Source organism: Pinus tabuliformis, chromosome 8 (assembly GCF_031772625.1).
Source record: "Pinus tabuliformis cultivar Carrire ecotype Pingquan chromosome 8, CPIR1, whole genome shotgun sequence".
In the NCBI taxonomy this organism is placed as follows: Eukaryota; Viridiplantae; Streptophyta; class Pinopsida; order Pinales; family Pinaceae; genus Pinus; species Pinus tabuliformis.
In genome coordinates this window covers 268,452,980-268,597,158 of record NC_142294.1, presented here as the reverse complement: position 1 = coordinate 268,597,158, position 144,179 = coordinate 268,452,980, and positions in this window count along the sequence as shown.

Genomic DNA, 144,179 nt, shown 5'->3' with positions numbered 1-144,179 from the left:
AAGAGAGATAGTGAGGGTACATGGTGTTCCAAAGAATATTTTGTTAGAAATGGATGCGAAGTTCACTTCTAGGTTCTGGAAAGAGTTGTTTACAAGTTTGGGGACAAAGTTTGCCTTCAACATAGCTTATTATCTGTTATCACTCAGGTTGTCCTTAAGCTCCAAAAGGATATGACCGAGGTAACCACAAACCAATCTTTGGACTGCAGGTGCTAGCCTACCTGCAATCAGAGAGGGCTCTCTCTTTCTGATTTAGCTTTGTTGAAGATGATTTTAGGCTCGTTATTGGGTTCAAGGGGTTTTGTTTGAATTTTGGTGGGATGATTGATGCTTTCAAGTAGAGAGGCAAAACATAGTGTGGTAAGTTTCAAACCATTGGGCATGGAGTCATGGATTAAGACTGCTGGTGCATTTTCTTGGTCACAAGAGAGATATGGAGCAAGATAGCTGCATATGAAACAATCATTCAAGGTAAAAGAGATGGATTGAAAGGCTAAGGAACGAGAGGCAACTAAGAATCTCTCATTTAGGTTAGCAAAGGGAAGATAAATGAGCCCTATCTAGGAGCAGCTAAGAATTCCTAAATAACAGTCATTCATATGTGAAATAGATCAAACATGAGCCATAAAAGAATTCATATTTATGCCTAAATCAAGAGGAAAACATTAAGAAGCCACAGAAACTGAGCATAGAGTGCGTTCAAGCAAATTCTAAACCAATCCTTTGTTCTGTGACTTGAGCATATATGAAATTGAAATAACAGAGGTAAGGAACACTTATTGATTCATATAGCAGCACAAGAATTCCACATTCATCTCTTCAAACCGTTAAACACAGATCAAACAGTCCATTCTCCAAGCTTTCAGCAATATTTGATTATAGAAAATATCAGGTATACAGTGCGAGTCTCTAATGAGAATTATCAACCAACCAACCCTTTAAACAGTACAGAGGGTGGTATAAATACGGAAAAAATCCAAAAATTTTATTACAACAGACCTAAAATAGGTATGCGGGAAAACGAGTTTTTTTTAACCTAATCTTGTCCTGAAATAAATGCAACAAAATATCTTCGAGCTGCGCTGGAGGCAGCCGTATCAAAATGAGTTAATTTTATATTGGTGGCTCTGTGTTGTTCATTTAGCTGTAACTGTGCTTTGGGCTCTGCTCCATTGTTGTTTGGCAACTTTAATTGTGCATTAACTGTGATTTGAGAGCTTTGATGGGCTTACACCGCTTTCTTTGACTTTGTTGGCAGCCATTGAATGCTCACCTGCTTTGGGAAATACAGATTTCCATTAAAAATGTTTAACTGATACTCTTTGCCGCTTCCTGATACACTTTAACATGAAACTGGGCTTTATCTCTCCTCTGATACTTTTTGAACTGTCCCATCGACCTCTTATGGCTGCTGTTCATCCCTCTGCTGCTTTAAAAACTGTTTTTGCCCTTTTCTGCATCCTGCGCGTAGAAATTTCCATTATTTTGTGAATTTCGTGCCTGCTAGTAGCTGAGCGGTGAGAGGGCTTCCGTTTTGGCCCTTTTTCCTTAGCGATGCGCGCTAAGAGCTAATCGCGCATCAAAAACTGCCTCAGATTTTCATTCCGGGCTTCCAGTGCAGCGATTTGCGCCTTCGTGCCTTTTTTGATGATGACATCAGCATGACGTCAGCGGTGGGTCCCAGTACAGTGGTGACGTGGCAGGGTGATGTCAGCAGTACGGCCGGGTGACGTGGCGGTACGGTAGAGGTGATGACATGGTAGTACGTTGGCAGCGATGTGGCAGGGACACGGTGGCAGGAGGCCGACGCAGGTTGATGACGTCAGCATGACGTGGTACTGACATAGGAAGGGGGGAAAGCGGTTTCCGGTTTCAGGCACACCGCCTTTGAGCAGAAGTGGTTTCGGAGGAGGGGCTCCACCACAGCCGGGAGGGTGAAGTGTGGCAGGAGTACGACGGGAAAACCGCCCATCTCCCGGACGCTAACCCTCGACAGCTTCGGAGATGAAAAGACCTGCCCACCGTTGATTTGTGGCATGCCAGATCTGACGGCCGATGGGAGAGACAAGGCGGCGAAGGGTTAAAAACGGGGCCCGCATGTATTTTATTATGTGTTTTATTCATACGGCGGGGGGAAAACTTTAGGAAAGTGGGTTTTTTGGGTTATTTACAAGCGAGGAAATATATTTACAAGTATGACTTTAGGATAAGGGCGGGAAATGAGTGTTGTAGGGTTAGGACTTAGGGGAAATGGTTGTTAGGATGACCAGATGTCAGACTAACTCCAGTTTAGGACACGGAAGGGTTAGTAGGAGCCCCAGATGGACTACTATTTCCCGGACTTGATAAATATGGCTATAATGCCAGGGGATGGGAATATGTACATAGGGGAGTTATTAACATAGTTTTAGTAGGGGAAGGGGAGACAGATAGGGAGCTACATAGTAAAATTAGTAGTTAATATGACAAGTGATAAGAAAGCGCTAAGTATGTGAATCTTAGGCTATTTAGGGGGAAAATGATTCATAGAGGAAGTATGAACATTCCTTGAGTAAAGCAGATCTTTACCAAGGCAAATGATATGGAAAATGATGAAACTAAGAGGTATCAAGCAGATCTTGACCTCTTCAGGGAAGTTAGTGAGTGATTTGGGGAATAAGAAGAAGGGGGAGTTAGACATGCCTCGCTTGAGCTCCTCCAAATGAAAACTGCCTTGTACCTGTGATCTGAAGTACAATATCACTTTGAAACACAAAATTGATCACAAATCAACATTCTGCAACCTCAAAACTACCTACCCAGCCTACTTACCTAGCATTTTTTCTTCTTTTTGGTTTGGGTGCACTTAGACTTGCAGACCCTGCTTTACAATTTTTCTTTTGACTGCCCTCCTATCTAAATCTACACTTATTTCTTCCAAGGGCCCAGATTAAGTAGTTGGGCTCCTTTGCTTCTCTACCTAACTACAAATCTGCCAAGGTTAAGCTGTTTGGACAGACAATGATTCTCTATATTCTAAAACAGGAAATTGAAACCTAGGGAAGTCAAGATTAGACTGTTTGGCCTTCCCTTAACAGAAAATTCTTCAAAAATGGAATAACTCATCAAAATTTGGAATACAGCAGTGGCATTTAGACTGGCACACTTTGAGGGCCTCTTCTTTGGCTTCTTTTTGGAAATATGGAGCATTGTAGCATGCAAAGTTGACATATTTGGCATGTAAAAATGTCAATCATGAAATATGAACACCTGTTGCAACAGGAGGCTAACAGTGGCTCCACTTGTGGATGGCTTTTCCTTGTGAAAAGCCAAGAACAACAGGTCAGACTGCCTTGATCTTCTATTGTTGTTGTAGATTGAAAAAACTTCCATATGTTGGCTGCTAAGAGTGTGAAACTTTGAAATATGAGCAGCCCTCTCCTCAACTGAAACATTGTGAAATACATAGCACTGCCTGCTTTCTTCTGCGTGCTTGATATTATATGCAATGTTGATTGAGCATTGCCTTTGAAATAGGTCCAAAACATGGATCAAAACTGATGTATTTCCCTTAGCCTCTGGTCTGGAAACAGTTGCTAATGTGAAACTAAAAAATGCTCCTCTCTTATTGATACTGTTTGGCTGAAGACTGCAATCTGCAAACAGTTTCTTTTTACCATGAATTGCTGTGATATGACAGTGCTACTCTTGCTGTTTTGCTGAGATTAATGCAGAGACAGAGCTTTAAAAGGGGTACTTGCATTGGCTGTGTCTTCACAAACTTTTCTGCTGCTTCTCTAACAATGAGACTGCTTACACAAAAAGTAAAAACAAAGTGTCGATATATACAAATATCAATGTACAAGGAGATATATACAGAGCTGCATTGTATCCCTTAAAAGGGATCATGGTAATGTTTTAACATTCGGCCATTAATAGGGCCTTCTTCAGCAGAGCTGCCCTCTACAGATTTGAGACAATATGTGTTATTTCCCTGAACAACAGAAATAACGAATGGCCCTTTCCATAGAAAATCAAATCTTGCATGTTTTCCCTTGTCTTCTCTTCATGAGTCCCACCTTAAAACTTTGTCGCCAATGTTGAAATCCTCAACCTTAGCTCTCTTATCAAACATCTTTTTGAGCTTTTCTTGCAAAATTTGAGCTCTGTCATAAACTTGCTCTTTGGTTTGCTGAAGATGAATGGTCTGATTGATTCTTCGTTGAATGTCATTTGGTTCAGCCTGGATCTCCTGTAACAGTTTGATAGTAGGTATGCCCAAGGATGAAGGAAATCTGGCCTCCATGCCATATACTAGCTCATAAGGGCTCATCCCAATGGATTTCTTTGTTGAAAGTCTGTCTGCCCATAGGGCATTTGTGAGCTTTCTATGCCAATTCTTCTTGTTCTCCTCTAAGATCCTCTTGATAATATTAATGAGACTTTTATTTGAGGATTCGGCCAAGCCATTACCTTGAGGGTAATAGGCTGTAGAGTGGCCCAGGGTAATGTTAAATTTATGGCAAAAATTGATCATCTTTTTGGATTTGAAGGCAGCGGTATTGATAGTAATGATCTTCTCAGGGCAGCCAAATCTAGAAAGGATATTGCACTCAAGGAATTGGATAATGATGGTATCATTGGCTTGCCTACATGGGATGGCCTCAACCCACTTGGTGAAACAGTCGGTGGCTGTTAGAATCCACTTGTGCGGGCCTGAGGAAGAGGGATGGATTTCTCCAATGAAGTCAAGACCCCAGTGTTGAAAAGGCTTTTCAGTTGAGACAGGCTTAAGGGGCAGGGGCAACAGCTTTCTTTTGCCCTCAAAGATTTGGCATTTGTGACATGAAATGGCAAACTTCTTTACATCTGCAAAAAGAGAGGGCCAATAGAAACCAGCCCTTAAATTTTTATCAGCAGTGGACTTCCAATATAGATGTCCTCCACAGTTACCTGCATGGAATTCTTTCATGACATTGTTAGTTTCATTCATGGTTAAACAATTAAGCAATATGCGTTCATGATTTTTCCAAAATAATGCACCATCTATGACAGAAAACTTTAAAGCCTTCATTTTCAAAAATATTTTCTTAGTTCTGGACAATCCTGGGGGAGCAAATAGGTTTAACAATACAAAGCATATATTAGCATACCATGGGGATTGCAAAAAGGTTTCACTGATTTGTGGAGTCGCCAGCTCCTGTTCATTGTCCAATCGGTTAATTTCTAAGGCTTGAAAGTTTGTTTCGGACATCAGTTTGGCTAAACCTTGTCCCTTGATGAGCTTGGTTGGTTTTATTTCTATGTCATACTCAAGAATGTTAGCAATCCACTTACCTCTTTTTCCCTCTAACCCCTCTTGGGTTAATATGTCTTTTACAACAGCGTTTGGGACATAGGCAATCACATGTGAATATAAAATGTAAACTTGGAAGTCTTTGATTGCTTTAACCAGGGCATAGGCCTGCTTTTCCATGATTGGGTACTTCAAAGGGGCATCTCTTAAGGCTCGGCTGAAAAATGCAATTGGCTTTTCATTTCCCTGATCATCCTTTTGCAAAAGGACAACAACTATGGTGTGATCAGATGCAAAAGAAAATATGATAAAATCCCTGTCAAATTGTGGACTTGTGAGGACAGGGGTTTGGGTTAAGGCAGATTTGATACTCTCAAAGGCTTGTTTGGTTTCAAGAGACCATTTTACTTTGGCATCATTTTTTAACATGTTGCTTAACAGTCGTATCAGTTCAGCTAGTTTTGGGATAAATCTCCTTAGGAAATTGATCTTCCCAAGGAATGCTTGCAACTCTTTTATGTTCCGGGGATATGGGATTTGGAGGATGGCTGGGATTCTTTCAAGATCAATTCTAATCTCGTCCTTTGATATGATATGGCCAAGAATTTTGCCTTCTTCAAGGCCGAAGAGGGACTTTTTGGGGTTCAAGGAAATGCCGTATTTCCTATATGTCATGAATATTTGCCTCAAATGTTTTAGGTGCTCTTGATCAGATTTAGAGAAAGGGGTTAAGTCATCAAGGTAGACAACTAGGAAATCATGTATTTCCTTGGCAAATGCAATATCCATTGCCCTTTGAAAGGTAGCACCAGCGTTTTTAAGTCCGAAAGGCATCTTCACATACTTAAATGTTCCACACGGTGTGGTAAAGGCTATCTTGTCTTGGTCATCTGGGTGGACCACTATTTGATTGAAACCTAAAAAGCCATCTAGCAAAGAGATTCTAGATGACCCCACTACTCTCTGTAGAATATGATCCATTTTTGGCAATGGGTAGTGGTCTTTTAGGGAGACTTGGTTTAAATTTCTTAGGCCTACACATAGCCTAATCTCACCTGTCTTTTTTCTTGTGGGAACAAGATTGGATACCCATTCAAAAAATCTGATGGGTGCTATTATGCCTGCTTCAAGCATTCTTTGTACTTCCTTCTCAATCAAGGGAAGAAGCATAGGATTGATTCTTCTCAGTTTATGTTTAAAGGGCTTTTGGTTTGGTTTTAAGGGAATGGTGTGTTGGATTACTGAGGTGTCATAGGACTTCAAGTCCTCATAATTCTAAGCAAATACATTTTGAATTCTTTGAACAAATCAACATATTTGGGATTTTGATCGGGTGGAAAATATTTAGATAGTTTGATCATTTTGGGCTTCTCTGCTGTCCCAATGTTGTGTTCTTCTATAGCAGTGTTTATGGGCTGTATTTTTGGCTTTTTGGGAACGTCGTTTGCATCAAACATGTCTTCTAATGGAGTGAGGCCAGCGGGAAAAAAGTTATCCTTTAGATCAATGATCTCGGCCTCTGTTTTGGCTATTTCCCCCAATTGCATTTGTTTCAGCTCTTCTATGTTTATTTTGTCAAAAACAGTTGGGTTCAGGATTTGTTTGGCTGTTACAGCTGTTATAGCCTGCTGATTTTCGTTTGTTTGTTGTTGTTCATCTGTCATAGCATCCATGTCAATGTTAATATTTGAAAACTCATGCTCAAGAGTGAGGAAATTGTTAATCTGGGCATCATTTTCAAACACTTGCCAATCTTTAACACTATTTGGGATAGCAGGCCTATGTTTTATCTCAGCTGTGAAATGGTGGTTTGGCTCAAACGGAAGTTTGCACGTACTAGGAAAAGTGGCTAGGCTGTGTGCATGAATGTTATGATCTCTTAAGATCTTGGCAAGCTTGGATTCAGTGAACGCATTGAGTATACTAGTGGCAGCAGTCCTATAGGCTCTCATTCTATTATCATTGGTAATAAAGTTACCTTTCATTTGTTGTATGATCAAATCAGAGTCACCTAGAATGGACACTTTTGTAGCTCCTAGAGCTTTGAGCAGTTTAAGGCCCAACATGAGAGCCTCATACTCTGCCATGTTGTTGGTGCATTTAAAGTTCAGTCTGTAGGCATGGCCTTCTGCATGATTGTTATGTGTATTGTGAATCCAGAAACCTGCCCCTGCTCCTAACTTGTTAACAGAGCCATCAAACTCTAAATACCATGTCATTTCTTGCTTGTGGTTAGTATCAAGAGTTTCAGTCATTTTAGGATAGAGCATATTTGAAATTTCTGTTTGGGGAAGTTCTTCTTGTATGCTAGTTGCCTTGATTGTTTTGACAGTTTCAACAATATGGGCAACCAATTCTTCATTGATGTGTGTGTCTAGTTCTGAAGCCAAAGGCTTATCATCAGTTGGAGGACTTGTTTCATCATTAAACAAAATAAAAGAATCCATATCAGAATGGATTGAGTAAATGGGAAAATTTTTAGGCTTGCTCTCACTACTTACCACATATTCATGAGTGTTTCTCGATATAGTCTCTTTGGTTGCCCAAAGACAGATATAGTGGCATAAGAGATGTCTAATTGGAGGGATCCTTGGAGTTTTTCTCCCCAAGATCTTGACAATAGCATGCCATACTTTGGTGGGATGTCAGCAACCAACACATCCATGAGGATCGTCTTGTTGGGATATTGGACTAAGGAGACACACAAGTCTTTGATGAGGCCTAAACAGTTGACTTGACTTGAGTCAAAGGAGAATAGATCTTTGTATGGCCTAGTGACTTCAAGGTTTAGCTTCTCCATTACAGTTTTGGGCATAAGATTGTGTGAGGCACCTGAGTCAAACATAGCGTTGTGCAAAACTTTGTTATGTATATGGAAACTGACATAAAAGGGTAGAACAGATCAATATGTTGATTTTCCATTAACTTCTGGACCGAACAGCACTTCAGGCTGATCATCAAGAACATTCACATCATCTTTGTTCTCTGGGATTTGCAGTGATCTTTGAATTTGCTGCCTGTAGATGTCATGTTTTGCAAGTTCAGATAAAGGGATGGATATCTTCAGTTTGCCAATCTCTACTTCTAAGTTAAAAGGATTTTCCAATGGAGTCTTGGTGTTAATGATGGTAGTTTTTTCTTTTTCATTTGAATTATCAGTGTTTTCCTCTTGATTATCAGGGTTATGGTGAGTGATACCTTGCGGTATTTATGTTTTGGGAAGGTTTTTAGGAGCGCTATTCAAGTTCTCTTTCGAGGAAGGAGATGGGAGAGGTTGATCATTAGAGGGCTGCATGTCTGTGACATCCTCTACAGTCACTTTATGTGGGTTTGGGACAATTATATTAGCATTTTCTATAATGGCAGCCTTTTCTTTGATCTTCTTCGACTGCTTGGTATCATTTGGTTTAACCTTTTCAGGCACATCTATGGTTCTTGTCCTCAGCTTGTACTGTTTGTGGACCTCATACACAACAGTATCATAACCTTGCTTAAAATCAAAAGACTCACCCGACTTAGTCTGAAATTGGTTAAAGTCATGCTCATCTTGGTCTTCTTGGGTGAAGAAAGTTTGTTGCTGACCTTTTAAATCCACTAAGTTCATGTGAGTATCCTCTGTGGGCTCACTGGAAGTAGATGCCTCTGCATAATTTTCGTGAAAAGGGGGCCTTACATCATGTTCTGGGCTAGACCTACCAGCTTTTTTGTTCTGAGTTTTCCTAAAATTTGGGTTCCTTACGGTATTAGCTTGCTGCCTGTCCCATGATGATTTCCTCTCAACACTCTCTACCCTGTCTCCCAGCCTGTGCATGCCACTGATAATAGCATCCAGCTTTTGATATAAGGCTGAGGGTTCTTCCTTAAAGGTGGTTCTTTTCTCCATCCTAGCTCCGTTTCTTTCTGCAATTAAATTTTCCTCCACAGTGACGGCCACATTTTGCATTTCGGCAAGGCTGTTAGGCGCTCTTTCTTTTAACTGGTATGCCATATCTGGGTCGAAACCATCAGGGAATTTATACAAGGCAAGGTTAGGTGGAGGTCTTAAGTTCTGTGGTATTGCATTATAAACATTATTAAATCTTGCACAATAGTCCAAGACATACTCTTGAGGGCCTCTTTTAATTGTATTGTATTCAGCTAGTATGTGCAAGGGGTCTTTCTTTTTGTCCCATCTGTTGATAAATGACTGGTATAAGGCTTCTGGGTCTGCTATGGAATTGGCTGGGAGTGCTCTAAACCAAGTCCTGACATCACCTGTCAAGCTTTGGACAAAAATCTTCATCCTCACACTATCGTCTTCAATCTCATAGCTTTCAAAGTAATCCTGCATTTTCTTTATATGCTGAAGGGCTGTGCAGGCACTTGTGCCATCAAAATAAGTTATTTTAGACTGGTAATCCTGAGGCATAGCCCCAAGATTTGCAGGTAATTGCAAGGGTGCATATCTATTAGCCATATTCACAGGGATAAGTGGAACAACAGGGACAACAGGGACAACAAGAACAACTGGAACAACTGGAACAACTGGGATAATAGGAGTAATGGGGGTATGTGCAGTGAATGGAGGTGTGGAGGGAGTGCTTTGAGAAGTGGATGATGAGCAAGGGGAAGTAGGGGTTGGATGGAATAAAACTTTGACAGGGGTTGGAACAAAACCTGGTTGAACTGTCTGAGGACTAGAATCAGCCAAATCCTCTATTCGCTCTAGTTTTTTGAGTTTTCTTGGGATTAAATTCGGATTTTCAAAAGCAGCTGGGGGATTTGGGTCTGGATTTGACCTTGTATAACGTGAATTCTTTTTAGGATCCAGCTTCTAGCTTGTTTTTTTAGGGATTTTTCTAAGAATATATGGGTTAGAAACAAACTTTTTTGCAGGTCTGGTTCTTTCTCAGCAGAGCTTTCCAACTTGATTTATGAAATTAACTGAGGATTGTCCCCGGTGGAGTCGCCATTATGTTATCACTCAGGTTGTCCTTAAGCTCCAAAAGGATACGGCCGAGGTAACCAAAAACCAGTCTTTGGACTGCAGGTGCTAGCCCACCTGCAATCAAAGAGGGCTCTCTCTTTCTGATTTAGCTTTGTTGAAGATGATTTTAGGCTAGTTATTGGGTTCAAGGGGTTTTGTTTGAATTTTGGTGCGATGATTGATGCTTTCAAGTAGAGAGGCAAAACATAGTGTGGTAAGTTTCAAACCATTAGGCATGGAGTCATGGATTAAGACTGCTGGTGCGTTTTCTTGGTCACAAGAGAGATATGGAGCAAGATAGCTGCATATGAAACAATCATTCAAGGTAAAAGAGATGGATTGAAAGGCTAAGGAATGAGAGGCAACTAAGAATCTCTCATTCAGGTTAGCAGAGGGAAGATAAATGAGCCCTATCTAGGAGCAGCTAAGAATTCCTAGATAACAGTCATTCATATCTGAAATAGATCAAACATGAGCCATAAAAGAATTCATATTTATGCCTAAATCAAGAGGAAAACATTAAGAAGCCACAGAAACTGAGCATAGAGTGTGTTCAAGCAAATTCTAAACCAATCCTTTGTTCTGTGACTTGAGCATATATTAAATTGAAATAATAGAGGTAAGGAACACTTATTGATTCATATAGCAGCACAAGAATTCCACATTCATCTCTTCAAACCGTTAAACACAGATCAAACAGTCCATTCTCCAAGCTTTCAGCAATCTTTGATTATAGAAAATATCGGGTATACAGTGCGAGTCTCTAATGAGGATTATCAACCAACCAACCCTTTAAACAGTACAGAGGGTGGTATAAATAGGGAAAAAATCCAAAAATCTTATTACAATAGACCTAAAACAGGTGTGCAGGAAAACGAGTTTTTTTTAACCTAATCTTGTCTTGAAATAAATGCAACAAAATATCTTCGAGCTGCGCTGGAGGTAGCCGTATCAAAATGAGTTAATTCTGTACTGGTGGCTCTGTGCTGTTCATTTAGCCATAACTGTGCTTTGGGCTCTGCTCCATTGCTATTCGGCGGCTTTAATTGTGCATTAACTGTGATTTGAGAGCTTTGATGGGCTTACACCGCTTTCTTTGACTTTGTTGGCGGCCATTGAATGCTCACCTGCTTTGGGAAATACAGATTTCCATTAAAAATGTTCAACTAATACTCTTTGCTGCTTCCTGATACACTTTGACATGAAACTGGGCTTTATCTCTCCTCTGATACTTTTTGAACTGTCCCATCGACCTCTTATGGCTGCTGTTCGGCCCTCTGCTGCTTTAAAAACTGTTTTTTCCCTTTTCTGCATCCTGCGCGAAGAAATTTCCGATATTTTGTGAATTTTGGGCCTGCTGGTAGCTGAGCGGTGAGAGGGCTTCCATTTTGGCCCTTTTTTCTTAGCGATGCGTGATTAGCGCTAAGCACTAATCGCGCATCAAAAACTGCCTCATATTTTCATTCCAGGCTTCCTGTGCAGCGATTTGTGCCTTCGCGCCTTTTTTTGATGATGACGTCAGCATGACGTCAGCGGTGGGTCTCGGTACGGCGGTGACGTGGCAAGGTGATGTCAACAGTACGGCCGGGTGACGTGGCAGTATGGTAGAGGTGATGACATGGTAGTACGGTGGCAGCGACGTGGCACTGATGTGACAGGGACACGGTGGCAAGAGGTCGACGCAGGTTGATGACGTCAGCATGACGTGGTACTGACGTAGGAAGGGGGAAAAGCGGTTTCTGGTTTCAGGCGCACCGCCTCTGAGCAGAAGTGGTTTCGGAGGAGGGGGCTCTGCCACAGCTGGGAGGGTGACGCATGGTAGGAATACGACGGGAAAACCGCCCATCTCCTGGACGCTAACCCTCGACAGCTTCGGAAATGACAAGACCCGCCCACCGTTGATCTATGGCGCGCCAGATCTGACGGCCGACGAGAGAGACAAGGTGGCGAAGGGTTAAAAATGGGGCCCGCGCGTATTTTATTATGTGTTTTATTCATACGGCGGGGAGAAAACTTTAGGAAAGTGGGTTTTTTGGGTTATTTACAAGTGGGGAAATATATTTACAAGTATGACTTTAGGATAAGGGCGGGAAATGAGTGTTGTAGGGTTAGGACTTAGGGGAAATGGTTGTTAGGATGACCAGATGTCAGACTAATTCCAGTTTAGGACACAGCACGGTTAATAGGAGCCCCAGATGGACTACTATTTGCTGGACTTGATAAATATGGCTATAATGCCAGGGGATGGGAATATGTACATAGGGGAGTTATTTACATAGTTTTAGTAGGGGAAGGGGAGACAGATAGGGAGCTACATAGTAAAATTAGTAGTTAATATGACCAGCGATAAGAAAGCGCTAAGTATGTGAATCTTAGGCTATTTAGGGGGAAAATGACTCATAGAGGAAGTATGAACATTCCTTGAGTAAAGCATATCTTTACCAAGGCAAATGATATGGAAAATGATGAAACTAAGAGGTATCAAGCAGATCTTGACCTCTTCAGGGAAGTTAGTGAGTGTTTTGGGGAATAAGAAGAAGGGAGAGTTAGACATGCCTCGCTTGAGCTCCTCCAAATGAAAACTACCTTGTACCTATGATCTGAAGTACAATATCACCTTGAAACACAAAATTGATCACAAATCAACATTCTGCAACCACAAAACTACCTACCCAGCCTACTTTCCTAGCATTTTTTCTTCTTTTTGGTTTGGGTGCACTTAGACTTGCAGACGCGGCTTTACAATTTTTCTTTTGATTGCCCTCCTATCTAAATCTACACTTATTTCTTCCAAGGGCCCAGATTAAGTAGTTGGGCTCCTTTGCTTCTCTACCTATCTACAAATCTGCCAAGGTTAAGCTGTTTGGACAGACAATGATTCTCTATATTCTAAAACAGGAAATTGAAACCTAGGGAAGTCAACATTAGACTGTTTGGCCTTCCCTTAATAGAAAATTCTTCAAAAATGGAATAACTCATCAAAATTTGGAATACAATAGTGGCATTTAGACTGGCACACTTTCAAGGCCTCTTCTTTGGCTTCTTTCTGGAAATATGGAGCATTGCAGCATGCAAAGTTGACATATTTGGCATGTAAAAATGTCAATCATGAAAGATGAACACCTATTGCAACAGGAGGCTAAAATTATATATAGACATATAGACAGACAAAGAGGGTCAAAAGGATATTGGAGGTCATGTTTAGGATGTATGTGATGCATCAACAATCGAGGTGGGAAGAGTATCTTCCACTGGTTGAGTTTGCTTACAACAATGAGTACCACGAATCTTTGAGGATGAGGTCATTTGAGGGACTATACAGGTGGAGTTGTAATACTCCCATTTGTTGGAGTGATCTATTTAATAGGGTATTGATAGGAATGGTCATGTTGGAAGATATGGAACAAGAAAATGAAGGTAATCAATAAATATCTTATGGCAACATAGGATAGATATAAAAGCTATGTAGATTATAAAGGATTTTTAAGGAGTTTCAGGTTGGCAAACAAGTTTACTTGCATATCAAGCACAAGAAGAACTCCTTGAAGATTGGATCATGTTCCAAGCTCGCACCTCAGTTTAATGGGCCTTTCAATATTCTTGAGAGGATTGGACGAGTAGCCTATCGACTTGTACTGCCTCTGACAATGAAAGTCCATGATGTTTTCCATGTTTCATTGATTCAGAAGTATGTTAAATATTTTGATGATGTGATTGATTAGGCTATATTGCATGTGGAATCAGAAGGATAATTCTAGCTGGAAACTCAGTTCGTTTTATAGAGAAATATGCTCGTGATCTGGAATTCAGCAATCGAGAAGGTTAAAGTGCAATGGAAGTAGTTTGGTCTCGATGATGCTACATGGGTGATGGCTGATAAAGATATAATAAGTTGTATGATTGTCATGTTGTTATAATTATCATGTTGTTATGTTTCTCATGTTGGTTTGCTTCTCAGCAGGTTGATCATTGTAAATACTGCAACAAACTAAGTTATAGAGATCCATGGTTAGTATAATTTTCTTTTGAGAAGTCTTATTGGTTGTAGGTGTCATTGAAAACTGAGGATGATGTTCCCCCAAGGTGAGGGTTCTGTAATACCCCTTGTCAAAAATCTATGTAATAAAGAAAAAATAATAACCAAGGTCATCAGACATGTATTCTAAGCTAAATATTGGGAAAAACATAGTGATGAGGGTCACTTGTGATTAATTAATGACTATGGAAATTGGAAAAGGCAATGGAAAAGGCTTTGGAAAGGCATGAGGCATTTATTGGCATTTTATTTATGAAAATAATGAAAAATAGGATAAAATGAAGGTGAAACGTTCCAGGTTGCATGTGAGGAGGAAAATAATGGAAAATTGAAGAAAATAGAGGCCTCATTAATAAAAACACTTTTGGGGATCAATTTGTGGCTTTTTCTTTAGTTCAACTTCATCTCAGTTTAGTTTTGGAGCTCTCATTTTCTATACTCTCCCTTTCATACTCTTGGACACTTAAAGTTTTCTTGGAGAACTCTTGGAGGAGTGTGGCATACCTGGTATTTGAAGTAAGAATGAAAAAAATAGCAGGAGATCATAAGAGTACATCAAAGTCAACAACTACAGTGGGTTTTGCTTGTAGGTACCCAGTTGCATATATGATTCCATTGCTAGTTTTGCAATGCATGGCACATGCAAGTGCTTTCCTAGTTATGATATGTCATTTTCATGGAGGATTTCATGGATTGATGTTGGTATTTCCCTAGCCTTGCCATTTCCTGCATAACCATGGTTTTGTGGGTTTCTTTCCCTTTGTTTTTTGGTTGTTTCTCATTCTCCTTATGGCTGTGGCTTGAGTTACTAGTTCTTGGAGCCTTGGTTGGAAAAATACTCTGGAAGCCCTGTAATAGCTTGGGTTGAGTTACTAGTCTTGGAAGCCTTGTTTGGACCAACGCTCTTGATCCCTTGGTGGGTTGAGTTACTAGTGTTGGAAATAATACTGAGAGGGGGGGGTGAATCAGTATTATCACATCAATATGACTTTTTCATTTCCATATTAAGATTCATATACTATACTTCAGTTAAGGCAACCAATAAACTTATGATTCAGTGAGTTGATCCTTAATGTGTGCATCAGAACATTGTTAACCATAAGAACAGTAAACAGGAGCAGTAAAATAGAATAGATCATCACAAACAAGAAGCACACATGAACACCATGATGTAAGGTGGAAACCCAATGTGGGTGAAAACCACCTGCTGCAAGTCGTCTCAATCTTCTTTCAATTAGAAACTTCTTTTTACAATGATTTTGTACTCGTGCAGTCCTTTACCAGTATGCAGGCTGCAGCCTACAGAGAGCTACAACCCTCTCTCATTTTCCAGACTCTCCTAGAAGGGAGCTACAACCCCCTCAGTTCTTGTACTAGCCGATCCATTTACTAGTATGCAGGCTACTACCTGCAGAAATGCTCCAACCTTTACTCATTTTCCAACTACTACTGGAAGGGAGCTACCACCGCCTTTGCTCTTGTACTAGCTAAGATACTAGTACGTAGGTGCCAACCTACAATCTTCTCTCATCTGGGTACCACGTTTCATACATTTTCAGACTGGATACTCTTGAAGCACAAAACATAATCTAAAGGCCACATTTCATCCAATTTTCATACTGGACCCATCAATATCATTGAAGCACACAATCAATCAATCTTCTGAATCACCCAATCACTAGATCATTACATATACAAGGATAATATGTGTGTTAGCAACTAGATCTAGTCCATCAGATCACATAAAGATAAGTCATTAAGAACTTGATCCATTCATCCATCAATACTGAAGCTAAACATAATCATTCAATCAATCACTTCTCAGAATGCTGTTATCAGAACTCAATAATAGTAAGCAGACATCACTTCAAAACCCAAAACACGGAAAAAACATATTTCAATAAAAGCTACGCTACTTCACCAATATAAAACTACAGGTATCTGCGCCTGCTCTTTCTTCTGATATGCGGGTATCCGCGCCTGTGCTTTCTGCTGATCTACAGGTATTCACACCTGCACACACTACTGATCTGCGGGTATCCGCACCCTCTGAGTCTTCTGATCTGCGGGTATCCGCGCCTGCTCTTTCTTCTGATATGCGGGTATCTGCGCCTGTGCTTTCTGTTGATCTGCAAGTATCTGCACCTGCACACACTACTGATCTGCGGGTATCTGCACCTTCTGAGTCTTCTGATCTGCGGGTATCCGAACCTGAGTAGTCTTCTATCCTGTGGGTATCCCCACTGTGCTTTCTTCTAAACTGCGGGTATCCGCACCTGAGCTTTTTTCCAATCTGCGGGTATCTGCACTATGCTTTCTTCTTATTTGCGGGTATCCGCACCTGCACCGTGTCGCACCTATGGTCCTGTGGGTATAGATAATTTTTCAAGTTTTAAGTATACCCCAGACTATGAGATCTACAAATCTGATCGTGCACTAAGGAGATCTCAACCAATCAGTAGATCCATCTTGTAATGCTCAGGTTTCTCGTTGATTTAGATCAGGCTATCATTCACCAACTAACCAAAATTTCAAATCTATCTCTTCTTAAGATATTCACCACATGAGTGCTTCATCCAAATGATCTCCTTCCCCTTTTTATAGTCTAGGCCTTTCTCAAACCATGGACCAAAACCATAGAGATCCAATACTAGGGATCCAAAACTGGGGTTCAAACCTTTAGATGCAAAACCATGGACCAAACCATAGGTTCAAAAGCGTCGGACTAAATACCATGGACCGCCTGTAAGATTTACCATGTGCACACGATTTTATCTGCATGAAAGTGTGTGCACTGGGGTCCGCACCTTTTGAACTGTGAACCTGCGAACATGTTCTCACCTTTTAAACGATGCGCCTGCGGAACCTGCCGATGACCGCACCTTTTGATTGGTGCACCTACAAACTTCTTATTTTCTTCATTCTTTGTAGGCTGATCATCAATCTTTGCTACTGACTTGTTGCACTATGATCTGTCATCTGTATGAGTTGCCATCAAGGACAACACTTGAGCCATAATGCCAACAATCTCCCCCTTTGGACTTGATGGCAAAGCTAACTTGTCTACTTGAACTGATTCCTTTTAGCTGTCCTGCATCTCATGTATTCTGTCACATCTGATCTCACTTCTGTAGATTCATATAAGTTATATATAAGTGAGTTGTTCTTCTACGAGTGGGTTGCCATCAAGTACAACACATGCATCATAATGCCAACAATCTCCCCCTTTGGACTTGATGGCAGCAATACCAACTCACTCTCCCCCTTTGACATTAAGGGCAAAGGGCGGACCAAGATATTCTCTTTCCTTGATAACCATTCTGCTGTCCATACTCCCCCTAAGTATCTGCTAAAATCTCTAAATGAGCTCCCCCTTTGTATATGCCAAGGTGTACCAATCTGACCATGCTCCCTTTGAGTACTGCTGAAGTCTCTGCTCTGCTGAAGAGTGTTGTTCATGCTCCCCCTGACTGTAAGCAAGGTCTACAAAAAGATGTTCTATAAGAAGAACATGACTCTATACATCATAAATGACCTTCCTATCACCAAAGACTCATCCATCTCCCACCAAAATGGGGATATACCAAACTTGAATCATCCACCCAATCAAGTGGGGATACATGATAGCACAAGAGTATAACATCATCCATTCCAGGCATAGTGGGGAAACCAACATAGGCCATTACATGACCTTGATAATGAATGGCGAATGATCAGCTCCATAAGCATCTGCCAATATCATCTAGATCAACAATCCTATATATGCCCATTAGTCTAGATAACATCATCCTGTGACAAGATATGCCTGCATCAACTTCATCCAAAATCATTCATATTATATGTGAGAAATACCACAACCATCTCATCAACATCAAGATCTGCATAATCCAAGTATCATCCCTTGGGAACATCTACATCAATCAACATATGTAAGTATCAACTCATCATCATCATGTCTCCAACAATGCAACTTTGAGTAATCATTCATATATCTAGCACTATGTATCTTATGCTCAAGATCATTTGTCAGGACTTCTTGATATCATCAACTGCAACAGTCCTCATCCATATGAGCACCAAGAACTATAGAATTCTGCATCATAACTGTATTATATGATCTTTATTCATATGACAACAGCAGTATATGAGTGACTCATCATCAAGTAATGTGAATTCAAGGTAAGCACCATACATGCATCATCAGAGAATCAACCACAAATCTGATCTGAACATCAACTATGTAATCCCAAGAATCATATGAGACAACTCACAACTATATCATAGCAAGATATATCATTTAGCCATGTAATCATCATTACCAAGGACTACCAACCATAATGCCAACAATGCATTATTGAAAGTGTATGCTCCCCCTAAACCTGTGCCATCTTGTTTATTGTCAGATCTGATCATGCATATATCAGCAAGAAGTATCAAGGCATCAACTAGTTAAGATCAAATCATTCAAGTGTCAAGACATTCCCACACAACATCAACAGATTGCAACCATTATGAAACAGAGCAAATAATGGACTGAATCATATCAGAGTCTATCCCACTGCTTTTCCTCAAACTAACATATACGCGACTGAGCAGTAACCAACTCGTGTATATACGCAACTTCCCTTTATCAAACTTGCATATGAGATTTAGGACACTGAAGTTTTACACTTTCAGCTCCCCCTGAGTCTGTTATGTCTGTATGTTGTGCTGTGCCACATCTCTCTGACTGTACTTCCTTCTTCTTTCATATATTCAAGTGTGGTGATGTTTTCTCCTTTTGGTGTGATGCCCGTACTTTGCTCCTGCATTCCTTTGCCATATGTCCAAGCTTGTTACATGCATAACATCTTACATGTTTCATAGTCCTTCTATAACAATCAGCAGCTTTGTGACCAAACATATTGCAAGAAAAGAAATATCCCTTAAAGTACCTGGAATGTGATGATCTTTCTGTGTGATGGTCTTGAACCACTCTTCTTCTGCATCTGGCTGCAACATTTCCAAGATTATGACATACATAACATTCAACATTATTCATTGGAGGAGTAAAAGATTTTCTTTGAAAAAATTCTTTCCTTGGCTGTTGATGAGGTTGACCTTTCATCTCCTTGCTGAGCATTTCAGATTTTACATTAGAGTTCCTTGTCTTACTAGATTCACATTTAACAGATTCATGAAAGCCAAGACCAGCTTTGATAGCAGGAGACCTTTGACTGCTAAGAATATCATCCAAAATCTTAGCACTATCTTGAAATCGTAAGAGCTTATCTTTTTCTTCTAGCTTATCTTTTAGCATATTTACCTCAACCTGATGTTGATCTTCCTTTTCAAGATACCGCTTCTTCATGTTTTCCTCAACTTTTCTTCCTTCTTCCAACTGATGTCTTAGATCGAGAACTTCATTTTCTTGTTTTTCATGAGATTGGAGAAGTTCATTATTCTACTTCTTTGATTCTTCAAGATCTTCCTTTAGCGAGAGAATCGTAGCTTCAAGAATTTCATAGTAACTGGATCTATTTCTGAGTTTCTTGATTGTTGTGCTCTTCTCATTGACTTCCTCTCTTAATGATGTTACTTCATCCTGCAACTTTTGATATTTGTTCTTGAATAACTTCCTTACCTTGTTTCCTTCCTCTAGTTGAGCTTTTGGTTTGGTAGCTTCTTATTTGAAGGCACATTCCCTTTTGTTCAATAGATCTTGTTGATCTCTAATTTTGTCTGTAAGCCTTTTAAATTCTACCTCTATTTGATATCTTTCTTGCTCACCCATAAGAGCAAATTCAGTTGTTTCACTATCACTTTCATTTTTTCCAAATGGATAGATACCTGTATCACCAAAGGATAACAAATTCATACCTGATAGATCATTTGCTTGTTCATCTTCATCATGAAGTGGTTCTAAATCTGAAGTGCTTCTTCCACATATTCCCCAATCGATACTTCCACTGACATAGTTCTTTTGAGATGTCTTCTTCATCTTAGGTGCTTTCTTCTTAAGCTTCTTTCCCATTGTTCTACGGATCTCCTTCATGCGATCAATCTTATACCAAAGGACCTGCTCTGATACCAATTGTTGGAAATAATACTGAGAGGGGGGGTGAATCAGTATTATCACATCAATATGACTTTTTCATTTCCATATTAAGATTCATATACTCTACTTCAGTTAAGGCAACCAATAAACTTATGATTCAGTTAGTTGATCCTTAATGTGTGCATCAGAACATTATTAACCATAAGAACAGTAAACAGGAGCAGTAAAACAGAATAGATCATCACACACAAGAAGCACACATGAACACCATGATGTAAGGTGGAAACCCAATGTGGGTGAAAACCACCTTCTGCAAGTCATCTCAATCTTCCTTCAATTAGGAAGTTCTTTTTACAATGATTCTGTATTGGTGCAGTCCTTTACCACTACGCAGGCTGCAACCTGCAGAGAGCTACAACCCTCTCTCATTTTCCAAACTCTCTTGGAAGGGAGCTACAACCCCCTTAGTTCTTGTACTAGCCGATCCATTTACTAGTACGTAGGCTGCTACCTGCAGAAATGCTCCAACCTTTACTCGTTTTCCAACTACTATTGGAAGGGAGCTACCACCCCCTTTGCTCTTGTACTAGCTAAGATACTAGTACGTAGGCACCGGTCTACAATCTTCTCTCATCCGGGTACCACGTTTCATACATTTTTAGAATGGATACTCCTGAAGCACAACACATAATCTGAAGGCCACGTTTCATCCAATTTTCATACTGGACCCATCAATATCATTGAAGCACACAATCAATCAATCTTCTGAATCACCCAATCACTAGATCATTACATATACAAGGATAATATGTGTGTTAGCAACCAGATCTAGTCCATCAGATCACATAAAGATAAGTCATTAAGAACTTGATCCATTCATCCATCAATACTGAAGCTAAATATAATCATTCAATCAATCACTTCTCATAATGTTGTTATCAGAACTCAATAACAGTAAGCAAACATCACTTCAAAACCCAGAACACTGCAAAAACATATTTCAATAAAAGCTACGCTACTTCACCAATATAAAACTGCAGGTATCCGTGCCTGCTCTTTCTTCTGATATGCGGGTATCTACGCCTATGCTTTCCACTGATCTGCGGGTATCCGCACCTGCACACACTACTGATCTGCAGGTATCTACACCCTCTGAGTCTTCTGATCTGTGGGTATCCGCGCCCACTCTTTCTTCTGATATGCGGGTATCCGCACCTATGCTTTCTGCTGATCTGCAGGTATCCGCACCTGCACACACTACTAATCTGTGGGTATCCACACCTGCTGAGTCTTCTGATCTGCAGGTATCCACACCTGAGTAGTCTTCTATCCTGTGGGTATCCGCACTGCACTTTCTTCTGAACTGCAGGTATCCGCACCTGAGCTTTTTTCTGATTTGCAGGTATCCGCACTATGCTTTCTTCTTATCTGCGGGTATCCGCACCTGCACCGTGTCGCACCTGTGGTCCTGCGAGTATAGATAATTTTTCAGGTTTTAAGTATACCCCAGAATATCAGATCTATAGATCTGATCACGCGCCAAGGAGATCTCAACCAATCAATAGATCCATCTTCTAATGTTCAGGTTTCTCCTTGATTTAGATCACGCTATCATTCACCAACTAACCAGAATTTCAGATCTATCTCTTCTTAAGATATTCAACACATGAGTGCTTCATCCAAATGATCTCCTTCCCATTTTTATAGTCTAGGCCTTTCTCAAACCATGGACCAAAACCATAGATATCCAATACTAGGGATCCAAAACCAGGGTTCAAACCTTTAGATGCAAAACCACGGACCAAACCATAGGTTCAAAAGCATTGGACTAAATACCATGGACTGCCCGTAAGATTTCCCACGTGCGCACGATTTTCTCTGCATGAAAGTGTGTGAACTGGGGTCCGCACCTTTTGAACTGTGAACCTGCAAACATGTCCACACCTTCTAAATGATGTGCCTGCGAAACTTGCCGATGACCGCACCTTTTGATCGGTGCACTTGCGAACTTCTTATTTTCTTCATTCTTTGTATGCTGATCATCAATCTTTGCTACTGACTTGTTGCACTATGACCTGTCATCTGTATGAGTTTCCATCAAGGACAAGACTTGAGCCATAATGCCAACAATCTCCCCCTTTGGACTTGATGGCAAAGCTAACTTGTCTACTTGAACTGATTCCTTTTAGCTGTCCTGCATCTCATGTATTCTATCACATCTGATCTCACTTTTGTAGATTCATATAAGTTATATATAAGTGAGTTGTTCTTCTACGAGTGGGTTGCCATCAAGTACAACACATGCATCATAATGCCAACAACTAGTCCTGGAATCCTTGGTTGGACAAACACTCTGGATCTTGACAACAGTTGTGGGTTGAGTTACTAGTCCTCAAGGCCTTTGTTGGAAAAAATTCTTTAGAGACCTAGATAGTTTGGGTAGAGATAGATCTAGTGATGGTTAGTGATATCGGACTGTGAGGTGGAATCATTGTTTGAGGGCTGACGTGGTTTTTCCTCTGAAAGCCTTGGTTTGTTTTTATTTGATTGGTTTCATGAGATCAGAAATTCATGCTTAGAATATGGCATGGGGTTGATTGGCTGAAAAAGAGATCTAGTTTAGCCCAATATATGGTTAGGTGGTACCTGGAAATCCTTGACTTAGTTGGATTTTCATATGTTAATAAGTGATCATTTTCCTTGGTATTTTTATGAGTAAATATGTTTGATATTATGTGGTATTAATGGTGGTTTCCTCATTGATATATCTCTGTTTATTTGATGGTTATAAGTATGTTCTATGATAGTTATGATGTATGGCTCTCATCATGTTTAGGTTAGTATATAAAATTTTAGTGAGTGAACGACCTAATAGATAAAAATACATCTACTGTGAGGATATACCAATACATTTTTATGATTCTCAGATAACTATGAGACCCCTATGCTCAAATATGTTATTCTGATGTGTAGATTAAAATTTTTTTGCTGTATGTTTGACGAAATACCTATCATGGCTAGTAGGGGTCATGTCAAGTCCTTGTTCAAGTGTTTGCATTAGTACCATTGTTTCTATGTTATTTATCACTTCTCGAAGTTTCATGAAGTTCTTAGAAGTGACCTGAGTCTTGACCTTGAAAAACTAGCACAAAATCTGTGGTTGCTAGCACATAACTACCTAAAATATGTCGAAATCTCATGAATGCCTTATTATGGGAGGGACTAGAGGGTACTAGTCGAATGCATACCTTCTTATGGGAGTTGCTAAGTCTCTAAACTAGTGAAAGGGAATTTTTTTCTCAGGGGTTGGTCGCCTGGAAGTGTTGGTTTGCTCCTGAAGGTTTTGTAGCATGTTTGGAAGGTTAGATTGGTCTTTTCATGTCAGTTATACTTACTTAAATGTACTTGGGGAGTTGAATGATATCATAGTAACTCTTTGTCACATGTTTACCCAAATTGATCAATTAGCTTAGCTAAATGTTGGAGGAGGGTGTTACATTTAGTGGGACTCACTGCCCAGAGCTTCACTGACCTCACTGATAATGACCTCTCTTTGTAAATCTAAACTCTTCTCAATCGTACAATCTTTGGCAAGGCGATAATGCCACACGAAACAAAACAAATTTGACAAAATTCAATAATGTTGGGTTCTGTTATATTCTTTCCACGACTAGCTCCCCTAGTTAACTAGGGGGTTAGAGGGGGGGGGGGGGGGTAGAGTCCCCCCTTTGTTGTGCCAATTGTGCAGCGAGGTGATCATAGGGGGTTTGAGGTGGGCGAGTAGCCCCCCGTCTATGAGGTCCAGGGCAGCGCCCCGAGGAAATTTTTTTGCAACCCTATATTAGGTGGGGCAAACTTACCTATGGTTTTGTGCATGGTTTTAGCACATGGTTTTGGGCACAATGGTTTTTGGCCCATGGTATTGGATGCTTCGGCATGCATATATATGTATTGTAACATTGAAAGGATAATAATGAAAAATCAAGCTAGTAGTCCCGATTTTTGGATCTAGGGGAAATCTCTGTGTGTATTTGTTTTATGTGTTATCCTCTCGCTATTGTTTATTTTTATTTTTTAGAATTCGTATGCAGTTAATTTTTGTATGGGATTAAAACCTACAAATAAGTATCATTCATTGAAGATCTAAAGGAGTATTTACATGGGAAATATTCTTCGTTGCTTTGACCTTCTCTTCTTCTTGAGAACTCTTTAATATTTACATACAATAAAGTATCTCAACGGAACTTGGGAAAAATGGGACACCTGTTCCCAATCTAACTCTATTTAACACCTCATTAAATATTGTTTTCAAATACAAAGGCTAAATTGTTCTCAAATAATAACTCATCATATGATTAGCAAACTATCAGCCACATACCCTTCCACAATTTGGATAGTTTTCTCTAAACTAAATCTTGCTAATTCCTAATTTATGGCAAAAGAAGTAATCTCTTTCTAGAATATACATGGCTCTATTGGGTCTTAAAAAAAAATATTCATCTATGGTGATGCTTCTACATCATTCTCAAAATCTACAATCAAATATAAGGATGCTCCTCATCTGTACAAAGCAATGGTTTGGCCTTTTCCTAGACATACTTGTGATCTGAAACCCCATATCTCATGTACTTAACTGATTTTTGGTAACAAATCCAAAACAAAGTGGAAAAATTTTAAGTAAAATTTTATTAAAACGTGACATTTTATTATCATGAACATTACTCAATCTAAAACATTACTTTAAGGGAAAAAAAACTTGTAATAATTTTTGTTAGGTTTTTATCATAAGAGTTGGGAGAAGGGGATTGAAAAATATAACAACGATTTGGAGACATCCCTAACATTTAGATATCAAAACTGAAATTTTTTCTACTCTATACCACTTAGTGCATTGTAACGCATTGGTCTAGAGAGAAAATTGGTACATGATGCTGGAAAATCCACTTTTCACATGTCTTAAACTTCTGCACTAAACTTCTTGTAAAATTTTCCTGAATTTCTACCAACCATGCCTTCATTCGCTAACATCTCCTATTAGAAATTGACCAATGATTCTTGGTCTCCGCCATTCAATACATCGAGTGAATTCAATTTCACTAAATCTTCAATAATATTTATTTTCCCAATTCACACACATAGCCATTTAATTGTACCAATTCAAGATTTTAGGGTATTCTTCAATGATCTTGCACATAGACACTTCATACACATAAGATATGAAATTTTGTTTCATTAACAAAATTTTACATAAAAAATACTCAAAACATTTGTTTCTTTCTATTCACTATCTATTGCATGATTCTACTTTCATTTGGAAATTTTCTCGTTTCTCGTAGGCTTACAATTAGGATTAAGAAATGCAATATCTTTTCTAAAACCTAAAATCACTCCATAAATCACCCATAAATCCCTCCATAAATCATATTTTCCCAAATCCTAAAGTTACCCAATCTATTCCTAGAATTCCTGATGATTTTCAAGGAAAAATAGTTTTTTACTTAAGGAAAAAATCTCACCTATCCATAGATTTTCTAAAACTATGACTTATTAGCCCTAAAACTCATAAAATATATGAACTTGGAAGATACAATTTATTTTCATAGAAGAATATAAATTCTTTAAAAAAATCAAGGCCCATTTTTGAAGCTTTTACATATTGAAGAATTAGTGGTTTGGAAGATTTAATGCTACTGCATCAGACTCCCACGATAGAATGAAGTCATGAACTCCTAGTCATGTGTCATTATATCATGAATCCTCCTGCATCCCTGACTTTGTACCATAACCAATCGCCTCATTCTTCATGTTGCTACTTTATTTTTGTTGTCGTTCTCTGCTTCAACCTTCCATGTTTCCAAACTGTATGTTCTAGTTTCCCACTTTCTTTGTTGATATACACTTATACATTAATTTTCCTTCTACCATTGACTATCCTTCATACATTAGTGTGCAATTTCTCATGCACTTTCATCATCAATATTTTCGTCGTGTCAATTTCCATGTCCAAAATTTCCTTCTGCTAGGACATGTTATTATCACAACTTACTTGTAACTGAATCTCTGTTTTAAAATATTTTATGTGTAACAACCCTGGTGAAAATTCCATGTAATAAAAGCTAATAAAGGGAAAAATAATAACCACGGTTGATGGGACACTTATTCCAAGTTGAATGTTGCGAAAAAGCATAGTGATGGGGATCACTGGTGATTAATTAATGGTTGAGGAAACTAACAAACGAAACGACAAAGAATTTGGAAGGCTGAATGGAATTTTGGCACATTTATTTATGAAAATAATGGAAATTAGGAGAAAAGCGAGATGAAAGGTCATAGGTTGCATGTGAAGAGGAAAATGAAGGAAAATAATGGAAAATAAAGATCAGTTCATTGAATTTTGTCAGTTCATTTTTCAAGCTATTTCTCTATTCTCTCTCTCTCATAATATTGGACACTTAGAGTTTCTTGGAGAACTCTTAAAGAGTGTTGCATACTTAGAGTTTTGGAGCAATAGGGAAAAGGAAGAGAGAGAAAGTGCAAGATGACATTAGGATCAGTAGCTACAAGGGGTTTTGCTTGTAGGTACACAGTTTCATGTAATGTTTCCTCACTAGGTTTGGCATGCATGACATATGCATGTGGTTTATTGGTCATGATCTGTCACTAGCATGGAGTATTTCCTAGATTGACAATGTATTTTCCTAGCCTTGCCATTTCCTGGATAGCAATGTTATTGTGGGTTTATTTCTTTGTTTTCTGGTTGGTTCTCATTTTTCCTTTAGCTTGGTTGAGTTACTAGTTCTTGGAAGCCTTGGTTGGACAAACGCTCTGAAATCCCTCTAACAGATTGGGTTGAGTTACTAGTCTTAGTTGGACAAGTGACCTAGAATCCCTTAGTGGGTTGAGTTACTACTCTTGAAAGACATGGTTGGAAAAACTATCCAGAATTCTGTTGGCACTTGTGGGTTGAGTTACTAGTACTAGAAGCCGTGGTTGGAACAAATGCTCTAGAGTTGTGGAAGGCTTGGGCAGAGACCATTATGACGATGGTTTTATTATGTTCTACCATAAGGTGGTATCATTGTTTTATGGGTTGAGGTGGTTTAGCCTCTCTAAGCCATGGATGGTTTGTACTGATTTATTTTTTGAGTTCATACATTCATGCTTGGAATATTGCATGATGGTGTCATGCTTGGAATATCGCACGATGGTGATTGGCTGCAGAGAGATTGGCTCAATCATTTCTACGGTTGGTTGGTTTTTGGAAGTTCCACAATTGGTTGGCCTTTGCGTCATTAATGTGAGGTTATTTATCCTTTTTTTTATGAGTATTATATTGGTTTATATGTGGATTATATGGTTGTTGTTTCCTTGGTATTTTTGCTGCTATTATGTTGCTTATGAACATGTATTATGACAATATGGATATCATCATGTTTTTAATTGTAAATGAATGAACAATGTATCTATAGCATAATGTATGAAATTGTAGCTACTGTGATGAGGCATCAATTCTTCTAATCAATTCTCATATGAGTATGAGACCCCTGTGCTCAAATCTGTTGTTTAAACAAGTAGATTACATATCTGTGATATGTTTGAAGAATTCCCTGTCCTGGATAGTAGGGGTCCGGTGAAGTCCTTTTTCAAGTAATTTCATTTGTATCATTATCACGTTGTTATATTTCATATCTTAAGGTTTCATTTACTTTTGGGTAGTGACCTGGGCTCTGGTCTTCACAAAGTGGCTCAAATCGCAGAGATGCAGGCACAACATTGGGCATAAAAGTCCCTAGACACATGCATACGCATGCTATGGGAGCATCCAGAGCATCCTCGATGCATGCATGCCCATATCAATGGAGTGTCTTGGGGTTAAATGATCTAAAAACTTAGTGGGACCCAGTGACTAGTTACCTAAGAGGTTGGGATGGTTCTTGCGACTCCTATTGCTAATGTGAAAGGTCTGTATGTTGTGTTTCCATCAATTCCACTTCCTTAAGGTTACTTAGGAGGTCAAATCATATCATAGTAACTTATTGTCACATGTTTACCTCGGTTGGTTGATTACTTGGGTAGATGTGGGGGGATGGTGTTACATAGTGGTATCAGAGCATGGTTCATCCCTCAGACTGGATGGGTTGTGTGTTGGTCAGGCATTGATGTCATTTTCATATGTGTTTCTTATATTGTAAGACCATGTGCTTATTGCATTTGTATGGTATGGGTAATGGCTGCAGTCAATTCACCTTGGCAAGTTGATGGTGTTGTCGTGGAGTGTGTCATCGTGATTGTATGGTTAATTATGTATTTTTTATGCATGTTAGTATTCACATGTGGTCAAGTGTACAGTGATGTGGTGCTTGTTGTCATTGTATTGGAGAATGTGGTATATACGGATAAATACTAATTCGCTAGATAACTAGCTATATCTAGAACAATAGTTTAAAGTGTTTTAGATTTTTCCTATAAGAAATAGATAAGATGAGAAGATGAGAAGACCTACTTGTAGTTTCTCTTTCCTCTCGTCTCCCTTGTATAGATCATGTCCCTCCTTCCCATACTTAATGCACTTGAGAAGTAGTTGTAAACACAATATAAAACAAAGAATCGATTAAAGAACATGATCTATTGAATATAAGTGAAAGGAATAAGTTACAATTCACACATATAAGCATTATGAAACAATACAAACATATGGGAGAAAGGTTCAAACACTTTATTAGATAGAAGAAGGAATTAAAACCATTGGTGTCTGATTCAAAGCATTTCCTTCAGCTTGGATCCCATCCACATCACATCAAAAGCATGACAAACTTGTAGCATTACAATACTTGCTTCAAAGCCAAATCTCATAACAACATTATTTCCTTAAAATTCAACATAATCCAACTCCTGATCACTTAGATGAGTGGTCAATTTATAGGAAGATGAAGGATGTTTTGTCATAAATGGTGGCATTGAATGGCCTTCCATACTTAGAATTAGTTCCATGGAGGAAGCGATGAGAGGATAGGATGCACCTTAAATCATTCCTCATCCATTTTCGAGATCATAGGAGTTGATAAGTCAGGGAACCTTCTAGATGACTCCAAAAGATAAGAATATTCCCCAAACCCTATGTGAATTTCGCTCAATCTCGCCCAACACAAGTGAAAATAAGCCTAAGTGCTTTACAGAGCACCCTGGCAATGGACTCAACTGCTCTAAAATGCACCTTCACAAGGCCTTACCTACGCCAATCCCTTTAGAGGCTATTTATGGATGTCTTCAAGTCATGAAACTGTTTGGGAAGGAGGCATTCAAAGGGGTGACATGTTTAGGGCATGAAGAAACTAAAATTAGGGTTGGATGAGCCCTAAAACACTAATCCAGATGTTTGGGATTGATGTGCCCAAATGGATCTGTAATAGTCATGCATGAGGTCATGGTATTTGTTGTTGATAAGGTCATATGTTGATGACTAGACTCTAGCTAGAATGATGGTTATATGGCTACATGCTTATGTGTTATATTCCTATATTATGTCATGATTATGTTATACATGTATTATGCTGATTTGTTGATCTTGCAGGCGAGGTATCCTCCCTCAACTATACTAAGATACGTTGGTTTATTGTGATTTGGTTTAGCTGACATGATATGCCTTGTAGGAAAAATATCAAATATGACTAGAAAGATTGTACACTATAGTTCCCAGGACCCTCCCTATGGATCAAATGAGCAGTGTGGTATTGGGCACTCTTCTAATTTGGTAGACACACTTAGAAGCTTAAAGGAATAAATAACAAGTTGTAAGGAAGACAATGACATAATCATACAAGAACAAGAGAAATAAGGAGAGGTAAATGTAGTGATACTTTAGAGTTCCTTAGAATTGCAACGAAAGGGACCACTTCGGATCAACCATGAGCAGGAGGAAAAAACTAATGGGGAATATGGTAGTAGGTCTCATGGTGGTCACATGTTAGATTGAGGTGACACAATGAGAGATGAATGGTTGTTGGATACTTCAGTAGGAGAGGTGATGGACGTGGGTAGTATTCTAGTTCTGTTTGAGGTAGGCACGATGATCATCAACATTATCATCCTTACAAGAGGAGTGATAGGGGATACTTTCTAGATGGGTTTAAGAAAAAAAAACCACCTACATTTGATCTAGATATGAAGAAATCATAGGATGTAGATGCAAGGTTTGTTGGTATGAGGAAGTTATTCAGGTTGCATGATTATTCAGAGAACATGAATGCCAGAATAGCTACATTCAGTCTTAAAGGTAAAGAAGACATTTGGTGGTAAGATGTGAAGAATGTCAAAGGTATTCATGAGGAGGAATTGACTTGGAATGAGTTCCAAAGACTATTCAAGAATATATACCTGTCAGAGACATACTTTGATGACATGGAAAAATAATTCTATGAGCTAAAGATGGGATCGATGACAAATCAGGAGTACACTAGTAGGTTCTTAGAGCTACTGAGGTATGTGCCTTACCTCAAGAAGGAGAAGGCCAAGATTCAAAGATTCATTAGTCGATTACTGATTGCATTCAAAGATAGGATTGAGTTTGTGAACCTATATCATTAGAGGAGGCCATCTAAAAACTAAAGCATTGCTATGAACAATCAAAGCACAAATTTGAGAATAAGCAAGTTTGGAAGGGAAACAATAAGAACAAAAGAAAATGGGACAAGAAGCAAGAAATACCTCAGGGTACAGGTAATAAACATAATGCAGCACCATCTAAGAAGTTCAATGCATTTGACAGAGGATAGGGATTTGGATCTAAGGAGCAGAATAAGGATGGAGGTTGGAAGCCTATAGAGTGTTGGAATTGTGGAAAAGATTATCACATGAGATATTGTCCACAACATTAAGGTGGTAGACCGCAAATCTATAGTGCTCATGAGGCACAAACAGTGGGAGAAGTTAGATAGAGTATTCCTAGGATCTATGCATTACTGGATAAGAGACATGTAGACAATCATGCATCTATCATTGAGATAGATGGTAAGCTTTTTATCAAGTTGTTTCTATTTTTATTCACCTTGGATCTAATTATATTTATGTTAATCCTGACCTGGTGGATAAGTGTGGTTTGAATAAATAAGTGCATGCATAGTCCTAGTTAGTTGAGTTGGCTATAGGTACAAAGAGGCAAGTCCCTCATTGGGTAAGAGCTTATACATTTGACTTGAATGGTATGCCTACCTCAACACATTTGAATATATTTCAATTGGGATCATATAGTATGTTGTTGGGCATGGATTGGTTGTACCTTCATAGAAAAAGGTGTATTTTTGTGACAAAGACATTGAGTGCTTGGATAACAATGGGGAACATAGAGTCTTTGGTGTAAGAAGAAAGAAACATCAATTAGAACAATGACAAATATGCAGGTCAAGTGTAGTCACAGGAAAGGGTGTGTTTTATTTGGATTACACATTTCTAGTGATAAAGGTAAGAAATTTGGGGATGCAGATGTTTTGAGCAGGTTCCTAGTTCTACAATTGTTTTAGGATGTATTTCCCGTAGACATTTCAAGGTTTCCACCTTACAGGGAAGTAGACTTTTCTATTGAGTCTTTGTTAGGGGTAGCTTCATCATCAAAAGAACCTTACAGGATGAGCACTCGAGAGTTGGTAGAGGTAAAGTTGCATTTGAAGGAAATGTTGGAAAATGGATACATTATGCCAAGTGTATCACCATGGGGAGCACCGATATTGTTTGCGAAGAATAAATATGCTACTGTCAGGCTATGCATTGACTATAGGAAGTTGAACAAAGTGAATATCAAGAACAGGTATCTGTTACCAAGGATTTATGACTTGTTTAATCAATTAAAGGTAGTAACAATGTTCTCGAAGATTGATATAAGATCTGGATACCATCAGGTGCGAATTAAAGAAGAGGACATCTACAAGACAACTTTTTGGACTAGATATGGGCATTATGAGTTTGTTGTAATTCCATTTGGTTTAACTAATACTCCAACTACCTTTATGTTCTTGATGAATAGTATGGTGTATCCTTCTTTGTACAAGTTTGTTATTGTGTTCATTGATGATATATTGGTATATTCTAAAATTGAAGAAGAACATGTTGAGCATTTAGAAGCAATGTTAAGGTTGTTGAGACAGCATTAGTTGTGTGATAAACTCAGCAAGTGCAATTTCTTTTAGACCAACACACTCTACTTGGAATATGTCATTTCCAAGGAGACCATAGCAATGGACCTTGAAAAGGAAAGAGCTATCATGGAATGGGAAGCTCCCAGGAATGTGTATGATGTGAGATCTTTCATGAGGTTAGCAGGTTATTACCTGAAGTTCATCAGGAACTTCTCATAAATTTCTTATCCTATCACATCACTACAGAGGAAAGGTGAGAAATTCAAATGGAAAGAGGAGCATGCGAACAATTTTGAGCAACTCAAGTAGTTGTTGACACATGCACCAGTTTTAAAGATAGCAGGTTGAGACAAATTGTTTGTAGTATGTACAGATTCTTGCAAGAGAATACTTGGTGGATTCCCTATGTAGCATGCATAGGTGGTATGCTATTAGTCAGAGATGCTAATTGAGCACAAGAAAAAATACATGACACATGATCTTAAGTCAACAACAATCATACATGCATTGAATATGTGGAGGAATTATCTTCTAGGGAGGAGGTTTGTCTTGATGAGTGATCAAAGTGGTTTTTGGTATCTATATGACGAACAAAATATAAATGGAAGACAGGCTCAGTGGTTGGCCACGATCAGTGAGTTCAACTTAAAGATAAGGTATATGAAAGGTAAAGAAAAAAGGGTGGCATATGCCCTTAGTAGGCGAATACAGGCAAATAACATAGCAGCTATGAGATCCTATTGGAAAAACTTACAGGATAGAATATTGCAGGTAGATCAACAAGATTTTAGGTATGTGGATATTGTCCACAGGTTGTTGCAGAGTACAGGTACATGTATAGGTAGTGGTACAAGTATAGGTAGTGGTACAAGTAAAAGTATATGTAGTGGTATAGGTACAGGTACAGGTGGAGGTGCATAGGATGTGGAGTATCATCTCACAGTAGATGGATTGGTTAGGTTTAGAGACAAGATATATATGCCAGACAACATTGAACTAAAGAAGGTAATCTTGAGGAAGTTTCATGTGAAATCATATTCAAGTAACCTAAGATATCAAAAGACATTGATGGCTATGAATAAGTTTTACTATTGGATGAATTTGTAGAGAGATGTGACCGAGTTTGTGGCTAGGTGCTTGTATTGTTAGCAGGTGAAGGCAGAGTGTAAGAATCTAGGTGGAATGTTGCAGTTGATTATGATTCCAGAGTGGAAATGGGAGGTCATTTCCATGGACTTTATCACAGGTTCTGAGGATAGTGAGACGACATGATTCCATCATGGTAGTGGTGGAAAGGTTGATAAAGGTAGCACACTTCATTCCAATGAAGTCTACATTCTCAACGAGTGATGTAGAACATGTCTTCATCAAGGAATTTCTCATATTACATGGAGTTCAGAAGAAGATTATGTCAGATAGGGAATCAACGTTCACTTCCAAGTTTTGGAAGGAATTATTTGGAAGTTTGGGCACATAGTTGGCCTTTAGTACAACTTATCATCCACAGACAGATAGAAAAACTAAGAGGCTCAACAAGATATTGGAGTACATGTTGAGGATGTACATGATGCATCAACAATGAAACTTAGAAGATTATTTTCCATAGGTAGAGTTTTCTTACAACAATGGGTATAATAAATCTTTGATGATGAGTTTATTTGAGGAATTATATGAGTAGATTTGCAATTCTCCCATTAGTTGGAGTGATCTAGTTAAAAGGGTGTTTATTGGACCAAACGTTTTGGTAGGCATGGAACATGAAACGAAGGTAATAAAGAAGAATTTGAAACCAACATAGGATAGCGAGAAGAGCAATGAAAATTGTCATAGGTTTTTGAAAGAGTTCCAGGTTAGGGAATAGTTGTGCTTCCGCATCAAACCGTAGAAGAGATTCTAGTGGATTGGAGCATGTACCAAGATAACACCCTATTTTTGTCGATCTTTTAGGATTATTGAGAGGATTGGGACAATAGCCTATCAACTTGCACTGCCTTCGACATTGAAATTCCATGATGCTTTCCATGTGTCATTTCTTAAGAAGTATGTTAAATATGTTGATCATGTGATTGATTTATTTGTACTGTAGGTGGAGCTAGAAGAAGAATTCCAGCTAGAACCATAATGCATTTTACAGAGAAAGATGCTCATGCTCCAGAACCGAGTAATCGGGCAGGTTAAAGTGCAATAGAAGCACTTTGGTCTCGATGAAGATGTAGCGCCATCCTCCTACATCTACCTGAGTAACCAGACAATGAGGGTAAACACATGAATAGAAGTTACTATGATATGATTCTACCTCCTAATTCATGTTAAGGAAGTGGAACCGACGAAAACACACCATACACACCTTCAACATCATCAATAAGACTCCTAAGAACCATCCCGACATTTCTCCTAACTAGCCACTGAGTCCTACTGGGTTTTTAGAACACATGACCTCTAGATGCTCCCATGCTATGGGCTTGACAATGTCTAGGAGGTTTTGAACGCTCTCATGACAAGGACTACTAGCATCCAGAGACTAGTTTGATCAGTGTTGTGCGAGCATACCTAGGATTTGAAACACTTTCCTAGGTCGAGATCCCAGGTCACTTCCTAGAATTGAATGACATGTTTAGAACAGAAAGATAACAAAGAAATGATGATACAATTTCAATTACTTGAAAAATCACTTAACTTGACCTGTACTAGCTGTGACATGCATTTCATCAAACATATCACAAATATGTAATCTATAGGTGTAAACAATAGGTCTAAGCATAGGGCTCTCATACTCATCTAAGAATTTCTAGGAAGCATCGATGCCTCAATACATTCGTTGTAGTTTCATCCATTAGGTCATAGATACATTGTTCATTCATTTACAAGTAAAAACATGATAAGATCCATACATAGCTACTATCATAAAGAGTATACATAACCAACATAATAGCAATACAAATACCAAGGAAATCACAGCCATATAATCCACATAAAACCATTATAATACTCATAATAATACAAGGAGAAATAACCTCGTATTGATGATGCAAAATCCAAACCCAAGATGCATAATATCAACTCATAACCACATGATACTGACCTCATAGATTTGTCATGACTACTCTTCCACTTGATTCCTCTTAAACTAGGAGCCTCTTCATACCATTCGTGTGTATAAGATATCATTTTTCCACAAGAATGATCCCTAATGTCCCTGTCGGACAATGACATAGATACATAAATACACACAGATATATATGCATACATGTATGCATATATAGACATCAACATAAACTAGATATCATAAGGTCAAGGTTAATAGAACTCCGTTTATGTGGGAAACACATGCGCAACATCAAGAACAATATTTCCCAACATAGCCAAGGCATATGATGACTCAAATCCATTTAACTTACCTTTCTTTATTACCTTTCACATGATTATCCTCCCATCATCCATTTACAACAATGGACCCAACCAATCCAATTGGTTGTCATACTCTTGCCTTCAACTACCCTTATATATGCACCAAACTTCATATAGGTCTTACCTCACCTGTAGAGTACCACACATCTCTCCTGGACCTCCATTAGCTTCCTCCTTCCCAACCAATTCCCAACACTCAAAAAAATAAAGGCAAGACCAAGAAACAAACAAGACGAAAACCAACAAAAATACAACACCATAAACAACTTTGCATGGACATGCAAAAGAAAAAAATGAAACCCCAATCAAGCACAACAAGTCACAAAATACCAAAAGAACAAGAATAAAAATAAACATCATGATTCAATCCCCATGGTCACCATTTCTTCCAAGGGAAAATTCAACCCAAGCCTTCTTCAATATTTCATGGCAGACTCTTTACCATGCAATAACCTACATCATACTACCATCAACACATAACTGTCAGTGAATAAATAAACATAACAATACACAGGTTACCTTACCTTGTTGTGCCAAACACGTTGCTTGCAACTGAACACATCCACGCCATCTCTGAAGTGACTCCAATTCCCTTGACAGATCCACCTATAACTAGAGTCTAGCTAGTATATCTCTCAAGTACATGCTCATGAATCTAGCACATATCCACATAATGCCATACAATATTAAGGTTAGGAATGCTTCTTGTATACAAAGAACTCAGTTGTTTTGAATTAGGTTTTCCAAACATAGCCAAAGGAATTCTTTTCCAATTCCTTTCTTTTACCATTTTACCTTGTTGAAATTCAGGCTTACAATGTATTGTCACATCACCCAACTGTTAGTTATTTAAACACATGAATTATTACATTTTCACACTAATACCAAGCATTTTTCCTACAACTATTTACATATGTCAACAACATGTTCCAAATATCAAGACAATCATATCTATCAATTTGAAATCAACCTTTACAAAGACTAACAATCATGTTGTAATCCATAGTCAACTCATAGTCATTAGACACAATGCTACAACTGTCACTTACTTCATTCGAGTACATATCAACTATCTCAATGGATTTGTGTTAGTACAATCATCTTAAAACAAGATAATTTGAACACATACTCATGTTATGCAATTTTTCAAACATTCAACCAACTTGCAAACATAAAATGTTAAATTAATCAACTAGATGACATAATCAAACATTCAAGTAACAAATATATGACATAAGAAATTCATACCTTAATGTATCCTATGGGAGGTTATCTTGTCTACACAATCAATCTAGTTATCACGATATAACTTCACAACACATTAGCTCAAACACAAATAAGATCATGATATCCAAAACAGTAACTAACTAACATGTTGACATCATAAGCTCATAAAAATTTGTGATTCATGAATAAAAATCACATCGACATGGTCAGTCTATATTATTATGACATAATATCACAACATATTAACTCATACCTAAATTTCATAACAATAACCATTTGCATGGACCGATCCTAATTAGTATGATACATATAACATCAAGATATTTAATGCAATAACCCTAATCACCAAATTACTAGCATATAACAAACATAAGTTAACCTATAACATTCTCATCAAAAACATAATATATAACATAATCATCAACTTATTTGACCTAAAACAACAATATCAATGCATATCACCACAGGTTACTAGCATTCATGACTATCCGACACATGTGGATATGACTATAGTAATCAACTAGCATCTATCATGAATGTAACCATAACATCAATAGAATAAAAGGCTTACACATAGCCATAATGCATATAACAATCCTTAACCTGCATACCTTCATGCCCAAAATACAACCTATAAGTAGACATGCTCTTGCCTCAATTTCCAATGCTTCAAATTCACTTTGATGATCTGATCTCCATCTCTATCTCAGACAACACATTACCATCATAAAAACCAACAACATCATGGTGATCTATTTGCATACAATGATCTCATCCACAACAACCTTCACCATGAAAATGCATGCATAACAATATATAGATAGTGACATGCATAAAAAATGCATATACAACTGAAATGAATACATGACTAACATACAACACACCACTCTGAGGGGTGAACCATGCTCCGATACCACTTTGTAACATCGTCCTCCTACATTTACCCAATTAATCAGCCAACCAGGGTAAACATGTCACGAAAAATTACTATGATATGATTCGACCTCCTAAGCCATGCTAAGGACGTCGAATTGATGGAAACACACCATACAAACCTTCGACATTAGCAATAGGATTCCTAAGAACCATCCCAACCTTTATGCTAACCAGCCCTGGAGTCCTACTAAGTTTTTAGACCACTTGACCTCTGCATGTGTCGGGCGGTATAAATGAAAGATTTACACCAACATTTAATTTTTCAATCTGGGTAAGTAAACTTAGAGGCATAGCACAATATATGCCAAAATACGACCTCACAAATCTGTCAAATAAAAACCAAGATTTTGCAAGAAATTCAAAAGGGCATCATTAAGGAAAAATGAACAAGACTCTTTGAAAGCAAAGTAAACACACTCTGAGAATCTACTTCTAGCTCCTCTTCTAGATTGAATTAACTCCTGCAGTAAGTCTTCCTCGGTTGTCCAGGGGACAAGGGAATATATGCCCCATTCAAAATAATGTAATTCGAGAAACAAAGAATGCAAAACCTCTTAAAAGATTATTGCTATGTTGAAAAGATGAAAAGCATGAAATAAAACATAAGGCAACTTCATTCCAATTATTCTAATGAAACCATTGAAATATTTTAAAAGAGATCTACATTGTACTACTTCTCTGGAAATGATTCAATATTCAAGTTTAATGAAAGTGTGCATTTGTCTTTGTTACAAGTTCTCCTTCCTAGCCTGAATCATTGTTCCTACACCACAACAACGTGCTTGCACTGGAACGTTGTGCCTGTACTGAAACGATGTGCCTGCACTGGAAGGATGTTTTGTTCCTGCACTGAGTATATCAGCTTGAAGCAACAATTAATTATGATGAAGGGATATAAATTTTTAACATTAAATCATTCCAAAAAACCTTGTGAGAAATTAACTTGGCAATAAAATAATATGATAATTTTTCCTTATGCTGATCCTGGAATTTTCTTATTACGAGTGCATGAATAAATTTTTTTCTTTCAAAGTGTAGGAATCAGTTTTACATTTAAAATAATGTTGTTGAGGAAATCATGAATACGTGTTAATTTAAATTAATCACAACTCTTACTCAACAATTGTTTACGTCACCCTTATATCCTGAAAACAAACCTCGTTATGCAACAATGAGAACAGGGCAAGTATCACACTTGTCTTGTAACAGAAATAAGAGATGTCGTAAAACATTCAATGCTTACCCTCTACCTTTGTCTTTATAAAAATTCATAAAAATATTATTAATTGAACTAAAATTATCAACAATATGAGAAAGAGTTGTAGATAAAATCACAAATCAAATGATCAAAGCAAAAATCAGGAAGCACTGTTATGAAACTAGCTCACAAAAAGATAGAAAAGATAGATCAACGCCTTAGAATTCAGCCTCTTCAGGGGGGCATCCTCCTTTACATTACACAAATGAGCAAATCTTGGATGATACAAATGACAAAACCTCCTTTCTATATATAGGAGTCTAAGGGGTCACAATATAACCAAGTCGACATAACAATAATAGTATAAAGGCGCAAAAATAACAATAGTGGGATTCTATGGGGCACAATAATAACAATAAGGGATATAATGAAAATAGTAATGGGGGAATCACTAGTATTATAGGGACCTAACATGACCCTCTCCTTCAAAATGGTGTTGTCCTCAATGATTAAGTAGTTCTGGATGCTTCTGTATAAAATTATCATCCTCCCATGGGGAATCTTCAATGGGTAAGTTCTTCCACTTGATGAGATACTCTAAAATTGATCGATTTCTTGATCGATTTCGTAGTTGTCGAGTTCTTGTTTCTTTGACTGCTTCAGGTTCCAATATGTTTTTTCCTTCCTCATCAAGTTCTGGCAATATTGTTTGAAGTGGAATCTTGTCACCTATAACCTTCTTTAAGCATGAAACATGGAAAACTAGGTGCACTCTGGAAGCTGTTGGAAGCTCCAATTTGTATGCCCTAGTACCTATCTTTTGCAACACCTTGTATGGACCATAACACTTTGGTGATAATTTATTATCCTTCTTAGCTTGCTTGAGGAACTTTTTTTTTTATATGGTTGTAACCGTAGGAATACCCAATCACCTACATCGAAACCTCGTTCGTTGCATTGTTCATCTTCCTGTTGTTTCATTCTATTTTGTGCCAAGGTGAGGTTATCCTTTAAGAGTTGGAGAACTTGTTGCTGATGATCAATGTGATCTTCCACTACTTGAACCTTATAATTTTCTCTTACATATGATGTGATGGATGGTGGATGATATCCATAAAGTGCCATAAATGGGGTCATTTTTGTTGTAGTATGGAAGGAAGTGTTATACCACCATTCAGCTAGAGGCAACCATTTGACCCATTGTGTCTATTTATCAAATACATAGCAATGAAGATATCCTTCCAAACATTTGTTTACTATCTCAGTTTTCCCATCAGATTTAGGATGATAAGATGAACTATGAGCTAACTGAGTACCAAGACAAGAAGTCCAAAAATTTCCAGTGGAAATGGGATCTTTGTCACTTACAATAATCTTTGGGTTTCCATGTAGCTTTTGAATTGTTTCCATAAATGCAGTAGAAACTGTACTCACTTTAAATGGATGAGATAATGCACAAAAATGTGCATACTTGGTAAGTATGTCAACTACCACCATGATAACATTGTTTCCTTCAGACTTGGGTAAATCTGTGATAAAATACATTGAAACCTCCTCCCAACATTGGCTTGGAATTGATAAAGGTTGTAATAGTCCAGTGGTCTTAATTGTTTCAACTTTATTTTGTTGGCAAACCAAAAATTCCGCCACAAACTTTTGAATATCCGATTTAAGGCCATTCCAAAAAAAATCCTTCTTAACCCCGTGGTAGGTTTTTAGAAATCTTGAGTGCCCTCCTAAGGGAGAGGTGTGCAATTCCCTATGACTCTTTTGTTTTAGTTGGGAATTCTTACATAGGTATAACCGATCCTTGTACCATAACGAATCATTTTTCCAGCTAAATGTATCAGATGTACTAGGATATTGTTGTATCTTTTGCATGAGTGCCGACACTTCCTCGCCATTCTTCAATTCATCCCTTCCTACATTTATCCAATCTGGTTGGATAATAGAAATGGTGCAAAGAAATTCTTCCACATCCTCATCCTATCTTGAGAGTGCATTTGCATCAACATTTTTCTTCCCTTTTTTGTAGATGATTTCAAAGTCATAGCCCAACATCTTTACGACCCATTTTTATTGCTCTTTTAAAGATAATCTTTGTTCTAAAAAGTATTTAAGACTATCATGATCTGTTTTTACCTTGAAGTGTCTTCCCATTAGATAGGGTCGCCATTGGTTAAGTGAATGTAGTATTGCCAACATTTCCTTCTCATAAATAGCTTTGTGTAAATACTTTCCTTTGATTGGACGACTTTCAAAACCAATGGATCTTTCTTCTTGCATTAAAACAACACAAATTCCATTTCCTGAGGCATAACATTCCTCAATAAAGGTTTTTTTGAAGTTCGGTGTAACTAAGACTAGTGCATGGCACATTACCTCTTTAAGATGTTCAAAGGCCTTTGTTGCTTCTGGAGTCCATGAGAATGCATCTTTCTTCAATAATGTTGTTAGAGGTGCTGCTATTCTCCCATATTCTTAAAAAACTTGTGATAATACCCTGTCAACCTAAGAAATCCTCGTAGATGCTTTATGGATGTGGGGATTTCCCATTCGTTAATGGTTTTAATTTTGCTAAGGTCTACCTTAACACCTTCATGAGATATAATATGACCTAGATATTCCACCTCTTGTACTCCAAAGAAACATTCGGAGATTTTTGCATATAATAGTTTCTCCTCCAATAGTCTGAGCACCATGTCAACATGTTGGACATGATCCTTCCAAGATTTTCTATAGATTAGTATATCATCAAAAAATACTAACACAAATTTTCTAAAGAAGGGTTTGAAAATGGAATTCATCAAACCTTGAAATGTAGAAGGTGCATTAGTAAGGCCAAAAGTCATGACCAAAAATTCATAATGACTGTCATGAGTTCTAAATGTAGTTTTTGGAATGTCTTTAGTCTTCATTCTGATTTGATGATATCCTAAATGAAGGTCCAACTTGATGAAGTAAATAGATCCATGCAATTCATCCAATAATTCATCAATGATAGGAACGAGAGATTTATGTTTAATAGTGAGCTTGTTGAGCTCCTTATAACCCAAACACATGTGCTATGATCCATCCTTCATGTGAACCAATACTACTGGAGCAGAGAAAGAACTTTGACTAGGTTGAATTATCCTAGCCTCTAGAATTTCTGGAACCATATGTTCAATTTCACTCTTTTGGACAAAGGGATATCTATAAGGCCTGATGTTTGGAGGAACACTTCCTGGAATCAAATTGATAGCATGATCATGATCACAAATAGGTGGGAGGCCTTTTGGAGTATCAGATGCCTTGGAATGATTGTCCAAGATTTTTTGGAGATCTTGAGAAATGGATGGTTTCAATGTCATAACCTCTAGTGAACATAATTATGCATTTATGCCTCATTGTTCTTTCTTCAGAAGCTTTGTCATTTCGTTAGAGCTAATTATCTTTCACATTTTCCCTGCGATACCCCTTAATTCAACTTCCTTTCCTTCTGCAGAGAATTTCATGAAAATTTCTTGAAAATTAAAAGCTATTATACCCAAGGATTGTAGCCATTGGACTCCTAATACAACATCATCACCACCATTGGAATGGAAAGCATTGGGCTATTCAATACATATTATCACATGGATAGCTTGATATTATGACACTTTCCTGAGCAATTTATGGTTCCTCCACTTGCAACCATCACTTGACACTCTGGTGCTAGATATAGGAAGCAATTCAATTCCTTGGCTATCTTACAATGAATAAAATTATGGGTACTTCTTGAATCAATCAACACTATTATCTTTTTCTTCTTGATATGCCCTTCTATCTTGATAGTTTAAGGAGTGGTAATTCTAGCCAAAAATGCATATATCATCAATCATACAAGAATGTGGAGGAAAACTTGAATAGCTTTATTAATAATCAAGAAAAGCAAAGAGGATTACAACTAATTGTTCTGACCCAGTGTCATCCTCCCAGCAAGAGATCCCTTCTTCACCTCATGAAAAGCTTAGATCACCCAACACTATGATGTTACACCAAGAAACGAGCAGCACTTCCTTCCAAGATACAAAATTCCAGCCTCTGGATCTCTGGGATGAGGGATCCATATATAGATGCTTGCAAGGAGGGTGAGTTAGCTTTTGAGATTTGATTAGTGTCCTCTCTCTGATAGTTCTTGATTCCACTTGGAGATTGATGATCTCTAACTCATCCCTGGGCGAATGCAGAGAGGCAAGTGTCACAGGAGAAGTTTCTAGAAGATTCCATGATCCTCCACCTTGCAGATTGACCCTGCCATTTGTCCACTCTCACCCATTGCACCCCATAGAAGGGATTTTCAAGATGCATCGCACCTCCCGTGTGTATTTAGGTGGGATGCAGCGCACTTTGACCATGGAGCAGGTGATGGTCCAGTTTTGACCAGTTCTGAGTAGTTTTTCATGGAGAACTACTGGGAGAAGATGTAATCAGTTGACCTTGTTCTTTCGGGGGTTGGAACAACACTTTTAGGGACTTAAGAGCCCTTGGTTTATGGACATTTATGATTGGGGTTGTAGTGCCCAAAAATTTCTATAATAGTTGCCCCCTAAAGCATGAGGTCGTTAATCTTTTTTGATGTCAGGTGAAATGCTTTATCATGAGGATCCGAAGTTTTTTCAAGCTAGAAGGTGACCTGTAATAAGATACAATACAATACATTATCTTCATAATATTTTCATGATCTAGCTGAGGTGGGCATTCCCATGCTTAGCTTTATAAATTCATTTTCATGTACATAAGACAGACAATCGTCTAAGTGCAGACTGATGATTCTCGTAGAGCCATCATCCCTTGGATTGGATGATTATCTATGCAGCAATGATGTACATTTGATGTCTTTATATTCCTGAATATATATCACAGCCTGGATGGATGAAACTAGATCCGGGGTCTTCAATCTCGTTCGATCTTCACTCAAAGTACAAGTCGATCCATGTGAGAGATGTGCTGGAGTCGAACATGGAAAGACATCGCCTGATTACCAGCCAATGATGTAAGCTGTTAACAGGCATGAGAGGAATCACCGATAATGATGATGACCCTCAAGGTACTACAATACATTTCACATGGTGTGAATAAGGGACTTGGTGTTGAACACCACGCAAAATCTTTCGGTCGAAGGACATTGATGTAAACCTGTCACTGGAAGTGTGAAACTTGCCATTGAGGCATGCAAGCTTCAAAGTACTGAAAGGGTTGTTCCTAGATCGACTTCTTGGATAATGAACTGATGTCGACAAGAAGCGATCCGTCATATGAGGGCCTTAGTGAATCCCACATCAATGACACGGAACGGAGCAAATGATTTTAATGGAGGTGAAAATGATCTAATGACATAAGGTTCAGGATGACGGTCATGAAAGAATGGAGTGTAAATGTATTGCAGTGGATGAGACATAGGTGAATTCTCTGAGTGACTTCTCTTGAACATACCGGCAACACTGACATGATGGATTGGTAGCATTAACCCCAAATATGGATGGTGTGATGGAACCATGGTGATATGACCAGTGAATGGAACAACCCAACCCGACTCGGATGCGGAGTGAAAGTGCCATGTTCAAGAGCGACTTGCTACCAATAAAGTTTCTTCAAGTTTTCTTCCCAATTTTTCCCCAGTCATTGCTGACCAGTACCTCTTTAGTTTTGTCAAGCTTGAGGAGGATAACATATGCTTGTTCTATAATTTTTCCTTTGGGCAAACCCATTGCTATGTTTTAACGAGCCTAGCGATAGTGAAACTCGTTCTTGTCTGTATGGACAAGTTTGTCGCTATTCGGTTTTAACGAGTTTAACGACAAGGATAACTCGGTCCTTTTCAATTTTAGAGAGTCTAAAAAAGGGATGTAAAGAAAACTCCAACAATCCTTTTTCATCATATAATCCCTTGAGTCTGAAAAAGTATAAAATAATACAAAAGGGATGAAATTTCGGTATTCTTAACGAGCCGAAAAAAACAAGCGCTCGATCTTTTTGTGTAATAATCCCTGAGGTCCAAAAAGATTAAAATATAAAGGAGGGATAGCACCTCTAGTCACTTTAACGAGCTGAAGAGGCCAATCGCTCGACAATCTTTTCAAATTTTATGAGTCAGTTGAAAAGAGCTTAAAGGAGATTCGTTTTTCAAGGAATGAGTGATAAATTTGGGTAGCAGCTAATTCCAAGTAAGGTTTGGAATTTTCCAATCATGGCAGCGTCACAAGGATGGCTAACAGGATCACTCTTCGCAGTTGTTCCTCAAAAGGGTAAACAATCAAATGGAGGTGAATGATTGGCCAAAATAGAGTGGAGGTGATGATGAGAACATGACCAAGGCTTCAAAGGCTAATGATAATACATTCACGATGGTTATTTACCAGGAATTGGTTCATTTTTTAATGAGCTTAAACTCTGGGGAAACATTTGCTCATTGCTTATGTTTATTTTTTAACGAGCTTGAATTCCGTGTTAAAATTGCTCGATCCAGTCATATAATAATGATGTCTCATATAAAAATGGCATTTTTTCAAAGCTTTGCCCCACATCCTTTCTTTATGCAAGTTAGGAAATGACCAATCCTATGAGTTTAGAGGGTTAGAGGACCTATAAATTTAAAAAAAATAAATGTTCACTCTTCGCTTACATGCCAAAAGGTTTGCATGCCCCCAGGCATAGTGAAGTAGAGTTCCTAGGTTACCCCTCAATTTGCAGACAAAACATTTGTTTTATCGGGAAAGGCCTACCTTATAACAGAGGTATCTTATTCCGGTCTAACCCCATTTTCCTAAATGGACGGGTGTATCAGCCAGTCATATATCCTTCGCGGAAACCTACCCTATACCCAACGTTTTCCTATCAAAACAGGCCAAGGTGCATGCCCCCCTGGGTTTCAGTCATATCCTCTGAATCACTCGTGCTCATCAGGAGGACGGACTGGGGATTTATGAGACATTCCTTGCATGAAAAGACCATTCAGGGTTGGTATATGACTATTTTCTATGTGTGAACCGAGGAATGAAAGTTGGTCTACGAGCTTGACCACTCTTCCTTCATGCAGAAAACACATTACTCTAAAGAGTGAGGAGACAACGGCTCCCATGCAATAAATATAGTCGCGTCCAAGGAGTAGATTATAATCTAGGGGTCCTTGGACTACCATTACATTCATGTGAACGATTTTCCTTCTCAATGTTATCGGCACATTGGGAAGGATCTCTAACGGTCGACTGGTTCCTTTGTCAAAGCCTGTTAGATTTCTCATTTTAGGCAAAAGCGATGGCGAACCAAGCACTTTCCAAGCAGTTGAGGAAAGGATACTCACATAAGCCCCTTCATCTATGATGGTACCGGCCATGACCATTCTGTATATTTGAGCAATGATTCGAAATGGTACACTATCCAGTAAGAGGAGTCTGCCTAGTAGATTCCAATCGAAGGAAACAACTAGGTTGCTTGGAGGTGGGACCGAATAGATAGCCAGATATGACTCTGACGAACTTCCTTCCTGCGGTAAAGGAACGGGTAGACTGTCCCCATGTTCATCGAAGTCTGTGCTTATGAAGAGAATTTGAACGGTGTCATTTTTGTTCTCTTCAGTGACTGTATCATTTGAAGATGGATACTCTGAAGGCAAGACCAGGTCAACTGCCACCTCGACCTTTTGACTTTTGTCTGGTGCGGATTCAGATGGTTTATCTTCAATGATAGACGCTTCGGCCGACCACAATGTCGTGTCAACCGGATTTTCAACTAGTGACGGACTCAGAAAGAGCTTCTTATATCCAGGAGGAAGCCGTAACGGTGAAACTGGACGGTCGTCCAAAACTCTTTTAGCCTCATCTAAGAAGGGAGAATGGTGGACGGCGTGATCGCCTTCACACAGTTTACAAGGAAATTTGCATTTTCCTTTTTGTCCAGGGGCTTCACTTTCACTAGTTGACGGTGTATTTTCAACATGATCATCATAGGTTGATAACACCGGATTGTGCAAACGAGGAGACCAGTCCCTTAAGATTCGAGGGATGCAAGGACAATCTCGATGATAGTGGTCTCCTTTGCAAATGACACATGGTGATTTAGGCCTGGACTGTGCAGTGTGTGGATTTTCGCTAGATGATGCTTGGTTGCCCCTTTTCGCCTTTGGCTCCTTCTTCTTCTTCTCTTTCTTCTTCTTCTGCTTCTTCTTCTCGGTTACTTGATTTTTGGCTTTACCAGCTTCATCAAGCGAAGAGGAAGGAGGAGAGGAAGAATTGGATGAAGTAGAAGGTTGGGGGGTAACTCTGGTATCGTTTAGTTGCTAACTTGATTGTTCAGGAATCATGGTGTTCTGAATGACAGAGGTTGAGAAGAGCCATACGGGCAAGCCGATTGTCAGTCCTGGAAGCGACAATGTGGCCATATGGGGCACACCAACATCTCCCCAAGAGGTTTTGGCTTTACCAGCTTCATCAAGCGAAGGGTAAGGAGGAGAGGAAGAATTGGACGAAGTAGAAGGTTGGGGGGTAACTCTGGTATCGTTTAGTTGTAGCTGACTTGATTGTTCAGGAATCATGGTGTTCTGAACGACAGAGGTTGAGAAGAGCCATACGGGTAAGCCGATTGTCAGTCCTGGAAGCGACAATGTGGCCATATGGGGCGCACCAACATCTCCCCAAGAGGAGAAAGGAATCCATTTTTCTCAACCTAAGACCAACGTAGAAAAGGTGATATTTATTTTGATTAAAATAAATTTTAGACGCTTTGACACAACTTGTTTTTTCAATTTTTAAGAGTCGAGAAAAAACAAAAGATGACTCTAGTCGCCTTCGATTTTTAATGAGCTTGAAGTGACAAGTGCTCAAATGGACCTTTTCCTTTAAGAAGTCTGAAAAGGAACGAAAGGGACTACTCTGGAAATCTATACAGAGGGATTACCAAACCAATCGCAAAACTGCAGAATACTTTTTACAGTACGATAGTCAATCTTCCCGAATTTTGTGTTCAGTGCATTGCGATTGATAGGGTGGCAGACACGGCTTCCTATGGATAAAGGATAAAGCCTATTGTGGTCTCCCAATATATACTCGACGGTACATGGGAGCACAAGTCCGTACTGGCACTTATCGTCTCAAAGTGGAGGAATCACCCAACCAGCAATGAAAACATTATTTACCAGGCTTTACAACGCCGGAATACGTCTCTAGCCTAGACTTCTAAATGTTGTGCGTTAGGTTCCAAAGCATTTTTAGATTCATTAAATCTATTTTACAATTGATCTTGCTTAAGAAATTTTCCTTTCAGGTTCACCGCGTGATGTAGATGTACAATTCCTAAAATGCAATCTAAGATGATAAACAATCGTTTGATCTTCTTTTTGCAATGAAAATCCTAGCTACTAAGGAAAGAGAGATGATATTCTTTCAACATAGAGCAGAGAGCACACACTATATGCACTGTCCTAAATCAAACCAACAAATAGTCTAAATGCAAATGACCATGCATGTATTTATTTTCAGCCTTCTTAATGTGTGAATGGTAAAAAGAAAGCTAAGCGCAAATCTGAATTATTTTTCAAAGTGACATTACTCACAAGTTTCTTTTCAAGACAAAATGAAGACAATGATGACACTATGCGATTTGGAATTGAAAACTTGCTTTCGACACTTGAAAAACTACTAATTCAAATCAAATACAAGAGTAACAGTGTAATCAACTATCAAGAACAATCGGATTCTCTTCTATGACTGAAAACAACACTTGTGACACTTTCAAATCAAGAAACGACAGTTCAATTACGCTACTTCTTTGTAAAAGAGAACTGAAAATGGCTCAAAATACATAAAACATTTATAGTTCTTTGCACAATAGTGGCGGAATAATGGCAAGGAAGGGGGTTTCAATAGAGGTATACTGACTACAGACAACAAAACACCTGAATAGAGCTGAAAAGAGTGAACACAGAAACCAAAAACTAAGAGCAGGAGAGGCCTTGTCTGATCAGCGCACCTGTAACATAGGGAAAGTGAGATGCAGCGCACCTACCACACTCGAGAAGTGTGATGCATCCAGATTCCAGAGAAGAGACAGTGCGATGATCAAGGGACGAGACTTCAACTGGGTTCTCGGTCACAGTTTGCAGCTCAGTTCAGGGATTTAGGCTGAGGAAGTGATAATCAGTAAATCAATCACAGGGGCAGATCTAAGGAGGTTACTAGAGCCACCACAAGGGCAATTAGAGAGCTTGTAAATAAATTGTTCAGTTTATAAACAAAACCCAGAGATAGACTGAAGCAGCGTTGATCTACTTTGCACTTGCATAGCAAATGCAGTTCGAAGGCTAGCTGGCTTGACTTCAGGCTCCGTCTGTAAGTTTATAAAGCAAACAAATATAGACAAACAAACAATGTATTCGCTCCCCAGCGGAGTCGCTATTTTGTTATCAGGAAATCTAGTGTCTATGCAAAGCTGCTAGTCCCACTAAGGCTGGTAGCTACCTTAGAAGCAAACAAACTAAAACCACTTTCGTTTTCCTTTATGAGAAGTAGATAAGAGGGGAAAGAAGGAGACCAACCTCTGTCTTGCACTTGGTTGCTTGCTTGATTCCTCTCCCTTCTGATGGATCTTTGCCATTTGCTTCCTCGTCTACCCAGCTTCAAAGAGCACCTGTAGAATCAAAGCAGCATAACACTATCCAAGAAAAAAGATCTACTATCGTAAACAATATAGGACCAGATATATATTGACCACAAAAATGCATATATCATCAATCATACAAGAATGTGGAGGAAAACTTGAATAGATTTAATAATAATCAAGAAAAGTAAAGAGGATTACAACCAATTGTTCTGAGCCAGCATCATCCTCCCAGCAAGAGAGCCCTTCTTCACCTCATGAAAAGCTTAGATCACCCAACACTATGATGTTACACCAGGAAATGAGCAGCACTTCCTTCCAAGATACAAAATTCCAGCCTCTGGATCTCTGGGATGAGGGATCCATATATAGATGTTTGCAAGGGGGGTGAGTTAGCTTTTGAGATTTGATTAGTGTCCTCTCTCTGATAGTTCTTGATTCCACTTGGAGATTGATGATCTCTTACTCATCCCTGGGCGAATGCAGAGAGGCAAGTGTCACAGGAGAAGTTTCTAGAAGATTCCATGATCCTAGACCTTGCAGATTGACCCTGCCATTTGTCCACTCTCGCCCATCGCACCCCATAGAAGGGATTTTCAAGATGCATCGCACCTGCCATGTGTATTTAGGTGGGATGTAGCGCACTTTGACCATGGAGTAGGTGAGATGGTCCAGTTTTGACCAGTTCTGAGTAGTTTTTCATGGAGAACTTCTAGGAGAAGATGTAATCAGTTGACCTTGTTCTTTTGGGGGTTGGAACAACACTTTTAGGGACTTAAGAGCCCTTGGTTTATGGACATTTATGATTGGGGTTGTAGTGCCCGAAAATGTCTATAACAGTCAATGTGCTCCGTCATTGAACCCTTTTATTTGAGATTTATCAATTGGTTAATAAAAGTGTTTTTTTTTGTATCCTCATAATGTGTTATCATTTCATCCATAAAAATGGCCCAAGTGATAATTTGTTACGTGAGCAAAGCCATCAATATCATAAAAACTGATTTGGTTCCAAATATAAAGTTTCAATGTGTACCTTCTGTGTGTTTTGCACATTATGGAGATCGAAAAATTGCTCCATCTGTAGTATCCATGTTCCAGGATCCTTGCCATCAGACTTCCTCATATCGATCTTTGAAACATGGTGGTTCTTCGATACAATTTTAGAGTCTATGAAATCATGATTAACATTTATTTTGTTCTCATCATGAGTTTCCTTTACTACCCTTTTGCCATTAGTAAGCATTTCTTTTAGAAACTTTGTTAAATTTGTCTTCAAATCTTCCATGCTTGTTTTCAAATCTATCTTCAAATCATCCATCTTAGCTTCTGTGCTGTCCATATTAGCTTCCACACCATCCATATTAGCTTCCATGTCACCCATCTTAGTCTCCACATCATTCATATTAGCTTCTACACCTTTCTTTAAACCATCCATCTTGGCTTCCATGCCTTTCTTTAAACCGTCCATCTTAATTTCCATGCCATACATCTTAGCTTCTACGTCTTTCTTTAAACCATCCATATTAGATTCTGTTACTTTTTGTGTGAGTGACATTTGTTGCACTTGGTCTTGTAATTTTGATATATCATGTTGCATTTCTTCATCTTCTTCATGAGTCATGCTACAGAGTTCAGGTTGCTTACTAGGCATAGAAAATTTTAGGGGTGAATGTTCGCCCTTTGGCGAAATTAAGGGGTTTTAAATTTTTAGTAGGCGAATATTTTGTATCATAGTACATTTTTACAAATCACCTCAAATAGCCCACCTTATTTTAAGGGAGAGGGTAAAAAAGGTAAATTTAGCCCTTGAAATTAGAAGTTACATGCTTCCATTCGCCCATTTTCAAGAATAGGTTTTATTTAAGTGAATCCTATGGGCTAAAGGCCCAAATACCATATTTATGAAAGAGGTATGGTAAATTAATAAAAATATAAATAAATGAGAGGTATGGTAGATAAATAAAACATTTTTTATATTTACTCCATAAGTCACCTTATATACATGCAAGGGTGTAAACAAATAAAAATATAAGTAAAGTGGAAGTATGGTAAATAAATAAAACGTCTTTCTATACTTACTCAAAAGGTATGGTAAATAAATAAAAATATAAATAAACTAGACGCATGGTAAATAAATAAAACCTCTTTTTATATTTAGTCTATAACCCTCGTTCTATTTATGAAGGCTCAAGAAAGAGGTTTTATTTAAGTGAATCCTATGGGCCAAATACCATATTTGTAAAAGAGGTATGGTAAATTAATAAAAATATAAATAAATGAGAGGTATGGTAAACAAATAAAACATTTTTTTATATTTACTCCATAAGTCACCTTATATTTATGAACACTCAAAAAATGCATTATATGTAGGTGAAACCTATGGGCAAAATACTATGGGACAAATACCATGGACTAAATTGTTATTAATACCATGCAAAAAAACATTATTAACCCCAATATTAGAATTAATAAAAATAAAAATGGGACATGGTATTGACCCATGGTATTCACCAAAATGGCACATGGTATTGACCCATGGTATTGACCTGGAATGTAGCCTATATAAATGGGGGAATTAAACTAGCATAGATCCATCTTTACTCTAGATCTACTAACCCCCCAGAGGTATCAAATATCGTGATATGCAAACTAGCATAGAGTGAAAATATTTGATCCGATCAAGAGTAAAAATGGATGTTGTAATTTAATGTATGTTAAACATTTTAGCTTGGTTAAAATAAAAAATAAAATAAAAATCAACTATTAATTTTTATAAATTACTAATAGTAATTTTTAAGCTCCAGGTTTATGATAACTTATGGTATTGACCCATGGTAATACCATGGTATTCATGTGAGCATAGACTATTTAAAGGGGAAATTCTATTATCTTAGATCCATCTTAATTCTGGGTCTACCAAGTGCTCAGAGGGATACATAGATTTCATCCCCCTAAGAATGGTAGATGTGAAGTTAAGATGGATATAGGTTGGTTTTTATGATAATGAAGATATTAAATAGACTTAGGAAATTATATTGTAAAAACATCTTAAGGTGAATGGTTAAAGCATAGACATTGGACAAGTATATTTGTATACTTCTGTTTTAAACTGAAACAAATCTAGAGCTAAAAGGAATGGATTGATTGCATTAGTCATCCTTTTATAACTTTCCAACATATGCTGGAGTAAACAGATTGTAATTTGGGTAATTTTTCTAATTGCAAATAGGAACATACTTGTGTATTGGCAGGGTGGTTACGAGATCCCTAGAAGTGATGAATTTGAATTTTTCTTGGTTTTATATATAGTATTAGGTTTTTTCTCATGCTTTCTGTGAATGGCACGGGTGAATTTTATCCTACACCCACTAGGTTATCGATATGTAATTTCGGTAATTTTGATTTCAAAAGATATTTTAAAGAAATGCAATGATTTCATTTGTGTATTCAATAAACACAAGATTTTATAATTGAGTAAAATGTTCGCCATGCCCAGTGAGAGATTCGCCAAAAAATTATATATACATATCATATTATTGATAAAATCGCCTTCCATTTTCCCTATATACCATGGAAATTCACCCATTTATTATACATGTAAATTTAGGGGGGATTCTTAAAATTTTCCCTATTACTAGGTGTTTCCATTTTCTTTCTTTGGAGCATCAATTATCGATAATAATGCTTCATTATGCCCTTTGAATTCCTTCAAACTAATTTTTCAAACCAAGCTTATGCAAAAATTTAAAAAAAACTACACACATTTTTTTTTCACTTTGTAGGAGCATGATATTGAATCTAATGTATTTATGTAATTTTGGATCTCCAAGGTCTGAAATTTCTTCCTTTGGTAACCCTATGAGTAATATTTCTAACTCCGGAAGTCTGATCAAGATTGGATTCTCCAATGAAGATTTATGTCAATTCTCCCACGATGACCTTGTATGACGTGCCGTGGGTCACTGTTTTGACCTTAGGTTCTGAAAATGGTACCCAAAAAGCTACAGTCTGTCCTCTTTCTGCATATTCTTACGAAAATTCAGTTTGATGTTCAGAGAGAATGTTATGATGATTTTCCCAAGGTGACCTGTTTGGAATGTAATTCGGGGGTCTGCAAAAACCCTAACTTTCTCAAATTATATCTCTTTAAATATAGCGAGACAGGATTTGAAATTCAGGGCTAAGGTTTAGATTGATTTCTTCTCAAATGGGTTTTGTTTTTATCTTCTGAAACTTTGTAGAGAAAGCGTTATAGCGAACATTCCACAATGACCTATTTTAGATGAAATTCTGGAGCTTGCAAAAACCCTACCTTCCTTAGATCATATCTCTGGAAATATAGCGAGACAAGATATGAAATTCAGACCCGGGGTTCAGCTAGATTTCCTCTCAAATTGGTTTTTTTTTTTTCTCTTCTGAAACGTTGCAGGAAAAATGTTATAGCGAAAATTCCATGATGACCTATTTGGAGTAGCGAAACCCTAGAATCCAAAGCTCTGAAACCAAATGTTATGAAACTAGCTCACAAAAATATAGAAAATATAGATCAACACCTTAGAATTCAGCCTCTTCGAGGGGGAAGCCTCCTTTACATTACACAAATTAACAATTCTTGGATCATACAAATGACAAAACCTCCTTTCTATAAATAGGAGTGTAAGGGATCATAATATAACCAAGCTGACCTAACAATAATAATATAAAGGCACAAAAATAACAATAGTGGGATTCTATGGGGCAGAATAATAAAAATAAGGGATACAATGACAATAGTAATGGAGGAATCACTAGTATTATAGGGACCTAATTGCAAAGTTATATGAAATCACATTCACATACTATACAGAAAATAAAATTCTGCAAAAGAATTCTAAGAGGTTTGGGGCAATAGACTAGTTGATGGGCCCAACTGATGTAGGAGCATGAGACATGGAGGGAAAATACTTCAAACGTATTCCAAAAATACAAAAAAATCTACAAGCAAATGAGTGGGATCCCTTAGTCATCAATTTCCATGTTTTTCTAGTTAAGCAAAGAACTAGAATATAGGATTAAATCATGATGTAATAAGTGTTAAATTAGTTAGCTGTAGTGGAGGTTCTCGAGGAGAATATCTCACAGAACAGATAGGATTTGTTAGAATAGTGGATATTCTTGAGGAGAATTCCTCGCATAATAGATAGCAGTAAAAAAATTTAGCCTCTATTTTAGGATTTGGTTGTTAAAACGAACCAGTATATATGTGACTTTTATGCTATTGTAAAGGGATTTTGACCGAGTGGTTTTATCTCATATTGCTTAAGGAAAGAGGAGGATATCTCTGTGTATTTGTCGATCCCGAAGACATTGTGACCTTCAAAACCCTTTCTATGCATTTGAACACTTGTTTGTCTATTAAATCTGGTATTTATTCATACATTAGGCTTTCACACAGCGCTTTCTTTTAGGCCTTTACAATAGTGGTTCGGCTTGGTTTTCTAGCTAATAATTTGGTGAAGCCTATTTGAGTGTGTTTCCTTCATATCAGTGTGCTCTATTTCAAATTTACGCATCGTTTTAGTCCCGCAAGCTAAATTCTCATTTACACTAAGAAACAACGAAAAACTTAGTCCGAATTTAGAATCCGGACTTGAAATCTTATTAAGTGTGGCTGATATCCATATCGAGTCCGTAAGAACTATCGCATCTCATTGCTCCAGTGGGGAGGAACTGGCCTTTTGAACCGCCGAAATCTGATGTTATGACACATTCGGATCTGAAATATTATAGAGGAGGACTTATAATCTATTAGGCCTGGAAGCGTTATCGCATCAAGAGTTTAAGCGGAAGGAGCCTGGCGGAGAGGCATTGAAACTGTCGATTGTGATTGCCAATAATGCTACAATATTATCGCAGTGGGGAAAGGCCAATAGTAAAGCGTCAATAGTGTTGTTCCATTTCTCATGGAATAACCCGCCGATAGTGTATTTAAAGCGTCGATAGTGTTATTCCATTTCTTATGGAATAAACCCCGCCGATAGTGTATTTTATGCATAATTGCATTATTGCCATTTGTGATGCCACCAATAGTGTATTATGTAATCCTTATGGAATTACAGCTCCGATAGTGAGGAAAAGGGGCTATGTTATGAAATTGTTCCCGATAACAAGGGTTGGACTGATTAATGGAAATGGATTGGTGATAGTGGCCGAAAAAGGAAAATTTATAAAACAATCAGTCTGGAAATAGATGACTGATACTCCAGTGGAGGAAGAAGAAGGAATTCCGTTAGATTTAGAGAAAATTATATCAGAATTCACGCGTTTGTCAATATCACCTGCACCCAGGCCATCATTAGTGGTATCAGAGCAACCTGTTGACACTGAATTGAATCTCAGAAGCAAGAGAAGAAAATTTAATATGGCTTTCAGAGTTGCAAGAGGATGAGGACATGGTAGAAGAGGTCGACCAGTTGCATATGTTGAGGTAATGGAAGCTATGCACCAGATGTAGGCTAGATTAGAGGCATTAACAACATGGAGAAATATAGATGATGGGGATATTAGTGAGCATGAGGTTGAAGCTGAAGAAGAGGAGGAAACTATAGCAGTTACTCCTGAGATGAGGTTCTTCCAATCAGTGTTGAGATCCACAACTAGGCCAAAGATTGAGGTTTCAATATATGAAGGAGGATTGGATCCAGAAGAATTGATCGACTAGATTAATGGAATGGAGAAATTCTTTGATTATGAAGAAACAAAAGATGAGAAGAAAGTAAAGTTTTCTGTCACCAAGCTAAAAGGACATGCAACAATTTGGTGGGATGGAGTGCAGGCAGAAAGAAAGAGTCTTAACAAGTAACCAATCAAAAATTGGAATAGGATGGTAGCAAAGCTAAGAGGTAAGTTTCTACCAAGTAATTATCAACAAACCTTGTTTAGACAGATGCAGAATCTTAGATAGAGGTCTACGAGAGTGAGAGAATATATAGAGGAATTCTATAAGGTAAGCATAAGAGCTGGACAAACTCAGGATACAGATGAGAAGGTGGCTAGATATGTGAATGGTCTTAGGAAGGACCTTCAAGATGAGATAAGTACACTGTCTCCTAAAATAGTAGAAGAAGCTTATCAGATGGTACTGAAAGCTGAAGAAAAACTCATGAGAAAGCAGTCTGCAAGAGGAAGAGGTACTTTTCGAGGGAAAGGAATCCAAGGTGGTAGAGGAAGATCTAGAGCACCTAAAGATGGAGCTAGTAGCAACTCAAATTAGCATTCACCCACAGGAGGTGATGCGAGTGGCAGAAGGAGTTTTTGTAGAGGAAGAGGAGGCAGAGGCAGAGGAAGAGAAGTAATATGTTACAGGTGTAACAAACTGGGACACAAAGCTTTTGAGTGCCCAGAGAATGTAGAAACAAGTCAGAGGAATGCAATTTTTTCTCAAGTTGAAGAGGAATAAGCAACAGTGACAAAAGAAGAAAATGTACTAGAGAGAGGAGAATCTTTAGTAGTCAATAAAGTTTTGCTCAATATAGAAAAGGAGATAGTTGAACCATCACAAAGAAAGACTTTGTTCAGAATAGTGTGTAAGGTTCAAGGGAAATGTTGTCAGATGATCATTTATAGTGGCAGCAGTGATAATTTGGTCTCTATAGAAGTGGTGGAGAAATTGAAGTTGAAGACAATGAAACATCCAACACCTTATAAGGTGTCATGGTTACAAAAGGGACATCATTTGTTAGTGAATGAATAGTGTGAAGTGGAGTTGCAGTTGGGAAAATATAAGGATAAAATTGTATGTGTTTTGATGCCCATGGATGTGTGCCACATATTGGTTGGAGGACCTTGGCAATATGATAGAGGAGTTATGCATGATGGGAAAAGAAACACCTACAAGTTTGGTAAAGATGGTATCAATCATACATTGCTACCTATGGGAGAAGAGGATGAATCAGGAAAGAATACTGATCCAAAAACTCTATTGCTAGGAGGAAAGGAATGCTTACAACAGATTGAAGAGAAAGAGGTAAATTTTGTTGTAATTTTCCTGCCCAAGGTAATAATGACTTCTACTAAAGTTTCTGATTTACCCATTGAAATGCAAGAAATATTGGACAACTATTGTGATGTCATTGTTGATGATTTGCCTAATGAGTTGCCACCCATTAGAAGAATTATCCATCATATAGATTTGATTGCTGGAGCAAATCTACCAAACAAAGCAGTTTATAGAATGACTCCCACAGAAAATGAAGAGGTTAGAAAGAAGGTTCAGGAATTTCTTTGCAAAAGACTGATCAGAGAAAGTTTGAGTCCTTGTGCAGTACCAATAGTGTTGAGTCCAAAGAAAGATGGAGGATGGAGAATGTGTATTGATTCAAGAGCCATCAATAAAATCACAATCAGGTATAGATTTCCTTTACCTAGAATTAAAGATTTGATGGATTGTTTGAGTGGAGAAAAGTATTTTACAAAACTAGATGTTAAGAGTGGGTATCATTAGATAAGGATAAGAGAAGGGGATGAGTGGAAAATTGCCTTTAAGACAAATGAAGGATTGTATGAATGGAGAGTAATGACTTTTGGGTTTTCAAATGCACCAAGTATGTTTATGAGACTCGTAAATGAAGTTCTTAAAGAGTTTATTGGTAAATTTGTAATAGTATATCTGGACAATATATTAATTTACAGCAGGTCTAAGGAGGAGCACATAAGACATCTGAAATATGTCTTACAAAGGTTACAACAAGAGAAATTATTGCTGAATTTGATGAAATGTTCATTCATGAAAGAGGAGTTGGTGTATTTGGGTTTTGTTGTTTCTGCTAAAGGATTGAGGATGGATCCAGAGAAGATCAAGGAAATCATGGAGTGGCCTTCACCTAAAATTATCTTTGAGGTAAGAAGCTTTCATGGTGTTGCTAGATTTTATAGGAAATTCATAAAGAATTTTAGTAAGATCAATGCTCCTATTATTGAGACCATAAAGAAGGATAAACAACCATTTAGATGGACTGCTGAATCAGAAAATAATTTTCAGTTGTTGAAGAAAAAGATCACTGAAAAACCTATTTTGGTTTTACCCGATTTTAGTAAACCTTTCCAAGTGAAGTGTGATGCCAGTTGAGAAGCTATTAGAGGTGTTTTAAGTCAAGAAGATAGACCTATAGCTTATTTTAGTGAAAAGCTGAATGATTGAAAGAAGAAGTATTCTTCTTATGTTAAAGAGTTTTATGCAGTTGTGCAGTCATTGAAGAAGTGGAGACATTATCTAATGTCAAAAGAGTTCATAATTTATTCAGATAACCATGCACTGTAGTATATTATGCAGTAGCCAAAGATTAACCAGAAACATGCTAAATGGGTAGAGTATATTCAGGGATTTCATTTTGTCTTGAAGCATATAAATGGCCAATAAAACAAAGTTGCAGATGCTTTAAGTAGGAGAAATACATTACTTTTAGAGAGTCAAATTCAAGTGTTGGGTTTTGATTTTCTTAAAGACTTGTATGAGACAGATTTAGATTTTAAAGATGCATCTGAGGCTTGTAAAAATATTGTTTTGATGGATAGGAATAAATGGTTGGATTATTTCTTACAAGATGGATTGTTGTTTAAGAGAAATCAACTGTGCATACCAAATTGTTCTATGAGGGAGAACTTAATCAAAGAGAAACATTGTGGTGGACTTGCAGGAAATTTTGGTATAGATAAGACTTATGAGGAGTTGAAAAGATTTTATTTATGGCCGAAAATGAGATCTGAAGTGGAAAAGTATGTGAAAACTTGCAAAGTCTGTCAATATGCAAAGGGAAGAAGCCAAAACATACGTTTGTATGTTCCATTACCAATTCCAGATAGGCCTTGGGATATGGTAAGTATGGATTTTGTTTTGGGCTTACCGAAGACTCAAAGAGGAAATGATTCAATTTTTGTTGTAGTGGAAAGATTTTCAAAAATGGCACATTTTATTCCATGTTATAAAACTAGTGATTCTACTCAAATTACTAATTTGTTTATCAAGGAGATTGTAAGATTGGATGGGTTGCCTAAGAGTATTGTCTTAGACAGGGATTCCAAATTTGTTGGACATTTCTGGAGGACATTATGGAAAAATTTGGGAACTAAACTAAGTTTCAGTTCTGCCTATCATCCACAGACTGAAGTTGTGAAAAGGAGTTTGGGTAATCTTTTAAGGAGTCTTATTGCAGAAAATCCAAAATAGTGGGATTAAGTATTGGCACAGGCTGAATATGCATATAATGAATCACCTAACAAGAGTATAGGGAAGAGTCCATTCCATATAGTTTATGGAATGCATCCAAGAGGACTATCTAAGTTAAGAAACTTGGGAAAGATAAGATGAGAAGTCCAGAGGGTGAAGATTTTGCTTCAGAAATGCAAGCAATACATGAATAGGTGAAACAACAGCTATAGGAAAGCAACATCAAGTACAAAACTAGAGAAAACATGAAAGGAAGAGAGGTGAGCTTTGAAGTTGGAGATTTTGTTTTAGCACACCTAAGGAAGGAAGGATTTTCAAAGAGGGAGTATAACAAATTGAAGTTCAAGAAAATTGGACCATGTAGAGTATTAAGAAAATTTCTGCAAATGCATATGAAATTGAATTACCCCTTGATGTTGGAATATCTCCAATTTTGAATGTTGCTAATCTGTACAAGTATGAAGGTGAAACTGTAGATGATATAGAAAAGGATCAGGAGACATAGGAAATTGACTGGGTAAAACAGCTACCTACAGCAAACGAATTACATCCAGAAAGGATTTTGGACAAGAAAGTGTTCAAGAAAACCAGAGGATAGGAGTACTTTCAATATTTGATCAAATGGAAGGATCAGCCAATTGGTGAAGCTACTTGGGTAACAAAAAACATGCTACAGAAGTTGGGTAGTTCTATAGAAGAGCTCATGGAAAGGAGCCCATGAAGAATTTTGTCCTCAGGAGTCTGATGTAGGAGCATGAGACTTGGAGGGAAAATACTTCAAACTTATTCCAAAAATACAAAAAAATCTACAAGCAAAGGGGTGGGATCCTTTAGCTATCAATTTCCATGTTTTTCTAGTTAAGCATAGAACTAGAATATAGGATTAAATCATGATGCAATAAGTGTTAATTAGTTAGCTATGGTGGAGGTTCTCGAGAAGAATACCTCATAGAATAGATAGGATTAGTTAGCGTAGTGGAGATTCTCAAGGAAAATGCCTCGTAGAACAGATAGTAGTAATACATTTTAGCCTCTGTTTTAGGATCTGGTTGTTAAAACAAACCAGTATATATGTAAATTTTATGCTATTGTAAAGGGATTTTGACAGAGTGGTTTTATCTCGTATTGCTTAAGGAAAGAGGAGGATATCTTTGTGTAATGGTCGATACCGGAGGCATTGTGACCTTCGAAACCCTTTCTATGCATCTAAACACCTGTTTGTCTGTTAAATCTGGTATTTATGCGTATCTTTGGCTTTCATGCAACACTTTCTTTTAAGTCTTTACAATAGTGGTTTGGCCTAGTTTTCCGGTTAATACTTTGGTTGAAACCTATTTGAGTGCGTTTCCTTCATATCGACGTGCTATGTTTCCAATTTACATGTCGTTTTAGTCCCGCAAGCTCAATTCTGGTTTACACTAAGAAATAATGAAAAACTTAGTCTAAATTTGGAATCCGGACTTGAAATATTATTAAGTGTGGCTGATATCCATATTGGGTCCGTAAGCACTATCGCATTGCATCACTCCAGTGGGGAGGAACTGGCCTTTTGAACCACTGAAATCTAACGTTGCGACACATTCGGATCCGAAAAATTATAGAGGAGGACTTATAATCTATCAGGTTTAGAAGTGTTATCACATTGTGAGTTTAAGTGGAAGGAGCCTGGCGGAGAGGCGGTGAAACTGCTGATTGCAATTGCCGATAATGCTACAGTATTATCGCATTGGGGAAAGGCCGATAGTAAAGCGCCGATATTGTTGTTCCATTTCTCATGGAATAACCTGTCGATAGTGTATTGAAAGCGCCGATAGTGCTATTCCATTTCTTATGGAATAAACCTCGATGATAATGTATTTTGTGTGTTAATGCATTTCCTTTTGGAAAGCAGCGCTGATAGTGTATTTTACACATAATTGCATTGTTCCCATTTCCAATGCCTCCAATAGTGTATTATGTAATTCCTATGGAGTTACAACTCTAATATTGAGGAAAAGGGGCTCTGTTATGAAATTGTTCCCGATAACAAGGGTTGGACTAATTAATGGAAAATGAATGGTGATAGTGGTTGAAAAAGGAAAATTTATAAAACAATCAGTCTGGAAATAGATGAATGATACTCCACTAGAGGAAGAAGAAGGAATTTCGTTAGATTTAGAGGAAATTGTATCAGAATTCATGCATTTGTCAATATCTCCTGCACCCAGGCCACCACGAACCACCCAGCTCATTACCGTTGCATCAACTAACTCACCGTGCCAGCAGATTTAGAAGAAACATAAACGTAAGTAGAATTCCATAATGTATATTAATTTCGAAGTCATGTTACATCATGACTAAATAAGCAGTGTTGTGCTCTAGTGGTCCCCTCCAAGGATCATCGCACTAGGCACGCCTCTCTTCCTTCCCTACACAATCAAGATCGATCCTCTATGTTTCAAACAATATGATTTACAATCTACAATTTTCCATCCTCTCACACCTACGTAACTTCTTCCTTTGATAATATTTTTACATGATATATTCCTTAGCAAACAACATGGGGATTCAATCCCAACTGATTATCATAAATATAATATCACTACAACTATTTACCTCTTAAAATAATGAATATTTGATACAAATTTTCCAAGTCTGTGCATTTTGTAGAATTCTGGAAAAATTGGTATTTTTAACAAACTGCCACCAAAGATCTCTTCGTAATTTGGGAAAGTTGTTTGGAGGTAACCTAGTTTGTTATGTTTAAAACAATAATCTTTCTTAGAATTTTCTGGTTCAGCTCCATTGCCTCGGAAATCATTCCCGAAACTGACTATTTGGGTACTTGTGAAATCTGAGATCCCAATTCTTGAAAATTAGTCTCTTTTTATAAAACTGCCTCAAAGACCCTTATGTAAATTTTATATAATTACGAATTTTAGAAACATGTTTCAGGCCTAGTCAACTTGCTATATCGGACCAAAACCCATGTTCCAGAATTTCCCTATTTGCCTTCACATGCACGAAAAACAAGGAGGAAGTTGGCAGTCTAGAAACTGCTGCAAATTCAGGGCTGAAGCATTAATTATACCCTAAATATAAGTTCATACGACTTGGGTGTATCTTGACTCATGTTGAAGTGTTAAAACAACATTTTGAACAAAAACCTCTTTCATATTTCCCTAGAAATGTGTCAATGTATGAAAGCCCCAAATCAGTACAGGCATGTTGGTGCAAACACAACTGGTGCAGGAATGTTGGTGCAGAAATGTTGGTGCAGGAACTGCTAGTATAGGAGTGTTATAACCTGCCACACAGGAGCCTAACATTAATGAAATTTTCACATTAAATACTCTTCAAATTAACAAAACAAGAAGAGTTCATAGATCAACAACTTCCAGCACTAAAGGCCTTGATATAGTAACTTAATAATGCGTAAAAAGGAATAATAATGATTATAGACACTTAGTACAGGCATAAAATTATTCAGTAAAATCATGAAAATCTGGATAAAATTGAGGCTCAACACTCCCCCACGCTGACCTTCTTGCATGTCGTCATGCAAGCCAAACCATAAAAGTTATAAAATCATGGAAGAAGGCAGGGGGGAGACTTAAGGATTAATGATCGTACTATGGTTCCCAATTAAGCATGTCAAAAAAATTACCAGCAAGGAAATATTAAGATACCTGGTATGTCATCATTTTTTAAGCATTCATTTAGTACCAACTAAAACCATGTTACAACCCTTATGAAAGTATCGAGTGTAGGAATGATAAAATTGCAACAATATCAAGATCACGTACAGGAAACCAATGCTTTGTACCATACATTATGGAAAAATACTATTTAACCTTTATGATAGACATCACATACCTATTGTCCTATTTCAAATGAACTCCCTACTTATCATAGCTTTCATAGCTCTTATTTCGATATAGAGTCTTATTAACATTCATGATAAAAAGAATCAAATGTTTGCTGAAAAGGTGTAGTTTCAAGAAGACTAACACAAGATTTATCACCTATTATAACAATCATGTACCTAGGTCATGTAGTGCTTATTTAGAGGCAGCCACAATCAACACACATTATTTTCCATCAACACCTGGTGAGTAATCATCTTTGAGTAATTCATCACTCTAAATACCATAAAGAATTGGAGTTATGATACCAAAAAAGGGAAATAAAAATAGAACAAGATGACACCTTCTTGGACCAATCAACAAACACTCTAAATTTTGTTGTCATCTAGATGAAAAAGTTAGTTTCTTCTTGATCGATTACAAAGAATAACCTTCACTAAGGGTACGACATCATTAAAGATTCCTAATTTTTTAAAGATAGAACTCAAAGCATCATGCTCGAATCATCTTAAAACCATTTCCAAGAAATAAAATGATGGGTTTTAGGGAAGAGAAAGATAATCAAGTAAATAATAGTATGCAATTAACTTTAATACCACAACCATGGCCTTGCTACCTGCAAGCATTTATAGCCTCGGCAGGGATGTCTTTTAACCTAACGAAATGTATGTTTCCCACTTACTAGATATAGATTTAGAGTTATCTTATTTACTTTTAAAAATAAGATGAAGGCCATTCTCCTAGATTGGTAACCAGCTGAGGGCAGTGCCACTCACAAGAAGAAACACGGATAAATAGGTCGGCTCGTGATGGGACCTCCTATCTTCCAGCTTTTCAGCTGAAAGCCATTACTCTGCTTGGTGACCAGCAACAATAATTTCATGCATGTTAGGTCTCACGATCGTGGTAGGTCGGCTCATCATGAGATCTCCTATCCTCCCCTAAATCATTTTGTAAACTTTGATTATAATTAACTTCAAATGTTACTTAATAAGTTGGGAGACAGATCTACTCCTTAAGAGTACGAGATGGTGTGATAAGTTTTTAATGACTAATCATTACTGGCTAGTTCCTCTACCCTAAATACTTATTAAAAATATCCCAGATAATGACTAAAAGATTCTTTAAGTTAATAATGCTAGTGTTCTCATGAATATCTTATTGTGATCTTTACAAAAGTGGTCCACCATAGGGCACTCTCCAATAATATCTTCTAAGGGAAACTGAAAATATATGTCTCATATGACAACTTCATTAGAGTGGTTAATCATGGTTAATTTTGCAAAATCATGAGGTATTAGAGCAAATCGTACTCAACATGGTTTTTCACAGATGTATGTGTAACAACCAATGTGGATCAAAAGCAGTTTTAGTGGCTATGCTTTGAAAGTCAAAACCCCAATTGCATTGTTTTAACAACTTTATTTCATGGAATTTCTTTATTCTTCTACCCTACTCTAGCCTAAGAAGCGGAAGACTCCCTTTTAAGTATAGGAGGACTTTCAGTGCAACCAAGTTCAGAGCAAGAGGATAATCATATTCATGTTCAAATTTAGAAAATATATGTAAAAAATACCAAATCATGAGGTACCATCTGCATTCAGTGATGTCATGCGACAAATTGTTGAATGATAAGGGAGGGATGAATACTTACACTCATCCGAAACCGAGATTATATGGGATCCATATACTCTTGGTCATTTGATTCATGGGCAACATCTGGTGCATCATGAAAATCCTGCAATTTTCTTTGTTCATCCTCTAAAGTGCAGGCTGGAACAAGTTGGTGTTCTTGAACCTCTGCTTCTGATTACTTCTCCTCATCAAGCATGATCCATAGCTTCTCAGTTTCCCTAGGAGTATCTTATGGTTCTTCATGATCTTCTTCTTCTAGAGGAGTAGATCGATTTCTAATTGATGCCAAGATGTGTTCTTTCTGTGAAGCAGAGACACCATCTTCTGCTAGAATTTGAGATAGTTCTTTAAATAGAATAACACTTCTTGGAATTTTCCTGCTAGCTGGAAAGTCTTGTTAGCACTTGGACTGAGAGTAGGGGGTCTTTTGGTATCTGAAAAAAACCTCAAAAGATCAATTGCAGTAAAAAGAACAAACTAATATTGTAAACTAAAGAAATCACACTTGTGGGAATTAAGTAACCCCTATTGCAGAAAAAAAGTAACACACTTTGGAGTAAAATAAACTGCTCATAAAAAACTGAATTGGAGTAAATCAAGCACCACACTTTGCAAAAAAACAAATTACTCATAAAAAATAAATTGCAGTAAAATAAACAAATCGAGCATCACACTTTGCAGTAAAGGAAATCACTCATTTGCAGAAAGGAAAAACTTGCTCGTGAGCTCTCTGGGAATGTCATCTAGTATGCCTCAACAAGCAAGGGGAATCTCATTAATCTATAAATTCGATTGTGAAGGAAAGGGAAAATCATGACAAATCGTTGAGGCCTTATCCTACAACGCCTCCCTGGAAACAGTGCAAAAATGTTGGGCGATATAAATGCAATATTTACACCAACATTTAATTTGTCAATTCGGGTAAGTAATCTTAGAGGCATAGCACAATATATGCCAGAATATGACCTCATGGATCCATGAAATAAAAACCAAGCTTTTTCAAGAAATTCGAAAGGGCATCATTCAGGAAAAATGTGCAAGACTCTTCGAAAGAAAAGTAAACACACTCCGAGAATCTACTTCTGGCTCCTCTTCTGGATTGAGATAACTCCTATAGTAAGTCTTCCTCAATTGTCTAGGGGACAAGGGAATGTAGGCCAGATTCAAAATAATGTGATTCAAGAAATAAAGAATGCAAAACCCCTTAAAATATTACTGCTATCTTGCAAAGATGAAAAGCATGAAGTAAAACATAAGGCAACTTCATTCCAACTATTCTAATGAAATCATTGAAAGATTTTAAAAGAGATCTACATTGTACTGTTTCTCTGGAAATGATTCAATATTCAAGTTTAAGGAAAGTGTGCATTTGTTTTTGTTACAAGTTCTTCTCCCTGGCTTGAATCATCATTCTCGCACCACAACAACGTGTCTACATTGGAACGTTGTGTCTGTATTGAAACGATGTGCCTGCCCCAGAAGTATGTCCTGTTCCTACACTAAGTATATTGCCCTAAAGGAGCAATTAATTATGATGAAGGGATATAACTTTTTAACCTTAAATCATTCCAAGAATTCTTGTGAGAAATTCACTTGCCAATAAAGTAATATGATAATTTTTCCTTATGTTGATCCTGGAATTTTCTTATTAAGAGTGCATGAATAAATGTTTTTCTTTGAAAGTGAAGGAATCAGTTTTACATTTAAAATAGTGATCTTGAGGAAATCATGAATGCATGTTAAAATAAATTAATCAGAACTCTTACTCAACAATTGTTTTCTTCACCATTATATCCTGAAATCAAACCTTGTTATTCAACAATGAGATCAAGGAAAGTATCACACTTAACTTGTAATGGAAATAAGAGATACAGTAAAACATTCGATACTTATCCTCTACCTTGGTCTTTATAAAAATTCATAACAATATTATTAATTGAACTAAAATGATCAAAGCTATGAGAAAGAGCTATAGATAAAATTGTTGAAATATGACAACAAGAATATTCCAATTTAATTTGTCCTTGAATTAAATTGTGAATTAAAATCAAATTTAGTCTTAACAGCTACTTGGAAATAATTAGTTAATTTATTTTAGATTAATTAGTTGGAGAAATTCAAGTTAGAAGTCTTTCTAAAGTCATGCAAGAGTTATCCCTTAAATTAAGGAGATAAGATTGAGTTATATTTGAGTTGTAATTAGTTAACTCAGTTTACTGAGGTAAGTCGAGTTAAATTAGTTCCAAATTGTTTGAGGAACTAATAGTGAGTTAATAGTCAGTTGATGCATTAATGCACTCAACTAGTGCTACTCCAGTTAACTTAAGATTCCCTCATCAGAAACTCATGCATGTCTATTATGAGAAAGACCCAGTTGAAATTAAAGTTCAAGGACAATGTACTATTAGTTGCATGTGTTTTCTAATGGAGAAAAATCATGCATGCAGTCAAGGATTTATCCTTCAGTATTGCGCAGTTTTGATGGATTGGTTTTCCACATGGTAATAGGAGAATCCTCCATGAGGAATAGCACAAGGAAATAGGAGCTTGGAGGGCAGAGAGGAAGGCTGGAGAGAAGCCAAGATTGCCTGTGAGCATCTGTGAGGATTGTACTGAGAGCTGGCTAGCTGTGAGAGCTAAAGCTTTGTATAATTCCTATATATTTCCCCCATGTATGATAATACAATAGTGTGGTGTTTTTAGCTGAGGCTTTCCCCAAAGTATTTTCATGTGTATCGTGCAATTGATTCTTCTTCTTCTGGTTATATTGTTCAACTCGATGTTTAAGCTTCCGGAAATTGATAGTAGAAGTAGGTTATACTATTTTGCTTTGATTTATATTGCATTATCGGGTTAACCTACCATTAGATTTTCTACATGGTATCAGAGCTGTGAATGGTATACTGAGAAGAGAATTCAAAGTTTGAAGTTCGGGGTTGCAGGGACATATCAAATTCATATCATACTTCAAGGTTGGCCAATGGTGTTCTATGGCTTGAGACTCCAGTATGCCTTCGAAGGTAGCTCAAATTACATAGCATGGAAAGATAAAATGGAGGTTGTATCAGAAGACAATGGCTTGAAGGAATTCATTTATCAAGAAATCCCAAAGCCAACTTCAACTAATGCACAAGAGTTGGCTGAGTGGAAGAAGTGTGTGGCGAAAGTGAGAAGGATCATCCTTGAGGGAGTTCAAGACCATATTGTCTCGAGTCTCCATGGGAAGGATACTCCATTTTCAATGTGGAAGACATTGAAGGACCTCTACTAGAACAATAGCATCCAGAGGAAATTGGCACTGAAGGATAAGCTTTGAAGAATCAAGATGGAGAAGGGTGATATTATTTCCACATATCTGAAAAAGCTCATCACCTGTAGAGATGAGCTTGGCAGTGTGGGAATAACTACTACTGATGATTATATGGTAAGCCTTGCTCTCCTTCCCCTTCCAAAGAGTTGGAATAGCTACTGGGACTCTGTGAATGTAAGGGAGAAACTGCTAGATTTGGAACGACTGTGGTCCGATCTTATGCAGGAGGAGATCACGAGGAGCACACGAGATGGTTCTTCATCCAAGAATGATGATGAAGAAAATCTGGGATTAGCAAGTAACATAAGGAAAGGGAAGGGGAAGGCTTCCCATTTCAAATTGAATTCTTCTCATGGAGGGAAGAAGGGTGACATGTCTAAATTAAGATGCTTTAATTATCACAAGATTAGACATTAAGTGACTAATTTACCATCGAATAAGTCCAAGAAGGGATCATCAAAAGGATTGGAAGATGAGGCATTAGCCTCTCAGTTCAAAATGGATTTTACCCTCATCGCATGCATGGTGTCATCGATGATGGGTTGTGTTTGGTATCTTGACAGTGGAGTCTCATTCCACGTGACCGGTGATAAAAATTTATTCATTGCCTTAGAGGAGAACGACCTCAAGATGTGCATAGAGATGGATGACGACGGAAGGTATAATGTTTCAGGAGTGGGCACGGTTTCTTTCCAGAGTGAGCATGGAGCTCCTCTCACCTTGACAGATATGATCTATATGCCTGGACTGAAGAAGAACTTGGTATCAATCACAATGTTGGAGGACAAAGGCTACGATGTTGTCTTTAGTAAAGGAAAGGTGTTCCTAAGACATATAGACACGGGTTAGACCAAGAGGATAGGGATTTGGGTGAAGAGTCTCTATAAACTAGAGGTAGATGATTGTGCGACATTGAGTACGAAAGCATAATTGTTGCAAAGCAAAGACATTGGCAAGTTGTGACATGGGCGGTTGGGCCATTTGCATCATGTGGCTTTGAAGATAATGCAACAGATATCTACATGACTTCCCAAAGGTAAACTTGAGCAAGTTCACACATGTAAAGGTTGTACCTTGGGAAAGTACACCAAGTATTCCTTTCATGATTGAGACAGTCAAGTAGAGGCTATCTTAGAGCGAGTTCGTACTGATTTGTGTGGATCATTCTCGATGACATCCACAATGAAGAAAAGGTATTATGTGATTTTCGTTTATGACTATTCTCGTAAATGCTGGATTTATTTCATACAGAAGAAGGACCAAACCTTCACAAATTTCTGTGAGTTCAAGGGTTTGGTCGAGAAAGAGTTAGGGAAGAAGATAAGGGCCTTGAGAAGCAACAACAATGGAGAATATGTGTCTCAAGGGTTTAAGGACTTCTGTGCAGCTGAAGGAATTAAACAAGAGTTGATGGCACCTCATAACCCACAGTAGAATGGGGTGGTCAAGAGGAAGAACTATTGTAGGGGCAACATGGGTAATGCTCCATGACCAAGGCCTACCACTTCACTTGTGGGCTGAGGCATGCAACACAATGCTCTATTTGTAGAATAGGAGCCCGCATCGCATACTTGGGATGAAGACACCAGAGGAAGCTTTCTCCGGTAAGAGACCAGATGTGGGTCACTTCAAGATCTTTGGCTCATCGGTATATTTCCATGTGACAAAGGATGCATGGAAGAAGCTTGAGCCGACAGAAGAGTTGGGGATATTTGTGGGGTACATTGGTACACCTCACAACTATCACATGTACTTTCCTACCAGTCAGAGGAAAATGGTTCGAAAAGATCTCAAGTTTGATGAGCAGAAGGCCATGCGAGTTTCCCTTGAGAGGGAAATCCAACTACAAGTTGTGGAGGAACTATTGGTTCCTAAGGAGGAGGAGCCTCAAACTGATGTGGATCAGCCGCATGCAGAGGTTCCAGGAGTGGAGACATCCACTCAAGCAGAGTCTTCCAGAGATGGACAGAAGCACACAAGAGAAGCTGACAGATTGTTGAAGGATGCGAGAGAGAATTTGGGAGCACCATCTTCTCAGCACAGAAAGAGGAGGTCACTTGAGAGGTACACTGGATACATGGCCCTTGTTGGGGAATGTGTTGAGACCGAGCCATCTTCCTTTGAGGAATTAGTGCAACAGCCGATTTGGGTTGATGTTATGGAGGAGGAGTATGACTCTATAGTTCATAACAGTGTTTGGGATGTGGTTTCGAGACCGGATAACAAGTTAGTTGTGAATTCACGTTCGCTTTACAAGGTAAAGAAATTTGTTGATGGCAGTGTGGAGAAGCAGAAGGCAAGATTTGTTGCCTGTGGCTTTTCACGGGTCAAGAGGCTCATGTTGCTGTAGTATATTTTGACAGAGGAGCAAGATGCTGACATTTTGACAAAGGCATTCTCAAGGTGTAAATTCGAGTTCCATAGAGAAAGGATTGGGGTGGTAGATAATCCCTTTCTTGTTGAGAGGGAGTGTTGAAATATGGCAACAATAATATCCAATTTAATTTGTTCTTGAATTAAATTGTGAATTAAAATCGAATTTAGTCTTAACAGCTACTTGGAAATAATTAATTTATTTATTTTAAATTAACTAGTTGGAGAAATTCAAGTTAGAAGTCTTTATGAAGTCATGCAAGAGTTATCCCTTAAATTAAGCAGATAAGATTGAGTTATATTTGAGTTGTAATTAGTTAACTCAGTTTACTGAGTTAAGTCGAGTTAAATTAGTTCCAAACGGTTTGAGGAACTAATAGTGAGTTAATAGTTAGTTGATGCATTAATGCACTCAACTAGTGCTACTCCAGTTAACTGAAGATTCCCTCATCAGAAACTCATGCATATCTATTATGAGAAAGACCCAGATGAGATTAAAGTTCGAGGATAGTGTACTATCAATTGCATGTGTTTTCTCTTGAAGACAACTCATGCATGCAGTTAAGGATTTATCCTTGAGGATTGCATAGTTTTGATGGATTTGTTTTCCACTTGGTAATAGGAGAATTATCCACAACGAACAACGCAAGGAAATAGGAGATTGGAGGGTAGAGAGGAAGGTTGGAGAGAAGCCAAGATTTCCTATGAGCATCTGTGAGGATTGTACTGAGATTTGGCTAGCTGTGAGAGCTAAGGCTTTGTATAACTCCTATGTATTTCCACCATGTATGATAATACAATAGTGTGGGGTTTTTAGCTGAGGCTTTCCCTAAAGTATTTTCATGTGTATTGTGCAATCGATTCTTCTTCTTCTAGTTATATTATTCAACTCGATCCTTAAGCTTCCGCAAATTGATAGTAGAAGTAGGTTATACTATAGGAAGGCTGGAGAGAAGCCAAGATTGCCTGTGAGCATCTGCGAGGACTGTATTGAGATATGGCTAACTGTGAGAGCTAAGGTTTTGTATAATTCCTATGTATTTCCACCATGTATGATAATACAATAGTGTGGGGTTTTTAGCTGAGGCTTTCCCCAAACTATTTTCATGTGTATTGTGCAATCGATTCTTCTTCTTCTAGTTACATTGTTCAGCTCGATCTTTAAGCTTCTGCAAGTTGATAGTAGAAGTAGGTTATAGTATTCTTCTTTGATTTATATTGCACTATCGGGTTAACCTACCATCAAATTCTATACAAAAATCACCAATCGAATGATCAAATCATAAAGAAGAAAGCATGAAGAAGAATTGTGAAATGAAATTGCAAAGTTATATGAAATCACACTCACATACTATACATAAAATAAAATGCAGTAAAAGAATTCTAAGAGGTTTGGGGCAATGGATTGGCTGATGGGCCCAACCACCCAACTCGTTTCCCTTGCAACAACTAACTTACAGTGCTAGTAGATTCAAAAGAAACATAAATGTAATTAAAATGCCAAAATATCTATTAATTTCTAAGTCATGTTACATCATGACTAGACAAGCAAGATTGTGCTCCAGTGGTCCCCTCCAGGGATCAATCCACTGGGTGCGATGCTCTTTCTTCCCTATGCAATAAATATTGATCCTCCATGTTGCAACCAATGCGATTTACAATCTACAATCTGCCATCCTCTCACACCTACGTAACTTCTTCCTTTTATAATATTTTTACATGATAGTTTCCTTAGAAAACTACATTCAGATTCAATCCCAATTGATTCTCATCTATAGGATATCAGTACAACCTTTGTCTTATTGAAAGAATCAATATTTGATATGAATTTTCCAAATGTAGGCATTTTCTAGAATTGTCGAAAAATTGGTATTTTTAACAAAATGCCTCCAAAGAACTCTTCGTATATCCTTAACCATTATGAATTTGGGAAATATGTTTGGAGGAAACCTAATTTTTTATGTTTGCAACAATAACATTTCTCAGAATTTTCTAGTTCAGCTCCATTTCCTCAAAAATCATTCTCGAAACTGATTGTTTGGATACTTGTGAAATCTAAGATCCTAATTCTAGAAAAACAGTCTCTTTTTGTAAAACTACCTGAAAGACCCTTATGGAACTTTTATACCATTATGAATTTTAGAAATCTATTTGAGGCTTAGTCAATTTGCTATACTAGAACCAAAACCCATGTTCCAGAATTTCCCTATTCACCTTCAACTGGATGGAAAGCAAGGAGGAAGTTGCAAGTCTGGAAACTGTTGTGAATTCGGGGCTGAAGCATTAATTATGCCCTAAATATAACTTCATACGACCGCAGTGTATCTTGACTCATGTGGAAGTGTTCAAACAAAATTTTGAACAAAAACGTCCCTCATATTTCCCTAGAAATGTGTCAATGTATGAAAGCCCCAAATCAGTGTAGGCATTTTGGTGCATGCACAGCTAGTGCAAGAATGTTGGTGCAGAAATCTGGGTCCAGGAACTGCTAGTACAGGAATGCTAGCACCTTCCACACAAGAGCCTAATATTAATGACATTTTCACACTAAATTCTTTTCAAATTAGCAAAACAAGAAGAGTTCAAAGATCAACAACTGTTAGCTCTAAATGCCTCTAAATAATAACTTAATAATGTGTAAAAAAGAATAATAATGATTATAGACACTTAGTACAGGCATTAAATTATTCAGTAAAATCATGAAAATATGGACAAAATGGAGGCTCGACAGGATGCTCCCATGCTATGGGCCTGACAGCATCCACGAGACTTTACACGCTCTCATGACATTGACTGTCGGCGTCTAGGGACTATTTTTCTTAGTGTTGTGCCAAATTCCCCAGGATTTGAGCCATTTTGTTAAGCCCAAAGCCCAGGTCACTTCCTAGAATTGAATGACACCTTCAGAAAAGAAAGATAATAAAGAAATTATGATACAATTTCAATTACTTGAACAATCCATTTACTGGACCCCTACTAGACATGGTATGCATTTTGTCAAACATGTCACAAATATGTACTCTATAGTTGTAAATAGCATATCTAAGCATAGGGGTCTCATACTCATCTGAGAATTGCACAGAAACAGTGATTCCTCAACACATTAGCTTTCAGTTTCACCATTAGGTCATAGACACGTTGTTCATTCATTCACAAGTAAAAAAATGATGAGAGCCATACATAGCTACTATCATAAAACGTATACATAACCAACATAATAGCAACATAAATACCAAGGAAATCACAAACATGTAATCCACATATAAACGAATATAATACTCATAGAAATACAAGTAGAAATAACGTCATATTGGCGATTCAGAATCTAAACCCGGGATGGGACTACCGTGCTCCACCAGCCCGTAGAATGGCTGAGCCAAATCTCTCTTCATCCATTCACCCCCATGTCATATTCCAAGCATGAATGTGGGATGTCATAGAACACATCAATCCAAAACCATCCAGGGCTTCAAGAGGTCATCCACCTCAACCCATAAAAAAATTATTCGACCTTGTGGTCGGACATCACAAAACCATCATCATATTGGTCTCTACGCAAGCCTTCCAAGGTTCGAGAGTGTTTTTTCCAACCAAGGCTTCTAAGACTAGTAACTTAGGCTATAACTTATTCCAAGATTCCAAAGTGTTTTTCCAACCAGGTCTTCCAATACTAGTAATTCCTACCCACCTAGGGCCTCCAGAGAATTTGTCAAATAAAGCCTTCCAAGACTAGTAACTCAATCGATGTTGCTAGAGGACTTTCAGAGCACTTGTCCAACTAGGGCATCCAGGAACTAGTAACTCAACCGAAGCTAAATGAAACACGAGAACCAACCAAAACAAAAGAAGGAAATAAATCCACAATCACCATGACTATCTAGGAAATGGAAAGGCTAGCAAAAACCACTGTCAATCTAGGAAATCTTGCATGCCAATGACAAATCATGACTAATAAACCACATGCATGTGTTATGCATGCCAAAACTAGTGAGTAAAACATAAATGCAACTCGGTACCTGCAAGAAAAAACATTGTAGTTTCTAATCTTAATGTCCTCTTGCACTTTTTTGCTCTTCCTTTAGCTTCTTAGTCCAAAATTCCAAGTATTTCACACCCTCCAAGAGTGCTCCAAGAAAAATTTAAGTGTACAAGAATGAGAGAGAGAGAGAATAATGAGAGAGCTCCAAAACTGAATTGAACAAGCTTGCCCATTAATCCTCTAAGCCTTTTTATCAATGAGGCATCTATTTCCTTCATTTTCCATCACTTTCCTCTTCACATGAAACCTATGGACCATTGACCTTCCTTTTCTCCTAATTTCCATTATTTTCATAAATAAATGTGCCAAAAATGCCATTTTACCTTTCCAAAGACTTAGCCATTGCCTTTTCCAAGTTCCTTTATCCATAATAAACCGAATGAGCACCCACTAGGATGTTTTTCCCACCATTCATCTTGGAATATGTGTCCCATGACCATGGTCTTATATATTTTTACATGAATTTTTAAACAGGGTTGTTACAAAAGCTACATGGGAGATGACGGATCATATGCATGTTACATATCCTTATTCGCTGGTTGAGCAGATGTTTTGGTATATGTCTTTGGTATATGTTTTTGGTACATGTTTTTATTTATGTTTGGTATATGTGCATATGTATATGGATGTAAATACCACCATGAGCTATGCTATGAAGGTTCAATAAGAAATATGGTTCTCATGTCATTATGATGTTATACTTGTTATGTTGTCATTTGGTTTGCTTCTCAGCAGGATGGCCATTGTAAACACTGCAATGAGCCAAGTTATAAAGATCCATGGGTAGTATGTTTTGCTTACAACAACCTTGTTGGTTGTAGGTGTTGTTGAACAATGAGGATTGTCTTCCCCCAAGGGGAGGGTTCTGTAACAGCCCTGGTGAAAATTCCATGTAATAAAAGTTAATAAAGGAAAAATAATAACCATGGTTGATGGGACACTTATTCCAAGTTGAATGTTGGGCAACAACATAGTGATGTGGATCATTGGTGATTAATTAATGCTCGAGGAAATTGGAAAAGGAAAAGGAAAAGGAATTGGAGAAACAAAATGTCATTTTGGCACATTTATTTATGAAAATAATGGAAATTAGGAGAAAAGGGAGGTGAAAGGTCAAAGGCTACATGTGAGGAGGAAAATGAAGCAAAATAATTGAAATTAGGAGAAAATAGAGGCCTCACTAATAAAAAGGACTTTGAGGATCAGTTCATAGAGTATTTTCATTTCAATTTTGGAGCTCTTTCTCTATTCTCTATCTCTCTTATACTCTAGGACACTTAGAGTTTCTTGGAGCACTCTTGGAGAGTGTGGCATACTTGGAGTTTTAGATCAAAAAGGAAAAGGAAGAGGAGGAAATCATAAGAGGACTTCATGATCAATAACTACAACGATTTTTTCTTGCATGTACTGAGTTGCATGTATGTTTTCCTCAATAGTTTTGGCATGCATGACATATGCATGTAGTTTATTGGTCATGATCTCTTACTGTCCATGAAGATTGCTTGGATTGACAATGGATTTTCCTTGCCTTTCCATTTCCTAGAAAATCATGGTGTTGTGGGTTTATTTATTTATTTATTTATTTTTCTGGTTGCTTCTCATGTTTCCTTTAGGTAGGGCTCATTTATTAGTTCCTAGAAGCCCTAGTTTGACAAACTCTATGAAAGCCTTGTAAGAGCTTGGGTTGAGTTACTAGTTCTGGAAGCCTTGGTTTGAAAAACACTTTAGAAACACTTGGTGGGTTGAGTTACTAGTTCTAGAAGCTTGATGACAACCATGGGTTGAGTTACTAGTCATAGAAGCCATGGTTGGAACAAGCACTCTCGATCCCTAGAAGGATTGGGTAGTGACCAATTTGACAATGGGTTTGTGATGTTTGATCATGAGGTGGAATCACTGTTTGATGGGTTGAGGTGGTTTGGCCTCCAGAAAGCTTGGATGGTTTTGATTTATATTTTTTATTATATCCCACATTCATGCTTGGAATATGGCACATGCGTGACTATCTGAAGAGATATTGGCTTAGCCATGTTCTTGATCGGGTGTTTCACGAAAGTTCCATAACTAGTTGGCCTTTGAATCCTTAATGTGAGGATATTTCTCCTTGTTATTTCATGATTATTATATTGGTTTATATGTGGGTTATATGGTTGTTGTTTCCTTGGTATTTTTGTTTCTATTTTGCTGGTTATGAACATGTATTATGATAGTACCTATGTATGGATTTCATCATGTTTTTATTTGTAAATGAATGAATAATGTATCTATGGCCTAATGGATGAAACTCTAGCTAATGTGATGAGTCATCAATTCTTGTTAGTAATTCACAGATGAGTATGAGACCCCTATGTTTAGATCTATTGTTTAAACTCATCGATTACATATTTATGATATGTTTGACGAAATGCTTGTCATGGCTAGTAGGGGTCCATTCAAGTACTTATTCAAGTAATTTCATTTTTATAATTATTCCACTGTTCTATTTCATATCGGAAGGTGTCATTTAGTTCTAGGTAGTGACCTGGGCTCTGGGCCTGAAAACGTGGCTCAAATCCCAAAAACAAAGGCACAACAATATCCAAAAAATTCCCTAAACACATGCATACCTATGTTGTTGGACTTTCCATAACCTCCTTGACACATGCATTCCCATATCAAAGGAGTGTTCAGAGGTTAAATGATCTAAAACCTCAGTGGGATGGAGAGGCTAGTTACCTCAGAGGTTGGGATGGTTCCTAGGAGTCTTTTTGTTGATGTGGAAGGTTTTTATGGTGTGCTTCCATCAGTTCCACTTCCTTAAGGTGACTTATGAGGTCAAATCATATCATAGTAACTTCTCATCCCATGTTTACCCCGGTTGGACGGTTACTTAGGTAGATGTGGGAGGGTGTTACATTATGACCTTGGTGGTCATTTCATTGTTTTCATAACCTATTTCCTCACACTCTTCATCATCATAAATATTTTCCAATATGTTTAAGACACTTGAATGTCTTCTCCCCTCCTACTCCACAAATGATACAATATTTTCTTGTAGAAATTAGGTTGTAGATTTGCAACTACTCATGAATTTTTAATCAAATAGTAAGACACAGATCTACACTACTACTATGTAGACATTATTTCACAATTTAGAACAAAAATTTCAGACATGCGACAAGGAATAACACACATTAAACAAGTATTTTTGTATGGGGAAAGAAATACGCTAGAATCCACAATGCTTCTTGCATTAATTAAATGAAATAGAGATGTATGACAATTTCTTTGCTCAATTGAACTCACCCTGCAAGTTCACAACGTATCTCTATGCTTACTGAAGACCTCTAACACAGACATAATGAAAATTTTCCTTGGCTTGAGCTCCTATTTCCTCGTATTGTTCCTTGAGGAATAAGCCCCTCTTATTTAGGAAATTCCCCCAATTGAATTCTGGAGTTACCTTAGGCTTATCATCTAGCTACATGAAACACTTGTACACTCAAGACCAGTATATAACTGATGCTACACTACCTTGGAATCTCTACATCAACTGGGTAACTTGAATTCTCTGCATGCACTAGCTATTTTGGGTTGATTTATCAGTTAACCCGATCATAATTGAGTATGACTAAAGTGCCATTGCTTAGTTGACCTTCCACTAGTTCCTCCAAAAGTTGGAACTAGTTTAACTCAAAAAACGTTGAGATAACTGACCTTGATTACTAGAAACTAGCAATCACATATGAAATAATGAACTCTAACTCCCCCAACTCGAATTTTCTGAGTAAAATGGGTGACACAAGATATTTCACATAAGATAACATCATCCACGTTGTTTGTTGATATGGAAATTCAATTTTTCTCAATTTTGTCAAGGCAAAACCAAATTGAATAATTTCTTGCTGCTTTTTTCAACACTCCCTTTTAGCAAGAAAGGGATTATCAACCATCTCTATCCTGCACTTGTGGAACTCAAACTTCCCTCTTGACAAATACTTTGCCAAAATATCAACATCTTGTTCCTCTATAGGAATGTATTGCAACAATATTATCCAGCTCTGCACGCAATCCCGTATATGGTGATACTCGATATCTATATGCTTCGATCGATCGTGAGAAACAAGAATTCCAGAGAGCTTGATCTAACTCTCATCATCAAAATAGACCACAGTCGGATCCATCATCTGACCAAACAATCCAACAAGTAGCTTTCTCATCTATGTTGGCATTATGATACATATGTTGTACTTGATGGCAACCCACTCATCTCAGATAATAAATTATAGTGTAGAGAAAAGTTCACGCACTTATATGCAGAGAAAATTTTATTTCATGTAGAGAAAAGTTCACGCACTTTTATGCAGAGAAAAGTTTATTTCATGTAGAGAAAAGTTCACGCACTTTTATGCAGAGAAAAGTTTATTTCATGTAGAGAAAAAGTTCACGCACTTTCATGCAAGGAAAAGTGCGTATATGTTGGAGAACTTACCTTTGGTCCATGGTAGTTAGTCCTTGGTATTTGAACCTATGAGGAAAAGCCCGTATATGTTGGAGAACTTACCTTTGGTCCATGGTAGTTAGTCCTTGGTATTTGAACCTATGAGGAAAAGCGCGTATATGTTGGAGAACTTACCTTTGGTCCATGGTAGTTAGTCCTTGGTATTTGAACCTATGAGGAAAAGCGCGTATATGTTGGAGAACTTACCTTTGGTCCATGGTAGTTAGTCCTTGGTATTTGAACCTATGGTTTTGGACCATGGTACTTCGTCAAAAGTGTTGATCTCACGTACTTTCATGGTGGTTCATGGTATTAGTCCAACAGTTTTTTGATCCTATGGTTTTGGCCCATGGTATTGTGAAAGGCCTAAGCCTATATAAAGCAAAGGAGATCACTTGGCTAATTCATCCTTGAAATTGAATATCTTAAGATCTGAAATATTGGGTTATTGTTTTAAAAGTTTGATCTATGAAAGGGAAGTTGAAAGCGAATCTGTGAAGGGTGATCTCTCGAGCGCTGCAGCTGCGGAAGTGCGGAGATGCCATAGAGGCGCCACAGAAGGCGCAGTGCAGAGGCGCCACAGAAGGCGCAGTGCGGAGGCGCCACAGAAGGCGCAGTGCGGAGGCGCCACAGAAGGCGCAGTGCAGAGGCGCCACAGAAGGCACAGTGCAGAGGCGCCATAGAAGGCGCAGTGCAGAGGCGCCACAGAAGGCGCAGTGTGGAGGCGCCACAGAAGGCGCAGTGCAGAGACGCCACAGAGGCGCCACAGAAGGCACAGTGCGGAAGCGCCACAGAAGGCGCAGTGCGGAAGCGCCACAGAAGGCGCAGTGCGGAGGCACCACAGAAGGCGCAGTGCGGAGGCACCACAGAAGGTGCAGTGCGGAGGTGCCACAGAAGGCGCAGTGCGGAGGCGCCACAAAAGGCACAGTGCGGAGGCGCCATAGAAGGCGCAGTGCAGAGGCGCCACAGAAGGCACAGTGCGAAGACGCCACAGAGGCGCCACAGAAGGCGCAGTGCGGAGGCGCCATAGAAGGTACAGTGTGAAGACGCCACAGAGGCGCCACAGAAGGCGTAGTGCGGAGGTGCCACAGAAGGCGCAGGTGCGGAGGTAGTACAGATATCCACAGATCTATACCAGTGAAGTTGCGGTCCCTGCTTGAAATTTGTTTTAACTGCCTTTGACTATTCTGCAGGGTTTTGGGTGCATAACTGATGTTTGGTTACTGGTATTGAGTTCAGATAGCAGCATGATTAATGAATTATCTTTATGTACTAGATCTGGTTGATAACTCTCATAATATCATTGTATGTGTATGGATCTGGTGATTGGGTGATTCAGAAGATTGTTTGATTATGTGCTTCAATGTTGTTGTTGGGTCCAGTATGAAAATTGGATGAAACGTAGCCTTTCAGATTATGTGTTGTGCTTCAGTGTATCCAGTATGAAAATTGATGAAACGTGGTACCTGGAGGAGAGAAGATTGTAGGCCGGCGCCTACGTACTAGTATCTAAGCTAGTACAAGAGCTAAAGGAAATCTTTGGAGCATTGTAGCAGGTAGTAGCCTGCGTACTAGTAAATGGATCAGCTAGTACAAGAGCAAAGGGGGTTGTAGCTCCCGTACTGGTATAAGACTGCACCAGTACAAATATTGTAAAAGGATTTTCTTATTAAGAAGAAGATTGAGATGACTTGCAGCAGGTGGTTTTCTCCCGCATTGGGTTTCCACCTTATATCATGGTGTTCATGTGTGTGCCTTATGTGTGATGATCTATTCTATGTTACTGCATCTGTTAATTGATAATATGGTTGATAATGTTATAATGCACTCATTGAAGATCAATTAACTTAATCATAAGAAGTTGTGGAAGTAGCATGTATGAATCTAATTATGGAAATGGAAAAAGTTTTATTAATGTGATAATACTGATTCACCCCCCCCCTCTCAGTATTATTTCCAACAATTGGTATCAGAGCAGGTCCTTTGATAGAAGCTTGATCGCTTGAAGGAGATCCGTGGAACAATGGGAAAGAAGCTTAAGAAGAAAGCACCTAAGAAAAAGAAGTCATCTCAGAAGAACTATGACAGTGGGAGAATCGATTGTGGATTAGGTATAAGAAGCTCTTCAGATTCAGAATCAGATTCAGAATCATTATCAGGTATGAATATATTATCCTCTGACGTTCCAACTATCTTTCCTTTTGGAAGAGATGAAAGTGATAGCAAAACTACTGAATTTGCTCTTATGGGTGAACAAGAAAGATATCAAATAGAGGCAGAATTTAAAAGGCTGACAGACAAAATTAGAGATCAACAAGATCTATTGAACAAAAGGGAATGTGATTTCAAAGAAGAAGCTACCAAACTAAAGGCCCAACTAGAAGAAGGAAACAAGGTAAGAAAGCTACTCAAGGACAAGGAAGACCAATGTCAAAAATTGCAGCATGAAGTGACATCATTAAGAAAAGAAGTCAACGAAAGAAGCACAACCATCAAGAAACTCAAAGATAGATCCAGCTACTATGAAAATCTTGAAGCTACAATCCTCTCACTAAAAGGAGATCTTGAAGAATCAAAGAAGCAGAATACAGATCTACTCCAAGCTATTGCAAAACAAGAAAACGAAGTCACCAGCTTAAAATCTCAACTAGAATGTGCCTTCCGAGTTCGTCAAATGCAGCAGGATCTGAATGAAGAACAAGAAAAGGAGATTCTCAAACTAAGGGAACAAATGGAAGAAGGAAGGAAAGCTGAAGAAGATTTGAAAAAGCAATCTCTTGAAAAGGAAGAACAGCTTCAGGTTGAGGTAAATATCTTGAAAGGTAAACTAGAAGAAAAGGATAAGCTTTTATGATTTCAAGATAGTTCTAAAGTCTTGGATGATATTCTTAGTAGTCAAAGGTCTCCTGCTATAAAGACTGGTCTTGGTTTCCATGAATCTGTTGAAGGTGAATCTAGTTCACAAGGTGAGGCAAGGAACTCTAAAGAGAAATCTAAAGTGATCAACGAAGAAATGAAAGATCAATCTCATCATCAACTAAGAAAAGAGATTCCTCAAAGAAAATCCTTTACTCCTCCTATGAATAATGTTGAATGTTATGTATGTCATAATCTTGGACATGTTGCAGCTAGATGTAGAAGAAGAAGGGTTCAAGACCATTATGCAGAAAGATCATCACATTCAAGGTACTTTTATGGATATTGCTTTGCTTGCAATATGTTTGGTCACAAAGTTGCTGATTGTTACAGGAGGAATATGAAACATGTAAGATGTTATGCATGTAACAAGCTTGGACATATAGCTAAGGAATGTAGGAACAAAGTGTGGGCACCATATCAAAAGGAGAAAATGTCATCATCATGCTTGAAGATATGGAGGAAAAAGGAAGTACAGTCAGAAAAAGGCGGCACTGCACAACGTACAGACATACCAGAATCAGAGGGAGCTGAAAGTACAAAACTTCAGTGTCCTGAATCTCATATGCAAACTCCATAAAGGAAAGTTGCATATATACGTGAGTTAGTTACTGCACAGTCGCGTATATGATTTTTTGAAGAAAGGCAGTAGGGACAGATTCAAGAGAAGGATCAGTTTTGCTCTAGTTAATAATAATGATGTGTGGATATGATGGTTAGAAGTGTTTTGGTTCTAACTTGATATTGATGATGTCTTGATACTTCTTATTGATATGCATGATCAGACAGATGGCACAGGTTTAGAGGGAGCATATAGACTTAATGCATTATTGGCATTATGGTTAATAGTCCTTGGTGATGATATTTATATGGATAAATGATTCATCTTGCTATGGTTATGAGTTGTTCACATGGTTCTTGGATCAGATTTATGGTTGATTCTCTAATGATGCTTGCATGGGAAGAACTTAGCTTGAATTCACATCTTCTTGATGTTGAGTCACTCATATGCTGCTATCGTCATATGCATAAAGATCATATATTATAGTTATGATTCCTTTCATTCTTGGCACAAATGGATGAGGATTGTTGGCTGGATACAGGGATGATTATTCAAAGTTGCATTGTTGGAGACATGATGATAATGAGCTCTTATCTATATGATCATAGGATTGTTTCATACATATGTTGATTAATGCAGATCTTCCCAATTGATGATACTTGATTCATGTAGATCTGGATGGCTATGGTGTTTCTCACATAGAATGTGAAATTCTGTTGATGCGGACATACCTTGATGATTCATGCACTAATACAAGTTGATGGTCTAGTTGCTGTTGACAGATACTATGGAGCAGATCATAAAGTGTTGTTGCTGATGTTCATCTTATTTAGGTGATGTCATATCAAGACTCATGATGTAATAGTGTCATCTCTTCAGGTCATGTAACGACCTATGTTGGTTTCCCCACTATGCTTGGGATGAAGATGTAATGTATTTGGTTTTCATTTTTCTGATATATCCCCACTTGGTTGGGTGATGGATGTATGTATTGAATCTTTTAGGAAGGTCATTTGTGATGTAGAACATCCTTTTGCAGACCTTTCTTACAGTCAGGGGGAGCCTGAGCATGAACAGCACTATATAGTAGAGCAGACATTTCAGCTTGTTCTGAGAAAGAGCATGATCAGATTGGTGCACCATGACATATACAAAGGGGGAGCTCATTCAAAGATTTCAACAGGTACTCAGGGGGAGCTTATAATGCATTGTTGGCATTATGGAGGACGTACAGAAGGAGATCTTGGATGCTGGTCTGATTGTTGCTGCAATCTATCTCTTTCATGGTCATGGATTATGGTTCTTCTTTGCAGATCTGGTTTACAGTCAGGGGGAGCATGTTCTTAGGGGGAGCATAACCCTTTGCCCTTGATGTCAAAGGGGGAGAGTGATTGGTTGTTGTTGCCATCAAGTCCAAAGGGGGAGATTGTTGGCATTATGATACATATGTTGTACTTGATGGCAACCCACTCATCTCAGATAATAAATTATAGTGTAGAGAAAAGTTCACGCACTTATATGCAGAGAAAAGTTTATTTCATGTAGAGAAAAGTTCATGCACTTTTATGCAGAGAAAAGTTTATTTCATGTAGAGAAAAGTTCACGCACTTTTATGCAGAGAAAAGTTTATTTCATGTAGAGAAAAAGTTCACGCACTTTCATGCAAGGAAAAGCGCGTATATGTTGGAGAACTTACCTTTGGTCCATGGTAGTTAGTCCTTGGTATTTGAACCTATGAGGAAAAGCGCGTATATGTTGGAGAACTTACCTTTGGTCCATGGTAGTTAGTCCTTGGTATTTGAACCTATGAGGAAAAGCGCGTATATGTTGGAGAACTTACCTTTGGTCCATGGTAGTTAGTCCTTGGTATTTGAACCTATGGTTTTGGACCATGGTACTTCGTCAAAAGTGTTGATCTCACGTACTTTCATGGTTGGTTCATGGTATTAGTCCAACAGTTTTTTGATCCTATGGTTTTGGCCCGTGGTATTGTGAAAGGCCTAAGCCTATATAAAGCAAAGGAGATCACTTGGCTAATTCATCCTTGAAATTGAATATCTTAAGATCTGAAATATTGGGTTATTGTTTTAAAAGTTTGATCTATGAAAGGGAAATTGAAAGCGAATCTATGAAGGGTGATCACTCAAGCGCTGTAGCTGCGGAAGTGCGGAGATGCCACAGAAGGCACAGTGCAGAGGCGCCACAGAAGGCGCAGTGCAGAGGCGCCACAGAAGGCGCAGTGTGGAGGCGCCACAGAAGGCGCAGTGCAGAGGCGCCACAGAAGGCGCAGTGCAGAGGCGCCACAGAAGGCGTAGTGCGGAGACGCCACAAAGGCGCCACAGAAGGCGCAGTGTGGAGGCGCCACAGAAGGCGCAGTGCGGAGATGCCACAGAGGCGCCACAGAAGGTGCAGTGCGGAGGCGCCACAGAAGGCGCAGTGCGGAGGTGCCACAGAAGGCGCAGTGCGGAGACGCCACAGAGGCGCCACAGAAGGCGCAGTGTGGAGGCGCCACAGAAGGCGCAAGTGCGGTGGTCGCGGCGCCATAGAAGGCGCAGGTGCGGAGGTAGTACAGATATCCGCAGATCTATACCAGTGAAGTTGCGATCCCTGCTTGAAATTTGTTTTAACTGCCTTTGACTATTCTGCAGGGTTTTGGGTGCATAACTGATGTTTGGTTACTGGTATTGAGTTCAGATAGCAGCATGATTAATGACTTATCTTTATGTTCTAGATCTGGTTGATAACTCTCATAATATCATTGTATGTGTATGGATCTGGTGATTGGGTGATTCAGAAGATTGTTTGATTATGTGCTTCAATGTTGTTGTTGGGTCCAGTATGAAAATTGGATGAAACGTACCCTTTCAGATTATGTGTTGTGCTTCAGTTTATCCAGTATGAAAATTGATGAAGCGTGGTACCTGGAGGAGAGAATATTGTAGGCCGGCGCCTACGTACTAGTATCTAAGCTAGTACAAGAGCTAAAGGAAATCTTTGGAGCATTGTAGCAGGTAGTAGCCTGCGTACTAGTAAATGGATCGGCTAGTACAAGAGCAAAGGGGGTTGTAGCTCCCGTACTGGTATAAGAATGCACCAGTACAAATATTGTAAAAGGATTTTCTTATTAAGAAGAAGATTGAGATGACTTGCAGCAGGTGGTTTTCTCCCGCATTGGGTTTCCACCTTATATCATGGTGTTCATGTGTGTGCCTTATGTGTGATGATCTATTCTATGTTACTGCATCTGTTAAGTGATAATATGGTTGATAATGTTCTAATGCACTCATTGAAGATCAATTAACTTAATCATAAGAAGTTGTGGAAGTAGAATGTATGAATCTGATTATGGAAATGGAAAAAGTTTTATTAATGTGATAACACTGATTCACCCCCCCCTCTCAGTATTATTTCCAATAATCTAGATACCCTCACATGTTGCTTGACTGACAACAATGTATTCTGTTTCTGCCAAGGTGAATGCTACAGATATTTTCTTCCTGTTATACTAAGAAATCTTGTAGACCCAACACTAAAAATTGCTTCTGATGTACTCTTTCACTCTGATAGACAACCCACCCATTCTACATTTGTGAAGCCACATAGCTTCATTCCCTCTATTTTTTTGTACCATAGTCTAAACTATGTAGTGCCTTTGAGGTACCATAGAACATGCTTTGCATACCTCAAAAATAATTTGGTTGGCCTAAGCATAGTTTGACTCAGTTGGTTGAATGCATAGCACATATTTGGTCATGTGTTCACAATATACATTAGTGAACCCACCAACTGCCGGTAAACAGTAACATCCACTTCCTAACCTGAAGTGGCATCCTCTTTCCTCCAATTGGTTACTAAAGGCATCTCCATGGGTTTTCAATTTTCCATTCGGAACCTTTGAAGCTTCTCATTAGCATATTTTCCTTGTGTTGTAGGAAAAACTGAACAACCCCCTCATTACTTAAAATAGTGGGGACTCTTTCCATTAATTTTTTGCTAAGCATATTTTATGATTTTCATTTAAGTTAATTGTCTTACAATTTTGTATTTTTTTTTTGTTTTCATCATATTTTTATTTTGATTATTTGATTGAATTTGACTTTTCACTAGTTTTCAATTGATAATTGTTTTGCCTCATTTGGTCAACCGATTTGTAAATAGCACTGAAGTTTGATCATTTTCTTGCTTGGTCTAAAAAATGTAAATAAATGTATGATATTTTGATTTTTGCAATTAAAATCGTCATCCATTGTGAATATTAACTCTCAATTAATTTTTACTAGTTCTTTCATTTTTTACTAACGTCCTACAAAATGACCCAACTAAATTGTACAATAGATAAAAACATGTTTCGGGATCTTGGTAATTTAATCCAATTTGTTATTTTAAAACAAATTTCCAAACCCAAAAGCCAAAAATTGTAAAGTGGCTATAGTCCAATTTATAGTATTGTTAATTTACTTGGGCTTCACTTCACATCCCTTCTCTTCATTCCAAAAAATGTGATCTAAAACATTAGTGATATGCGAAATTGCGATATCGCGACAATTTCATTAAACATCTCAATTAACTTTGCAATTTATTTTCATCCAATGAGATAAAAAAATTAAGATAAAGTTTTTTAACTCCTTATACCTCCCGACTCACCGACCATACTTCACCCTCATGTCACCTTCCTCTCACCTCACCTCATCCCTTATCCCTCCATAACCCTCCACTGCTTATAACTCCATACTCTCCACCCTCCTCACATATATGTTATGGATAATGAATTATATAATATTATAATATATTAATATTATAATATTATGATATAATAATGATAATATTATATTATAATCATAATATAATATAATTATAATATTAGTATAATATAATAATATTTTGATTAACTAATTTTATTTTTTTCAATTAATTTCAAAAATTCATTAATTAAAGTTTTTAATTATAATTATTTAATATTAATTAAGTGATAATTAGAATTTAATTTATGATTAGATTAAAACTATAAAAAAAAAATCTGATTTTTAGCCCAAGCAACAAAATTTCCAAAATTTTGGCAATTTTAACTCCCCAAATTTGGAAGCTCATAAATGGAGTTTTAATTGGCCAGCTAAAGCACGAGATGGCTCATTGGAAAGATAAAACTATGGAGAATATTTCTGAAGTAGTTTCATTTCAAGATTTGATCATTTGGTGGGTCTAGAATTCAGTAGAAGATCAAGCTCTGAATTTCTAAACAGAACTAATTTTCTGAGATTAATTTTATACATTCTCATTTTCCCACAACTTCTTCTAACTGCAGATCCATTCATCTATGTTCCCCTTGACCAATTAAATCTTCACATAAATCAATAGAAAGATTAGATTTCTATTATTATAAATATGTAATTAAGATTTGATTGCATTTGTTTTAATTCCAGATTTGGTGTTTTGATTTTATTTTTCCATTTTAATTTAGTTTTGATTTGTTTTTACAGGAAAACAGTTAAAGAGATGAGGAGAAGAAGATCTCAATAAATGGGAATTCTCCACTAATAGAAGAATACAATTTTGAGGTAATAAAAATTGATGAAACATATTTATTCTTCAGCAAACTTTCTTGTTGATAATTCCTTTATAAATATTATAAATAGTAGATTGTATAATGTATTAGGGGCTTCTCTTCTATGCAATTCCAAAATTATTAAAGAACCATTGTAATAGGGATTTAGAGTCATAGGTGAGATAATAGAAAAACTCATATTTGGGGATTATTGAGGAGTTTTCTTTTGCATTCTGAATTATGTATGATGGGCAAAGCTTGCACTACTGCAACTCTTGTTTTAAAAGAAGAAGTTGAAAGCATTGCTGGAGATCAAAGCTAGAGAAACAGATTCAATCAATTGTTATTTATAATACTATTATTTTAAATACTGGTTTCATGTTATGATGGCAGGAATGTGTCATTTTATTCATAGTTGTGCACTATTGTCAATATAAGTAATTTGTCTCAATTATATGTTATTATTGATCTCTCCTCTTATGGGTTGAATTTTGATTTCCAAGTAGTTATTTATTATGAAATATGTGTTTTAATATTGATTTAACAAACAATGATATGTTGTGAACTATTTCCTCATATTATTGTTTAATTATTTGAATTTTTGATTTAACAATCAATATCATTTTGTGAACTACTTCCTAAATGTTGTTGGTTGATGATTTCAGTTAAGAGGTTTCTAAATAGAATATGTTTTGGTATTCATAATGTTAGTTAATTGAACTACTTCGTTAGCTTGATATTCATTATAAGCCAAAAAAATTTAAATTCCAATCATTTAAATATCTTTCTCTTGATTGGGTTAGATGTATATTTTCCTAATTGAAATAGGATTAGGATAATTTTCCTTTTTCTTGTATATTAGGATAATTTAGAATTTAGATATAATTCTATATTCCTAGAAGTCCTCTTCAAAAAGAGGAGAACTTTAGTTTTGGTTTCGCTGAGTCCATATCAGCTTAAGGATCACTTTCTTGCCTAATCAAGAAGAGGGTTGATATGATGTCTCTTGTCTATTAGTAGATAAAAGTCATATTTTAAAACATTAGAGATAGAGAAAAGGTAAATGGACTTATTTAAACCAGTAAGAACCACCGTTCCAAATGGAAAAGGAGTTTCTTTAAGGTCCGGACCGGGTTGTATTCCTCATAGTGTTGTAAGCAAAGAATTTTGAGCCTTCAACATTTTTGGCACTAGAAGGAGGGCCTCAAAGTTGTTGTCTATTGGAGTCTTTGTATTCTAACATTTTATTTTTGTTACAATGGCTCCTCTTAAACTTCCAATTTGGATTTGTCTTTTTAGAGGTTTATCTGCTAATAATCCACCAGAAGTGGTAAGACTCTTGTCTAAAGTAAAGTTTAATGGTAAGAGAAATACTTCTGCACTTAATCACGCTTTACAATTCATTAAAAAAGTTTCAAATACTACTTTTCATAATATTGATGAAGGAATTTTATGCAGGATATTTACTCCTACATTCTTGGCAAAAGCAAGAAGATGGTGTCAATCGCTTCCAATTGCCTCAATTCACAACTAGGATCAATTTATTACAATGTTTCTTTGTAAATTCGATGGCTATGTCTACGAACATGTATGCGGCAATTTTGAAGATTTACGAAGGTTTGAAAATGAATCTTTTACTTATTTTTCCATTCAATTTCGTTTAAATTGCTTGAGATTTAAAACTAGATATAAACCTTCAAAAGAGGTTTATAATCCGCACATTTATAATCCATGTGGAATTATAACAAGATTTTTTCAATCCTCTTCAAATTTTATTAACATACTTGAAGGTTCCAACATAGAGGTGCATACCAATCATGATGAAGTGGCCTCACCCATGTATGATAAATTCTTAAATTTAGTACACACCTCTTACAGTATTAATGATAATCATGTTAATGAACCAGTATCACAAAGTTTGGAAAATTTTGCTAATCAACCACAAGAAGATACTCGCAATAATCTTGGAGAAGAGAATGCGTTGAAATCTAAAAATCACTGTACAGTAAATTCAGAAAATGAGACTATGAATTAACAAGTACAAACAAGAATTAAAGTTTCCAAGAACGTGCAATCTACTGTACAAATTTCTGAATTCTTTCATGATGAGAAAATGCCAAATTTAGGAGAATAAAGCAACATTCTTGAATAAATCATTGATAGACAGGTAAACGATCTTAAATCTGAAATTTGCAATGAAGAAAATGTACAAGAGTTTTCAAATAGGGACATTTTAAAATCCATTTTTCCCTTTATCTTGATATTTCTGCTGATAGTAATTTATCCCCTCTTAACATTAAGATAATTCAGAAAACAGAGAGGCTAATATAAATTAATTTCCAATTGGTTTTTATCAGGATAGAAAATCAAACATTGATCATTCTTTTGACATTAATATTTCTTCTTGTTTTGATACATTGGATGAGAGCGAAGGGAATTCTAATGAATGTCGTGAGGTCATTTATGATAGTTGCTTTGAAATTGAGGATATTAATTTGTATTCTGCTCAATTAAATACTCATAATCAAATTAGAATAATACGTGAAAATGAAGAACACTTTAATTCAAAATTTGTTTCAAATAGTTCTCATTTTCAAACAATTAATCATAAACATGATTTCAGCATTCTAGAAACCATTCCAATCTATGGTTTATATGATGATCAAGTTCTCATTCCTATTCATAGTCATAATTCTATTTCTAATTCATAATTTGATATTGGAAATCATTCTAGTATCATTATTATGGCCAATTCTTGTGAAGAGGAAATTGCTTTAAAAAATTCCCAATTCTGTTATGACAATAATTGTGAAAGCTACAATTCAATTTTGTTATTTTTCCTTCATTTATTTTGTTTAAATTCATATTTATTTTTTGTTTTCAGTTTTCGATTTTATATACTGTGTGCTCACATATTAAGAAACTCAATATTGAACACTCAATTGATGCATTTCCTCAATGGAAAAATGAAGATTGATGTCATAATTATGAACATCAAGAGCTATTAATATTCTAATTCCAATTAATGTTTATTTCTTATCAATTACTTTTATCTTCTCAAAGGCATTGTGAAAAAGAGAGTGTATTTTCACAATATCACCAACAATATAATTCAATTAATAATCTTCCATTGTATCTAACAAATTTACATCCATTTTCATTGATCCATTTGGAAAATATTAGGGGATTTTCCTACATGGAATATTGTTAATAATTTAACACTTGTACATAACACTATCAAATGTATGCAATCCATTGTATCTAAAAACTTGTTTCCACAATCTGACATGTTATCTTCCCTTTTTAACCTTTCCCAATCAATAACGGTAATTCATCTAGGTTTCTATGATCCAATTGAAATTCAGTTGGAAAGGACATTCCAAGAGAAGGTAATTGTAAATAAGCTGCTTTATGTAAATATGTTAGCAATAAATGTACATTTTTCTTTCAGATTTAGTTTAATTATATTTGTATTTTGTTACTAATGTTTGACCTGTACATACATGTAGGAAACAAAATGCATGCATGGTTACACTGGAAGTATGACTATACCTAGTCATGTTTCCTTCACTAAGTTAAAAATAGGAATAGATTAATTTAGATTAGATTTCATTTTGTTTGCGCTTATTTCATTATTTCAGATTCTTAATAAGCAAGTAATGAATGTAACTTCTTTTGACCATCTCCTTTTATTTTTGGAAAATCGGCTAAGAACAGCCTAAAAGCTCTTGAATAATCAGATCATACATATTTGTCAAGCCCTTAATGTCTTGTTTTGTAAAATTTCATCACAATGATCATACATTAAGAAATGCCAAGAATTTTCTACATCTTCGAAATATTTGATTCACAAGTACTTCTAAAAAGCTCATAAGTCGCCAATCTTGCCTTCCAATGTAAATTGGAGGCAGATGCAATATGAAAAGTCATTACTTAGCATTTTAGATTAAACAAGTAGGTGATGTTGAACATGTGCACATTTTGAGAAAATTTGGGAGAACCATAAAACTCATGACGTAAAGTTACAATCAAAATTCTTCAACGTATGTGTTTATAGGGTCATTGTCATCTATTGTTAGTTTACTTTTCAAATGTTATTTCTTATTTTTGTTTTGTTTCACTTGCAGGTCTTCATTGACTTCATTATGTAGACCTGAGATAAGCAAGAAGCTAACCCCTTTTTCAAAATCTACAACATGTTCAGGGAAGTATTTATGATTTCGTCTAAATTTGAGGATTATCTAATTTTTCTTCTATTCATTGAAATCCTCATAAGTATTAATAAATTCTCAGAAAAGTCATATCAGATCATTATATTTCATAACTCTCTTCATAAGAAAGATCTGATAAAATTACTTTCCAATTAGATATTCTGACAGTTAATTAAATTATTAAAGAGTTATTTATTTAAAAGCAAAGTTAAAATAGTCACTTTATTTTTTAATTGAATATTTTAAGAAATCATCTGCCCCACAAAATGACACATCTCATATCACATTTCACATATCAGAGGTTCTCAAATGAGCATACTCCAAAATTCTCTGATATCCCAAATCAACAATTTCCGATAAAAAACTTCACCAATATGATGATATCCATAAAACTCTGGACCCGATATGATGTTAGAAAATTATATATTACAGAGCAATGGAACACATAAAATATTGCAGAAATATAAACACAGAAAATGCATAAAACAAGAGAGACACAGAAATACGTGGTTCACCCAATTTGGGGCTACGTCCACAAAGAAATAGTCAATCCTTCTTTTATTATATTATCCAACAAACTGAAGAGATAAAACCTACAACAGATCCGCTGTAACACCCTCTTTGCTCTCAATCTACTCTCTCTTCTTCAGTCAGAATACAGATATGCATAGACACAATACAATTCCCTCATATATAGTGAGTGTTTGCCTTCTAGGGCAAAAAAGCCTAAATTAAACATAACTTCTATAGTCAGATCATCCACCTAATGAACGGCCCAGATTGACTAGAAATTACTAGACTTTTACAAGGCAATTTTACATCTATTTTTAGCTTCGGGGGCACTGCCCCCCTAACACCGGCAGGGGACCACTGGCCCTCGGACCCCCCAACCGGGGGGGATTAGCTCCCTCGGACCCTCGCGGGGGGGACAAGTCCCCCCCGCACCCCCCTATGTGGAGGGGTGTACAGTCTTCCTAGGGTATACATCCAGTTGAAACCTTTAAATATAGATGATAATCAAGCTCCACACCCAACAATCTCCCACTTGGAGACTGATTATAGCAACTCCACCGCTGCTTCATTTGCTAGACAATAACTCCACTTTGGACCTGGCTGCTTCTCATCTTCTTCATCATACTTGAAGACCAATTGAAGCTGAGCAGATTCTCAGTTTCTTCCTAGTTACAACTTTTGTTAACATATCTACAAGATTCTGGCTAGTGTGTATCTTTTCCAGCTTCAACTGTCCATCTTCCAACACTGAACGTATGAAATGGTACCTGAGCAATATATTTTTAGTCTTGGAATGAAATGCAGAGTTCTTTGCAAGATGTATGGCACTCTGGCTGTCACTGTATAACCTACCCAACTCCTACTTCTTGCCCAATTCATCGAGAAGCCTTTGTAACCAAATCATTTCTTTACTAGCCTTTGTAGCAGCAACATACTCTTCTTCTGTTGTAGAAAGTGCAACAACACTTTGGACTTTTGAAACCCAACTGACAGCTGTTCCACCTACAGTAAATACATATCTTGTAGTGCTCCTCATGTTATCTCTATCACCTGCCATGTCTGCATCAACATATCCCTGTGGAATAATGTTTGAACCACCAAAGCATAATGCTTGATTTGTGGTACCTCTCAAATAACTGAGAATCCACTTCACTGCCATCCAATGTTCTTTTCCTAGATTGTTCATGTACCTGCTTACAACTCCCATTGCATGTGCAATATCAGGCCTTGCGCAGACCATTGCATACATTAAGCTTCCAACTACTGATGCATATGAAACTTTAGACATATGAGCCATTTCTTCCTGAGTCTTGGGACACGCCTCCTTACTTAATTTGAAATGACTAGCCAAAGGTATACTAACTGGTTTTGCATTCTGCATATTAAACCATTTCAACACCTTTTGTATGTACTCACTTTGAGACAATGTTAATTTGCGATTCTTCCTATCTCTAGTTATTCTCATACCAAGGATTTGTTTTGCAACACCCAATTCCTTCATTCCAAATGTGTTTGCCAATTTCCTTTTGAGCACATTTATTTCCTGCATGTTAGAACCTGCAACAAGCATGTCATCTACATACAATAACAATATAATATAGCTGCCATCATTTTTCCTTTTGAGATAAACACAATGATCAGAGTGACATCTAGTATAACCTTGTTCAGACATAAACTTGTCAAATTTTAGATACCACTACCTTGGAGCCTGTTTTAAGCCATACAAGCTCTTCTTCAATCTGCACACTAGTTTCTCCTTCCCTTTTACCACATATCCTTGTGGCTGCTGCATATATATCTCTTCCTCCAAATCCCCATGGAGAAAGGTTGTCTTTACATCTAACTGCTCAAGATGAAAATCTTCAACTCCTACTAGACTTAAAATAGTTCTGATTGAAGTCATTTTAACAATAGGAGAAAATATTTCATCAAAATCAATACCTTTCTTCTGTGCAAACCCCTTCACCACAAGTCTAGCTTTGTACCTCTGTTTTCCTCCATCTTCTTCCTTCAGCCTATAAACCCATTTATTCTGCAATGCTGTTTTACCTGCAGGCAACCTGACTAAGTCCCAAGTCTGGTTATGTGCTAAGGAGTCCATTTCTTCTTTCATGGCTTGCTCCCACTTCTTCCTAGTTTCTACCTACACTGATTCTTCATAACATTCCGGTTCACCAGAATCAATCAACAATACATAATATAATGAAGGAGAGTATCATTCAGGGGGTTAACTTATCTTGGTAGCTCTTCTAACACCACTTTCAGGTGTTTGAGGTGCTTGTTGCTATTGTGGTTGTTGTTTTAGCTGTTGATTATTATGATTTTCAGGCACCATCACTTTTCCTGTGATATCATCAAGCACTGTGTATTCTTTATTTTCTTTTTCTTGTTTCTTTTCTTGCAACTAATTCTTATACAAGACCTTTTCATTGAATATTACATCTCTGCTCCTAATGATTTTGTGATTTTCATAATCATATAAGCGATAACCAAATCATTAACACCATATCCAATAAAGGTACATTTCTTTGATTTTGCTTCCATAGTGCCATCTCTCTTGTAAGGTCCTCCTTCCATGATTTGATTAGTTTCTCATCACTAGTTAAAATCAATTCATCAACATATAAGACAATAATCAGTAATTTACCTTCTACCAAGATATGATAGAGGTCTGCATCCGCTTCACTTTTGGTGAAGCCCAAACCGGTGAGATAAGTATTGATCCTAGTGTACCAAGCACAAGATGCTTGATTGAGACAATACAACACTCGAAACCATACAACACTTGCTTGAGTTTGCACACATGATACTCTCAATCAAAAGTATCAAAGCCTTCTTGTTGCTTGATATACACCTCCTCAATAACTCCATTGAGGAATGTTGTTTTCACATTGACCTAGTGGATCCTCCACGCCACCTATGAAACCAAAGCAAGAATAGATCTAATGGATGAGTACCTTTCTACAAGAGCAAATGTCTTCTCATAGTCAATCCCCTCAACTTGAGAGTACCTCTTAGCCAAAAATTCGGCCTTGTACTTTTCCATGCTTTCGTCTACAACATTCTTTAACTTGGAGATCCATCTCGAACTCACAATTGATTTATTTACGAGTCTTGGTACCACTTCCTAAATACTGTTCTTTACAATGGATTCATATTCCTCCACCATTTCATCAACCCATACAAATTTCTCTATTTCTTCCTCAAAATAGGATGGCTCAGTGTTATGCAACCAACTCATAAAATAGAAGGAAAGATAGATAAACGACTTCAAAATTAGCCTCTTGGAGGGGGAAACCTCCTTCACATTACACAAATGAACAATTCTTGGATGATTCAAATGAAAAACCTCCTTTATATATATAGGAGTCTAAGGGGTCACAATAAAATCAAAGTCGACATAACAATAATAATATAAGGGCACAACAATAACAATAGTGGGCTTCTATGGGGCACAATAATAACAATATAACGACAATAGGGGCACAACAATAATAGTAAGGGCTACAATGACAATAGTAATGTGGGAATCACTAGCATTATAGGGACTGAACATGCCCCTCTCCTTCAAAAAAGTGTTTCCCTCAATGCTTGAGTAGTTTTGGATGCTTTTGTATAAAATTCTCATCATCCCATGTGTAATCTTGAATAGGTAAGTTCTTCCACTTGATGAGATACTCTAAAATTGATCGATTTCATGGATGTAGAGTTCTTGTTTATGTGACTGCTTCAGGTTCAAATATGATTTTTCCTTCCTCGTCAAGTTCTAGCAATTTTGTTTGAACTGGGAGCTTGTCACATGTAACCTTCTTTAAGCATGAAACATGAAAAACTAGCTGCACTCGGGATGATGTAGGAAGCTCCAATTTGTATGGCACAGTACCAATATTTTGCAACACCTTGTACGAGCCATAATACTTTGGTGATAATTTATTATCTTTCTTAGCTTGATTGACAGACATTTGTTTATATGGTTGTAGCCGTAGAAATACCCAATCACCTACATCAAAACTTCTTTCACTGCGATGTTGATCTACTTGTTGTTTCATTCTATTCTGCCCTAAAGTGGGGTTATCCTTTAAGAGTTGGAGAAATTGTTGTTGATGCTTGATGTGATCTTCCATTGCTTTAATCTTATAATTTTCTCTTAAATATGGTGTGATGGATGGTGGATGATATCCATAAAGTGCCATAAATGGGGTCATTTTCGCTATAGTATGGAAGGAAGTGTTATACCATCATTTAGTTAGAAGTAACCATTTGACCCATTATGTAGGTTTATCATATACAAAGAAACGAATATACCCTTCCAAACATTTTTTGGCTATCTTAGTTTGCCCATCAGACTGAGGATGATAAGATGAGCTATGAGTTAACTCAGTAGCAGACAAGAAAATAATTTTGTCCAAACATTGCCAGTGAAAATGGGATCGTTGTCGCTTAGAATAATCTTTGGGTATCCATGTAGATTTTGAATTATTTCCATAAACGAAGTAACAACCATACTAGCTTTAAATGGATGAGATAATGCACAAAACTGTGCATACTTGGTAAGTCTGTTAACTACCACAACGATGACACTCTTTCCTTTGGATTTTGGTAAACCTATGATAAAATCCATTGGGACCTGCTCCCAATGTTGACTTGCAATGGATAAAGGTTGTAATAGACCTGAGGTATTAATTATTTCAACTTTATTTTGTTGGCAAGCCAAACATTCTGCCACAAAATTTTGAATATTAGATTTAAGTTCATCCCAAAAAAATTCCTTCTTAACCCTGTGGTAAGTTTTTAAAAATCCTGAGTGCCCTCCTAAGGGAAAGGTGTGAAATTCGATAAGAATCTTTTGTTTGAGTTGGGAATTCTTATAGAGGTATAAGCGATCATCATACCATAATGAATCAATTTTTTAGCTAAATGTATCATATGTACTAGGATCTTGTTGTAACTTTTGAATGAGTTCCCACACTTCCTCATCATTCTTCCATTCATCCCTTGCTTCATTTATCCAATCTTGTTGGATAATAGAAATGGCACAAAGAAATGCTTCCACATCCTCATTGTTTCTTGACAGTGCATCTGAAACAACATTTCTTTCCCTTGTTTGTAGATGATTTCAAAGTCATAACCCAACATCTTTGTGACCCTTTTTTGCTGCTCTTCTAAAGATAATCTTTTTCAAAAAAGTATTTAAGACTATCATGATCTATTTTTACCTTGAAGTGTCTTCCCATTAGGTAGGGTCATCATTTCTTAAGTGCATGTTGTATTTCCAACATTTCCTTCTCATAAATAGCTTTGTGTAAATACTTTCCTTTGATTGGACGAATTTCGAAAGCAACGGGTATTTATTCTGGCAATAAAATAAAACCAATTTGATATCTTGAGGCATCACATTACACAATAAAGTTTTTTGTGAAGTCCAGTGTAGCTAAGACCATTTCTTGGAACATTTCCTCTTTAATATGTTGAAAGGACTTTGATGCTTCTAGAGTCCACGAAAATGAATCTTTCTTCAATAATGTTGTTAGAGGTGCTGCTATTGTCCCATAATTCTTAACAAACTTGTGATAATATCCTGTCAACCTGAGAAATCCTCATAGATGCTTTATAGATGTGGGGATTTTCCATTCCTTAATGGCTTTAATTCTCCTAGGGTCTACCTTAACACCTTCATGACATACAATATTACTCAAATATTCCACCTCTTGTACTCCAAAGAAACATTTGGAGGTTTTTTGATATAATTGTTCCTCCTCCAATAGTTTGAGCACTCTATAAACATGTTGAACATGATCCTTGCAAGACTTGTTGTAGATTAGTATATCATCAAATAATACTAACACAAATTTTCTAAGGTGTTAGAAAATTATATATTATGAAGCAATGGAACACATAAAATATTGCAGGAATATAAATACAGAAAACACATAAAACAAGAAAGACATAGATATATGTGGTTCACCTAGTTTGGGCTACACCCACGGAGAAATAGCCAGTCCTTCTTTTATTATATTATCCAGCAAACTGAAGAGATACAACCTACAATAGATCTGCTGTAACACCCTCTTCGCTCTCAATTTCCTTTGTCTTCCTCACTCAGAATACAGATATACATAGATGCAATACAATTCCCTCATATATAGTGAGGGGTTTCCTTCTAGGGCAAAAAACCTAAAGTAAACATAACTTCTACCATTAGATCATTTGCCTAATGAACAGTCCAGATTGACCAGAAATTACTAGACTTTTACAAGGCAATTTTACATCTATTTTTAGCTTTGGGGGCGCTGCCCTCGAACCCCCACCGGTGGACCGCTGGCCCCCAGACCCCCCAGCCGGGGGGTATTTACCCCCCCACATGGAGGGGGGTATAGTCTTCCTGGGGTATACATCTGGCTGAAACCTTTGAATATAGAAGATAATCACGCTCCACACCCAACAATCTCCCATTTGGAGACCGATTATAGCAACTCCACCACTACTTCATTTGCTAGATAATGACTCCACTTTAGACCTGGCTATTTCTCATCTTCTTCATCATACTTGAAGACCAATTGAAACTGAGCAGATTCTCAGTTTCTCCCTGGTTACAACTTTTGTCAGCATATCTGCAGGATTCTGGCTAGTGTGTATATTTTCAAGCTTCAACTATCCATCTTCCAATGCTGACTGTATGAAATGGTACTTGAGCTGTATATGTTTAGTCATGGAATGAAATGAAAAGTTCTTTGCAATATGTATGGCACTGTGGTTGTCACTGTATAACCTGCCCAACTCCTTCTTCTTACCCAATTCATCCAGAAACCTTTGTAACCAAATGATTTCTTTACTAGCCTCTGTAGTAGCAACGAACTTTGCTTCTGTTGTTGAAAGTGCAACAACACTTTGGATTTTTGAAACCCAACTGACAGTTGTTCCACCTACATTAAATACATATCCTGTAGTGCTCCTCCTGTTATCTCTGTCACCTGCCATATCTTCATCAACATATCCTTGTAGAGCAATGTTTGATTTGTGGTACCTCTCAAATACTTTAGAATCCACTTCAATGCCATCCAAATTTTTTTTCCTGGATTGTTCATGTACCTACTCACAACTCCCATTGCATGTGCAATATCAGGCCTTGTGTAGACCATTTCATACATTAAGCTTCCAACTGTTGATGCATATGGAACTTTAGACATATGAGCCATTTCTTCCTGAGTATTGGGACATGCCTCCTTACTTAATTTGAAATAGCTAGCCAAAGGTATACTAACTAGTTTTGCATTCTACATATTAAACCTTTTCAACACCTTTTCTATGTGCTCACTTTGAGACAATGTTAATTTGCGATTCTTCCTGTCTCTAGTTATTCTCATACCAAGGATTTGTTTTGTAGCACCCAAATCCTTCATTGCAAATGAGTTTGCCAATTTTCTTTTGAGCACATTTATTTCCTGCATGTTAGAACTTGTAACAAGCATGTCATCTACATACAGTAACAATATAATATAGCTGCCATCATTTTGCCTTTTGAGATGAACACAATGATCAGAGTGACATCTAGTATAACCTTGTTCAGACATAAACCTGTCAAATTTTAGATACCATTTCCTTGGATCCTGTTTTAAGTCATACAAGCTCTTCTTTAGCATGCACACTAGTTTTTCCTTCCCTTTTACCTCATATCCTTGTGGCTACTGCATATGTATCTCTTCCTCCAAATCCCCATGGAGAAAGATTGTCTTTACATATAACTACTCAAGATGCAAATCTTCAACTACTATTAGACTTAAAATAGTTCTGATTGAAGTCATTTTAACAACAGGAGAAAATATTTCATCAAAATCAATACCTTTCTTCTGTGCAAACCCTTTCACCACAAGTCTAGCTTTATACCTTTTTCTACCTCCATCTTCTTCCTTCAACTTGTAAACCCATTTATTTTGCAATGTTGTTTTACCTACAGGCAACCTGACTAAGTCCCAAGTCCGGTTATGTGCTAAGGAGTCCATCTCTTCTTTCATGGCTTCCTCCCACTTCTTCCTGGTTTCTACTTGCACTGCCTCTTCATAACATTCTGGTTCACCAGAATCAGTCAACAATACATAATATAATGAAGGAGAGTATCATTCAGGGGGTCTACTTATCCTGGTAGATCTTCTAACACCACTTTTAGGTGTTTGAAGTGCTTGTTGCTGTTGTGGTTGTTGTTCTGGCTATTGATCATTATGATTTTCAGGCACCATCACTTTTCTTGTGATATTGTCAAGAACTGTGTATTCTCTATTATCTTTTTCTTGTTTCTTTTCCTGCAACTGATTCTTATACAAGACATTTTCATTGAATATTACATCTCTGTTCCTAATGATTTTGTGATTTTCATAATCATATAAGCGATAACCAAAATCATTAACAACATATCAAATAAAGGTACTTTCCTTTGATTTTGCCTCAAGCTTTGTTCTATTTTCATTGTTAATGCAGAAAAAATCTTCACAACCAAAAGTATTTAAAAATGAGTAGTTTACCTTTTTACCTGTCTATGCCTCCTCTGGAATACCACCATCCAAGGAACTTGAAGGCCCTCTATTTATTAGATAAACAACAGTATCTACAACATCTGCCCAAAATTGTAAAGGCAATCCTGCATGCAATCTCATGCACCTTGCATGTTCCATGATTGTCCTGTTCATCCTTTATGACAAACCATTTTCTTGTGGTGTTCCTGGAACTATCTTCTCTCTACAAATTCCACTCTCTGAACAATACCTATCAAACAATTTACTGCAATATTCACCTCCATTGTCTAATCTGAGACACTTCAACCTTTGTCATGTCTCATTTTCAACCAAAGATTTCCATTTCTTGAAAGTATCAAATATGTCAGATTTATTTCGAATACAATAAATCCAGGTTTTTTTGGTTGCATCACCAATAAAAGTAACATAATAACAAGAGCCACCAAGAGATGATACCTGAGCAGGTCCCCATACATCTATATGCACAAGCTGTAATTTTTCACTCTTCTTTTCTTTCCCAACTCTAAGGAATCTGATTCTCTTTTGTTTTCCATAAACACAATTCTCACATAATTTTAAATCAACATGCTTAAAGCCTGGCAACAAATTTCTTGAGTGAAGAATCTACATCCCCTTCTCACTCATGTGTCCAAGCCTATGATGCCATAATTTTGCATCTGCTCCTTTGGAAGTTAAAGCATTAACAGGGTTAGAAATACCATTGCATAAATGCAATGTACCAACGTTTTCACCTTTTTTTATTACCAGGGCTCCTTTGGTGACCTTCCAAGATTTATCTGTGAAAGTTTTCACATGACCTTCATAGCCTAACTACCCTGTTGAAATCATATTTTTCTTCAGATATGGAACATGGCTTACCTCCTTTAGTAGCCATTGGTTTCCATTATGCTATTTTACAAGAACCTTACCCATTCCAACGATTTTATAGGGTTTATCATCACCCAAACGGACTTGTCCAAAATATCCTTGAACATAGTCATGAAAATATTTCTTATCATGTGTGGCATGGAATGAGGCCTCTGAATCTACCACCCAGGAATCAGTAATATTTTCAAACAAAAGAATCAAAGCATCTTGTAACACCTCACCTGTCACATTTGCTTCATCGTTAGTTTCTTGTTGTGCATCTCCTTATTTTCCCTTCCAAGATCTACAACCTTTCTTTAGGTGTCCTTTCTTTCCGCATTTCCATCACACTATCCCCGATCTGGACTTGGATCTGCCTTTCCTTTATTTGCTGCAGTATCCTGAGCTCTTTCCTCCTTCCATTTTTCTTCCCCTAGACTCTACACTCAAAACATTACCTGATGTCTCACCGGAGCTTTTCCATCGCATTTCCTCACTAAGGATTGCACTGACAACATCATCAAACCTTAAAGTACTAGATCTAGAGACAGAGTTATTAATGGCCATAATTAAACCATTCCAACCTTTTGGCAATGAGCACAGAAATAACAAAGCCCTAACTTCATCATCAAAATTTACCCCTACAAAACTTAACCAACTTGTAACTATATTAAAATCATTTAAACGGTCTGCAATAGATCCACCTTCTAACATATTCATATTAAATAAATGCTTCATAATAAATACCTTATTTGAGGCCGACGGTTTTTCATATAGTTTGGCCAATGCCGACATTAAACCCTGTGTTGTCGTTTCCTTTGAAATATTAAATGCTATCGACACCGCTAGGCATAGCCATATTGTTCCAAGTGCCTTTTTGTCCAGAATATCCCATTCTGTGTCTGTCATACTCATCGGCTTCTTTTTCTTTCCACTCAATGCTAGGTATAGATCTCTCTGATACAAATAATCTTCCATCAACATCTTCCACAGTTGGTAGTTTTGGCCGTTGAATTTTTTGACCCTAAACCTACCATCTTCCACCATTGCTCCCACTCGAATGAAGAACCCTTCTCTCCTGCGAGTTTATCAGCCAAATAGACCTTTTGCTCTGATACTAGTTGTTAGAAAATTATATATTACGGAGTAATGGAACACATAAAATATTCCAGAAATATAAAAATAGAAAATGCATAAAACAAGAGAGACACAGATATACATGGTTCAGCCATTTTGGGCTACATCCATGGAGAAACAACTAGTCCTTCTTTTATTATATTATCCAGCAACTTGAAGAGATACAACGTACAACAGATCCACTGTAACACCCTCTTTGCTCTCAATCTCCTCTCTCTTCCCCACTCAGAATACAGATATACATATATGCAATAGAATTCCCTCATATATAGTGATGGGTTGACTTCTAGGGCAAAAAACCCTAAATTAAACATAACTTCTACCGTCAGATCATCCGCCTAATGAGTGTCCCAAATTGACTAGAAATTACTAGACTTTTACAAGGCAATTTTACATCTATTTTTAGCTTCGGGGGCGGTGCCCCTGAACCCCACAGGGGGACCACTGGCCCTCGGACCCCTCAGCTGGGGGCGGAGGGGGGATTTACCCCCCAGGACCCCCGCGGGGGGGAGAATTCCCCCCCCCCCCCTATACCCCCCTGTGTGGAGGGGTGTACAGTCTTCCTGGGGTATACATCCAGCTAAAAACTTTGAATACAGAAGATAATTAGGCTCCACACCCAACATAAGGAAGGGTTTGAAAATGGAGTTCATCAAACTTTGAAATATAGAAGGTGCATTGGTAAGGCCAAAATTCATGACCAAAAATTCATAATGACCCGAGTTCTAAATGTTTTTTTTCAGAATGTCTTCAATCTTCATTCTAATTTGATGATATCCCAAACGAAGATTGAACTTGGTGAAGTAAACTAATCCCTGCAGTTCATCCAATAATTAATGAATGACAGGAATGGGAAATTTATCTCTAATAGTGAGCTTGTTGAGCTCCCTATAATTCGAACACATGCGCCATGATCTATCCTTCTTGTGCACCAATAGTACTGGAGTAGAGAAAGAACATTGACTAGGTTGAATTATACCAGCCTCTAGCATTTCTACAAACATACATTCAATTTCACTCTTTTGGGAATAGGATATCTGTAAGGCCTGATGTTTGGAGGAAAACTTCCTGGAATCAAATGAATAGCATGATCATGATAATGAATAGGTGGGTGGCCTTTGGGAGTCTCAAATACTTTGGAATGATTGTCCAAGACTTTTTGGAGATCTGGAGAAATAGATGATTTCGAAGTGGGAACATCTAGCAAACATAATTGTGTAATTAATCCTAGTTATCTCTTTAGAAGCTTTTTCATGTCATTAGAACTGATTATATTTCCCATTTTCCCTTTGATACCCCTTAATTCAACTTCCTTTCCTTCCGAAAAAGAATTCAAGAAAAGTTCTTGAAAATTGAAAGTTATCATACCCAAAGGTTGTAGCCATTGGACTCCTAGTACAACATCATCACCACCCATTCAAATGGAAAGAATTGGGCTATTCAATACATATTCTCCCATAGATAGCTTCATATTATGGCACTTTTGAGAGAAATTTATGGTTCCTCCATTTTCAACCATCACTTAACACTTTGGTGTTGGATATAAGAAGAAATTCAATTCCTTGGCTATCTTACAATGAATAAACTTATGGGTAGTACCTGAATCAATCAACACTATTATCCTTTTCTTCTTCATATGTCCTTCTATCTTGAGTGTTTGAGGAGTGGTAATTCCGAACAATGCATTACAAGGTATGGTCGAATTAATTTCTTCATTTTCTAGGATTTGTTCCTCGTCTATATCCTCTTCTTTTGACATTTCTTGTTCCTTTTCTTCCTGCTCTTCATAATATATGTAAAAAGATTTCTTCTCAGCACACTTATGACTTTTAGTGTATTTTCTATCACAACTGTAACAAAGCCCTTTTGCTATTTTTTCTTCCAATTTTTGTGGTGTCAACCTTCTAGATCATGGAAGGCTAGGTGTCACACGGAATGAGTCAATCTTGCAGACAAGATAGACCTTCCTAGAATCTAAAGAAGACCTAATGACAAGAAAACCAACCAGACACTATGTTTCTCTAAATATGCTTTAATAAACAAAGGCAAACAAGTGTTTTTAGGGCCTACCTTAGGTCCAACACAAGTTTGTGGATACCCTCGCTCCTTCGATCCAAATGAGCTCCTTTATCACGAATCTGCAAACACAAACAAGCAAACAAATTAAATAGCACCTGAAAAGCCAATATCATAAAACATATTTAACATGAAAGTCAAGGAGTTCATGAAACAAATAACATGAGATACTTGTTGAGAAAAATGAGTTTGATTGTATTAATTCAAAAGAACAAGAACTTTACAACCTGTGCCTTGACGCTGTACAAGCTCCTCCCAGGGTCCAGCAAGAAGTCTCCTCTACTTTGACAAGCTTCACTCACTTCCCAATGGAACCAAGAGGTATGTGATCTCTCCTCTCAAGCTCAACTAAGAAGTCCTAATCTCACCAGCATTTACCCTCAAAATGTTCAGCTTCTAACCTCTCTAGTCCTCACCCCAATGCCTCAATTTATAGTGCAATGGAGGGAAGTTACTAGGTCCTCCTTCAAAGGGATAGCTCCTCTCATCAAGGGATTAGCTCCTTCTCTTTTGGGATGCATGAACCACCTGAGAGTGAACAATCCACGTCAAAATTCCTTCTAGAATCATCTAGAATTAACCCAAAGTGCGTTTTTTATAATAAACTTGCACCTTTTTGACTTTCACAAGGGTCCGCACCCACCCCTTTACAGACAAGGCAGGCGGGTCCGCAGGTAAAATGAACAAAGAGTGCAGGAACGCAGGTAACAGTGAGAGAAAGTGCGGAACCAGAGCTTTATTGATTTTTTAATGTCTTTCTCTCATTTTCAAAGCTTGACTTGAAGAGTTGAGGTCTGAGACTTGCTTAGGAGGATAGTACAAGTGATGATAGACCCATACTGACTACAAATAGTCATGGTGACGATATTTTTGTGTAACACTAGGGGAAACAACGCTTCCATATTTATAGTTTTGAGGGGTTGGCTTCCTTGTTTCCATAATTTTTCTTTTAATTTTTCTTTCCAACCTAAATGTCTTCTCCAATGAATCAAGTTCCCAAAGGCGAACCTCATGTTGGATGTTATCCTTTAAAGTCCCTATGAACACATCAACCCTATGATCCTCTAAAATATATTTTACCCTTATATTCAATTTTTGGTAGTCCTCAATTTTCTCCATCATTGAACCCTTTTGTTTGAGATTTATCAATTGGCTAAAAAAGGTGTTTCTTTTTGTATCCTCATAATGTACTATCATTTCTTCCATAAAAATTGTCCAAGTGAAAATTTCTTTATGAGAGCAAAGCCATCAATACCATACAAACTGATTTGGTTACAAATATAAAGTTGTAATGCGTAGCTTTTGTGTGTTTTTCACATTATGGAGATCGAAATATTGCTCTATCTATAATATCCATGTTATGGGATCCTTTCCATCAAACTTCCTCTTATCAATCTTTGGAACATGGTGGGTCTTCAATCCAATGTTAGAGTTTATAAAATCATGACTAACATTTATTTTGTTCTGATTATGAGTTTCCTTTACTACCTTTTCACCATTAGTAAGCATTTCTTGTAGCAACTTTGTCAAATCTATCTTCAAATCCTCCATGTTACCTTTAAGATTTGCTTCTATATCATCCATATTAGCTTCCATGCCATCCATTTAGCTTCCACGCCATCCATCTTAGCTTCCACGCCATTCATATTCGCTTTTATTTCAGCCATCTTAGCTTACATGCCATTTATCTTACCTTTATTGCATTTCTTTAATCCATCCATCTTAGCTTCTGATACATTTTATTAGAGTGAAAATTGTTGAACTTGGTTTCATAATTTTGATATATCATGTTGCATTTATTTCTCTTATTCATCAATCATGGTAGATATTTCAAGTTTCTTACTTGGTGTTTCCATTTTCATTCTTCATGTGATCAATTAATGATAATTATGCCTCACTGATCCGAATGGAAAATGGCATCTACCCATGGTATTCATCCACCCATGGTATTGTAACTGGCATCCACCCATGGTATTTTACCATGTTATTGTATGTGACATCAACTGATGGTATTCATTCGCCTATAGTATCTACCCATCCACGGAATTTACCCATGGTTTTGTCACCAAAAAAACACTATAAGTAACAAGTCACCTTTTGTAAAAGGAAAAATTATCTAACACAATGTATATTTTACAGTTATTCTCTCTTTTAATAAAAGAAAATTCCTTTTGGTTTTGTTTATTGTGCATTCTCCTCTTTTTCTTCTGAAAATTTCAATTTTTCAGATCTTGGGGGCCTCCCTCCCAAGATCCATTTCAAACTTTTAGATCTTGGGGGTCTCCTCCCAAGATCCAGATCAGTGGTATTAGAGAAGCTTATGATTCCATGGGAATGAGGGTTTAATACATCTTTCAATTTGAAATTTTTGCAGCAATATTCAACAAACTTCAAGCACATGGTGCAAACTCTACAGAGCGCTTTCTTGGGCCAAGCAGGAAGAATTTTTCTTTTTTCATTTTTTTTGCGGAAATGTTTTTGGTCGGTGAGTTTTCAGATCACATATGAAACATTTGGTGCAAAATTTACAAAAAAAAATAACATATATGGATTCCTTGCGAAAAAATACCAAAATTCAAAAAAGAATTTGGCTGAATCGGAGTCTAGATGAGGGAGATATGGCTAATTTCAACTCAGCTATGTTGTAGAGTTTTTTTTTCTGACATCAACTGGTGGATGGTGACTCTCCTATCATTTTTTACAATTTTTGTCCATAATTTCAAAACAATTATTGCATATTTGATATCCTCTTGAAAAACCACCCAATTTAAAAAGAAAGGGTCGAATCAGAGTTCAGAAGTGGGAGATATCGCTGATTTAAAATCAACTAATTTTTTATAGCTTTTGTGACAACAAAACAATTGCAGCATGAACCTGAGGTTCTAGATTGTCCAGATAAGGATTTCTGACACATGAGAAGATGCTGAATGCTCATTCTGTTTCCAAAAACAGGTTATAACAAATATTCTAAGTCATATTGATTGAGTTATGTCCATTTTAAATCCTGAGCAACATTCAAAGTGAGTTTCCTTTGGAGACATGCCCTCCCACCCCACTTTAGTAGGCACCTACTTCACATTCATTAGTTTCAGCATAGCAACATTCGGTTTGGGTTCTTTGGAGACATGCCCTCCCATCTGTTATAGATATTTTTGTGCCTTACAGCATGAAGCATGAAATGTCGATAATCTAAGGGATCCAAAGTCCCTAAACATGTTGTTCCTACCCCTAGAGGAACAAGGTCAGCAAACCACAGCACTGAAAATCAGTTCTCCACCTGAAAACACTCAAAAACAAGCTAATTCTAGATCATGTCAACTGCTCCACTGAGCATCTGTGCTGAATGTCAACTGCTCCACTCTGTACCTACGCTGAATGTCAACTCTAATGAAGGCTACCTGTGCTGGGCGAGATTGGCCAAGTGGCACAGTCATTCTGCAAGGTGTCAAATGCCCAGGAAGCTTCCAAAATGACACTTGGATCAGGGAATTCGCCTTGTGATGAGTAAGAGGATCTAGATCTCCAAGTGGAAGCAAGAAACTCCAAGTGGACTCAAGAACTGAAGTATAACTGAAGTGGGAAAGGACACTAGTCAGCTTCATGCCAAACTCAAGCTGACTCATCCTTTCTCCAAATCTCCTATATATAGAGCTCTCTCATGAGGTCTATGGGGGCTGGAATTTTGTGAATGTAAGGAAGTGCTGTTGGTTTGTGTATAGAACTATTGGGTGATTGCTTTGAAGGAGGTGAAGAGGAGATTTCTTTCTGCTGGGAAGTGTTGCTGGATTGGGCCTCTTATGGTTGTAACACTCTCAGAACTTTACTTCTTCCATTAATAAAGCATTTGAGGTTCTTCTATATGCATGTATCTTAATGGTGTATTGATGCTTGTATATTTGATTTATTCTAATCCTTGAATCAATTATGGATGTATGCTTCTTGTAGTTTCCCTTTCTTGTGCTTTTGCAGGATCTTTGCGTAGCTGGGCCAGTGAAAGAGCAAGGAGCTGGGAGCAAGCAGCAAAGAGGGAAGATTGGATCAACCATTAGCGGAAGATAACGGTTAGTGGATCCCTTTCTCCTCTCTCTTACATCTCATAAAGAAGTAATCTTGAATAGCTTTGTATTCAGTTGGATAGGGTCATTCTGTATTGGATACTTTTCCCAACAACAAATTGGCGACTCCGCTGGGGATCGTATCTTGTTGGTTGTTTGTGTTTTTTGCTATTCATTTCATAAACAAAAGGAGTACTGAATCGAACTGTGTTTGAATCTTTCAAATGCAAAGTAGAGGGCAGCTACTCTAGCTCAGTTTCTGGGCAAGTTTATGATTTGAAGAGCTGATCCACAAGGACTCTAAATAGCTCTTAGTGATAGCTTCTCATCCTCCTTTTCATCCCTTAGTGTGTACTTGACTGATAGCTTCTGATTTGGACAAAAACTGTGAATTTTTGAGCAATCTGTGACCCGGAAACTGAGAAAAACGAAAGTTTGAATCTTCAGTGCAGGTGCTGTGAAGGCAGTCTGCATTTCAGCGCAGTTCCCGAAGGGGCTACCTGCGCTGAATGTCAAACTGACAGTGTACCACCTGCGTTGAACTAGTTTTGCCTAGTGCTACTGGGGTTCCCTGCTGTTCATTACCCTGTTTTCACCCTTGTTTTTGCAGCCTGTTACCAGTCAATGTACCTATCTGAAACCAACTTTCCTTGCCACTATTCCGCCTCGGTTGTATAAAGAAACTGTGTTTGTTCTTTGTGTATTTCTTGTATCATTTGCAGTTTCCCATAACGAAAGTGAACTAGTCTTGTTGTGGCCTCTTAGGTCTAGACCTGTGATTAAGTGTCGTTTTGATCTTAAGAGTTAGTTTATTTGCTGTTCATAGCTGATTGAGCTTTTGCTTTCGTCATATGGTTTGAATTTATATATTTCTAGTGTCGAAACAAGTAAATCTTAAGGTGTCTTTTGATTTTGGACAAGCTTGTTTGCTTTCACTTGAAATTGAATTCGAAATTATACAACAGCTTTCATTTTTGTATCGCACAAACATTAAGAAAGAGAAAAGAAATACCTGCATTTTGCATTTTTCATATAAGTTTGTATGTTGATTTAGGGAAAAAGTGCATTAGTGTATGCTCTTTGATCTGTGTGAAAAGATTTTGTCTCTCTTTTCCCTCAGTAGTTAAGATTTTCATAAGTCGAAAAGATTGAAAAAGCTTGCTTCTCATCTTAGACTGCATTTAGGAATTTGTATCAAACATCTCGTGGTGAACCTTGAAAGGCAAACTTTAAAAAGATCAACTTAAAATATATTGAATGAACCTAACAACGCTTTGAAACATAATGCAAACACATAGAGGTCTAAGTTAGAGACGTGTTCCGGCGTCGTTAAACGTAGTGACTGTCGATCTCGACGAAGGTGGGTGATTCCTCCTGAGAGTCGGTGGCACTAATATGGACTTGTGCTCCCATGTACCGTCGCGTATATATTGGGAGACCCCTATAGGCATATATCTTTTATCCATAGGAAACCGTGTCGGCCGCCCTACTGATCGCAATGCAGTGAACACAGCATTCACGAAGATCGACCACTCGTACCGTAAAACGTATTCTGTGGTTTTGCGAAAGGTTTGGCACACCCTCTGCCTAGATCTCCAGAGCAGTTTCTTTTGGCCTTTTTCAAACTCTATAACTGAAAAAGTCCAACCGAGCATTTGTCACTTCGGACTCGTTAATACATCGAAGGAGACTAGAGTCATCTTTAGCTTTTTCTCGACTCTTTAAAACTGAAAAAGCAAGTTGTGTCTAAAGCGTCGTTATAAAATTTATTTTAAGCGGAATAATCATCACCTTTCCCTCGTTGATCTTCGAAGTTAGTCCACCACAAGTGGAAGTTCCTGTAGAATCGCTAAGAAATCTTTTGGATGGACTAGATATGTCTGAACAACCGTCGACATCTAGGACTGTGTCGTCCGACACAGCAGCAACAGAGCCTCCTACTGCTACTCCAACGATGTTCACTGGTATACCATCTGTCCCGGCAAATTGTCAACAACAAGCCGGAGTCCCATCAGGGACGACGACATGGTTAGTTCCTATTTCTTCATCCGGATTATCATCTGGTATTTCTTATGTTGAAACTCAACAAATTGATCCAATGTGTCTTCAAAGGCCAATTTACCCTTTAAGTACTGGATTTCCACCATATGGAGGGCAGTATGCTCTTTCATTGTTCCCTCCCAGAGAACAACCATATGGGAGTTTACAACAAAGTTCAGGTCAAACTGGAATTACATCCAGCGGTTGGGTACCAATACTGCCTCAGCAACCAGGGGTTGTATATTCAATGCAACCAGTACACCCTGTGTCGAATATTCCCACCATACCTGCTATAATGAATGTGTCCCAAGTCTCAACGACTCAATCACAATCTCAGGGTAGTGCCTCCTTATCTGGAGCGACTCAGGCTCAAACAAGTACTGTGACTCCTCATCCTGGTCAATCATCCAGTATTGGTCAACAGCAAATGGTCCAACAACCAGAGCTGGTTCAATCTCAACAACCGCCATTCCAGCAATCATATCAAGGACCTGAGCAACAAGTCTTTGTAAGTAATGGGCAACCATGCTATAATGGTTATGCCCATCAACCTTGTCAAAGTTGTCAGCATTATGCTGGTCTGCAAAGACCCATTGCTCAGGCGATACCATCTTATCCTGGATATGCTTCGCCTAACCTGAACCAACAGTTGCCCTTTGTAGCAACTCTAGAACTACCAGATCTAAACCGGCTGACGAATGATCCAATTGCTTATGCCCCTTGGTGGCCAGCGATTCCGCATAAACTTCCGTCAGACATTCCTAAATTTAATGGAAATCCGGGTGAAGATCCATCGAATCATGTGATGACATTCCATCTATGGTGTTCATCAAACACCCTGACTGATGATTCGATACGTCTTCGCCTCTTTCAAAGGACGTTAACGGGTCCGGCGGCAAAATGGTACATTGAATTGCCTAGAGCTTCGTTCGACAACTTCAGTACCTTAGCCACAACCTTTTTAACCCATTTTCAATTACCGATAAGGTATGAAACGGGAACAAAACTCCTTACCAACTTCAAACAGACGACTGCCACCCATATATCTGATCATATACATGAGTGGTGACGTCGTCATAGGATGGTAAAAACATACGTTCCCGATCAGCTATTAGCTGAATGGTTTATCAAGTCATTACTTCCTGCCATCACGGAAGATGTGGAAAAGGGGGGAGTCATAACGGAAGAGCAAGTTATCGCTCGTGCGCAATATCTGGACTTAGTTTATACTCAGTCCGGCACGCTCTACGACAAAATACCTGACGCCCCTAGACCGTAATTCTCAATTCCTCCTCCTCCTAAATCAAACAATGACTCTCGCGCCGGCGATGGCGTGTTTGGCAAACACAAAATTTCTAGTCAAAATGCAAATGAAGAACTTCTTGCCTCGGAAGTAAATGCCATGTCGACCGACAAGGGAAAACAACTGAAGCAACCAGGGGGCAAGAAGAAAAAGACGGGGAGAAAAAGGAAACCCCCAGCAGGGTGTCATATATGCGATGAGGATCATTGGACAAAAGATTGTCCACATATAGCTGAAGTTAAGAAACTCTTCAAGAGTTCAAAAACCCCAGCAGTATTGACTGATCCGTTTCCTAATCCAGGTCAAAATCTGGTTGCTAATCAAAATGTTTCCCGATCCCAAGTGCTTATGTTGTCTACCTCAAAGCAGCAGAATAATGCTTTGACAAGGAATAAAGATTACGGGAATCCACGGCTGTCGAATAACAAGGCTAATGAACAACCTAATAGTTCGACGACAACTTTGACCAAAGTTGTGCCACCCATCATTCCTGAACCAATGATAAAGTTGCCAAAAGGAGTAGTACACAAATCGACATTTAATCCTCGTGCCAAAATAGCACAGAATTATAATATAATAGAGGACCTGGCCCAATCGCCGTCCGCTATGTCGACACTTGAGGTACCGCAAAATTGCCCCTCCCAAGAGCAAACTTTATTATCAGCAATAGGTGGGATTGGCCCAATGGATTCCAATCTTGTGGCCTTTGATCATAAAGGATATGACCCTAAGTTACCAGCTCAACTAGCTTTCCTTGTTCAAGTGAAAGCCCTCAACAAAACTGTTCATCGAACAATTATTGATGAGGGGGCATCTACATGTCTTATGTCGATGAGTTGCTGGAAAAATTTAGGCTCACCACCCTTGTCGAAATCGTCAACGACCTTAAAGGCGTTTGATGGACGATCATACACTCCATACGGGATTTTAAGTAACTTGCAAGTTGAACTGGGGGGCAAAACAGTAGAAGTCGATGTTGAAGTAATCGATGGAAACCTCGATTACAACATCCTACTAGGAAGGCCCTGGATATATGCCATGGCCGCAGTCGTGTCGACCTACTTCAGGAAGATTGCATTTCCCTTTCAAGGAGGGATTACAGTCGTCGACCAACAAACTTTCCTCCCCGACAGTTCACAAGTTACGGGAAGCATTCCAATGATCCACGGAAGCGATCATTCGCTTCAAAATATTGGAGTAGGTCTCCTAAAAGACCCTGCCTTAATGGGTACTTTTGCCCTACCGCCTGCAAGAAATCTGGCAGAAGTGGCCACAGTGGAAACCTACAATATGAAATCTTCTATATCTAATGGATTCAGAAGATTCCTAAACATTTTGTCAGCATGGATCATCGCCCTAATGGAAATACTGTAAATACAGTGGGCTCCGAGGACGGTTCTTATCTCGTGTCAACCTCATTAAAAAATGAAACAAGGAGTCAGAGGACGGTTCTTATCTTGTGTCAACCTCTTTAAAAAATGAAACAAATCCCCTTTCTCAAAGGTAAACCTTCATTCCAACCACCGAGTTGAATGTAATGAAGCTTGGGGGGAATGCACCTCGATTTGCGTTATTATGCTCGGGGCATGCGAACTTATCTCCGAGCAGTTTTAGCACATAGTTCATGCTCGTTAAAAAATAAACATAAGATTGAGCAGTGTTTTGGCGCATTCGAGCTCTTTAAAAAATGAACCCAGTACCGGTAAATAACCATTTGAGACCGTAAATTCATCAGCCATAAAAGCCTTGGTCGTATGTGCACCTACCGCCTTCACCTTTCATTTGGCCGATCGTTCACCTCCATATGATTGTTTACCTATTTTGAGGAACAGCTGCGAAGAGTGATTTCACCTAGCCATCCTTGTGACACTGCCGTGATTGGAAAATTCCAACCTGTACCTGGAATCTGCTGCTATCCCTGTTTATCACTCGTTCCTCAAAAGACGAGTCTTCTTTGAGCTCTTTTCATCTGACTCGTAAAATATGAAAAGTTTGCCGAGTTTTGGCCTTCCAGCTCGTTAAAGTGACCGGAAGAGCTATCCCTCCTCTAGATTTTAATCTTTTTGGACCTGAGGGATTATTACACAAAAAGGTCGAGCGCTTGTTTTATTCGGCTCGTTAAAGTTATCGAAAATTCATCCCTTCTGTATTGTTTTATACTTTTTTGGACTTAAGGGATTAGATGACGAAAAAGGAATTTTGGAGTTAACTTTCTGTACCTTTTCAGACTCTCTAAAAATGAAAAGGACCGAGTTTTCCTTGTCGTTAGACTCGTTAAAATGATTAAATAGCGACAAACTTGTCTTTAGACGAGAACGAGTTTCCCTATCGCTAAGCTCGTTAAAACATAGCGATGGGCTTGCCCGAAGGGCAGGTTATAGAACAAGCATATGTTATCCTCCTCAAGCTTGACAAAAATAAAGAGGTACTGGTCAGAAATGACTGGGGAAAAATTGGGAGAACCTCAAAGCTTTAATGGTAGCAAGTCGCTCTTGAACATGACACTTTTCCTCCGTATCACATCGGGTTGGGTTGTTTCATTCACCGGTCTCATCACCATGGTCTTCGCCAAACCATCCACATTTGGGGTAATGCTACCGATCCATCACATCAGTGTCGTTATATGTTCAAGAGATGTCGTTCAGAAAGAGTCGACCGTGTCCCATCCACTGCCATACATTATCCTTCATCCATCCATGATCGCCACCCTGAATCATATGTCACAGATTGTATTCACCTCCACTAAAATCATTAGCTCCGTTCCGTGTCACTGATGTGGGATTCATTAAGGCCCTCCTTTGACGGATCGCTTCTTGTCGACTTCAGCTCATTATCCAAGAAGTTGATCTAGGAACAACCCCCTCAGTACTTTGAAGCTTGCATGCCTCAATGGCAAGTTTCTCACTTCCGGCGACAGGTATACATCAATGACCTTCGACCAGAAGATTTTGCGTGGTGTTTGACGCCAAGTCCTTTATTCACACCACGTGAATTGTACTGCAGTACCTTGAGGATCATTATCATTATCGGTGATTCCTCTCGCGCTTGTTAACGGTTTACATCATTGACCGGTAATCAAGCGATGTCTTTCCATGTTCGACTTCAGCGCAATTCTCACATGGATCGACTTGTACTTAGAGTGAAGATCGAACGAGTTTGAAGACCCCGGATCTAATTTCATCCATCCGGGCTGCGATATATATTCAGGAAATATAAAGACATTTGATATGTACATCATTGCAGCAGATGATCATCCTACTCAAAGGATGATAATTTCAGCAGAGAATTATCAGTCTACCATCAGACGATCGTCTGTTCTATGTACCAAAATGAATTTATAACGCTGAGCATGGGAATGCCCGCCTCAGCTAGATCATGAAAGCAGAATGAAAAATAATGTATTTTATTGTATTTTATTACAGGGCACCTCTCAGCGATTGAATGAACTTCAGATCCTCCTGATAAAGCATTTCACCCGATAAACGACCTCATACTTTAGGGGGCAACAGTTATAGACATTTTTGTGTCTTACAGCATGAAGCATGAAATGTCGATAATCTAAGGGATCCAAAGTCCCTAAACATGTTGTTCCTACCCCTAGAGGAACAAGGTCAGCAAACCACAGCACTGAAAATCAGTTCTCCACCTGAAAACACTCAAAAACAAGCTAATTCTGGATCATGTCAACTGCTCCACTGAGCATCTGCGCTGAATGTCAACTGCTCCACTCTGTACCTACGCTGAATGTCAACTCTAATGAAGGCTACCTGTGCTGGGCGAGATTGGCCAAGTGGCACAGTCATTCTGCAAGGTGTCAAATGCCCAGGAAGCTTCCAAAATGACACTTGGATCAGGGAATTCGCCTTGTGATGAGTAAGAGGATCTAGATCTCCAAGTGGAAGCAAGAAACTCCAAGTGGACTCAAGAACTGAAGTATAACTGAAGTGGGAAAGGACACTAGTCAGCTTCATGCCAAACTCAAGCTGACTCATCCTTTCTCCAAATCTCCTATATATAGAGCTCTCTCATGAGGTCTATGGGGGCTGGAATTTTGTGAATGTAAGGAAGTGTTGTTGGTTTGTGTATAGAACTATTGGGTGATTGCTTTGAAGGAGGTGAAGAGGAGATTTCTTTCTGTTGGGAAGTGTTGCTGGATTGGGCCTCTTATGGTTGTAACACTCTCAGAATTTTACTTCTTCCATTAATAAAGCATTTGAGGTTCTTCTATATGCATGTATCTTAATGGTGTATTGATGCTTGTATATTTGATTTATTCTAATCCTTGAATCAATTATGGATGTATGCTTCTTGTAGTTTCCCTTTCTTGTGCTTTTGCAGGATCTTTGCGTAGCTGGGCCAGTGAAAGAGCAAGGAGCTGGGAGCAAGCAGCAAAGAGGGAAGATTGGATCAACCATTAGCGGAAGATAACGGCTAGTGGATCCCTTTCTCCTCTCTCTTACATCTCATAAAGAAGTAATCTTGAATAGCTTTGTATTCAGTTGTTGCTGAGGTACTATCACCCTTAGAGTGGGATAGGGTCATTCCGTATTGGATACATTTCCCAACAACACCATCCCAGGCTATGTAGGCACCTGCTACTTCATCAACAATCAACATCATGGTTATGGGTCAACCACGAAAAATCCTTGTCATCAAAGTCCATTTGCTAGGCCACACACTGTTAGTATCACAATTGGTCACAAGCATTATAGGGTATCTCTATCCTTAGATCTTTGTTTGGCATGGTTATGGGTCATCCACAAACCCTCACTTCATTGAAATCCATTTGCTATGTCACACACTATCAGTATCACAGTTGGTCACAAGCATTACAGGGTATCTCTATCTTTGGATCTGTGTTCATCATGGTTATGGGTTAACCATACAAAACCCTTCTCTTTAGTGGCTCTTCGTATTCAACACAAGCTTCTTAGAGGGAAATTAGCGCAATGGGGACAATTTCTTCTTAAGGAGGGATGAATGATCTGAATGGAAAATGGAATCTACCTATGGTATTCATCCACCCATGGAATTTACCCATGGTATTGTAAGTGGCAACCACCCATGGTATTCATTCACCCATAGTATTTTCCCATGTTATTGTATGTGACATCAACCCATGGTATTGTAACCAAAAAATACTATAAGTAATAAGTCACCTTCTGTGAAAAGACAAATTGTCCAACACAATGTAGCTTTTACAATTATTCTCCATTTTAATAAGAAGTTTCCTTGTGGTTTTGCTTATTGGGCATTCTCCTTTTTTTCTTTTGGCAATTTCAAATGTTCAAATCTTGGGGGCCTCCCTCCCAAGATCCATTTCAATATTTTAGATCTCGGGGGTCTCCCCCCAAGATCCGTATCACTCACTATGCCCTTTGAATCACTTCAAACTAATTTTTCAAACGAAACGTATGAAAATTTAAAAAACAAACTACACACCTTTTTTTGTTTTGTAGGAGATCGATATTGAATCTATTGTATCTCTGTACTTTTGGATCTCCAAGGTTTGAAATTGTGCCCTACGGTATCCCTATGGGTCCTCTTTCCAACCCCACTAGTTTGATCAATATTGGACTTTTCAAGAAAGAGTTATGCCAAGTCTCCCAAGATGACCTGAGTATAGACTGGTTCAGTAGAGAGGACTTGTACGACCTTCCATGTGTCACAGTTTTTACCTTCAAACTTGAAAATGATACAAAGCAAAATAAAATTCGTCTTCTTTCTGTAACTTCTTACGAAATTTCAATTCGATGCTCATAGCGAAAGTTAGGATGATTTTCCCACGGTCACTTATTTGGGATGTAATTCGAGAGCTTGCAAAAAGCCTAACTTCTGTGGATCATATATCATAAAATATCAAGAGAAAAGATATGAAATTTTGATTCAAGGTTAATCCAATATTCAGATCAAATGGGTTTTAATTGAAGCTTCTGAAACGTCATAGAAAAAACTTTATAGCAAAAATTCCATGATGACTTGTTTGGAGTAGCGAAACCCTAGAATCCAAAGCTCTGATACCATATGTTATGCAACTAGCTCACAAAATAGAAAGAAAGATAGATCAATGACTTCAAAATCAACCTCTTCGAGGGAGAAACCTCCTTTACATTACACAAATTAACAATTCTTGGATGATTCAAATGAAAAACCTCCTTTTTATATATAGGAGTCTAAGGGGTCACAATATAATCAAAGATGATATAACAATATTAATATAAGGGCACAAAAATAACAATAGTGGGATTATATGGGGCATAATAATAACAATATGCTGACAATAGGGGCACAACAATAACAATAAGGGCTACAATGACAATAGTAATGGGGGGATCACTAGTATTATAGGGACCTAACATTCAATCATTATAGCCATGTAGCCAGTGTACTGATCTATTGACCTTCTATGCCTGTGCTGATTTGAAGGAGCATACACATTATCCCTTGCATCCCGCACAAGTCTCTCAACTTCCCTGGTCCTTTTCCTTCCTTCCTTGGTTTTGTTTGAGTGGTTGTCTCCAATCTCTACTCCTCAACTTGTTGTTGCTCCACAATTTCTTGAGGTTCCTCCATTGGAGATAAAATATCCTCTTCTAGTGGGATCTTAAACTCCCCCTCAATATAGTGCCACATGGCTTTGTCTTCATCAAATTTTACATCCCTTCACACAACTATCTTTCTAAGGGATGGACAATACAAATGGTAGTTGTGGGAAGTTTCTATGTAACCAACAGATACCCCCAATTTTGTTTTCATCTCTAGCTTCTTCCTTGATTCATAAGAGACATGGCAGTAAACAAATGCTCCAAAAATCTTGAAGTGCAACACATCCAACTTTCTCCTTGAGAAATCCTCCTCAGGCTCTATAAATAGACTGTTGTGTTGCATGCCTCGACCCATAAGTGCAGAGATAGGCCTTAATCATGCGGTATCGCCCTCGCTGCTCCCAAAATGCTATGGTTATTTCTCTTAGCCACCCCATTCTACTATGGGTTGTGGGGTGCTATCAACTCTCGTCAAATGCATTCATTTGTGCAAAGAAAATTTAAACTCATTCAACACTTATTGACTTCAATTATCACTCTTGAGAGCCTTCACCTTCTTGCCCATTTCTTCCTCATCTAGTGCCTTAAATTCTACAAACTTAGAGAATGTCTCATCCTTCTTCCACAGACATCAAAGAGGATCCTTTCAAGGACTACATGTGCTTTATTGTCCCAATCATGGAATAAGGCTTTTATGTACCTTCTCAAAGTACATCCCTTGCATACATCCTACTGCTCAAGTGCTCCTTTGGGGAGGCATGTGGTTATCTAGTGAATGATCTTCAAAGAACCATGATGCAAATGGCCAAGTCTTCTATGAAACATTTCATCAACATCGCAACTTTGCATCTTCTCTGCCTTTGTGCTCAATGCAGAAAGATCCTCCACATGTAGCTTATACAGGTTTTTCAAATGAATACAGATCTACTTCACCTTTCCAGTGGCTATGTATCTCAGGAATGCCTTTCCTTTGCTGAAGATCACATCATAACCATATTCTTCCAAAACTACAACAAAGAAAATATTTTTATTTAGGATCAGAATGAACATAACATATTTGAGACTGTGGGGGGAGCTTGACTCCCTCTGAAAGGTGAGTATACAAATACTGGTTGTGCTATACCTTCCGTTGTCCCCCGTCTATATGTGCATCTAAAAATATTTTTCTTCCATATCACTAAAAATGTTTGTATTACCTGTCATGTGGAATGATGCACTTGAGTCCAACTAGCACACTCTCCCCATCACTGTGTTATCCATGCATGGAATGAGGGTAAATTCAAGCTCAAAATTTGAAGCCAATGATTTACTTGCTTCTCCTCTTGAGGTCTTCTTTCTTTCCTTCATGTGTGGACACTTCATGGCATAGCACCCGAATTCATGATAATGCAACCATTTAATTTTTTATAGATATTTCTTCTTGCCCCCTTGACTAGATTTTGATTTGGGTTTGGATTTATTCCCTTTTCCCTTCTTTAACTTTCCAGTGAATGCAAAGTTTTATTCATCCTCGCCCTTGGATGAAATCCCATCTCTAGTATTCCACCATTTTTCCTCCTGTACCAAGTCACACTATAAGCACTCCCAACTCAATAGTTTCTCTTTTGTATTCACTGAATCTTGATAAGTATGCCAGCTCTTGGGAAGGCCTAGAAGGGTTAAGTTTACCAAGTCTTCTTCAGGGAAATTAACATTGACTCTACCAAGTTCATCACGAAACTATGTAAACTTGCTCAGATACTGCGGAATTGTGTCATACTTCTGCATCTTGATACTTCGAAGTTTATCCTTGAGCATCAGCTTCTTGTGGTCTCTACTATTCTCAAACAATTTTGTGAGTGCTTTCCACATCGAGAATGGAGTTTCTTTTCCATGGAGATTCGAGACAATATGATCCCATACTCCCTCCAAGATTATTCTCCTCACCTTGGCTACATCTTTCTTCCACTGAGAAAGGTTTTGGGCATCAAATGATTGAGCTATTCCAACATATGCCTTGATGTATTCTAGAAATCCATTTTCATCCAATACTGCCTCCATGCGGTCCTTCCATGCAACAAAATTAGAGGTGCCTTCCAAGGTATACTCTAGCCTTAGTCCATTGAAGGTTGTCCTCTCATCTATGAAGAAATTCTACTACACTCATTTTCAAATTCATACCTCTAAGATACAACTTTGAAGCTTATCTAATGTGAATCCAACTCTAATACAATGTAAAAACTAGGTTGTATATTTGAAACTTCTCATGATTTTTTAATCAAAATCATAAGACATAGATCTACACTACTATTCTACAAACATTATTTCACAATTTAGAACAAAAATTATAGACATGAAAGAAGGAATAACACAAATGTAACAAGTATTTTTATATGTGGAATGGAATTCTCTAAAAACCCCAATGTCTCTTGCATTAATCCAATGAAATAGAGATGTATTACAATTCCTTTGCTCAACTAAGCTCACCCTACAAGTGCAAAACCTATATCTCTACTCACTGAAGGCCTCTGACCCAAACATAGTCAAATTTTACCTCAACTTGAGCTCATATTTACTTACGTTGTTCCTTTAGGAATTAACCCCTATTATTTAGGAAATCCCCTCAATTTAATTGCATAATTCCTTTAGGTTGATCATCTAACTACATGCAACACTTGTTCAATCAATATTGGTCTATCACTGATGTTACATTGCCTTGGAATCTCTGCCTCAACTAAGTAACTCGAATTATCTACATGCACTAAATATTTTGGGTTGATTGATTAGTTAATTGGATGATCATTGAATTTGACTGAAGTACCACTACTTAATTGGCCTTCCACTAGTTCCTCCAAAAGTTGGAACTAGTTTAATTGAAAACAACTTGAGATAATTGACCTTGATTGCAACAAATTAGTAATCACATGATCTAGGTGGATATTGGTGGCCACCTGCCTATTCCATGTGGACCCCCAACACTGTCTCTTTCAATTTTTTGGTTTCCTTAATTGTAGCACAGTTTACTATTTTTAGCAGTTTTTTGGGTCCTTAACTTCTGAAGCCATTTTTGAGGCCCTAAACGATGTTTTTAGGGAAAAAGGAGAGACCAAAATTGTCCCAAACTCACTTATGACTTCTTTTGGGCCTTCTCTTTGAGATCATCAAAACAAGGTATTATGATGGCCAAACGGAGATCATATGCCAAAGCTATGACCCCGGGAAGTTGACGTACCAATTTACCCAAACGGGGCCCACAGTTTTGGTGCTTCATCTCCTAGGATTAGGTTTTTGGATGTTTAGGGTTTTCCATTGTTTCTCAATAATAAATAGGCCTTTGAGCCTCATTGTAACACAATTTTGAGGCATGTAGCCACCACATCCCTTCTCAGAGATAACCTACCATCACCCGAGCTAGTCTTATTTCCATTCTGTTTGTAAGCATATTTTAATATCTGATATTAATTAAATGAAGTGTTATTTCTATTGCATCTTTGTATTTATGGTTATAATTTGTTGTGTTCCTATTTAAATCTGGATCATCACACATGCATAAATTAACTTTAACTCCTCAAACATGAATTTACTCAGTAAACTGGGTGACACAAGCCATGCCACAATCTAACATCATCCAAACTATCTGTTGATGTGGTAATTCAAATTTTCTCAATTTAATCATGTCAAAATTAAATTGATAATCTCTTGCTCCATTTTTCAACATGCCTTCTTCTGAATTATCAATTCTAGCTTTGTCTTTATTATTGTCTTCAAATAAAATTCCTTGGTTCATATCTTCAGAATTATTACTCTTTTCTTCATTTGATGCCCCTAGCACTCATTCTATGTGTGCAACTTTCATGCAGCATTCTCCACCAATCCTTTGATTGACCAACCATTCTTCCAACATCGTTAGGTCTTTTTCAATTTTTTTTTGCATTAACATTGAATGTCTCTCTTCCTCTTTATGCTTCCTTTGACTATCTCCATGAGTCAATTCTTCTTTGTACTCTACAACAACATGTTTCTCTAATTGTCTATCAACAAATCTTTGCTAATTGATGTATGATTTTCATCATGGTTTTCTTCATGAGAGAGTGCTCTCATCATCTATCAAAATGATGTTATGAGCTTGTCTATCTTTTATGGCTTCAAAAGAAATTTATTTTTCTTTCGTAACCTTCATGATAGTTATAGGTGACTTTCCATCACCATCCAAAAAATAACTTGCAATAATACATAAAATATCAGTTTCAAAATTATTTTGATTTTCACCCTCTTACATCTCCTCTATCAACACATATCCATGTTGATCTGAACTATCTAAGTAGTTCATGAGAGTTGCATAAAGTCCCTCATCTTCACTCTCACCAAGGAGTGGTCCTTGTTATGTTTCACAAATGCACACATTATTCTCGATTTCCTTGAGCTCTTCACTCCTTTTTTGACTACTTAACCTATGTTTCAACTTCACCTATAACTTTTGTAATGACTCTATGTGGTCATCCTTCTCTCTATTTTTGTGAGCTTCTTCATGCTCAATAGTGATATGCAACCAAGCATCTCCTCTATAGTAAGTATCCTCTTCTTGCTACTCAATACCTTGTTAATCTTTCTTCGCTAGCTTGACCTTTTGCTATTTTCTCTGGTTCTATCCTTAGAACCCTCTCGAGCACACCTTTTCTCTTTTGGTTGTTACACTTACTTAATTTCCTTCTTCTCAAAAATTCTACTTTTTCTCTACTTCCTCTACTACAAGGTTCTTTTACCACAATTCTTTCTTCACTTGTACTCTCTATCGCAACTTCCAAGCTATGATCCACTATCACTATCCCTTGGTTGCTACCTACAAATGCCAATTCCTTTGCACAAATCAATTCAAAAATATAAGGACCACTTTTTCTATTGCTCTGATACCACTTACGTCTTCAACTTATACATAAAAGTTCTTGTAGCATTTGAATGAATAGTTACCATGCATCCCTTCATTCACTAACATCACCTACTATAAATTTACCAATGATTCTTGGTATCCACCATTCAGTACATGTAGTGAATTTAATTTCTCTAAATATTCAATAATATTTATTTTCCCAATTCACTGAGATAGGAATTTAATTCTACTAATTCCTAATTTTACAAATTCTTCAATGATCTTGCACATAGACATTTCATACACATAAGATATGAAATTTTGTTTCATTAACAAAACCTATGCATAAAAAATACACAAAACATTTGTTCCTTTTCATTCACTCTATATGGATTGATTCTACATTCTTTTGGCCATTCTCTCATTTCACACAGGCTACAAATAAGTAGAATTGAGAAATGCAATAGATTTTTCTTAATCCTAAGAACACTCTATAAATCACTCCATAAATTATTTTTTTCTAAATATTAAAATAATGAAATCTATGCCTAGAATCCCTCATGCTTTTCAACAAAAAATAGCTTTTTCCTTATGGAAAAAATATCATCTATCCATATGTTTAATAAAACTATGACTCATTAGTTCTAAAACTCATAAGATATATCAACATGGAAAAAACAATTTATTTACATAGAAAAATATAAATTCTTCTCAGAAATGAAGGCCCCTTTTTGAATATTTTACACATTGAAGGCTTAATGGCTTGGAATCTCTAATGCTCCTACAATAGAACATCCTCCCAACTAGTTTAGACAATTTTTTCTAAACATATGAGAATGTAATAAAATATATTCACTATAACTAGCACAAATAGATTAATAAATGTGCTTGATATACGCTGATAGGCATATATTAATCACATGCACAACCACATTATTAAATTTGGTTGGTATATGTTGTCACTCCTAGAGAAAATTCATAGGTTGAGGATAAGATTTAGTACCTATAACATCTTAGTCTCTCTTGAAGATGAATCATTCTTGCTCAAGAGATAAATGTAAAATGATTTAAATTTGGCCCAATTACCCTTCTCAAAGGCAGATTCAATATACACATAAACAATATATCATTCCCAAGAGAAAATTTTCAAATATGGTGGCTTACACATGGAGAATATTTATTGTTGCAATAAAGGTGGAAAGAATAAATATAAGGAACAAACCCAGTGCAGAGGTTTGGACAGACACAAAATCCTATGCACTAAATCCTAGTAGAATTATTAAAATATAAATGAAATGAGGTGGAGGAATTATGGAGCATATTTTAAGGCTTTGAAATTAATATCTCATAGATACTATCGGTTATATCATAAAATAGTTAAATCTGCAATCTCACAAGTATCATTCACTATCACATAACATACGTAAATATGGAATTTCACTGGTACCATTTGCTACAACATAACATGAATTAATATATGACTTAAGAGTGAATCCAACAGCTACAATTACACAATTTCTCAACAAGAGAAAACACACATGAAGTGATACACATAGGAAGAACACATACTACATACCCTAAAGCTTGGAATCACCAGAAAATTTTTCACTAATATTCAAAAATTAAATACATCTTAGAGGCCCAAACTTGCAAAATATGTAGAATAAGTACAACCTATGGAATAGGAAAATTGAACCACTAGAACCGGAAAATACATAACCCTTACTACAGAGTTTTTATTCCCTTTTTATATGGAGAACCAAAATACGAACAATTACAAAAATATAATTGAATGCTACAACTGTTTTAACTACACAGTTGTTTGAGCATGTGATCAGCCTAATTGTTCTAATGATTACAAAACAAGATTGCTTATTTTCTTTAAAATGAAATATTAAAAAAAATGTAGAGATGACACGAGTATGCCATGATTGCCACAACAAAATATCTCCATTTCTGATTCCTCTAATCTCCTAATGTGGACTCAAGATCCATTGTCTGGGTTCATGTTGTGTTGATGATCTGACCACTCCTCTGCCGATATATTCCTTCCACTGTTACCTACCAATTCACCTCTCATTTTCTCCCTCTAACTACATAAATTTCCACTCTTTTGGAGCTGACCCTTCTTGTATAGAGTTACCTTTCACCCAACGAGATGAAAATTAATGGTGGGTGCATGTGATTTGGTGTGGTGGTATGTTAGGCCCCTATACTATTAGTGTAACCCCTTATTGTTATTAGTACAACCCACTTATTACATTCATGTACCCATGTAGTGCCCATATTGTTAAGTATTGTGCCCCATAGAAGCCCACTATTGTTATTATTGTGCCCTTACATTATTATTGTTATGTCGGCTCTGATTATGTGATGACCCCTTAGACTCCTATATATAGAAAGGAGGTCTTTTCATTTGTATCATCCAAGAATTGTTCATTTATGAAATGTAACTTGGAGGTTACCCCCTCAAAGAGGCTGAATTCTAAGGCGTTGATCTATCTTTTCTATCTTTTCTTGAGCTGTTTTCCTAACATTTGGTATCAGAGATTTCGATTCTAGGGTTTCGCTGCTCCAAACAGGTCATCGTGGCATTTTTGCTATAACTGTTTTTCTGCGATGTTTCAGAAGCTAAAAACAAAACCCATTTGAGAATAAATCGCGCTGAATATCGGGTCCACATTTCAGAGCTTTTCGTGCTATATTTGCGGAGATATGATCTGCGGAACTTGGTCTTTTTGTAGACTCCTGAATTACATTCCAAACAGGTGACTTGGGGAAAATCGTCATAACTTTCTTTCTAAGTATTGGATTGAAATTTTGTTAGAAGGTGTAGAAAGAGGACAGACTGTAGTTTATTGTATATATTTTTCAGAGCCAAAGGTCCAAATAGTGACACGTGGCACTTCATAAAAGTTCACTCTTCTGGAAAGGTCTATAATCAGGTCATCTTGGGAGATTGTGCATAACTCTTTCTTCGAGAATTCAATTTGGATCAGACTGGTGGCATTGGAAAGAGGACACAGAGGTCTACTACAGGTCGCAATTTCAGAACTTAAATATTCGAAAGTATAGAGTTACAGTCGTTTCAAGATCGAGCTCCTAAAATCAAGAAAAAAAAAGATGAGGAAGTTTGATGGCAAGGATCCGGTAGATTGGATACTTCAGATGGAGCAATATTTTGATCTACATGGTGTACCATTGTTACAAAAGGTATGTATTGCATCTTCATATTTAGAACCGAATCAATTTTTATGGTATGAAGGGCTTTGTTCTCGTAAACAACTTGTTATGTGGTCAATTTTCACAGAGGAAATGATAGCACATTATGAAGATACAAAGAGCAACACCTCCTTTAGAGCAACACCACAACAATTGGAAAGAGTAAAAGGGCTTTGTGACATATTGGAAAGCAAAATTATGGAAACCAAGAAGCATACCCCTCACAACTATAGAGATGGAAGTGTTGTTTCTCCCAGCCTTCCACAACCTACAAGGGATACACCACAACAATTGGAAGAAAAAAGAGAAAAAATGCTTTGTTACAATTGTGATAGCAAATGCACTAAAGGTCATAAGTGTGTTGAGAAGAAATTATTTACATAGAATATGAAGAGGAGTAAGAAAAGGATCAAGAAACATCAAAAGAAGAGGATATACGCCAGGACCCCACCCCATAGAAAGAAGAAATGAATTAGACCATATCTTGTAAAGCATTGGCAATAATTACCACTCCTCAAACTCTCAAGATAGAAGGACATATCAAGAAGAAAAATGTGCAAGAAGTGAAAGATAACATAGAGAAAGAAGAAATGAATCCAACCATATCTTGTAATTCATTGCTCGAAATTACCACTCCTCAAACTATCAAGATAGAAGGGCATATTAGGAAGAAAAATGTTCAAGAAGTGAAAGATCACATCGAGCATCAAGAAATGAATCCGACCATATCTTGTAAAGGATTGGAAGAAATTACCACTCCTGAAACTCTAGAGATAGAAGGACATATCAAGAAGAAAAAGGTTCAAGCAAAGAAAGATCACATCAAGCATCAACAACAAGTTCTCCAACTTTTAAAGGATAACGCCACTTCAGTGCAAAACCAAACGAAACAACAGGTAGATCAACATCGTAGTGAAAAGTGTTTTGATGTAGGTGATTGGGTATTTTTACTGCTACATCTCAAGCAAGCTATTTATGAGAAGGAAATGTTGGCAATACTACATGCACTTAAAAAATGGCGACCTTACCGAATGGAAAGACTCTTCAAGGATGAGGATGTGGAAGCATTGTTTTGTGCTATTTCTATTATCCAACCAGATTGGATAAATGAAGCAAGGGATGGATGGAAGAAGGACGAAGAAGTATGGCCACTTATTCAAAAGTTACAAAAGATCCCAATTCAAACAATATTGCCAAAAATTGAAGAGGAAGGAAAAATCATATTGGAACCTGGAGCAGTCATAGAAACAAGAACCTGACAGCTATGAAATCGATCAATTTCAGAGTATCTCATCAAGTGGAAGAACTTACCTACTGAAGACTCCACATGGGAGGACAAGAATTTTATCAAGAACTGCTCAAGCATTGAGGACAACGCTTTTTGAAGGAGAGGGGGATGTTAGGCCCCTATACTACTAGTGTAACCCCTTATTGTTATTAGTACAACCCACTTATTATATTGATGTACCCATGTAGTGCCCATATTGTTAAGTATTGTGCCCCATAGAAGCCCACTATTGTTATTATTTTTCCCTTACATTATTATTGTTATGTCGGCTCTGATTATGTGATGACCCCTTAGACTCCTATATATAGAAAGGAGGTATTTTCATTTGTATCATTCAAGAATTATTCATTTATGCAATGTAAAGGAGGTTTCCCCCTCGAAGAGGCTGAATTCTAAGGCGTTGATCTATCTTTTCTATCTTTTCCTGAGCTGGTTTCCTAACATGGTAATGGGGGTTCTCTACACTAGTGAATGGCTGAAGGAAGTCGAGCACATGATGGGTGACAGAGGACACCATTGAAACAAATTAAAATTCAAACACTAACCATAAGCCTCTCATGCCTATATATGCGTGAAGTATTGTGGTATGAGATCAATATGGGAGACACATGGAGGCATGGGATTGGATGGAAAATGGAGGGAAGGCCCTCGACCCTGCAAAAATCATGCTCACTTGCTGAAATCGTCATTATGTTGTTGATTTCATGGCATGTGTGGTCCCCACACACTCTGGCGGTGTGAATGAACAATTTTAGGAGCAAGGGTCAAGCCCCTTAGAGTCAATCCTGGATGCTGATAAGAAAGGCCTGACAGTTCATGTTGACCATTCTAGCGATTAGCATTGCCTTACCCACTGAGCTAATTTCTCCGTCGGAATGGTTACCAGGGCTAAGAACTGTTAGATAGATAATCATCCACCCCTGTAACTGCTTGTCGATTAGATTTTCCTTTTGAATGTGGAGGTGTACACCTTTTCCCTTAACTATTCTTCGTTTTCCACTCAAGGGTACACAACTAGGGTGAGATGGTTGGTAGGATCCACCTGACCCTTTGTTCTTGGTTGTCACTCTGTCCACTACCACAGTATCCCGACATTCTAGAACCTGGCACCACCACCAATTGACTTCTCCAGGTTGATCTCTCTGGGATGACATCATCATGATGTCAATCCTATAACGTGTTGACCTTTAAGTGGTGCCACTTGTAACTAAAAAAAGGGCCACATGCGTGCACAAAAATCCCATATTTTCATGCCACATTTCGACTTCCTATTGGATGGTACTGACGTCACAGTCATTTGTTGTTTTGGTCAATCCCAAGGCACCACTTGTCTTCTATTGGAGGAGGGAGAAAGGGTCTTCAGAGGCATTTTCTACAACCATTTCCTTTGTTAATGTTCTTTTGGCATGATTGAACTTTTTCTTTGTTTTACCAACAAAATCCTCCATAACAGTTCCCTTCTATTCCGATGCTTATTTAGTTTTCTTCGAAGATTTTCCTTATGGGCTCTCCCTGCACAAGATTAGCTGTCAGAGTGGTCCACCCACTCAATTTTCCCATTGGATGGCTTACAACTATCATGTCCCAGTGACAATTTACCAATGCTTTTCTTTGGGTGTTAAATTTAATCCGTCAGGGTATAATTTCAGGCTATCATATTCGATGGGATCCACCCACTATGTTTCATCCTGATGTTATACTTTTTCACTCTATATGTTTCCTTCAAGATGTTACTGTTGGGTGGACCTTACCAGCTTAGTTTCATCCTGGTCCTCCACTTACAATGCTTAACCTTATTCACCTTTATTCATGCTTAACATTACATTGGGGTAACTCTACTTAGTTGACTCTGCCTTCTTGGAACATCCCGTCACTTTATTTATTTTTCTCTTAACACTTCGTCAGGGTAACTCTATCAAGGTAAACCCATCGGTTGGGTTCCACCTGTGGCCAATAGAGTTTCTTCCCACTACCGACATGCTAGCCACATTTGCCTGGAGCTTTGCATAGAGGCTCCGCTAACGTTGCCGTCAAGTTTGGCACTCAAGCCTACATTGGATACTCACCAAAGGCTCGCCCAAACACCTTTCAACTCAACAATGCTTTGACTTGTGGTCACCAACTTTGACGAGCTCTATCTCACAATCCAATAGACCATTTTTAAACTTTTGGACACCATTGGAAAGCTCTTCCAGAGAATTTTCTGGCTGAGTGAGTCTAATGTGGTCTTTGAGCTCATATTCTTCCTAAAAGATGGCTTCAAATTATTATATTCTTTGCACCAGTCCTCGTGATCTCCTCTTCAAATTCCCCCTTGAATATGCCTTCGATTTGCTTTTATTTTTTAATCTCAGTCTATTTTCCTAGAATTTTAAATCTCTCCTTGCATACAAGAACAAATCTCCTCTTCTATATGAAAGAATACAATGAAGGATGAGGAGGATACAACATCGGCTGCAACTAGGGACTGCACATTGCTGACAAAGTGTTGAGAACCTACATACTAGTATCCTTCACCATTGGGCATGGAGTCAAGAATATATTGAATCTGTAAAACCAAAAAATCTCCCTGGAACTTTATTTGTTGGGAGTCCTCTCCTCATTAAAACTGAAATGCAGAACTATAACTTCTAAAAACTAGAAATTGAATATTCACATAGTCAGCTTATTTATTTACATCTCCTACTTATGTATAGGTATATATTGGTCTAAGTGAGATCAACCTTCCAATGATACCATCCCAACATCTGAGTGCTGAACCTTATGCCACTATGCTCTTGAAAGTAAAACATTAAAATAGGCATGCACTACATGAAAACCTCAAACAAAATTTTTGGCACATACCTCAAAAATAATATATGATGTTGTCTAAAGAAACATTCCATGTAGACAACTATTGGGTCATAAAATGGATGGGATAAAATTTTGGTTGCTTCATTTTCTTGGACAATTTTCTAACATGGATGGTTTTGTGTAGGGCAGCCAAAGTTACTTCTTAGCTCTTCAACTTTGAGATCTTCTTGAAAGGGTTGATGTTGGTAATCTTCTTCCCACTTTTTTATAAAAAAAAAAATTTGAAAATATTCAACAATATCGTCCTCCTTTGAATCATATGAATCATAAATCAGAGAATCTTCATCAACTTTATTACCAACTTCTTGAACTTCAGCAATAGGGATAGGTATCAACATGGGCAACTAAAACTAATTGGTAGCTGCTAATATATACCCAGAAGAAGAACAAGTTGTCTTTATTTACTAGGAACATTTCTTCTTGTGGTTTTCTTTGGCATATGCTAATACCTTGTTCTCCATCTAAGGATGTAAATCATAAATTGGTGCCTCTTTTTTAACCCCATTGTCAGCTTCCTTTTTTGTATAGCTTCCGATGACTGGGATTGTTGTAGTTATGCAGCACCCAACTCCCCATCTGAGTCATACCAATAATATAAATGAGAAATAACAAATACACCAAAAAAATATCTTTGAGGGTTTGTTTGCATCTTGAAAATGTCTCCCTCTTCCTTTTCTTGATTTCTGGGGAGCACTTCCTGATGAAGGTTTATCTTTTCTTGGATTTTGTCTCCACGGTTATCTTCAATAGCATCACTAGTCTTAGAAATATTTTCGATATTAAAATGTTCACAACATTATTCAAGCAAAGAATCTGGTGGATATAATCTTTTGTGAAATCATTATATGCTATGTGAAATCTCTGCAAGAAGATATGCTGCTATGAGGTGGGGTTTTATACCAAGCCCTAACATCCTTTTCCAAACAATACATGAGAATATTCATATTCACATCTTCATGAATAATACCTTTTTGCTTCAAGCATTCATGAAAGTCTTTAAAGTACCAAATTGGTCTTTTATCTGTGCTTCCACTGATACTGGGCAAATAGGTATACCATTCTTGAAAAGGAGGCACATGATGAGGATAACTAACGATAGAAGAAAAATATATGGGGCTAAATTGTTTGGCAAATAACGAAGGAAGAGCCATTTTTAAACTCCTTTCGGTGAGAGATCTCAACCCACGCTTATTTTTCTGACCAGACGAAGGAAAGCATAATTTTCTACATTAGGAAATATATTTTAATTTGTTCCTTGGAAATGACGCCAGAAGATCTTGTTGCTCCTAGAGACAACACCTGGGTTGAGGATAAGGGTCAATGCCTAGGAAATATTTGACTCTCTTGAAGATGAATCGATGTTACCCAAGAGATAATTGTAAAATGATTTAAATTTGGCTCAATTACCCCTCTGGGAGGAGGACTCAATATACACATAAATATCATATCATTCCAAAGAGTAAACATTTAGATCTGGTGGCCTACACACAAAGAATGAAGCTTGATTGGTCGTTGTTGTAAAGGTGGAAAGAAGGAATATAAGGAAGAAGCCTAGATTAGCGGCCTAGTCAAACACATAATCCTATGCACTAAATCCCAGTATAATCATGGAAAGATAAAGGAAATGAGGTGCATAAATTATGGAGTGTGTTTTAAGGATTTCAAATCAATATCTCATAGGAACTATCTGCTATATCATAACATATGTAAATATACAATCTCATAGGTACTATCTACTATCACATAACATAGGTAATCTACATTCTCTCAGGTACCCTCATCTACAACATAACACAAGTAAATCTATGACTTAAGAGTGAACCCAGCAGCTACAATTAAACAATTTCTGAAGAATAAAAAAAGCACATGAAGTGATATACAGAGCAATAAAACTTACTACATATCCCAATGCTTAGAATCACCAAAAACTTCTTCATTAATCCTTAGGAATGAAATACATCTCATAGGCCCAGGCTTGAGAAATATGTGGAAGAATTACAACCTCTAGAATAGGAAAATCGAACCACCGAAACTGGAAAATGAAGAATCCTTACTACTGATTTTTTCTTCCCTTTTATAAGGAGAACCAAAGAACAGTTACAAAAATATCTTCAAATGTTATAGCTATGTCGACTAGACAGCTATCTGAGCATTTGACTAGCACAATTGTCCCAATGATTACATAACAGACTTGATTATTTTCTTGAAAATGAAATATCAAGAAAATTGCAAAGATTACACGATTATGCCATGATTGCCACAACAAAATATTTTCATTGTTAGATCCTATGATCTCCTAAAGTGGACATAGGCTCAATTATCTAGGTTCATGGTGGGTTGATGATCTATCCAAGCCTCTACCATTATATTCATTCCATGGTTACATGCCTATTCACCTATCATTTTCTCCCTCTAACTTCTTCAATTACCCCTTTTTTAGAATTGTCCCTTCTTGTATGGCGTTACATTTCACCCATCAGGATTAAAATTCATGGTGGGTAGATGTAATTTGGTGTGGTGGCATTAAAGGTTGTCTTCACTAGCTGTTGGCTAAATAGAGTCAAGCACGGGATGGGTGATGGAGGACACCGTTGCAAAAAACTAAAATTTTAACACTAACAATGTCAAGTAGGTGGTGACTATATAGGCTAGTATTATGGTGGCATTACGTGTGAATGGAAGACACGTGGAGCCATGGGATTATATGGGAAGTGGAGGAGGGAAGGCCCTTAACCTAGAAAAAATCATGCTCACTTTGTGAATTCGTCATTGTGTTGGTGCTCTGAGAGTGGGTGTGTGATGCAGGAGCATCTAGCTCAGCAATTTCATTGTACTCTAGTCAACTTAAGGGGTCTTGTGTTTTCAAGGATGTTGGATTCCTATGTATCAAGTTAATGTAATTATTAACACTTTGAGTGATTTGGAATAGGAATTAATTAAATATTGTGAGGATTATGTAAATGTTCTCCAATGTTGGAGAACATGATAGAATTAGGACAGTTGAGAGCTCATAGGGATTGATAAAGCTTAGATTAGGAATTAGTTGATGATTTTGTGGATTAGAGAAAATACTTAGGGATAAAGAAGAGATTTTAGGATTTTGGTTGAGAAGGTTGTGGATCTAAACCATGAATTGTTTATAGAATCCTTTTGTATAAGTGTAAGCCTTGAGGCATTAGAAATAAATCAGATAAAAAGAGATAAGATAGAGAAAGAAATAGACATGTTAGAGTTTGATGGTAAGCCTATGGGCAGAAAGAGTAAAAGGCCACTGATTAGAATATCAGGCCAGAGAGAGAATAATTATGTAAATAATTGTTTATAAAGACAAAGAATTTGATTCGTGAGTTGTGTGGTGTGTATTGATTAATGGAATTATAATTTGTGTGTGAATCAGGGTTTTTTGCATAGTAAGTGCATATAGGTGCAATTAGAGAAGAACACAAAAGTGGAGAATGAAGGATACTGGTTAGATCATGTGAATCCACTTAAAGGATCAAAATTGAAGCTCAAGAGTGACACCATTTAAGAGTACGTAGAGGTAAGCTCAGAGGGAGTTACGTTGAGAAAAACCTAATACACAAAAGAACAGAGAGAGGATAGTCTATAGAGGAGGAGTGCAACAATCGGAAGTGATTGAATAGGCTCAGAAGGGACAAACACACAAAGAACAATATAGGCAAGTCAAGTGAACAGACCAGGACACTGAGAAATCACATAAAGACAAAGTAAATGAAGGAAGAAGTAATGACGTAACAGTGCACATGAACCATTGGATCAGTGAGATCAACGGACATGATTAATGGAAGATGGACGCTGGAGATCTTATTGCAGGATATTAAGTTAAGAAATGGACGGATCACATCAAGGAACGTGTCGATAGAAGGGTGAAAAATGTGCAAAATAGTAAAGCAGTCTTTGAAAGCGGTAGGTGGTATACCGTGTGGTTATAAAGTGGTTAGTGACAATTTTATGAAGAGCACGATGAGCCATGGCAGTGACACGTAGCCCAGATAAAACCACTAATATCGCATGTTTTCAAATCTTTAATGGTCGAGTTAATTAGAGCGCGATATGGCGTGACCACCATTGGATTGAGATAAGAGAATTAATGATGGAGATTTGAAGTGCAAGTTGGGCATTGGTAAATGTGCAAAGTCATGTGAATCAGCAGAATGGTAAGTTAATGAAGGGTTAAATGGTTTATGTATAATCTCTATTATACAAGAGTTATAATAGAAATAAAGTGGAATAAATATATTATGTTCGGTTTAAACTAAAATCAAAGTTAAAGGGCATTATTGATATGCGTGGATGATAATAACTAACCAAAGATTATGGAAGAGTTTTTATAAGGTTCCACTCGAAGGTTTATAAGGTTTAGACTTTGGATAGTTAAATGAAATGTTCTCGCATAGAGTTTACTAAAAGAGCATTAAACCTTGATTTAAGAGAGTTTTCCCTAATTACGGATTTGAAATTCTTGGGACATGTATATGATGTGCATCTATATTCATACTGTGGGTATCTGCGACTTAGGCTACATCATTTGGTATCAGAGAAAGAAAAAGCTCTTTTGGGAGAAAATTGGAGTGGATATGCTCTACCGAAGAGAAATCTGAGCATGGTTGAAGCTAATTTTAATTAAAACAGAATTGTGGAGGAATGTAAGCATGATTGCGGAAGAAAGAGGAGATCATATTTTAAATCTAACAGACAGTAGGCACATAAATATGAAGCGTAGCAGAATAATGGGAGAATATGCAAAGGAAAAGAAACAAAGAACAATCCATTCAAAGTGTAGACAAGATCATGCAAAGATATGGAAAACGAGTTGATATATTTTATTTTAATTTTGGTTTGAGGATTATGTTTGATTTCAAGTTGCAGATGAAGGAGTAATACCTCAGCAAAGGAACAACAAGAGAATAAGGACCAGTTGTGTTCTTGAAGATAGAGTAAGTGGATACTCTAAAGGAAAGTGGTGAAGAACCTGAAGAATCCAGCTGAAGGTTGGACAAGAAAGGACAAGAGTGTTCTCAAAGGAAGTGGAAGCTGCAGAAGAAAAGAAGAGCAAGAGAGTTTCTCAAGAGATGGTTCCAAAGGTAGAGAACCATAGATCAAGTTTAAGGAGAAAATCTTGATGAGGAGTAGGTACAAAGACTTGCTAAAAAGGGAAGGTGCAGTTCACAAGTGAATAGATAAAGGTTCATAGGACAAGAAAGGATGACTACTGAAGGTCATTGTAGAAGAGAGAAAGCTGAGATAAATTTCCATCTTGAGTTGTTGATGGAGATGTTGTAGATGAATAAGGAAGACGAAAGGCATGGATGGATTATGAAAAGGAGAGTAAAATGGAATAGATTGCAAGTAAAATGGGAGCAAAGAGTGAAGGCTCAATTGAAGGAAGAGTTACTCAGATTAAATGTGTATTTATGTAAACTCGAATATGGTCCATTACTTTATGAAAGTAATGAAGAGACAGAGGAGCTGAATCATATGAAGGATTCAGAGCAGCAAGGAGATATGATGACTGAAGCATCAACTGAGACCAGAAGGTCTTATGTTTTTAAAACTGATAATTTGTGTATGATTGCAAGTATTACACGAGAAAAGAAAACTTTTGAAGATGTCTTCAGGATGGATGAAGATCTTGAAGTAAAATGTGACAAAGAAAATTTCTCAGAAGAGGAAGAATTTGACTGGTTACAGCAGAAAGAGTCGAAGGATGAGTTACTTAATGAGAGAAGACAGTCATAGAGATGGAAGATCAAGATATTATTCTGATGAAGAATGAAGGAATATTGTCTCAGAAAGATAATCTAATGAATTTGATTAATGTTATTGATGAAGAACAAATGCAGGAGAATACTAATGCAGATTATGGGGCAAGGAGAGCTCTTGAAGAAGGATAGCAAGAAAAAATGTATTGAAGAAGGAGGAGAGGTAGATTTGTCTCAAGACAAAGAAGAGACAATCAAAAAATTTAAGGAAGAAGAAGGAGATCTACTGAAAGATGTTAAAAAACAAGAAGTCTATGCAAAATATTTAGCAAAGGGAGAAAGGATATCTGATGATTGTGTAAAATTTCCAAATTCTACTCCAATTGAAATTATTGAATTATATAGAAAGTTAGACTTTCAAAGAAGAAAGATGGAAAAGCAAAGGATATATACTCAGGATAAATTGTTGAAAAAGGAAAACAAAGAAATTGTCATGAATGGCAATCATAAGGAAAAGGGAATGGTAATAAAAGTTCAGCAAATTGACATTACAGAAGAAGGAGTTCATTATTGTGAACTAGAGCAGAGAGATATCATTGAAACAGATGATATGGAGGAGAGTTTAAATCAACATACTAATGTGTTGACAAAGGAATTGGAGGAAAACTCAAAGCAACATATTGAGATGTTGCTAGAGAAGGAAAAGGTAATGAGGCCTTATATTTTTAATTCTGATAATTGTTTTATGATTATAGGATTTGATGAAGATGAGACATACATGTTTCAAGTTAAAGAGTCAATTTTAGAACTGAAGAAGACTGGAAGTTACCAGGTCATACACACTGATGAGGAAAATGAAAAGCATGAAGATACGGTGCTTGAAGAAGTTAAATTGACTTTCAGAATCAGTCAAGGAAGTGAAGGAAAATTACTGAGGGTTGTCAAGGAAGAGGAAGGAAAATATGTTGGAATCGATGAACATGATAGTGGTGTATTTGAGAGGAATCAAGTAAAAATGGAATTGGAGGACAATTTATTTTTTGAAAGTAAATTTACAAATATTGAACAAAGGTTGCTTGAAAAGCCATAAGAGGGTAAGGATGAAAGGGTGGTAGTAAGAATCCAACAACTTCAAAGAGAAGATAATAAACATCACTTTGTAGATGAGTGGACATAGTACAACAACAAATGGAAAAGTAATTATCAGTTAGAAGATAAATTGGACATAGAGATTGAAAGAATAATAAGATTGATGATGGAAGTACCTTAGAAGAAAGCAATGACAAGAAGGCCAAGCAGTAGCAAGAGAAAGATAGTATCAGACTCTGAAAGCATAGCTAGTGGGGAAAATCAACAAAAAGTGTGGAGACCTGGGAAACAACAACAAACAACAGCAACAACCAAAGACAAATTATAGAACAAAGTATGGGATCGAGGAGGATAGAGGTTGCAAGCACATGATCTGGAGATCATGATTATTTTAACCTTGGGAGTCTGATGCAGGAGCATCTAGCTAAGAAATTTCATTGTACTCTCGTTAACTTAAGGGGTCTTGTGTTTTCAAGGAAGTTGGATTCCTATGTATCAAATTAATGTAATTATTAATGTTTTGAGTGATTTGGAATAGGAATTAATTAAATATTTGGATAATTTTGTAAATTTTCTCAAATGTTGGAGAACATGAGAGAATTAGGACAGTTGAGAGTTCATAGGAATTGATAAAGCTTAGATTAGGAATTAGTTGATGATTTTGTGGATTAGAGAGAATCCTTAGGGATAAAGAACATATTTGAGGATTTTGATTGAGAAGATTATGGATCAAAACCAAGAATTGGTTATAGAATCCTTTTGTATAAATGTAAGCCTCAAGGCATTAGAAATAGATTAAGAAAAAAAGAGATAAGATAGAGAAAGAAATAGATAGGTTATAGTTTGACGGTAAGCCTGTGGGTAGAAAGAGTAAAAGGCTGCTGATTAGAATATCAGGCCAGAGAGAGACTCATTATGTAAATAATTGTTTATAAATACAAAGAATTCAATTCCTGAGTTGTGTGGTGTGTATTGATTAATGGAATTATAATTTGTGTGTGAATCAGGGTTTTTTGCATAGTGTGTGAATATAGGTGGAATTACAGCAAAACAAAGAAGTGGAGAATGAAGGATAGTGGTCGGATCATGTGAATCGGCTTGAAGAATCAAAATTGAAGCTCAGGAGTGACAGGGTTTAAGAGTACATAGAAGTAAGCTCGGGAGGGAGCTACGCTAAAGAAAACTAATAGGCAAAAGAAAAGCGAGAGGATAGTCTACAAAGGAGGAGTGTAGTGGTTGAAAGTAATTGAATAGGCTCAAAAGGGATAAACAAACAAAGAATAATATAGGCGAGTCGAGTGAATAGACTAGAACACTGAGAAATTGCATAAAGATGAAGTAAAGGAAGGAAGAAGTAATGAAGTAACAGTGCATAGGAACTGTTGGATCAGTCAGATCAACAGACATGATTAATGGAAGATGAACGACAGAGATCTTAGTGCAGGAGATTAAGTTAAGAAATGGATGCATCACATCAAGGCATGTGTCAACAGAAGGGTGAAAAATGTGCAGAATAGTAGAGTGGTCTTCAAAAGTGGTAGGTGGTATATCGCACGATTATAAAGTGGTAAGTGGTAATTTTATGAAGAGAACGATGTGTCGTGGTGGTGACATGTAGCCCAAATAAAACTACTAATATCACGTGTTTTCAAATATTTAATGATCGAGTTAATTAGAGCGCGATATGGCGCGACCACCATTGGATTGAGACAAGTGAATTAACGATGGATATTTGAAGTGCAGGTTGGGCATCGGTAAATGTGCAAAGTTGTGTGAATCAGCAGAATGGTAAGTTAATGAAGGGTTAAATGGTTTATGTATAATTTCTATTATACAAGAGTTATAATAGAAATAAAGCGCAATAAATATATTATGTTGGGTTTAAACTAAAATCCAAGTTAAAGGGTATTATTGATATGCACGGATATTAAGAATTAACCAAAGATTATGGAAGAGTTTTTATAAGGTTCCGCTCAAAGGTTTATAAGGTTTAGACTTTTGATAGCTAAATGAAATGTTCCTGCATAGAGTTTATTGAAAGAGCATTAAACCTTGATTTAAGAGAGTTTTCCCTAAGTATGGAATTGAAATTCTTGGGACATGTATATGACGTGCATGTATATGCATATTGTGGGTATGTGTGGCTTAGGCTACATCAGTGTGTTCCCCACACACTCTAGCAAGGTGAATAAAAAGTGTTGGGAGCAAGCCTCAACCATCCCAGAGTCAATCCTAATGATTGATTGACAAGACTCGAAAGTGGATGTTGACCATTTCGAGGGTTAACGTCATCTTATCTGTCGAGCTAATTTCTCTGCTGAAACACTTACCGGGGCCAACGGTTGTCAGATAGATAGTGATCCACCTTTGTAGCTACTTTTCGATTAGATTTTTCTTTCAATGTGGAGGTGGAACCCTTATCCCTTTTCTTAAGTCTTCCCCATTTGTCACTCTGGGATACACCATCGAGATGAGGTGGATGGTAGGGACCACGTGGCCCTTTGTTTATTACTTATCTCTTTGTCCACTGCCACCATGTCTCGACCCTCTACAACCCAGCACCACCACCAATTTAATTCTCTAGGTTGATCCCTCTGAGTGGTGACACTTTTCATTCAGAAAAGGGCCACTTCAGTGCACAAAAATGTCATATTCACATTGCACGTATCCACATCCTACTGGCTAGTGTTGACTTCATAGTAATTTGTTGTTTGGGCCAATTACAAGCTCCCACCTGTCTTCTGTTGGAGGAGATAAAAAGGGTCCTCTAAGGCCTATTTCACAACATTTTCCTTTGTTAATTTTCTTTTGGCCTAACTAACCTTTTTCTTTATTTCTCCACCAAAATATTCTAGATTGGCTCCTCTTTATTGCATTACCTCTTTATTTTTCTTCTGGGATTTTCCTTCTAGGCTTGCCCTATGAAGGCTTAGTTATCAGAGTGGTCCTCCCACTTAATTATCCCATTGGCTAGCTTATAGTTTCCATGTCGTGGCATTAATTTCTCGATGCTTTGATTTGGGTGCTAACTTTAATCTGTTGGGGTATACTTCCAGGCTACCATAGTCATGTGGGATCCACCTCCTCTGTTGCATCCAACACTATACTTTTGAGCCCTATATGTTTCCTCTCATGTGTTACCATCGGGTGAACCCCACCCGCTCAGTTTCACCCCACCTGGATGAGATCATCCCAGTCCTCCACTCCTCACAGTTAACTTTTTTCACCTTTATTCACACTTAACATTCCATTAGGGTAACTCTGCCAGGTGGACCCTACCTACTCAAAACATCTAGTTACTTTATTTATTTCTCTCTTAACACTCCATTGGGGTAACTTCGATAGGGTAAAATCACCACTTTGGTTCCATATGTGGGCAATAGATTTGATTTCCTCTAGTAACGTTTGGCCACATATGCCCAGATCTTCTCATAGAGGCTCTACCAACCTTGCCACTGAGTTTGGAACTCAATCCAACTTTATCTACATGTCAAAGGCTTACCCAAAAACCTTTCAACTCTGCAATGCTTTGACTTGTGGTTGACAACTTTGACTCACTCTATCTCATGATCCACGAGGCCATTTTCAAACTTCTAGACATCATTGGAAAAGTCTTCTAGGGAACTGTCCAATTGAGAGAGTCTCGTATGGTCTTTGATCTCATCTTCTTCCTAAAAAATGGCTTCAAGTTATATTATCTGATTTATCAGTCCTCCTAATCTCCTCTTCAAATTCCCCCTTGAATATGTATTTTCCTTGCTTTGCTTTTTTAATCTCAGTTTTCTTTCTTGGAATTTTCAATCCTTCCGTGCATACAAGAACAAATTCCTCTATTATATGAAATAATAAAAGGGAAAATGAAGAGGATACAATAGTGTATACTGATAGGAATCAATAGATATGAAATTAATATTAATAGTAATATTCATATTAATAAATATATGAATATAATAATAATACAATAATTATTATTATATTATCAAATATTATTATCATTATATTACAAATACAATAATAATTATACCAATTATAATGAAAATTTACAATAATTATTATTATATTATTAAATTTATTAATTTAATTTAAACATTATTAACAATTATTTAATTTGAAAAATAATTATTAATATTATTAACCAAAGGGATTAATAATATTATAAACCCAATGTATTATAAACCCAAGAGATCTATATTAAATCTTAATGTAAATATTATTAACTCAAGTCATTAATAAACCCAAGGGAATAATATTAAAACCAAGGGATAAATATTTTAAACCCAAGGGATTAATATTATAAACCGAATGTATATAAACCCTAAGATAAATAATATAAACCCTAAAATAAACAAGGTTGACCATGGTTGACCATGAGATATTTTCATATTGACACAATCTTGGTTAGAATGCGACATTTGACCATGGCTGACCATGATCAATTTTCATATTGAGATAGTCTTTGTCACAATGTGATGTTGGACCATGTTTGACCACAGTTGAGCATGGTTGATTTTCATATTGATACAATCTTTGTCAAAATGTGTCGTTGGACCATTGTTGACCATGATTGACCATGATTGACCATGGTTGATATTCATATTGATAAAATCCTATGATAAACCCTCAGATAAACATTATAAACCAAGGTATATAAACCCTATGATAAATATTGTAAATGGAAAAATAAGCATTGTTTACCATGGTTGACCATGGTTGATTTTCATATTGAGACAACCCTTCTCACAATGTGACATTGGAACATCGTTGACCATGGTTAACGATGATTTATTTTCATATTGAGACAAAATTTATCACAATGGAGCTTTGGACCATGGTTGACCATGCTTGATGATGGTTGATTTTCATATTGAGACAATATTTGTCACAATGTTACATTGGAGCATAGTTGACCATGAATGACCATGGTTGATGCTGGTTGAAAATGGTTGACGATGGTTGATTTTCACATTGAGATAATCTTCGCCACAATGAGACATTGGACCATGGTTGAGCATGATTATAAACTGAAGGGATTTATATTAAACCTTTGGATTAATATTATAAATCATATGAATAATATTATACCCTAGGAATATTAACCCTTAGAATAAATCCAAGGGATTGATATTATAAACCCAAGGCACTAATAAAGCCAAGCGATTGATACTAAAAACCC